This window comes from Diadema antillarum, unplaced genomic scaffold, assembly GCF_040938485.1.
Source record: "Diadema antillarum isolate AM-2024a unplaced genomic scaffold, OU_Dant_1.0 seq00001076_RagTag, whole genome shotgun sequence".
NCBI classification, from domain to species: domain Eukaryota; kingdom Metazoa; phylum Echinodermata; class Echinoidea; order Diadematoida; family Diadematidae; genus Diadema; species Diadema antillarum.
This window is the reverse complement of record NW_027271899.1, coordinates 754,467-874,847: the sequence shown is the minus strand read 5'-3', so window position 1 is coordinate 874,847 and position 120,381 is coordinate 754,467. Positions and strand designations below refer to the sequence as shown.

Below are 120,381 nucleotides of genomic sequence, written 5' to 3'. Positions count from 1 at the left end.
TTTGTTTTTCTTCTTTTCTTTCTTTCCTTCTTTCTTGAAAACGGAGAAGAAATGTTGATGGTGCCATGAGCAATCGCTGTCATGGAGATATAATTTGTGGAGCTTATCAACTTAGCACACAACAATCTAAAAATCCGCTGGATTATAGTATCGATGGGATTCCGTGCCTCTTATCGGGTTGTATGACGTACTCAACATGCTGGCCCTTAAGTCCGGCGGGTACAGGTCATAATAATCCTGTCTCGTTGGGTCCGCCCTACCGACGACCACCACGCCGTCGTCGGACACAACAAGTGGGTAGTGCGCCCTCTCCCATTCCGCGTCGTGCAACTGCTCCTCCCACGCAGAGGCCCTGCTCAAGTCCCAATCTGGAAACCTTGAGAAGTCGCCCACGTTGTTTGGTCCTATGACCCTCGCGCTCTGAAAATGATCGAAAAAAATAACAACAACAACAGTTGACAAATACGAAACTCATTTCCAAAAAGAGAAAGGTACAAGTATATGAAAAAAAAAAATGGTGACGTTCCACTGGCTATGAAAAAAATGGTGACGCTCCAGTGGCGTCGAAAATGTCACTGATGCAGACGACACGTACGTGCATGTCTCTCTGCATGATATGTCTTTATTTCATTGTTGCTCACTGTATATGAAAATCACGTTTCTTTTATATGGTATAGCAGACTGATCTTTGAGAGAAAGGTGCTATAAACGCACTCCCTTAAAAAAACGGGAGCGCGACTTCAAGTTATTAAAGTGGATCGTTTACTGCCAATGTAGTAAAGTGCGGCTTTGAATTTTTCCTTGTAAACAACATTTCAATGAATAATATAACTTTCATCTGCGTTTATGTTGTTAGTAATCATAGTCCAACTATATACACTGTTATACAGCAGTTTCTGTTTAAATGAAACTTTTGCTACAGTGTACTCGAGTATTTTGTTAGTGTGATTTTATTCTATTTGTTTAATTAAATTGAACACGGTGAAAGCATGTTTTTCAGGAAGTCACCTCGTTGATCCCAAGGTAATTGCCGGCCGTACGCCAGTCGTGAGACGACGGGAACTGCGACGACGGATCCCAATGAAACTTCGGTCCCGGGACGTCGAAAGCTGGTCGGGATGACGGTTTGGCTGAGGTGCGGGGATGGCCGCCGCCGAAGGGGCTGTGACGAACGGGAGAGGCGGCGCGAGGCATCATACCACGCGGTGATTGGCGGGCGAACACTGGTTGCCTACAAGAAATCAGAGAAGGATAGTACAGGAGAAGGCAGTGAGTTGGACGATCTTAGATCATGTTGATGGTAATGAATCAACTTTGGGGAAAGCAAACGCTGAGAGTTTTATGGCGATTACATTTTGAAGTATTATAGCATAATGACAATTTGATATTGTACATGTAAGTTATACACACAGTTGAATACGACATTAATTGAAACGGATATTTAGATGTTTAAAGTTGTGCATATCATGCGTGTTTGTGACCGAAAGTTTCAACAGGCATATCTAATTCGAAGGCATTATATGGATATCGGGTCTAAACAGGCCCGTAGCCTTAAATTCTGAAAGGTCCACTTTTACATAATAACGGTTTTTAGCAATTCTCAAGATAACAATCCAAATAAATATAAAGACACATTATATGCTACGAAAATGTGGAAGAGTACGTTTAACAATGTTAAAAATAATTGTACGAAACCCTTTTGTTGTATGAACCATCGGATCGTCCCCATGCACACAAACACAAATGTTATGTATCAATTTGTGCGAGCTATTATTATATTGGCACTGCATGCCATGGCCCTTGGCGCGTGTGACCGGTGTTTTTTTTTTTCCACTGGTCTCCCGAGTACGTGCGATTCGTGGATGACATTGAGGTTGACACTTGCATTTTTTCACAGGAACAGAGGTAAGTGGATGAAAATCTAATAGCCTCAAGTTTACATATATGATAAAAATTAAAGAAATTTCCTCGAAATTACTATAATCGAAAACCTGAGACATTTTATATCTACGTCTCACAAAGATATAGTACATGTATATATAAGTACATGTTGGCATGATAATGCCTGGGGATAGATTATTATGTCAACTATTTTCCATTATGAATGCATGCTCCAATCAAATTGTGAAAAGGTGGTCATGAATTAGCATTTCTTACGAACGATCAGGAGAGACAAAACAAAATGAAAGGCCTGTCTTACTCCAGTTCTCTATTAGTTATACATTTTCTCATGTTGTGACAGTTCGATTGGTTCTCATTTTGAAGTGAGCCAAAACCTAAGAACATTCTCACTTATAATTTCCAAAGAGTATTATGCAGGCACGCAAACTCAATTTAGTTGTATTTCATTTAAATGTAATGGGTAAGAGGGTATGAGAGAGAATGGAAAGTGCTGAGCTATGAAGTAAAATGGTAAAGTAAAAAGTTTGTCAGATAGTATTACAAAAGCCTGAATATTGCAAGAGCTCCGGAGTAAAAACAGTCAGGGAAAAACCCTATGTATGATAACATTGTGAGAGCGTTAGACTGCATTGTGACGCGTCGTTATTTAATTTACATTATTTATTCATATTTTTCATAAAAAACACAGGTAATGAGCCGGATTGGGTTAAAATTCACACTTACAGCTTTGTAGAAGTCTGAGTCAACAGTATCACACAGTACTTCAAGACGTATTATAGTACAAACGATTTCTTGAGCCTGCACCGTTTCAGGCTCTGTTCTGGATACGGCGGTAGAAACTCATTCTTTTTTGTTGTTTATTTTATCATTATTTACTAATCTCTTTCCTAACTTACAGGTAGCGGATTTCTTTGCAGGCCAAATTCGGAAATGTACTGTTGATTATTACTTATACATTTTCTCATGTTGTGACAGTTCTATTGGTTCTCATTTTAAAGTGAGCCAAAACCTAAGAACATTCTCACTTATAATTTCCAAAGAGTATTATGCAGGCACGCAAACTCATTTTAGTTGTATTTCATTTAAATGTAATGGGTAAGAGGGTATGAGAGAGAATGGAAAGTGCTGAGCTATGAAGTAAAATGGTAAAGTAAAAAGTTTGTCAGATAGTATTACAAAAGAAACTCATTCTTTTTTGTTTGTTTATTTTATCATTATTTACTTATCTCTCTTCTAACTTAAAGGTAGTGGATCTATTTGCAGCCCAAATTCGAAAATGCCTAGAGACAGCTAGTAACCAAATATGCTACTATAATTTAATAAATAAGAAATAACTATTCCAGTATGTATCTTAGTGTGCACAGTAAGACAGATCAAATCAAATAGGAAAACATCTGAGCACTAAGCCTGAGGTCTGAATTTGCACTCAACTTCTTCCAATGGCTAACGGATGTTTAATTTTTGAATTTCACTGACCTCCAAATTTCACAAAGAAAACCTTCTTAGCATGATGGTTAATATGACATTTGACTGATATTGGAGATGTTTGCGAATCGGATCTACTACCTTTAATATTATTAAATCTAAAATGATTATTTGAAAGTTCGGAAATGCTGGAAATATCCTACCACAAGGAGGCAAAATATAAATGGTTCACATTTACAATTCATTTTGTTTTAAAAATTTTCTTATTTATTTTCGTTTTTGACAAACTCGCATACCAACGGCTGATATACTGTATAGTAAAGTGAATGTTTCATCTTCCAAACAGCATCCAATGGGATGGAAAACTCCAACTGAAAGGTGGACACCGTGACCATACTCGCTAAAGAAAACGCGTAATAGGGGTCGTTTTTTCTCACGGATTAGATGGAAAGTGTGATGTACGAGCGTATATAATCAAAGGGTATCAAAAAGGCCGATATTTGGGAAAATGGTATATTGTTCAATCATGATGAAGTACTTCTTTAGGGTGCAGGAAACATTTCAGGAATACTTGTTTTTAAGGCCCGAAAAAATCATATGATCATTACTCGTTTAGGGGCCATTTTGAAAGTCCATGTATGAGCATGGTGTCCACCTTTTAATTGTCGTTACCCCTCCCGGGACAGTATCAAAGGACCGTTTTGTTAATTAACGCAATCCCCCCTTCCTTTAAAAATCCTGGCTTCAGGCCTGCTAACGCGGGTATACAATAGAAAAAATAAAAGTTAAAACAACACCATGAAAATCACTATTCTCAATTTTGCGGCGCGCTACGCGCGCAGAGTCTCGAACACAATTAAACTTTGCAACTTCCTGGCAAAATGAGTTTTTACTATTTCCTAGATGAAATACCGTAACGCGATTGCATGCAACAGACAAAAATACAAATTTCCTCGAGACTTTAAAACGTCATTAAAACATTCAAAATTCACAATTTGCGGCGCGCTTCGCGCGCAAATTCTTATACAACTTTTGTAGTTCGGTCGTCCAAAGAATATATATATATATATATATATATATATATATATATAATTGTGTGTGTGTGTGTGTGTGTGTGTGTCATCATTGGTATTGGTACCGAAGGTCCGTTTTTTTAGTGACCGCACCCCCCCTTGAAAAATCCTGGCTACGGGCCTGCTAAAGATCGAGAAATTGTGTTGTAATTCTTCGTGGGAAACTAATTAGTATTGATCAGGACTGACTTATGTTTTTGGTACCTTCCATACTGATCAATATCATATCTATTACGTGTATACACAAGCGAGGTCTTTGGAATGTGACCATGTAGTGTCTTCGCTATCACTGGTAACCACAGTGACATGATGATCACATTGATATTGGCTAGAAATGGTACACAGTTCAAGGCCCTTTCTTAACTCGTGGTCATGATAAACTCTCCAAGGATTGATAATTGATGTAACTGTCTATACGTATTATCGAGGCGAATCACCAGCGTCGACCGAAATAGGACCGACCACGTACATCCAGAATGATGATGCTAACCTGACGTTCCTCCGCCCTGATCCGTAGCCGTTGTGGTAACCATACCGTCGTTCTCTGGCGTCGATCCTGGTAGCCATCACGGCAAGGGTGACGACGGCGAGGAAGGTCTATCCCGTCAGAGTCCCGATGACGATACTCCAAAGCCGGAAAGTGTAGTTTTCAGTGCTGGCAGCTGCCGTGATAGTAGTTTGTTTCGAAATGGTATATAGATCAAATGTACCCATTATTTGCTCTTCTTACATGTAAAAACTCAGCGTGACCAAAACAACGATTACTTATCTCCTATATACCCCCCCCCCGCATCCTGTCCGATATTGTATGATATGATTAAACTGATGATACTGTATCACTTTTACATTTTATTTGTACAAAGCATAGACTGAGAATATATTGCTGTGCTTCCATAAAAACACATACCTTTGATATTCATATAGGCCTAAACCATTATTTGGAGGGAGAGTGGGCTGTGATGATTATTATGACGTGCGACGAATGAACAGCAACGGCAAAAACGATTTTGTAATATCCAAATTCTTCTGCACGTCTGTGTTATGCCAGCTCGTAAGATAGCGAAATTACTGGTATACTGAACCACACATACGACATCCACACAATCTAAAATCAGAGGCGACATAGGTACTAGATTTATTGCAGCGAGTTCCAACTGAACTCAAAACCAAGTAGTGTCCAAGGCATACAATGCCTGTATCGATGTGCGTATTCATGTTCTTATTCATGGAAAATAAATAATAACGCTGCTTATATAGCTATAAAGCTAAGGTTCAATTTCTGTGCGTTTTTAACACGTATTTCTTTCCTGTTCATTAATATTACAAGATAAACTTAGACACTGTCGTGCGATAGAACGCAAATGAGCGTTGCTCTCAACTCTCTGTCTCTAAACGCCGACTTTTGCCTGCCATTGTAAGAGTTTTTGTAAGAATTGTCAGGCCAAGAAGTATGCAAGAAACGAGCAAAACAATCTTCAAATTTCGTTTAATCAAGCACCCAGAACAACGGAATGCGATTTGAACAGTAGAAATTACGTAGCAGATCATTACGAATTGTACGATAATTGAGTCCAATTTGTTTGCTTATTTGCTGTTGTTTAAAGTGAACAGAACAATTAGCTCATACCTTGGGATGAGTCTCCCTGGGCGGAACTATTTTTGACCCGTAGAATCAGGATCACCCCGGCGAGGATGAGTTGTGTAAACCAGATCGGCGAGCGCCTTACTACTCTTGACATATTTTTCGGCTCTTTTGTGAAGGAGATCCGGAGAGCTTTGACCGCAGACTCCTTCCTCGAGTCCTACCGAGGAGGAAATGATCCAAAAATAAAGTATTTTCACGAAAAAGAAAAAGGGTTCATATGCAGTCATGGGAATCAAGAGTGCATGCAATGTTTGCGCAGAGCAAACGGCATGATGAGCGTTGTTATTCCGCCACACCATGTGAGCACGAACTGCATTGAATGCATTCCACACAGGTCTTTTGTTGACAACGAGAAGACTGTCGATTTCGAACCCTGAATCCTTCATGTAGGACTTATTCCCAGCATTTGAGTCCTAATTGTTCTTTGTGTAAAAGAATGACAACAAGTGTTCTCCATTTTGCAGTTCTCTGGTTTCTATCGCCTTAAGTGTTAGTTAGAAATGAACACGCACGAGTCCACGTATACCCCATCACACACGGATGCATTGGGCCCAATATTCATGTACTGAGTATAGGCCTACATACACGTTCACTTTTAAGTAACTTTGAGGTCATAATTGTGTCAGTATGTTAAAACCTTTCTAAAATGTAAGCATATAAAGTTACTTTAAGTGAGAATCACTGTCCCCATTAGGTGAACGAGCTGCTATGGCAGATAAGTATATCTAAATAGGCCTAATGAGTAGAGTGCGCAAAGAAATGAACGGCAGGAGGTGAAGATGGATAAATAATAGTAGAGGCCTGCATTGTAAATTATCTTCATTGATTTTTCACCCCCCCCCCCAAAAAAAAAAAAAATAATGGTATGTTATTGATACAATGAACCAGTCAAACAGTTACGTATAGTCATCTGGTGTTAACGGTTAATCTGATTCTAAAAGTGTAATATCGTTAGCCCTCCCCCCTCCTCCCCCCCCCCCCCCCAAAAAAAAAAAGGTAAAAAAGAACGCGAGGACCGGTGACAATAAAATAAATTTTCCCCTCTGATTTTAAATCAATAACGGTATAACCTTTGCATTTCTTCTCTTTTTCAAGGTTATTCAAATTATGGTATGGCAGAATCCTATCAACCCAATATCCGGGAATTCTGACAACTTGATTGTCTGCGGGGTTCTCAAGTGAAGAAACCGAGCAGGAGTCAACATTGGGACAATACTCCCAAATAGAATGACATGGGATTCGTGACCCTGGCAGCCACAAGCGGAACAGGTGGGCGAAATGCACCCCGCACTCATCTTCCCACCCTCTCTCTCCTTCACTCAAACACACACACACACACACACACACACACACACACACACACACACTTTTTTATATTTTCCAGTAATATCTATTTGATTTTGTAATTTCCCAAACAAAAACATTCATCTTGAATGTATAAACACAATGTGCAAACAGCAATATTTCTAAGAAGAAAAAAAATTGACAGAAGGATTAAAAGTTGTTTTAGTATACGATGATTTCAGATCCGATTATCAGTCACATTTCTATCAGCATGTTAAAAGCAAAGAGATAGGTATAATCTCTTTGGTTAAAAGTCAGTTTTCATGGTCAGTCCATGAAGTATTCTAGTATCCAGTATCTATATTATTTTGTTGGGTTCCCGCACCTTCTGTCGCGTATGATAGAAGATAGTGTTGTGATATGCGCCGCGCGGGTTCTTTTTCACTTTTCTTTTCTCTTAAATCTCACTCTATCGAGTCCTCACGCATATCAAAAACAAAATGGGAGATTAAACTTGTGTGTATATATAACATGCCTTGTTGCTTTTATCGCAGCACAAGTTTCCACGATATGAGTACATTTAATTCCACAACACCGACTACATACATCCGAGCTGGGAGCTATCTATCCCATGTCTGTCCTGTCCAAACTCCAGGTTCAGACTCCATATCTAACCGAAAATCAGAGCTACAAACTATAGCCCATGTCTGAACTATTCCAACTCCAGGTTCAGACTCCCCTTTCCTCTAGTCTACATAAAGCTAGCCCACAACAACTCTAAACAAAAGATACTATAGACAAAGTTCGTTCCCCTAAAGTTAATCCCCACTATGTACAGACCCAATTACATTCAGGGAAACAATACAACCCCAACCTGTGCACGTAAAACCGTTCATGGCCGATACAAAAGAGCTGTAGATCCTTCTAAACTCACCTATATACAAAAGCTACTTAATTCCTCTGGGAACACAACTTTATTGCCTACCCTGACAAATCCAAGAAACTGTGCAAACCCATGAGTCAACTTCACTAACAATGTGACAGGCACATAATTAAAAGCTACACTAACTTTGTAATTTCCTGTAGGAACTGTACACACTCTAGTCTATTTGCAACCTGAACTCTGCTGCTATCATCCACAAGATTGTGATTTACTACGATAGAATGGATAAACGCTCCCATTGGTCGATCTTTGATGAGGGCTTTATGGATAATCATCCTTATATCTATCGGGTTAGCATCTACACCGGCCGCTGCACCCCAGGTTGACGCCATTTTCGTCGTACCGTACTGGTCCATCAGGGTAGCTCTGTGCATGCGTTGGGTTGTCATCCTGGGAGATGAATGGGTGTTGTCCTAGCTTCGCAAATAATGTTACCAGTGGATGGAAACAAGACGAGTCCAGAAAACGTGGCGTTATGTATGTTCCCTGTCCATGACGGCAAGATGGCCAACTCCATAGATGCCGGCACGTCCGAGCACATGCGTGTTGCACAGATTCCCACGAACCTGACGCATATGAATGATTGAGGTATTAATTTTTGCCCTAGAGATAGTTATATGATAAGAACACGCTCCGGGATGGGTAGGACCTACAGAGATCAGGGGCGGATCCAGGAATTCTGTAAAGGGGGCGTGACTGATATTTCTGGTGCCACTTCCGGGTTTCATTTCATTTTTTTTTCGTTTTATTTCTTTTGTTTTTGACGAAAAATAAAGGGGGCGTGCGCCGGTTGCGCCCCCCCCCCCCCCTTGGATCCGCCACTGGAGATATACATAATTTATTTCAATAGCTGCTCTTACCCATATTCCAGAAGCGTGCGTCTTTCTACCTTTGATAGGTATCGGTCCCTTGTCGCAATCATCTGGTTCCCCGTGGGGAACACCCAGGAGCGTTCAGCGATCCGAGTCACCGTAACCCCCACTCCTATACCTGTATACTGCCTCAAGGGAATGGTTATCGGCGTCGCGTCGCTCGTTAGATCGGCTGTCTTAACAATGGTGTGTGAACGAGGGTCATAGTAACCCATGTGTATCTTCCTTTTGTTTTGCAGCGACGGTCATTATTGATGGTTTAGAACAAAAAATGCACTCCCTCGGAAAGGACGGGCTTTATGTTTTCTAAACTATTGTTTTGTTGTTGATCGGTAATATGATTAATTATGATGAAATATAAATTTGTAATGATGTATGTGTTTACTGTATTGTGAGTGTAAATTATGCTTGCACGATTGTGTATATATTGTAAATTGTATTTATTTATAGGTGTACATGTACATGAATGTACGTATGTATGTATGTATGTATGCATGCAGATATTCCTATGTGTACACCCATATGCCAACAAGAAGAATTTCCTATATGGACAATAAATGAATCTGAATCTGAATCTGAAAAGGAATAACCGCGACAACAAAGAAGAGTTATCTAATACATATCTAACCAAATTTCTGCGAAATTGCAATGCTTACGGCACAATATAGAAATGTTCAAAGAAAATTACTACATCGTACGAGAATGTCCAAGGGTTGTGATGGGGGGGGGGGGTGTATACCACAGATGACATGAGATATACAGTTATACGAAAACCGTCATACTCTCTGAAATGGGCATCTTTGAATAATGATGATACTATTTATACATCTACGAATGCTAAACTACAACTGCTATTAATGATAATAGTGACAATGACAGTATATTATATACATGTACATGGTACATGAATATAAATATATGAATAAATGTTTCTGCTACTTCTTCAGTTATTGCTCCACTACAATAAACTGCTACAGCTGCATAAAGATGATGATGGTGATGATGATGATGACGTAATTGGTACTGTTGAGAATGTCATGTTTGAAAACGGAATATGGACGGACATGTGGAAATATTTCACTCTTCACTTTGCTAAACGGTGAGAGACAAAAAGACCGTCTTTATTGGTTAGTTTCAAACAGAAACGAAAAAACAACAACTTTAGTTTGTAATTTCAGTCAGATGATTTCGGGGGGGGGGGGGGAGTGAAGACCGTCTAAGATCTACCAGGAATATATATATATATATATATATATATATATATATATATATATATACACACACACACACACATATATATATATATATATATATATATATATATATATATATATATATTTACTTATATAAAAGAATAACAGCAATAATTAGTTTCTGCTCGGAGTCCTAAGAAAGTATAGATAGATAAAGTAGAAAGTGTCAAATGTATTGAATTGACAAAGCCCTATGGGCGAAAACTCGTCGAATTTACGTCTCTAACGGAGTTTATATTGACCTACCTGTTGTGTGTCTATATATATACATATATATATATATATATATATATATATATATATATATATATATATATATCCCTACATCCCTCCATAGTGAGTATGATTACTGGATTACAGTGAATTTTGCTGAATACTTCAGCAAAAGAGACGAGTGTCGAATCGATCTCGTGGGGAAACCCCGAACACCCGCGACATGATGCAGGTAATCCGTTAGATAGGTTTCGCGTCAGAAGCTTCAGTCTCTTATGAGCGTGTCCACTAGACCACGGCTCGCCTCAAATTCTTTCGGTGTACATTTGATATAAGTAATAGAGTCGTTATTGCACCATCATGTAGAATCTATTTTCAAGTTTTATTTGAACATAGGTGGCGCTCTTTAATTACAAGTTACCTGTTCGGCGTTGTCTTTCGTCCATAATACAGGGTTCCTTGTTTGCTGTTGTTTGAGCTTTCGCTTTAATTTCTCCATAGAGGGATTGGGGATTTCCACTTACATCGACCCTGAATTATGGTACCATCATTTAGTGCAGGGAAGAAAAGAAAGGTGACATGGTGTGTATTTTCATGATTGATTGATTGATTAAAAGGTCTTTATTCAAAAAAAAAAAATCTGAGTGGGCGACTAAAAGTCGAATTACACAGATATACAAAGATTATACATTTTAAAATAAACAGAATAATATCATAATCATAATAGATACAAAAAACTTACATTCAAACATACTGTATACACAACTAATACGGTTTTAACACTACAAATTACCATATAAATCTTAAATACAAAAAGGGGAAAAATAAATGTACATTTTATGAACAGCAAGGGTACAAATCTTTTTTTTTCTGAAAAAAAAAAGATAAAGAAAATTGTCTCCCTCTGTACAAATTAAATTTGTACAGAGGGAGTGCGAAGCAGCAGATGACTGGTTCGATTCCTGATGGTTACTTTTTTCCGACACGTTTGTTAAAAATAACGTAGATCAGAAGTTGGGATCTTACAACTCGAATCAGGTCTTCATCCCTCTGTCTTATAATCTCTTGCTATCAACAAAAGTAAACACTTTTTTTTTCAGTTGCTTTATCTCTATAAAATTTGGCGTTTTCATTTAAAGCGATTCTGTTTCAACACTCCCAATCTTATTTGTTTGCTTAGACATTGTTTATGAAGAGGGCTATATTTGACAAAGTGCCTGAATGTTACATAAAGCAACATATACCCTATATTTACTTGTTCAAAAATAACATGTATCAAGATAAACAAACAGAGAGTGATGATGATATAGGATTCGGGCGAGCTTGCAATAGTCAACAGTAAAACTTTAATTTGCTTACACCTTACCCATATTACCAAAAGTCGCTAAACAATGAATAGAGATAATCTCGTGCCGCAGCCGCTGTTCCATTGGTAAACATGACATGTGCATATCTTGTCTGGACTCTCTTAAAGTAATCTTAGTTGCTATACTTCTGCTCATTAACACAAACCAGTCTCGGAGGTTTACTTTCGCATGTCGAGCAGCATTATAATTATACACTATCAAGAGTTAAATACCCTGTAGAACAGTGCTGTTTCAACTTTTACATCTCGTCAATTTATAATTATATATACCATGCAGCTCCCTTTAACAACACAATTATGTAACATAATTATGCTGTATCAAGTTTGATGGTTTTGATGTTGCTGTTGTTGTTGTTGTTGTAAAGGGGATGAAGGAAACCCAGATGTATTTAATTTCTTTTGAACATTACTAAATGAGATTATCTGTCTATAAGCAGAAAGTCATTCTTTTGTCTTTGCCACAACATCTTCCTTCTTCTTTTTCTCTTCCTCTCTTTCATTGTCTTCTTCTTCTTCTTCTTCTTCTTCTCCCTCTTCCTCCTTCCACTTCAGAGTAAGGGAATCAACAGTCCTCAATCCATGTAATGTATTTAATTAATTGAATTAATTCTCTCACAGGCATGTACTTCAATCTTCAAGGAATTTGAGCTGTCAGAACCTATTGGAACAAAAAGTGTTTTACACTTGTCATGTTTTTGTTGCTGTCATTTTTCATTTCTGGTTTCTTAGAGTCAGGCACTAATTTCCGGCGAATTGGCAGAGTATACATATGGCACCTCTGCTATTCATAAAGTATGGATGACGTCACCATCATTATTTATTATGCTCGATACAGTCAATTGACAAATAAAATTGACGAATTAATTCGCAAGCCGAGCTGTTCTCCGACTTTGCTAGTGCTATCGCAAATGAAAAGAAAAAAAAAGTTATGAATAGGTGGCAATACAAATGGTATTTGCGTTTCATCCACTTTATGTTCTCTGACTGGACAATCATTTTCGACATGCCGAATACTCTGTGTATTAAAAAACAAAACAAAACAAAACAAAACACATTGAGTTGCAGGGACGAGACTTTTGGGGAAAATCTGCAAAAGAGACGAGTATCGAACTGGCCAAGTGGAGCAACCCAGAGTGCCGATTTAGACACTTCAGTTAATGGGTGAGAGATCCATGAGCTTTAGACTCACATGAACGTCTCCTCTAGACCGCGGCTCGTCCCCGACTGCAGAATGCAAACATAAGACCTATGATTCTTCCCGCGAGATTGCACCACAAGACAAATTGATGTGTCTGTTTGTTTGTATGTTTATTTACGCTATAATGCGAACACTGCTTGAGATAAGTTCCACCTTTGGTCTGGATTCTACGGAAGCCCCAAGTGCAACAGCCAGTCAAAGTGCGCATCGCTGCAAATGCAAGTTGGCGTCGCAATGTGCCCTGAATGAACAGCTCACAAAATGTGAAAATGATGCGCACGTGCACTCCCGTATTGATATAGCGAGCTTTATATGGCGACGCGAGCACTAAAACGACGCAGCCTCCCGAGTTGCACAATGGAAACATCCGTCTCCCGCATGTGCAGAACACCATAATTAGTAGCGTCGTCTTTGTGTTCACGTCGCAGATCTAAAGCTCGCTAATAATATCAGATGTCTGCCGTGTATTTCAGTACGTAAGAAAGGCTCCGCCACCTTTTACCCGATTTTTATAGCAGTACAAAATGCTATTAAAGATGTTTTATTGTTCGTTTGTTTGTCGTCTGTTCATTTATTTTACGAGTTTCTGGTTGAAAATGTTTCGTGTTTTTTTGTGTTTTCTTTTATTCAAAAAGAGAACAAGCCTTCTGTGTGGTGGACAGACAAGTAATTGGCCAATCCCATTTAATTCTCCTTCCACTAGTAAAATAAGAGGAAAAATAGTGATGTATTATAAACATGGCAAATAAAGTTTAAGGTCAGACTGTTTCATTCTATATAGTATAGACCTACTCAAGTTTGAGAGTGTGTATATTCGCGTTAAAGTGACTAGTCAGTCAAGACTTTCAAAATCACCATGCTATAAAGGATATCCTATAGAGTAGTAGGATTATGGACAAAAAAAAAAATTCGTAATCGTAAGCCATACAGTCTCTTACTGAAGCCGCTTTGCACACCAGTTATAGGTAACTGGCTAAATCTAAACCTTAATCAGACATCAGTTACAGAAGTAGATCGTTTCGTCATATCTCGTAGTCGATCCACGAGCAAAACAAATTAATATTAATGACATGGCTTTGCAGCAACGTTTGATGGCGCTACTGACATGACTGATTAGCGTACAAACTTGGAGTACGTATGAAATATGATATGCATAAGAGAAGAGTCCGATAGTTCCAGTCACGCAGTATTGTCGAAGACGTCGTGAGGAGTGTTGATAGCCAATCGCTAGCTTCCTCCCGACACACCTATACCTCGCTCCTGGACAGCTCCAAGAGAGTCAGCGTCAGGTGAGTTACATAATCCTCGTCAGAAATCTCATGTCAGACTAGCTCTCATGGGTGAAGTTTACATGACACTTTCTCATTATCGCCCCCAAATATATGTTTATGTATATATATATATATATATATATATATTCCCCTCTCTTCGTTTTGGTAAGTGTCTCATACGCTCTAGAAAGAAGAGGATATATATTCCTACTGGACTGAATGCCACTCTAAGTCATGTAAACGTTATATTTGTTACCTATTCTTTAAGAATTGATTGAGAAATCATTAAAAAGCGTCGCTCAATTCTTTTGAGACTCCCACGTCTGCTATACTAAAATTATAAAATGTGGTCAACAATCCTGAGCTCCCCATGACAGGCGTACTATTCCCATGGCATGTGAAGATACACCGTATCGTCATCCAGTGATCTGGCAATTACTGAATTAATTTGTTTGTTATCACCATGTGAAACATTGTGCTGTAGAATGCAGTGACTTGATGTATCTTTTGGCGAACTTTGAATAAAGTTAAAGAGTAGAGGTGGAAAAGAAGATAATAATGGAATAAAGGAGCAGAGGTGAAGAAGAAGAAGAAGAAGAAGAAGAATTTGATGGTTAAACTTTTCCAGGTAACCAACTGGAAATATGAGCTTATCCCCTTCGGGAATCACAGGATAGCTCGACGAAAAAGTCGACATGATAACGAGATTGAAATCTGCTGGAGTGATATTGAGTGTTGATCTTTCTCCCTCCTAGCTGTTTCATGCTATATTGTAGATTATATCATAACTGTGTTCGTACATTTTTTTAATTTCTTTTGATTTTTCCGATTAATGTTGTAGATTTTTAATTGTATAAGTTGCTTTCATCGCCTTGTAAAAAAATGCATCTTCATGCCAAGTGCAAGTCTTTTAGTCATTGAAAATAAAGAATAAACCGAAATCAACTCTAATTCAGCTGCGATAGTGATGATAAGTCAAGTTTTGTCATATAGCTGTTGATCATTATGTTACACTCACAGTGTAATTTAAGAGAACTTTTGAATAACTCATCAAAACTCGAGCCTTTGCATTTGTGTGGAATTATGAGCAACTATTGCTGCTCTATCAGAGACTGCGCATGATATTCGCAGATACGATACTCGTTCCGCGCGGATCTAACTTCTCTGACAGCTCACATCACAAGTTTCATGATTTTAGGACGTAATTCTGAATTCATTTCATTCTCTTTCATTCAAATCTCAGTCTGTGACACGGTCATTCCTTTCAATATTCATGTCATTATGTCTGGCTCCGACTGTGCTCATCAACGCGAGTGTGCAAAAGATTAGTTAAGTGTTGTGATGATAATAATAACGATGACTATGACAGAAAAAGTGCTTTTGTTATACTCAGGGGTAAGTGGATTCCCACTCAGTTTTGTTCATGTGTAAGGTGCTGACGTAGACATACGATGTTTTAACCCACTACTATAGGTCACACACTACAATGATATTGTACAAAAGTTTAAAACAAATTTTTGTTGATCCACGTTCTTGATTTTTTTTAATGAATAGCATAAATCCAATTTGCCATGAGACATCTCTTTGCAGAATTATTTTGGATACTGGGCGTTATTTCGCCTTCAAATTTGCTACTTCCTAGTGACATTTACGCCTCTCCCTGCGCAACCCGCCGCATAAGTCGAAATTCTTTGAAAACTATGTCTCAATTAATTCCTGCAAAGACTGTTCATGCAAACACTCTTACGGCAGACTCTTGCAGCTTGCAAAATGACCTCTCTTCGTTAACTTTACAACTTCAAATACAACACACCAATTAGAAAATGCCGACGTATGGGGAAAATGATTAAGTCCGTCATAATTTACATAGCTGACGCCAAGATCCTTTGATTTTAGCTATAGTACTATAGTCTCACATCTAATGATATGCTACGGGGCTGAGCAGGTGATGGAGAAGGTTGTAAGACAGGACATTTCGCTCCTCACCTGCCATACCCGCCCAAAATATTTCCTACGCATATCAGTCCCCCTTTTTTCTTCCCTTACTGAGCATATAAAATTTTGGCATTTCAAAAGTCTTTTTTTTTCCTTGAAAGTGAGTATCTTTTTAATATTACTACACTTTTCGTTCACATCATATTGGAAAAATATGAATTTCGTAAATTCTTAGATACAGAGATTATTCAATGCCTAAATGGGCATTTGATCCCTCACTACAATTTGCATGTGCCAAAAAAAAATTCCAAAATGTAGAGAGAGTCCATTTTCTATGTTAAATATTTGGTTTTATGTCCATACTTACTAAAATGACTCGACGTCTTTTTATGTACGTTTTAGTACCTCAGAAGTGATTGTTCTTTGTATTTTTGTTTGGTTTTAACTCAAAGGTATATTTATTATCGCGACAGGGCATGTCTTATTTGCATATAGACATGTGGCATAGGTACAAAGTTAGTGAATCGTTCAACGAAGAGACACATTCAAAGATCTTGTTGAGCGGGGATTCGTGGGTAGCCCGATTAATTCGCTGCGGACCAGTGTACATTTTGAAATCCACGTATAGCACCGGTCAGCGAATACGTGCATCGATGCGTATGTTCAACGGTGACGGTCGACCCCGGTCGAGATTCTTCGGATGTGTGTGTAACTTGCACAGAGAACACTAATAAAGCTAAGCACAATTTGTGATGGGGATCCTCGAATGATGTCCGAGCCGGGTCAGCCTTCCAACTCCATGGTATCCCCACGGTGCAACATATTTAAAGGAGAAATCCAATCCAAATATAAGTTAGCCTGATAAGAAAGAGTGAAATACTGTATACGAGTTTAACTGCAAAATTTTGATTGAAATCGGGTGAAAAATAAGGAAGTTATACCATTTTGAAGGTTCGCTATTTTTTCAGGAAACAGGCTGCTTAAACGGTCAATATGAATATACAAATGGCAAAGTGAGCACGTCATACCCTCACAACTTGCCATGTAGTTTGAACCTAAGATTTCGAAATTTCAAGTTTTTCATTCAAACGCAATTATGCCCGAGGATCAAATCCTGATGTACCTAATTGATCATTATTCTGAAGTTATTCAACCAGGAATAACATCATGTTTTAGAATCCTATGACAGAAACATTGAATTTTCGTCATTTTTGTACACGATCAATGGAAAATTGCGAGGGTATGACATGGTCAGCTCACTCATTTGCATATTCATATCCACTGTACAAGAACTGTTTTGCAGAAATAAGCAAAACTTCAAAATTTCATAATTTCCTTATTTTTCATCCGATTTCAGTCAAATTTTTACCGATGAATTCGTAAGATTTTACTCTCTTTTTTATTAGACTAACTTATTTTTGGACTGGATTTCCCCTTTAACACGTTATTAGGACTTCATGCTCCTCGCTTCTGTGGCCACGGGGGTGGCGAATGCGGCGCCTTCACACGTTTTTCCCCACTATAAAGGGGTCATCTAGGAATATTATTATATATATATATATATATATATATATATATATTAATACGAATAATATATATAGTATGATAATACACATAGATATATCTTTTCAGTTGTGTATGTGTAGAAAAGTATAATCCAGCAATGAAAATAGAGCATATTCTTGGCTGCCTGCACAGTATCTTGCCTCAGCAGATTTAGATCCTAAATACACATTTTATAGGTCTTTTTGTACTTTTTTTCTTTCTTTCAGAGACACAACAAAAGCGTGGCCATGGAGGGGTATGTTAAAATCATTCTGCTTGTCTGCTTACATCTACTAACCTCGCTGTGCGGCCGTGCTGAGGGAGTCGGTCCTTTCCGAAGTGGGGATAATCCCCTGGAGTGGTGCCCTTCCGACCACTGCGCATGTACCCCAGAGAGGCTTCAGTGGTTGACCAGTACACCGAGTATGGAGCGGATTCCTTCGGTCGTTACCTGCGAAGGCACCAACCCTGCGGCCGTCCTCAGAGACCTCCCGGGGGAGCTGCTCCTCGACGTCACAGTCTACGTCACACCGGATACCGACGATAGAGTGTTACCGTCTATGGCACTCCTCAACTTCACGAACTTGGAATCACTAGACTTATCGGGAAATGCCATAAGAAGGATCGAAGGAGGCGCCTTCTATGATGCCATCCCGTTGAAACGGCTGAGGCTAAGCGGTAACTTAGTGCAGAGTCTTCACGAGGACACCTTCAGTGGAGCGGTGATGTCGGAAACTCCCTACGTCTATGGGTTGCCAAACCTTGTTGAGCTACATCTGGACAACAATGAAATCTCCACCATAGAGGACAGAGCCTTTGCAAATCTGACGACTCTGCGCCTGCTTGATCTGTCACGAAATCGAATTGAACATATCGGCACCAACACCTTCGACGGTTTGTTGCATGTCCGCACCATGCTGCTCACGGGCAACGCGTTGACTCACATCGATGCAGGACAATGGGCATCCCTTCCGGAGCTCAGAGAATTAAGCCTGTCTGAGAATTCTATTAATTTTGTTGATCCGGACACATTTGCCGGTCTCCATAATTTGTTCACACTACGTTTAGATCAGAATGAGATCGCAGAGTTTCAAGACCCTGGTCTGTCAATACCTTCGGTGTCGAGCCTCAATCTTTCGCACAATTCCATTGATGTCCTGACCTATAACTTCTTCTACGATGTCTACAATTTGACCTGGCTGAACCTCGACAACAACCTTATCACCAGCATAGCATATTTTGCATTTCAGAACAGTCAACTCACTGATCTCTATTTGAACAACAATGATATGGGAGATTTGATCTATCAGTCCTTTCTAGAAAACGACTGGTTAGAACACCTGGAACTCAGGAACAATCAGATCACCAGAATTGGAGAGCATGCGTTGGGCCATCTCGTGTCTCTAAAGAGACTCATTCTCGACAACAACGAGATATCTTCCCTGAGCCCTGACATTTTCATACCAGAATTCAACCCTCGTGCTCGTGAACAGAGACCCACTCCTTCTGCAATCCAGGAACTCCACATCAGTAACAATTTATTGATTACCCCTGTAACCGATATTTTGACAGCCATGTCCCAAATAGAGTATTACAATATGAGTGGCAACATGGTATTCGAGGTGGGGCAGAATGACTTCCCTGTTCATGGCCTTCTCGTACTTGACCTATCGTCCAATCAGATTTCTCGAATCGCTGCTAATGCGTTTGTCAACCTCGCATCTCTCCAGGAGCTCTACCTGTCAAGTAACAACATTCAGACGATCTCGCGCACGGTGTTCGCGTCTCACTTACCAGTCTTTCTCAGTGCTAACAACAATCCCCTGATGTGCGACTGTAGGATCAAGTGGTTAGTAGAGGAGATTCCGGCACTTGACCGGGCATCGAGCTGTTACGATCCTCCCGTTTTCGAAGATACACCCTTGACCTCACTCGATTCATCCGATTTTCACTGTCCCATAGAATGGAACATGAATGTTTCAACACGTGTCACGGGTCGTCAAGGATCAGGGGCTATGCTAATCTGCCCCGTGGTTCTCCAAGATCGTATCACCTTCGAATGGACAGTTGACTCCGGAGAGCAGATGGCCCGTGGGTCTGGTGGAGGCTCGCTGGAGGAGAGGGTCACTTCGGACATGGTCACTTATCCCAACGGAAGCCTGCACATTCTCGAAGTTCTGCAGGGCAGCGATACGAACTACACCTGCCGAGCGACGAACAACGTTGACACGAAAATCTTTCCCGTGCTCTTGCACGTCATCAGGCGACATTCTCCCAACGAGCTGACGAATGCCTCCGAATCTACCCCTGACGGGATAGTCTACATCAAGTACGGACTTGGCAGTGCTGCCGGGGCTGTGTTTCTCGTCGGCTTTGCCGGCGTGTTGTTGGCAATTTTCGTTCCAGCTCGGCGCACATCGACCAAGCAAGTGGCGGCCAATGAGGAACAGTGCAACGTTGATATGAAAGATGGCAAACCGAGTGAATGATGGCCGAGAGAAAGGGATGAATGAAAGCTTGAGAGTGTCCATACTTGTGTTCAGTGTGTTTGGTCACAGTCATCGATTCGATTTTCACAACTATATATATATATATATATATATATATATATATATGCATACATATACATATACATGTATATCTATACACACATATATATATATATACATATATATGTATATATATATATATATACACACATATATATATATATATATATATATATATATATATCCATTAGCAAGTCTGTGCGCATGTCGATATTTTGCTTACGTGTATGTCATTAAGGTGTAGATTTAAAATTTCAAATTGATTAGTCACAAATGCTGTTGCTTCGATTTCTCACAGCTGTGCTGCAGTAGTAGAGAATCGGTGACGTCGACATTTGAGGACATATCTTCAAATTATTGCATTTTACTAAAATCAAACTGATCATTTCAATCATTCAAACCATTCATTCATCGTTTAAAAATCTCCTGTGTGAAATGCAAACCTCAACAAAACACACACACACACACACACACATACATTTTGCTGATGTTACGATTACGATTACTTTCAAAACTGTTACTATGCGAAATCTTGTTCACGTTGTGACGTATTCTGACGCACTTGGTAACAAAAATAACATCATTAATGAAAGAAGAAATATGAAGATTCCTGCTCGAGATATCAGTAGAATAATAATTTCATTAACAGTGTGACGCGTCACACTGCCTCGAAATAAATACACGATGGGCACACGAGTATGGACTTCGCACGAAGTTGGCCCCGAACTTGGTTAAAAGCCAATCAACAACCGAAGCAATTGCGGTGCCTACAGAAGGTCAGACGATGACCCGAACCACGCTAGAAGGCTACACGAAGACGTGAATCTTACCTTTGCAAGATCCTCGGGCTATTTTGGGACTTGCCGAAGATTTTGTCGCCGCAACCGAAGTTGCTGCCGGATCCTGATAAACTCCATCGGCGGTCATACCATGGCTTAAGACGCCCCCACGACATGACCCAATATTTTGTAGGATCAGAGCGCAATTTGAATATTTCTTTTATCGTGTGTTCATCTTTGCTCAATTTCTGGACAGTGTGACACTCGCGGTAAGATAATGTTTGTATTCGAATCGTGTGTATGAAATTTCAGATAGTTTGTGGATTTGTATCTCTTTCTACTTTGAACGCGTATATTCAACGCTATTGAATCCCCTATCAATTTGCATGCGTGTATTGCACCAGGAACGGTGTACTTTCCCCTCCATATTCACTTTTGACTGATAATTTTCTCGTGCAGAGAGTATTGCTAAATGATCTTGTCAATTGTAAATTATCAAGGTGTAATATATTGTATTATTTGTATATGTTTTATGATATGTATCACTGACTGGCTATCGTTAGTGCCTTGACCGAGATTCTAATTGTAACTTTACTGTAACACGACAATCAAGTCTTAGAGAACGTGATGCAGCACATCGTGATTATAGAGTGAGTCTTAAATAGTAAAATACGCCAATCTATCTATGTCTCACGAAAAAAAGTTTCTAAAATCACACAAACATTATCATGATTATGCGTTGGTGTGTATCACTTTGTCCTTGTATAAGATTTACGTTTGAAGTTGGCACTTTTTTCCTCTCTGTAATCTTCTCACAGCATCTTTCATCAAATTGCTTTTATGAACCTTTCACAATCTCTAAACTTCCTGGCGTGGAGGCCAAGCAAAAACAGGATATTATCTTTAAAGAGAAACATCAAACCTCTAGAAATTTCTTTACTTATGTAAAAGAAACCACGCCCAACTAAGCGCCCCCTCCCCGATACAAAACAACAAAAACAACCACCCAAATCACAAAAGAAGATACATAAACAGCAAATTAATCTCGAGTCTAGGAAAAAGTTATAGACGTACGAATCGAGCCTATGGATGACCCATCTGAATCTCTGGCGTCCTGTTATCATTTCAATATTAATTTATGATCATGTGACCATGGCTTAATTTTACGATCACAATATTTTCATGCAAAATTTTTTCCCAAGCAGTGTAATGTTGCAATTATCACTGATTTATCTAACTCAAAGTGAAGTTGTTGTTGTTGTTGTTGATGTGTTTTAGCCTGATGAGATCAATGAAAATGAAAAGGGTAATACATATCATTATGCACGGACGAATAAAAATTTCACACACAAATAAGTTTGAGTGGCTATGAAGTCAGGTCATTTTTGGTCGTGCTTTTAAACGATATACTGCGTGTTGAGCGGATAGTGCAGTGCAGGTACCACATATTAGTGTGCCGTTTTGATAAATCGTGTGGACCTTTACAAAATATTGATTCCTCCGTCGTGCCTTGTCGGTTGGGATGCATTCATCCAGGGAGGTTTCGACTCACCTCCCCGATTCATCTTGCCTCTTTGACCAAAAATATGGCTCGTCATGTAAGAAGTTAATTATGATCACATTACATGACGTTACGGATATAACCCTTAACCCTCAGCAAGGCTGGAATGCCACCCCATCCGTCCATTCATATACATTAAAATCACACTACATTCCCCACTCGATCTTCCAAGCTGAAGTTATGACCGGAAACTGACATTTGAGGAGTAGTTCAGAGACCTTTGACTTTTAACCAATCATGTATGTTCCATCTTACCATTGTGCTTTAACGTTTTTCCATTCTTCAAATCATATTGCCAATAGGAATTCCAAAGCTACGACAGGAGATGACATCTTAGGTTTGCATTTTGACCTGTGACTACCAGGGATTTTCGCCCAAAATCCAATCAGTGCACTTACTCCTTTTAGGGCCCGAAACATTGAAAAGGACAAACAAATACAATGTAAAGAACAGAGTTCGATCATTGCCGCCAGTTTTAACTCATACCTTATGGATGACCAACAACAACCTATGCTGCCTGAATCTCATTGACTGTGAAAAAGAAAAAAAAAAGTCACGTGGCAGAGAGCCAAACATTTGCAAATGGTGTAGAGCAAAATCTTTGGTGAAACTGAACGCTCTCGTATATATATATGTATATATATATATATATATATATATATATATATATATATATATGAAAGGCTAGTATACACTTACTTTTTCTTTGGTGGCCTGATCGGACCACCTAAACATATCTTTTATTAAAAAGTGGTGGCCCGACATCTACTTCTGATGGCCCCAGGCTACCGAGCCACCGCTTATGTTGAGCTTTATATATATATATATATATATATATATATATATATATATATATATATATATATATATATATATACATATATGTGTGTGTGTGTGAGATATGAGAAAGGAACGCAAAATCGGTGCGTAGCTTTGACATCATTATTTCTTTTACTGTTCCTCCTTTATGTATAAATACATATATATATATATATATATATATATATATATATATATATATATACATATATACAACATCAAAAACAACAGTTAACCCCCCATGATGACAACATGAAGAGACAAAGGTAAAGGAGTGTTTCACTATAAAAAGGTGTTTGTTCCCTTTTATTGCACACATACAAAAAGGTGTTCAAGAAAGAAAAGATTTCAATGCTGAGGAATTCACCGATTCATTCACAGAAAATGGTTTATAAACTGACATGGAAACTGTTAGAACATATCTATTTTTAAAAAAAAGTGTGAATGGTAGCGACTTAAGGTGGCAACATGGACATTTAATACTGTGTACAAAATGTAAATTACAAGGTCATATTGCACTTGGCTGACTGGATTTGCCATTGTGCAAACGCTACGATCATATTTAGAGATAATCGAAGCTAAGGACTTAATATACACTGAATAAAAAAAAAAAGAAGAATTTCCATCATGAAAGGATCTTGTCTTTGCGAAATCTGTCGCATCACACTGAACCCAGTGTTTTGGGATTATTTGACCTAAATGACAGTTAAAGCCACTGAGGGTATAAATCAGAACTTCTTGGGAGAAATCTTGTCCGTCCTCCTATACCAGCAACAGAACTATACTAGCAAGAGTGCCCAGCAGGTATCGAAAGGAATCAAACATGCAAGATTCCTTTAACCCTTTCTGTGCAAGGGACTTTGGACAGTCTCTATAACCCCATGGGGTTTTCTTGCCAGTCAGCATCCAAAGTTCACAAAGGGTTAACATGCAGATGTGACATATTACGCTGGTAGGAGCTGTACACAGGATTGGTGGTGTTCATACATCTAATTCGAATAACATAATACTCTCTCATTTAATCAATACAACCTTTTGATTAATTTTGTGTACTTAAGTTAATTTTCCCACAAAAAAAAAATGAGTAATTCATCTCGCACTGCCTGCTGCGAAAAAGGGATTTTTTGGTACGATACGTGTGTACAACACGAAAACCTCTCCAGCTCTGATTAGAGACATGAAATCTTTCCTTCATTTTGGGTTGGTCGCCTCACTTACAATATTCTTTTGTTTCTTTCATATGATGTATGCCAGTGGTGGGATGACTGTAGAAATGATTCCAAGCGATGAGAAGTAATACAGAGAGCAGGGCATGCTATAAAAACATAACTTATTTGTATGCTGAAAATGTTCTTACTTAAAAACATCCATGTATGACAGTGGGTATCATTCTTGGCATTTTCATCAACACCTGTTCATACAAAAAAAAAAATTTCCTATACATAAGTGAATACAAGAGATTATCAAAACTGAATTACATTTTTGGTACTTTATGTTAACATGTGGTAAATATGACTTGTGTTGTAGATTACTCAAAAGAAATAATCATTAGCATTTCAAACTAATGAAAGATAACATTCCATGGGGGGAGGTGGGTGGTCATCGCATCTATATACTGACATACTATTAGCCATATTGCATGCAGTAATGGCCAACATGAATATGGCATGACTTTACGATGATTATGGATGGTGACTTAATTAAGAAATAACATTTTCTCAAAAAGAGGCTCACACACATAGGCACTGGACTTTTAAGTCTTACAGGACACACCAAATACAGGGTGTATTAATCGATGTGGAGTTAAATGCAAAGCACAAACCATACAAGATGAGCAATTCAGAGCACTGACAAAGACTCTGCTTTGAATTCTGTTCTCACTTTGTAAGCATCTGTAGCTCAAAGCAATCAAAACAGACATTCATGCTTGTGAGATGGAGAAATATCTATCTCCAGCGTGTCCCAGCTCAGCTGAGCTATCAATGTATTCCAATTATCTTTCATCCTAGTTATGCTGGTCAATCATTGTGCGAATGAAGTCCAAAGCAACCACCAGTGCGGTTTGACAACAATTTTTGATTAACATCATGTCCTATCTCGACTGATTCTCATTAATACAAAATTGGTCTACTGGCACAGTGTGTATGTCACTGTAAAGCGTCTTTACGGGTGCCAACAAGTTGTGCCCAGGGTTACAGTGCCCCATTATGTAGCACTATGTTTTCAACCTATCCAAAATACCATTCTATATTTCACAGCTCTTGATCAAGACAGCAAGTGAATCAGACAAAGAAGGGGTACTTCCCACTTTCAGAAGGACAAGCCAACGTCCCCATTAACCAGTATCCTACAGGAACCCGGTGGCCTGTGTATTAAGTCTATGGGGATTTCATAATTCAGTATGGAACGGGTTAAGAACCCAAATCACCTCACCTATGGGTTTACTCCCTCCCCACTTCCCCTTTCAAATCAATTCAATGTAAGACAACATACGGTACATGTATTGAAAGAATTTCAGATACTACACAAAATATGTCATTCAATACAAGATATTTCACATAACACTAGTTCAATAAAAATGCTGCGAACTTGAAATGCTGTTCATATATTTCATCTCTGAAATTCATAATATGTGGGAGGAGAAAACAAACACTGCTATATATATTTTTACACCATCATACATTCCCTACCGACTGAATAGCTGCTTTAGACATGTACTGACAAGTTTTATATATTTACGGAGTACTCAAATTGAAACACACGTTTACTGACAAATACCATTTGTCATATTTACAATAATCCCTAATATTACAGAAAAATATCAATAATTGATTAACAGAAATTAATGAAATATGAAAATAGCAAACAGTAATCACTTGTCTGCCAGTATATGACTTGAAATATGTGGAGAACAGGATCTTAATTCACACCACCGGTCAGAGATGAATATTTACAGACAATCATTGACTCAAAACAGCAAGGTATCTAGTGGGGTTCCATTAAATCAAGCAAATGTGGGCACGAACAATATCCTTTGAAAGGAAAGGCAAGCAAGCCTGGTACAGAATCCTCACACTGAAATAGGATGCACTTATCTTAGTCTTTTAATGGTAAGAAACATAAACATCAAGCTATGAGAAGTTTCACAAGTCTCTCACACAATATGTATCTGCCAAGTGAACTGTACAACAGTCTTTGAGTTTGTTTTCAAATTTCAGGATAGAGGATCTCTGCTGCTAGGAACCAGGATGCATTTTGGTACAAGTATGAGATGAAAACTTGCCAAATAAACATATCAGAGCATTCAGTCCAATATCATAATGAGTTACTTGCGATAAAAAAATCATTTCTTTTACAAAGATACATTGAAATACTTTGGAAGTTGTCTTAATGAGCTAGAATAGGATAAAGTAAAATGCTGGATGGCTCTTAGTATCTCACAGTCAAACCTGGCAGCAGTCTTGTGTTAAAAAAAAAAAGGAATTTAAAGTTTCTATTTTGACAGAAACTATCACAGATTGAGGATATGTGGTGAAAAGGTCTTTGTATTGCTATGGAAGAATGATGAAAGAAAAGTCATTGCCATATATGAAGACAAGCTTCATATGTGCTTGGTTTTTTTTTCCCCTCCCAAACTAACATTTGCCAGTCAATACCTGATTCATAGTCACTTTATCAGGCCATGGGCACTGGCAAACCAAAGCTAGGAAAGTGGCCATGAGGTTTCCTACTTCCTTTTGCTGTAAATATCAGGACTGCCAGTATTCACACATCATAATAACGGAGGTCCAAAAGAACAATCCTGGGATGCCTGTCTGTAATATGCATTTCAAGAGGCAAATATAATTCTCAAATCAGAAAGACCATTATATTAATTATTAACTACATACTTGTTATATCCATTTATTTGCAAGAACATGAAGAGATATATTTAGTTGATCAGGGAGCCTCCAGTGGAATCTGGGAAAGTTGGCAGTTTTCACTGATGAATTTGTCTTTTGAAACTAAATTCGATCTGTATGATACAAAGAATGACTTCTAAAATTTTTTCACAGGAAATACACAGTCAGCGCTGTACTCTGATAATGTACACATTTTCAATATAGAATATCTATGCTCTTACTTACAATTTGTTACACATAGAATATCTGCATCATTGTGCTGAAGCTGTGCATTTGTCTCACACGAGGTGCCGAGACTGCCATCTCATTACACAATTCATGGCAATATTCAATCAACGTTTTACGAAATAAAATTAGGACTGGAGTTTTGCTCTTCCCTCAAACTCTACTCAAGCAAGACTTCACAAGATATACCTCTCACACTGCTTGCAAACTCTTTCTCTCTCATTGTTAGCTTCTCTCTTCATCTTTATATTAATCTAATGAATTCATTTACCCATCGCTATTTCTTTCTGTCTCTTTCTCAAACAAGAATGCCATATCACTTACACTTGGTCACTCTTGTCGAGTACAATTAGTCCAGGCTAGAGTCACACAGAATTCAAATCAGTGCATTGCATCTTTTTTTCTCTTTCTTTCAGTGGTCTATCTTTCACAAGTTTTCGAAATATATCCATGATACCCAATACAACACTAAGATGTTGTATGGGAAAAAGAGTACACAGTGATTCATAGACTCCTCCGAATATCAATTACTGCACACTTTCATCACAAAAGCTTTCCAGATGAAACAAAAAAGGCAAAAACAAAACACACACATACCCACGTGAGGATGAAATCCACCCCAAATTTCAATGCATCAGCCATATTTCCCTCCTCATATTTGACAAGGAACTTCATACCTACCAGTCGAAAACATGCACACTTGACTATCTAGCATAGCCACTGTGAACATTTCCAGAAAGTGCTAGGCACGCCCCCTGAAATAATTTCTAGCCTTGAAGTGTAATGAAGTGCATATTGTGTGATTACCACACTGTCAGGAAGACTGAAATTTATATAACAGTTAAAAAAAAAAAACCATTAGTTTAGCAGTATGGATAGCATGCACATTGCTTTACTATTAAGTAGTATCATTTTAGTGGCAAATTAGCTGAATTCCGATTTAAGGATTTCTAATACACCATCTTCGACGGCAGATTACATGATTACAAAAATAAATTTAGGTAGTAATTTTTGTAACTTCTTTCAAAATATCAATTTCTTACATGTCTTGTAAAGTATCTGTAACCTCCCCCTTTTTTTTTCCTGTCACTGCTAATGTTTCAACATTCTGTTGAATACTACATTCAAGTAAACTGCCCCTAAAAAGCCCCAGTACTGGCAAGAGTAGTGAAACAGTTTTAAACATATTGTACATCATTAGAGATTCCATGGTAATATGAGAAATCAGTTGCAATGAAGTGCACAGTAGTCATATGTGTTGCCATGACTACACAGCTCATCCTCTCATATCCCTCTGCTTTGGTTACAGCATGGTCTCTTGTGAAACAGATGCTTAGTACCACCTACACATCATTGCAAAAAGACCTTTCTTCCTTAAAGGGGTGGTACAGTATTGGTTGATGTGAGGATTCAGCTCCTAACTTTTTGCAAGATACTTAGAAACCACCTTAAAGACCTACAATTCTAAGTGAAATTCAAAGTTTACAGTGAAAATCAGTTTTGAAATGGCTGAAATATCCAAAAACAAAGTAAAACAAAGCAATCCTAATAAAAGGAGGGTCCTACCTTTTACCAGGATCACTTTGCTTTGATTATCTCAGCCATTTCAAAACCAAGCTTCAACATAAAAAACCTTTGAATTCCTCTTAGAGAACTTTACATGCTCTTTCATATTTCATCATCTCATTATCTCATAAAATTATCATCAAAAGAAGTTGGAAGCCCCATCTCAACCGAAACTGTACCATCCCTTTAAATGTATCTCTTTCTGGTTTTCTTTCTTCTTTCTTTTTCTGTGGAGGTAGGGTTAGGGCAGCAAACCTCTTACGAATGAGAGCTACTCCTCTGCACCAGTCAATCAGTCAGGCGGCGCCCTGCTATCTCGCATCCTTCTGTTTCGGGTGTGGCAGCGCCCTCTCCTTGTGCCGCTGCTCCGCCTCGCTCTTCTCCTTCTCCATGATGATCATGAGGAGGTTCTTGGCCAGCAGCGAGAGGAGCTTGTCGGCAGGGTCCATGGCGCCCCTCTGGATCCACTTGGGGATGGTGGTGCGGGCGTGGCGGAAGCCGAGCTTCTGGAGGATGTAGTCCACGCCCACCGGTTCTATCTGTTTTCCTCCCCATGACAGTAACCTGGGGTAGGGATTATGAATTGACATTGAAAATGATTCTTTAGCAATACTCGACATGACTTTCATGCAGCATTCCCATTGAGTACATTGGGTTCAAAAAGAGATTAGATCACTATTTTGACAGAGATCAGTATGGAATAATTTTGTAGAATATGGGTAATTTTTTTTTTTCATTGCTAAGCGGACACTATTATATCGATATGTTTAAGAGTTATTCTCACTTATGAGTTATTCTCACTCATATTTATATGATAAGATCTGGTGATTTTGCTCTAGTCAATCTCTTCTCTTCTTTTTATTTTTCCTTTTCTATGATTTTGTATGTGTTTAAAATCTAGTATTTTCACTTGTCCTTTGACCTTTGCTCCTATGGGCCAAAACTTTCCTGAGAAAATCTGTAACTGGTTATACATGTATAGATCAAATTTCATGAAAGAATTTTCAGGCATTGCAGAGATATGATAAAAACAGTGAAATTTTAAGAATTTGACCATGACTTTGACCTTTGAACTTGGGTGTGTGTCCCCAAAAGTTGATAGACAAAACTTCGTCCACTCCTACATACATGTGTCAAGTTTCATTTGGGTACCTCAAACAGTCTTAAGTTACTCTGTCCACAAAATTGACTACAAACGGAAAGACAGATGGACAGACAGACAGATGGACAGACAACCCAAAAACATAATGCCTCCAGCGACACTTCAGGGAGGAGGCATAAAAAGGGAGAAAATTCACATTCAATACATATCTGTTGCAGCCAATATACAATCTGGTGAACAGTATACATCAAAACATCTAGAATTATGGACTTGAATAAGATAATGCTGCATAAAGTTACTAAAAACAGGCTAAAAGGAAAATGCACATTGCAATTCATGCCTCATTTCAAGACGTTAAAAAAACAAAGCTTACATGAAAACCCGAAATAAGAACATGGCGATTGATCTCCTCTACTCTTTGGAGTTCTTCATGGCAATATTCAACAGAGTAAGTCATCAAACTTTTGAACTGTTTTTCAACAACAACAACAAAGATATAGGGAAAGCATCATACAAATCATGTTATCTTGGCATATTGTGCACATGGACCTTGTACAAACTTCACAGCCAATAAATGCATATCTCTTTGTTAAAAAAAAAAGAAGGTGAACAAAGAGAGACATATATATGAAAATGCAAAGAAGCAAAACAGGAGGAACGTGGCAGTCAGAATGTATTGAAGTCATCAACACCAAAAAATCTGCACTGATCAGCTTGATGCTAATGAGGTTGAGAGGGAATTACTGGAGACATCACCAACGCGTCTTCACACGAGGTCACATGATCCCTGGCTTATGAGCTGAGGCGAGAGACTGTCTGACAAACTGTCCTGCCGCAAGGTCGCCTCTTGATCGACGGACAGCCGGCGAGCCTTATATGCGCATTTTTAATTCAGCTGAGTGATGGTAAATAATGCAGAAGGACAGGCCATATAACTTGACGTGGTATTGCAGACTTTCTTTTCTCCCGCATTATGTGCACTGTTTACCTTAAGGAGACAAGAAAACTTAATCTGTTCCGTTCCTCTTACCTGTGCAAATGCTCATGCATAAAAAATAAAGGTGAATTTGCACTTCTTTGGGAGACAAAAACAAGTCTTTTGTTTTTCTTGCAAATCCAGTTGAGTAAGAGCCATCTCTAGGCCATCAGACAATCGGGACAACTGACCTTATGGTTGGTTCCAGCTGCCAGGTGGAGCAGACGAATCGGCGGCCGTCAGCGTTGAGAGGGGTCGTCACGGCAGCCTGTCTCAGCATCTTCTTCTCCTCCTTCCTCTTCTTGCCCTCCGCCCCGTCCATGGGCGACACGGACGACGGGGAGGGGGATGACGACGACGACGACATCGAGGGAGGAGGAGGTGGCAGTGTGGAAGAGGAGGACTTGGCCGAGGATGGGAGAGTTAGGGACAGGGCCTGCTTGTCCACACTGGACGATGGAAGCTGTAAGCTTGACCCCAGTGCCTTGGTGGGTGCCATGACTATGAAGAGAGAAATTGCATCAAGGAATTATAACATCTTCATATCTAAAGCCAGCAAGCTACCATTTGCAAAACTTTATTTGATACTGTTTTCTTAAAACCACTGCTACAAGTTATCACATATGTAGGTCCGAATACAGTATTTAGCCAATATTCCATCCACACATTTTTCTCATTCAGAGGAATCATTAGCTTGTTAATTTTTGCTTTTGATCTCCTCACTCTGCCAAATTTGGCAAATGCAACAGGCCACACAAACACATATCCCTCCTCTCACACAAACAATCATCACACAAGCACAAGGGCAGAGGGTGATGACCCAGCTAATGTCTCTGGTTAGAAAGGGCTCACCTTTCTGCTTGTACGTGATGTACGCCAGGACCATGTCGTGGAGGAAGAGAATCAGCTCGATGTCCATAGTGACATTGATGTGGTCAGTGAAGTGGGTCACAAAGGTGACCATCACCTCTGGCGGTGGTGATAGAGGTGCGTCTGAGAGACAAAAAATGCAATGGTGACATTGACTAAGGTGGCACTCTCCATGCTGTAAGAAATGTGATGACCTTAACCTGTTTTCTTTACTATACTATCATTCTGCTTAGGTACGATGCAAGACACTTTCTATACCAGCCAGTAACGGACTAATGTTAAGCAGCCAATGTACGTGTCACACTAATTTTGTCGTCAACTGAAAATATGTAAGGGCATGACCCACGTTATTCCAGTTAAGTGACGCTGGTTAAAGAAGAAAGGAGCAGATACAGAGCTTTTGGTAAAGCCATCATGCACCTGACCACTCACAAGATGGGCTGAACAGAAAGTTCCACAAGTATCAGCACTCTGAAACAAGGCATCGAGAATAAACCTGATAATTTTCACACAAAATTCTGCAATACATATCTTTTGTATTGTATCAAAACTGGTGTAACATTTTGAACAAAGTCAGCATTACAGGAATAGCTGATAGCTATGACATATCAATTCAAATGCCTCATAAATCTATAACCCTTTAGCGACTGAAGATTCAATACGCAATGGCCTATTCCTTGGAAGGTAACAGCAATATTACTGTCATTTGACAACTTTCTGAATTATGCAAAATAGATCACTGCAAGCTCATTTTTGTCTACTATAAGTTATACTTATTTGAAAGCCTACAACGTATGTTAAGACTTTACCAAGAGACTTGTGTGTAACAGAAATAATTCTGACATACTTTTGTTGACCTTTTACCTCTTTCAAATTATGTAATTATATATTCTATATGAAAGCAATAAAAATAGTACAGCATAAATCTATAAAAAAGCAGACGGGCAGTTTTGGGCAGATTTGGGCAGTTTAGGGAGTAATTTGACAAGTGGTTTCGGGCAGTTAAGTTACTAATGGGTTCAGAAACATACTGATTCAAATATTACATCTAACACTTCATACTAAAGCAGGTCAATATATTTCAGGCAACATTTTAGAGTTATTGTGTTGAGTTATATTACTTTTTTGTTTATGATTTTTCCCCTCTCTGGAAAGATTTAGACGGAAGGAATTTTCAATGATGCTCACGTACGCAGAACTGTAACCTTAATCCTATGGATTTACATATGTCATGAAATTTTCACGACAGTGGGTCTTGCCCATTGCCACAACTAAGCCCGAGGGATTTAGCACATGCTAACCAAAAAGCTTTACTGATGGAATAGACTTGCATACATTTAACTCTACTTTGTATTGTCTTCTCCTTCTTTGAGCAGGGTGAGGAATGACTAAACATCCCTCTTTTACTTTTACAAGAGATATACGGGACGAGGTTTTACATACAGGATTAGGATAAAGTGGAACATGGGAATACATGAGAACTAAAACTCACAAACAACATCACAAGAAGTGGCTTCCTTGAAGTCACGTAACACAAAGAATATAATGGAGAATAGAATATAGAATAGAATAGAATAGAATAGAATAGAATAGAATAGAATAGAATAGAATAGAATAGAATAGAATAGAATAGAATAGAATAGAATAGAATAGAATAGAGAGAAGAGAATTACATTATCCTTGGATTGATAAAAGAAATATCTGTTTGTTTGTTTTTTTTCATTTAGTAGTGGCAACCTCTTTTAAAAAAAAAAAAGTAAACACATTCTCTCCCATTTTTCTCATGTAATGTGGGTGTGGTACACAGATATTGTCATATGATTTATCAGACTAACAAAGACTTAACAAAGTGAACTTTAAGTCATATACACTAGTGAGGAAACAGCAATGAAAGCTTACTTGAATACAAGCTCATATACAGGTATTAAAAAACAAATTCTTTACCGGAAAGTTTCATATTTCAGATTAAGGTACTGCAGTGAGTATAACTTGCTGATTACATACACTTGTTGCCTTGTCAAGTCTAATGGTCTATTTTCAATTAAACTCATTAACTTGTGCTTTGGACAATTCCACCACACTTAGTAGTTTCCATCACTCTGTCAGCAAACAATAGAGGCAAGTTTGCTTCCCCCTGTTACAACATAATTACAATTACATTGTAATTGTAATATTTGTTTTTGTTTTGTATTGCAGGTTGATCTCATTGTGCAATGGTTAAGATGAATAAGATTGATTTTTTGTTGTTCCCTGTATTTTTTTTTTCTTCATTACTACGCTGTATCTTGTGTGTATTTTTTTATGTATTCATGGTCCTTTGTTAACAATGTCTGTAATTCAGCCTCCGGGCTGTGATAGATATTGATCAATAAAACACCTTTTCAATTCAATTCAATTCAATTCAATTCAATTCAAATCCCTGCTCCAACTGTCTATAATTCGCTATAGATTGTTGCTTTCACAGATTCTCAGTGGTTCTAAGGTTGCAAGGTTAAGGGAGGGAAAAAAAATACCCCAAAAAAACTTAGCTTTGGCTTTCAAAGTACTATGGAAGCCCAGTATGTGACTGTGACTATCTGTAAGATCCAGAGCTGCCATCTTTAATACCTGGCTTGGGAGATCGCAGCTTCTGGTGGTGTTTGGATTTCATCTCCAGCTGCAGCTTGGGGAGGGCAAAGATGGGGTCGGCTTCGTGCTTCAGAGTCCCCCTCTTCTGGCTAGGCAGGTCACCATACTGGAAGTACTGTTCAAATTCTGTAGAGTATCACAGGAGGAAATGGGCACCATATGGCAAAGCACTAAAATATTTCCAGCATAATGCTCATATATTTTCTCTAGACATGTATTGTACTAAAGTTTGCATTTATCAAGAGTCAGTAATTTTTTTGGCAATCTCATAGAATATATATTGGTGCTTGTATTCATATTTTCCATTTTAGATCAAGGTGACCTCATTCTCCCCAAGCAGATCTCTCTCTCTCTCTCTCTCTCTCTCTCATGCTCTCTCTCCCCCAAGTAATCAAGGTCTGTGTTTGTTGCATCAAAATCATAGCAAATATATCACTCCTGCAAACAAAAACAATGAAAGTCTACATTTTGAACGTTCTAAGCCATACTCAATGCGGATCACAAGAAATGTGGATCGAAGTCATAAATATTCTTCAGTGGTAACCTTCATCATGATGGCAGAATGTGCAAAATAAAGAAGTGATTATTCAAGAAATATCGCACTTTCAAGATCATGAGTTCCTTGGATGGGCAAAAACTTAATCTCGCACATAAATATTTACTCTTTCAACTACCTATTGTGCCCAATCACATTCTAGCTTCTATGTTTTTCTTCCTTCAAACACAAGTACTTTGTGCACACTAATTAAATGTCGGAATGATAAAGTAAATGGTACCACTTATGAATACCAAACACATGCTGTCCATTAAGCCCTACTTAAACATAAGTAAAAACATGTTGCTGACCTCTCTGCAACCTCAAATCTTCAGTCAGCTTTTGGTTGTCAGAGAGTGTAAACAGGTTTTGTGAACTTGGCAAATGGCTGTCAGTGTTCGGTGGCTGGTCAGCAAACAGTTTTGGTCAATTTCTGGGCTGCATCTGAATACCTTTGGCCAACCAAACTGGTCAGCTCAATAGTAACACTCTAACATGTGCAAATTGTCATCATATAAACTGTACATACTCTTAGAATCATATGCTCCTTAATATTTCATTGCGCAAAAAGTTGAAAACTGAATCCCTCATCTCAACCAAAACTATGCCATCCCTTTAATTTGTCACATGAAAGAAAAAGTCTACAGAATACACACATTGAGAAGCAGGAGAGGTGAGCCAAGCCTCTATAGGAAGAAACCAACCTTCAGGAGTGCTGATGGAGCTGACGTACTGGAAGGCCTCCATGATGGAGCCGGTGGAGGGGAAGTGGCTTCTCTCGTTCTTGGTGACACGGAGGATGGTGGCCAGCCAGCCCTCCTCTCGCTGTGTCTGGTTGTGGCCGAGGCTAAAGAGTAGGTCCTGCAAGACCAGAGTGTCTTCTCCGCCTGGATGTTTTAGAAAGGGAATTCAAACAATCATGCTTCAGTTCTGCATGTCACTGACACATACCAATGCCCTTTCTATCCCCGAATGATGAGAACCTAAAACTGCCTACTTCACTTTGCAGTCACAGCACCGTCAACTGCTGCTTTCCAGGAGGCTGCCCTACCTGTCATCAGAGGGATGCACCCTCCTGTGGGCTCCAGGCTACTCTAAACCCAGCCCTGGATTTTGCTTGCACATTCCCCCATTTTTTTTACTGTACACACAATGGTTTACGATGTCACTTACTCTGCTTCCAATATTGTCACCTACACACAGTGTACTCCCATTATAACAAACATGGTTATAACAAAATTCTGGTTACAATGAAGTAAAAATTCAGACCGCAACATTATCCGCTCTATGTTTTTTATTGTTTATTTGTTCGGTTATAATGAAATTTTGATATAATGAAAGAAAACTGCCGGTCCCAAGGACTTTGTTATAACGGGAGTCCACCGTATTATAATGTCACACACTCATCCCAGATTAACTTCATGGACAAGCTGCTATCGGGATTATAGTTTCAAGGTTCAAGGTCATAATTGTTTGTCATGTACCTTGCAGTCTTTTTCAAAGACCCTCCTGCTATCATTAGTGCCACACTGAGCAAGCACCAGCAGAAAGCATAGGTGTGCGTAACCCAGCATGCTCACTGTCAAGTCTTTTTCTTTGTGTCAGACTAAATCTTTTTCTGCCCAGAAACATGCTCGAAAGGTATATGACTATGACAATACACATTGGTGGTATAAAATTTCATCTGAGTAAATATATACAAACATGCACAACATCAGGTCAAAGTAATGATGCAAGAATAAAAGCAAAGCCAACCATAATATCTTGTCATCATCTACAGATGCAACACGATAAGTGTCATTATATAGGACTGCATATACATACATTATACACCATGCAACATGCAAAACTTTGAAAGTTTGTAGAGAAAACCCTGATCCATGACTCACAGTGCTCCGACGAGGGGACTTGGAGGGCCTCCGTCTCAAACTCTAGCTTGGGCTCGCGGAGCGTGAAGAGCGCCCAGGAGTTGGACCGGAAGTTGAGCCCGTGGAAGCATGCCAGGAGGGCCTGCTTGCCAAGGAGGGTCACCTGACCCCCCAGGCGCATGCCCTCCGGGCGGGGCTGGTTCTTGTGGGCGCGGTGGAAGGTCTGGATGAGGAAGTCAAAGACCGACTGCCAGTGGTGGTGCTCCTTAGACCCACTGGAAGAGTCTGCCTCTGTTCCCTTGCCTCCTGGAAACAATGGATGTGTTGATGAGAATTGCTCATAGGGGTGCCATTTTACTCCTGGAATTCTAGTGCCTTATCTTTAGACAAGCTTACAATAACAGATACATATTTATCATGAAAGGTTTAATGGAGGCAAGTATGCCACTAGAGTTTAAATCACCAAGATCACCTGCTCATGGAAAGGTGTCAAAATCCTTGTGACAATTATGTTGACTTCCCTGGAAGTTGAAGTTCATGTGTGTTTCACATCCAGTCCATGACATATTATGACACCTTATTTGTTATGATATGTGGCTACAAATTTCAAATAGTTATGAATATTTCAGGACGGACCCCATCACATGTTACTTATCTATACACTGATTTCAATAAAGAAATAATAGAAAAATACCATCTGCTACTGTATACACCATATATTTTGCAGATTTTCTATTTTCATGAACTTCGTCAGACGGGTGCTATTTGAAAATGTAACAACATGCAAAAATATCAACTTTGATCCCGACATAAAATGCAGCATGCAAACGTACATTTCTACATTGATTCATTACTGTACTCCAAAATCGCAAATTCAACCTCTCACAGATTGTTGCAAAGTCCCCAATCATGAAAAATTAGACTGGCTAAATATATGATGTATACAGTATACTACACACTACAAGACAGGCATTGGATGTTTACCCTTCCCACTCCTGCCATCGATCTCGTCGATGGGCGCCGTGCTGAGCGACGCCCGTCGGGCGGCGGCAATCTGGCTGGCTGCCGTGGCGATGGGGTCCCAGGAGGAGAGCATCCTCCGACTGCTGGTGAACTGCTGGGTGAAGAACTCCTCCAGGCGAGCCGCGATGCGCAGCATGTCGGGCGTGGTGGAGCGGCAGATGAGCAGCTGCAGCGTGTCCCAGCCGATGGTGGTGTTGGCATACACGCTTTCAACCGTGTGGTATTTTACCCTGCATAGATTATTGGGAGAGGAAGAGATGTGATGAATTGTGTATCAAGATGAAATAATGAAATAATCACAAGATATTTGTTCAGATTCATTCTCCTTCTTCAGCTCTATTAATGCTACCACATCAGCACCAATCAAACTAAACTCGAATGCTTAGACAAATTCGAAATGGTTATATTTCCTTTCTTCTTATGCAAATTTCACTACGCCCGAGAAACCTTAAACAAAGCTAATGATACTAATAAAATGTTTGAAACAAATGCTATGCATGAAATGCCACTATTATAATGGCATATGGCCATGTAGGTAACAATTGCAAAAACAACATTTTTACTGTATGTCTTACTATACAAACCTCATCCAAAATTTTAAAATATATAAGACGCGGCATTGCATTATAAGTTTTGTACACGAAGGGTAAAAGGAAGTTTTGTGATTTTTTTTTTCCCCTGCAAAATCAACTTTAAGATCTGTGCAAAACTTATCATCACTAAAGACCTGAAGCTGTCTTAAACAATAACAAAAAAATGCCACTAAAATTAGAAAAAGAAGGTTAATATGCCAATTTTAGGAAGATGGAAGGAGTGGGATGCACTGACTTTGGGTCCGAGTTGGCCCTGAACTTCCACTCGTCCTTGCAGGCGATGTCCATGCTGGTGAGGCGGGCCAGGAGGCTGCTGGAGCCCATGTAGTCGATGCGGGAGTCCAAACTCCCCAGTTGGAGCTGCAGGTCGTGGTGGGGCTCCCTGCCTGGGGTCTTGGTCTGACCACCTGGAGGTGATGAAGGGGGGAAAGGGGAGGGGAAGGGAGAGGGGGAGGGGGGAGACAAACATGGGGATATAAAAAGTGAGATGGAGATACAGAAAATGAGGTAGATGGAGGTAGATCAGAAAATAAATTTAGCGTATTTAAAAAATTTAAAAAAAAATCACAAATAAATGCATTAGACTGGATGAAAATAATTTCAGGCAAGATAGATCAGAAATAGACCTTTAAAGGGACGGTATAATTTTGGTTGAGACCTACAGTAATTTCAGGTTTCTAACATTTTGGTGAGATAATGAGAAACCTCTTATGAGATATGAAAGAGCATGTAATTCCATGAGGAATTCAATGTCTATTTGATGAAAATTGGTTTTGAAATGGCTGAGATATCCAAAACAGACCGATTATAATAAAGTGTGGGACCCACCATTTGTTACGATCGCTTTGTTTTACTTTGGTTTTTGGATGTTTCAGTCATTCCAAACCCGATTTTCATCAAATAAACTTCTAATTCCTCTTAAACTGGTATGCTCTGTACTATTTTATAAGTGTTTTCTTGGTATCTCGCAAAAGTTAAAAGCCCAATTCTCATCTCCACCAATACTGTACCATCCCTTTAACTGTATAACTCTGTCATATTACACTGATAGCACAAGAAATCAAACAGAGCTGGTGGGTTGTGATTTATCCTCATCTAACAGCACTGCCAGTTGCAGACATAGGCAGTCACGGCCCTCAATTCTTGTAAACTTTGTGCACTATTTGAAGCAAGCTTGTACTGCCGAGTCCACTTGTTGCCCAACCGTTCAGACTCTAAAGATATGTGAATTGTTGAATTCCTCCAACTCGTTTGCCTTGAATTTTTCTCCTGTCATAATTAACTTTTCTATTTCAATTTTCCTGTGGACATGTCCTCCAGGTATCATATGAGAAGTACAGCATAGATTTTTACCCTTCTTTTGCAGTACATAGGCACTCCTGCACTCATCTAGTACTTCAGAAATCTTACAGGAATCAGGAAGAGTGAAGGCGATGGGGCAAGAAATGAAAGGACAAGACTAACTTGTGCAGCTGAGCTGAGAGACTTCCAGAAGTCCACCAATGACCCCTCCCTTGGCCTCCAGACTGGACTGCCTCAGGCCCGTACTGATCTTGAAGATCTGGTGTCCCGTGCTGTCGATGGTCAGGTGGCTCTGGCAACGCAGGTCCTTGGTTGACCACCTGAGTGAAATAAGTGACCAGCAAACAGAGAAAGGGGGGGGGGGAGGGGAGAGAGAGAGAGCGAGCATTGTCTTGAGGATCATTTTCAGATAAAGGGTACTGTGAAATTCTACTTGCCTGGATGGGAGCTGAACATCAAATCGAAATGTACAAGTAGGAAACTGATGGCGAAGACAAATACTGAAACTTGCTGTGATGCTTCGCAAAAATCTGCATGATTGTGTGCATTATTGATTGCATTTGTTTTCAATTTACTGTAGGTGGCTGAATGGAGCATCAAATCAAATCTTGTGAGGGAAACGCATCATATTCCACTCTTTTGATTAATTACACTTGTGTGTGAAGCAGGGAATAATGACAGATGCTTTCAGCATCCACATGAAAAAGAATCAAATCGAGAAATAATTCCACTTCTTTTTGCTAAACGCCTAGTAAATTTGGGCAGAGGTCTGCACAACCTAATTTGTCTCCAAGCTACATACAAGCTACCCTTTTTCTTAACCACATAAGCTTTGCATAGCCCATCTGACATCAAACTTTACCCACCAAGTTTGATACTACACACGTTTTTCAATACACATATTCTACTTTGACACCTAACTTTACACATGTTACATCGATAGCACATAAGCTCTACTTATGGACAGTACACAACACGGCCTTTACGCATCTTGGTTTTACACTAACCTTGACACACACACTCCTTTGGTACTACCTGTAACCTTGTTGAGAATGTAGTGAAAATAAGTTGAAGTAAACTGCCTTTATAATGTCCATATCACCCTCTGCTATATCTAGACATTTGCTGGCTACCTTACACGCACGTAATTACAAGTAAAACATTTTGCCTTATGTGTGCAAGACATTCTATGCTACAATACTTTGTACAGACAGAAATCAGGCTCTCTAATGCTTTTGTGGATGAAATTCACTGCTATATAATGTACCTTGTATGGAAAGGTCAAAGTAAAACACTTACCTACATTACAACAGACTGACAAATTGCCCTTCATCAATGTAAAAATTTGTCAGTCATACAGAACAACTTGATGCAAGAATCATTAATTTGAATAAATATGCAGTACTTGCAGCTATATGGGAGTAAAACACTTTACCACATGTGTGCATGGTATTCTGTGGTTACCTTGTATGCACAGATCTGAGTAAAACACTTTGCCGCATATGTGCACGGCATTCTATGGCTACCATGCGGGCACGCATCCCAGCAAATGCTTGACCCCACTGCTACTCACAGCGTGCTGCCCATCACGTTGCTCATGTTCATGTGGGTGTCCACCTGAGAGAAGTTGACTGCAATGAGGAGGATGGTCTTCCACGAGGGGCCGGTGGTCAGCGAGCCCGAGCTGCTGCTGGGGTCCGAGGCGGCCTGGGAGTGGCTGTGCTCTGAGCCGGACGGCTCCGACGACTGGCTGGTCGTCTCCTCCTTGGACAGTCTCTTCTCTGGTGGACAAGATATGACACAAATAATTCAATGCAGTTTGATATGACTGCATGACTTCATCTCAGTTTGAAGAATAATGTCTGTGCCATGTCAACTGGTCATATGAGGGATTATGGTTCATAGAAATCAAGTGTCTTATGCATGACTTCATATATTTTGACAAAATGACCCTTAACAAATGCAAACAGAAAAACTGACCAGAAATGAATATGGGAGCAAAGAAAATGGGATTCCATCAAGATTTGAATGGAATCCCATTTTCTTTGCTCAATTTTCCACTAACAAAATTACTTTTATTTAGAAGATAGTGAAATAGTCATTAAGACCTCAGTTTGAAAGAATATTTAAGTCAAAGCATAACACTTCTTATACTGTGAGGGGTAGTGAATAAATGGTACTAGAATCAAAATTCCATGTTTGGATTGACTATTTACAAATCAATGAATACTATGTTCTCAGCTACTTCTATTTTTATGATATCTTAATTAAATCATAATTTGTGTACGCCCTGGTAATTTATGTAATATTTGCACGGTGTAATGGTAATGACATTGTATCTACTTCTATGAATAAGGGGATGACACCTTACCTATGAAGCCAGAAGCTTTTAGTAACCTCCTAATCTGTGTTGATCAATGTTTATGACTTTACATTTCTGTGATTTACTTTTTGTTATGGGGGGGGGGGGAACAAGTATGGCTAAACTAAAGGAGCTTGGCAACGTACCAGTGACCATCCTCCTGAGATCTGGACTGCTTCGAGGGGGGCTTCCCCCTGCCATGGGCGATCCCGGCTGGGACAGGGTAGGGGAGGAGGGGCTGGGCAGCTGGGAGTAGATGCTGAAGAGGCTTGGTGAGGGCGGGTTGAAGGGGAAGCGTTCCCGCCCCGTGGGGGTGGCGGGGGTGCCGTTGCTGCTGCTAGAAGGACCGGACGGGGAGTTGGAGGTGGCGGCTGACCCACTGGTAGGGGTGCGCTTGCGCTGGTAGCGGCGGGGCGGGAGATCTGTGAAACTGTCCTCGGAGTCGGTGGATGAGTCACTGGATGGAACTGGCATAACAGAAAGAAACATACACACCTTACTTACACATCTTGCTTTCTTTTCTCTCACTTTCATACATTTTGTTGAGTATCATCTGCAATTTTGTATTACCTTGCCCTATATTTTTCTTTGACATGAACATGAAAGGACTGAGAACTAATGCATTCTACCTGGCCACTGTGCTTTCATCTGCCACAATTAAACTATGAATTTGCCTAGAGCTGAAAGGCTTGTGCCAGTATACGTAACTGTATACATCTTCCATCGTCAGGTTTACCATGAAGCAAAAGATAAACTGTTTCATCAACATGACTCCTACCCCTATTAAATGACTCAACAATTATATCATTTCATCAATCAGAATACTCGACGAGGAACATAGGTATCATGATGACACTATGAATGTGCGATTTGTGTGTGTGTGTGTGTGTGTGTGTGTGTGTGTGTGCAGTTGACTAATTTTGCTGTCAGTCATACACTTTCCTCTGTAAAAAAAAACACAAACAAAAACAAACAAAAGCAACAACTACACAGCTACTTGTGTCAAGGTCTGGGTCATCTGAGTTTGGTCACCCTTTAGGGTCAACTTACTGGTTGAGGTAGCCTCATCCTCCGGACTGGACATGTCTTCCATCTGCTCCTCTTCGCCAAAGAAGAGTCTCTGGACGATGGCCTTGCGATACCATGCCTTGGGGAAGGCCAGCACCTCGGTCAGTCTCCGCATGTCATACCGGAAATTGGCCGTTCCAACGTCACACATGACTGAACAAGGAGAAAAAAAAGGGGAAAAAAAGCATATCATACGCAACCTCTTCACAATTAATAGAGAGGCATGTTTAGAGTAATCCAATTACATCATTCATTCATTCATTCATTCATTCATTCGATCATTCATTCATTCATTCGATCATTCATGCATTCATTCGATCATTCATGCATTCATTCGATCATTCATGCATTCATTCGATCATTCATGCATTCATTCCTTTTTATTGGTCTGTGCCAGACATAGAAATTTTGTTTCCATTGACATTACATTGTACCAACATAGTAATGACAATTCAAACATATCATGTTTACATATTCAAAAAGAATCAATAGGCAAGCACAATGTTTATGTTATGTATGTATAAAATGAATTTGATATATACATTCATTCCTGACACACTTATTTCAGATGAAGCCTACTCTATTTACCTACCCGAATCTGTTCCCACCTTCCCCTTTTTGCATGTCGCGTCCTCTCCACTGCATAGAGAATGACACTGTGCATTAGAATGTGACGTCCACAAATACTCACTAGAAAACTTGTTGAGCGTAGCGGGGGCTTTCTGACCCGTCACTGTGCTTGACATGGAGCTACTGTCTGTCCTTAGCGACGACGCATCAGCGGGTCTCCGCCCTTCCTCCCCGGCAACGAGAGTCTGGTCCGGGCCGGATGACGGTCGCAGCTTCTGCCGCTTTCGCGAGACGTTGACCCTAACGAAGGTGACCTCCAGCGAGAGGGCATCCTTGCGGGGATTGCCCGACGACAGCTTGGTGGGGTCGTCTTGATTTAGAGCTATGGTGGGGAAATATTTAAAGGTGATAACAACAATAGATCTCCCTGATGCTTTGATTCCAGAATATAACATTGCAATACAAGCTCTTCTGTAATACTGCCTATGAGCTTTAGATTACCACACCTATTCAACATAGGTGTCTCAAAATCTGTTATATTAGAAAGAAATATTTAGGAGAAACAATTTAGAAGAGAGAATTAGAATATCTTAGACAACCAATGATGAGCTACTCTTAACATAGCTTGCCTACCAGGTAGTAATTGTTTCCAATCTTTGTTCTTCTTTCTTTCCATTCCTCTTCTAGTAATAGATTTATACTATACCATTATCATCATAAGTACATGACTTGTATAATGGGTTTCCACTCAATTTAAACACAGTATTCTTGCATATAGCTTCAAGAAATCTTACTCTTCTATCCTAAAAGTCTCATGCAATCAAAACATATAACAAAAAGAATTCCTCTTTAACTTGTTATGTACATAAAACTTTAATCAAACAAGGCATTGTTTGCTAGGCAATGCACTGCCTTAGGCAAGCAAGCTTAGATAGGTTTGGGATAAATTTTGTTTAGAGCTTCCTGATTAGTATGCTTGCTCAAAACACTATGCTTTCAGCTGTAATGTGAGTTATATTGGTTATCCAAACTACTTCTGAGCATGATTAAGAGAGCCATAGTGAAGAGATCTCTTTGAAGAGCAGCAGGTTATAAACAAAATGTAAAAGAATTACAATCATATTGTTTCAGCTTTGTAATGCATTTATAACATTTTGACACAGCTGACCTTTCTTTACAGAATGTATTGACACATAGTTTTCCATGAAATATCAAGATTGAAATCCTTGGGGGGAACTCCCCATCGAATATGACATCTCATGTATTGTACATCATGAAATCCGTTTTCAACAAAATCTTTGGCTTGCATATCATACTGAGTTGTTTGGGAATGAAGTCATATGTGGGCTATGGATGCAGAAATAATAAGTTAAAATATTTGAAATTAAATTCCACACCATTTTTTTTTTTACTTAACTTTGTCAAACAGACTAAAAATCAGATGTCAAGAACCATGATAGAAACTTCATCAAAATCAAACATAGGGATAAAAAGTTAGGAATTTATAAAGTATAGTTGTTTTCACCAAAGACAAACAAATTGGAATATGATGTCAAATACATTATGTGTTTACACCCATTCATAAATATGTATATATTATTCCAATATCAGGTTCCAGCATAATAAGTAACCTCAATTCACATATTCTACATCAGACAACTTGCAAAGTAGTTTTCTAAGCTTCCTTAATTTCTTGCTGTATAGTCAGACATGCCTTGAAAACATGCAAAATAACACAAACATATGACATGACAAAAACAGAACATATCATGCAAAAAGCCAATACACTCGCGCATCATACACCATGCACATGAATACAACAGAAAGGTGTGACAGTAAAGAGAGTGGAGTTACATGTATTGTATGCATGGAATACGATAACAAAGTGTATGCACAGAAGGGCAACAGGAAGAATACATGGCTTGATGTGCCAATCAGACTTACCTTAATCAATCAATCAATCACTTTGCCAATCGATCAATGTTTGTCCGAACGAAAAGTGTTTAGCATGTCTTTTCATTTACTTTCACTGCAGAGCAAATCTTTTGATTTACTAGTGCTTTCTTCTCAGAGCATATGTATATATTTATTTCTTTTTCACAGCAAATCATTTTAATTTACTTTCTTTTTAAAGCAAACAGCTTTCATTAACTTACTTATTTCAGCACAAAACTCGCTCTGGATTAGAGTTGTTCACGCCAGTGTATGTGCTGTGCAAGTACCATGTTTGGCGTGTGACGGCATGCACAACTTGCCAGCATGTTACATTAGGGCTGAATAGGACATGCAAGCATGCATGCAGTGAAGCAGGGAGATGACATGGTGCGGGACGAATGGCTGAGAGAAGAGACACACAAGACTTACAGACATTGGGATCAACACCAGGGCTCTGCCCGTCACTAGCAACTGCACCCTCGTCACATGCCTTACCGGATGCCGCTGGGCCCTTCTTGCCAATGCCACCACCGGTGGTGGTGCCCATGCCGCCGCCGATGAGTTCCTCCACCACCTTGCCGCTGTCCCGCCGGAACTGACCGCCGTACGGGTGGAAGATGACCAGCGAGAAGTTGGAGAGAACGGCCGACAGGCTCATGTCCGCCTTGTTGGCCTCCTCCCGCCCCTCCTCCCCGGAGGCGTGCCGGTTACGGGACCGGTTGAAAGATAGCTTGGCAGCTATAATAAGATGAGAGGGATGTCCATGAATCAGTTTATGGAGGGAAGAGAACTGCATCTCAATGACATCCTCTTGTAAAACATCAAAAAGAACTTGTTTCTTCTTGGGGTCATCTTCACAAGAAGGAATTACAAATGTACACTTTATGCAAAACATGCATTATCTACTGCCTTATGATCAGGACCTCAAGCTTAGAAACATTTGATAAATTCCTCATGCAATGCCAGAAAGAACATCAATGTAGAAAACAAGATTCAACAAAAGAAAGAAGTGCCAAATACTTATTCAATGCACACAGAGATGATCCAGCTGTGAACACCAAAGTGAAATGAAAACGAACAGACAAACAACTCACCGTTGCTGTCATCCCTGGAGTCCTGAAGGTCGAGACCGCTCTGGCTGGCTGCGTCGGCCAGCTGCTTGCGGCCGCCCTTGGACGAGAAGGCAAACTCCACGCAGGGCAGCTGAAGTAGGCACTCCACCTTGGAGGCGGGCAGACAGCTGAGATGGACCAGGGAGGGGTCCATGCAGACATAGACCACCACGTCCACCGGGAACGTGGTGTAGTCCAGGGAGGAGGATGATACCAGGGAGTTTGCCGACGCCTCCAGATTGGTGGTGTTGTTGATGTCAAGGTTCTCTGTTGTCATTGTTGTGTGTTTTTAAGGGGTAAGGCGGAGAGGTAAAATGGGTATGGGAGGGAGGGAGGGGGCACGGATGAAAAATGATTGGTGGTAGGCTGAGATGGATGCAGTATCTAAAACTATCCTCCCCAACCTGTTGCCATGACAATGTGGTGGGTCATGAGCAAAGTCTATAGGGATTTAAAAATCCTGAAGGGCTCAGGTTTATATGTAAAGTCTTCCATCCAATGCTTAAACAACATCTCAAAATTACATTTACAATATGTTTGAAATGCATGCACAATGTAGTACAATATGAAACACAGTTTTGATATTCCTGTATCATCAACAACATTTCAAACATATCAGCAAAATACTTTCAAACTCTTCCTGGGTATGCATGGTGACTAGATGCATTTGCAACATCTTTAAGCAAACAGTGATATTTTGACTACACAAACGTGCTGAGCATGTTTAGAGACTCACTGGGTGCAAATTAGAGTGTAGTACTGAGAGTAAGAAAGGGAGCTTGAAAACCTTAATCTACCATTACCTGATGAGGGACTGGCCAGCATCATACCAATGTTGGCTGGTATCGTCTCCAGGGCTTGCTCCAGGAAGTCCAACAAACTGGTGGTCACCACAATTTCCTGAACATGGAAATCACAGATTGGAAAGCACCTTCTGAAATATGTAACACTCGAGTTAGCAGTAATATATTACTAAAATTTCTCCAAACACAGATTACTATCATTGAAGCAATATTTGGAGTTTACTACATGCTGTGATCTTGAAAACAATCTTTCTTTTCCTTTCTGTTGAAAGAGTGTATTAGCCTCTTGTAACACTGCAATGGCATATAAAATCAATCACACAGCATGCACACTGTACTAGTAAAGTAGAGGAGTAGGTCATAAAATCCCTCTGAAGATAACATACATATACACTACCCTTTGATGGAGTCAGTAGCCTTAAATTTTATTGAAATGATCACTTTTTCTTCCCATTTTTCTTCTTTCAAAAAAACTTTGTATACCTATTTCTTGCAACAATGAAATGACGTGTCAATTTACAAATCACAATCACCTCACCATTCCACTTCAAAAGATAGAATCTCAGCTTTATTCCGGAGAACCCCCCTCACTAACCTCTGCCGGAGTAAGAAGCCTCGCCCAGCAAAAGAGCGTACCCCTCCTGGTAGTACCGCCTTTCTTCTCCGTCCCTCCTCCCGCCCCGCCCTGTCCCGCCACTTCCCCGGTGGAGGACAGATTCTGTTGCCGTGGCGATGACTGGGCTGACACATTGGAAGGTGGATCGCTGGCAGGGTCTAGTTTTCCGTTTGATTCCGACTGGTATTGTACCTGGACATCCAAGGAACCAGCAAAAATGTGCGCATTAACGATGCATCAACAACAATATCACTGAAGCACACAAAATGACAAATTACGGTAAACATACATTCAGAGAAATAGTCTGAGTCTACCTTGACATCAACAGCCGGAAGATTGAAGAGGGCGAATCCCTGGGGAGAGGTCAGGACTGGGGGCAGTGTTCCTCCCTTCAGCTTCAGGCCTGTCGTGGAGTTGGAGGAAGCAGACGACAGCTGGGCGCGAACCCCTGGCTTGCGCGAGGGCGACGACTCGGTGGAATTCCACGGCCTGTGCACATCTGGTTTAGCGCTGTGTAGTGAACATCGACACAGAGAGCATCAAGACATAAATCAAGAAAGTTTTAACAAAGAATAGCATCACAGTGAATGTCAAAATGTTCCTACTGGAACAAAAAAAAAAGAGACTCCTATCATGGTATGATGTTTCCTGCAATACCAAGGCCATAACAAGCAGTTTTTGGTAACACATAATAATGACACCATCTACGGGTATTTCCAGGATACTTGCCTCCTTTAACAACTGGAAATAAAATGATCATCGTTAACACTACTCACAATCTGTTTTCTTTGGCCATGAAATGTTCACTACCTGAGCTACTCCTCTAAGCGATCAAAAGAATGTCTACCAGTGCTCCATTTCAACACCACCAAGAACCAAGAGGTGGTCTGGAGAGGTTGGTTACTTAGTACTTACAATCATCAGACCACATGATACAAAAAGCTGCTGCTAACCTCCTTATAGACCTTCAGAATTGTAAAGATCTCCAAGCTGTGGCATACAACCCTGGATACTCACCCAGGCAGGAGGTGGTCATTTTGGCCACTGGACGGCCCTGGCTGGTGGCAGTGGAGGGTCAGCTTGCCGCTGTCGATGAAGATGCTGACCTCTAGGTGGAGCTGCAGCTCGGGTTCGGGGGGAATGGACCGGGCGGGGGAGGCAGTGGTGCCCCCCTGGTCCTTGGCAGCACTGGTGCGGCTCAAGACCGCCGAGGATCCGGCACCATCCTTCCTAGCAAACCGGGTGTACATACTGCAGGTGGACAGGCAGGAGGGAGAAGGATTTAACATAGGACAGGACTGGAGTATGGACGGTCAAGATACAAATTCAAACATACATTTCACCAATAAAATTCCTCTCTTTCTTTTGCATCAGTTGAGAATTAGAAAGGCAAGAAGGGCACTTTTTAATTTGGCAAATTTCGCGATAGTCAAGAATTGCCACATTAAAATGCATGCAAAAGGTTCTTGTCTACACTATATACATTGAGTGCCAGTGGCAATTCATGAAAATTCACTCTGCGAAAAAGGCTGTCGGCTCCAATATCCGAAAATTTCCTGCCATGAATATTCCTGGTTTTGCATTAACTTTTTCCTTACCAGTAATCTACAAAAAGCTGGATACGTAAATGAAGATGTAAATCAGCATTCCGTTACTGAGTGGATCACTACACTCGGCAAACTAGTTGAGGTTTAGATTATCACTGACATCGGTTTGTATTGGAGACTACCAGGCACCAAGTTTGAAATCCTACCTCCCATCAACATCATCTGCACCGTAGGCGTGGCCACCGTTCTTCTCCTCCTCCTCCTCCTCTTCTTCCTCCTCTTCAGTGTCGCTGCCATCCAGCTGTCGTGTCATGGGGGTGGAGTGGAGGGTGAGTCTCCTGCGGATGACCTTCAGCGACTGCCTCATCTCTTCCTTCATGCGGGTGGGGTCCCCGATGGTGGCGTTGAGGTCCAGCGGAGTTTCGCCCCCCAGCCCCATCCCGCCCAGCCGGGACATGCCGCTGGCGCCCGACGGGCGCATGTCGGTGGCCCAGCCCATCGGGGATGGCTCGGGCGTGGTCGGCGACGGGGTGTGGAGGGGGAGCGCGAATGAGACGCGCGACGGCGGGTCGGGGTAGAGGGAGGGGCGACTGCCGGGCACCTTTGGAGTCTTGAGGGAGGCTGTGTCACTGAAGACTCCTTGCTGGTACTCGCCACGTATGGCCTCGTGTCTGTCGTAAGGTGTCATCGGGAATCTGGGACAACATAGAACAGTATTTTATGCCTCAATGCGTATCAACGCAACACCTAGCAGAACTTCTCATAAGCAAATAGGTGCCTCATACACAGTTGCCAGGATCTCTGTGCAAATGAATTTTGTTATCACTCAATGCTCAAAATTCTTTGACACACAAACAGGAAATCTAAGTGATAGCTATCAGTTTAACTTATTCAACCTGCTCCTCTGACACATCATGACACTGATCTGTAAAACAGTGACAAATCTCTTAAGAGCCAACAACAGGAGAGAATTACTGCTTTGTGCTGCTTTCTGATTGGCCACGAGACTTGTCAATGCAGTCTATCCACATTAATGAATCGCATTCTTAAATCTACAAACAATTTAAAAACGGAGTGTATTTCAAACTCACGTGGACTGCCTGATGTATGAAGAATGTCTTTCCTTCTGCGTACGACCCATGGTGGCACCATGTTCCTTGCTGGCCTTCTTGCGTGTCTTGTCTCGTCCCGATGCCTTGATTGACAATATCATAGAAGCAAGCAGTCTATGAAAGTAATCAACTCAATGAACACAGAAGTAGTACCTTCAGTAAACTTTATTCTGAATTATGCTTTTTACACAGGACTGGAAATAAATTCCAAAGAAACCAACGTTCAAACATGAGTACACTGATTTCCAATGTCTTCTTTACATTGTTACTCTATGAATGTTTTCAAAACAAAACAGAGCTACAATGTGTATGTATGAGAAGAACATGAAAATTGAATAATCAATCAATGACTTCAGAGACAGACCTCTGGATGAAAAGAATGATGCTATAAAATTGTGGAGATAATGACGAGCTCTGTGAAACAGGTAATCATAATTACCAACTTTCATCCTTAAGTCACGTCAGACATGCAAGGCATTTAACAGAATACTGTATACTATAAGCTGTTATTTTTGCGAGGGTTTAATTTTCGCAAATTTCGAAAATCACAGATGAACCGCGAATTAAACAAGTGAAAATGTCGCCATGCGCTAGGGTAATAGTGCACTTATGATAGCCTTGGTGTCACTTCGCAAAAACAACATCTCACAAAAATGTATGTGATCTTCTCAATCGCAAAAACATCTGTATGCAAAGATAACAGCCTGTAGAGTAGCTTACTCTGTAACTAATCTTAAAATCATTGATAACAAAATGTCATTAGAGAGCAGTTCATTTTGTGACCAACGTACCAAGTCCTGATAAACCTACCCTAATGGTCTGGCCTTTGAGCTTCTTCCTGATGTCTCTCCGGAAGTCCTTGAAGATGGCCGTCTCCATCCGCCTCAGCTTCTCCGCCTCCTCAGCGATGGTGCCACTCTTGGCACCAAGGGACCTGTACACCACAGAACAGGGGAAAGCATTACATTAACCCTTTCTGTGCCAGGGACTTTGGACAGTGTGCACAACACTATGGGGATTTCTGAGCCAATCAGCACTCAAAGCACGCCAGATTGTGGGGACGATGATGATTAGAACAGCAACACCTACAATTATAATTGATCATGCAGTGATACATCTGGCACTTGTATATCTCCTCAATCTTACTTTTGATTTACTTCACTATAGATATATTTATCTCATTAGACACTATACCATACAAGACTGTCTACATACACCACAGGACATTGCAAAAATCACAGAAGGGGTTTGAAAAAGCTTTTTCTTTGAGGTTGGTCTAAAACCATCGGCTCTCTGTTTCATTTCCATGTTGAAGGGGACAAGAGAACAGAAAAAAATGTGTGAATCTAAATGGGGCTGTTGGATTACACAAGTTACAATGAAATCTCCTTCCAGAAAGCACTCTTCCTCCCACAATTGCAGGATGAATTAATTCTAGTGAACATTGCCACAGTTAGCTAACAGTCAATCACATGTAAATGATTGTTTTGTTTGTAAGGTAACTGTTACTTCAGTAACTTTTCATAATTCCACTACAAAAGTGTCCTGCTCTTCATCTGCTATAAAGAATGTCAAAAGCTCATCACGTGAATGAGAGTAGGCACATGCAGGCATTCATGATTTTTCATTATTTCTGCAGTTCAATACATCAGGTTACACCCTCACATTGCATTGTGACTACGCAGCTGGATGGGTTTTATTGCCATTCACATTAAAGATGGGGAGACATTCACTTTCTTTAACCAAAAAGCACCAATTCACGTTTGAGAGGGACACCGCTGGCTGTGTATTACACCACAAACAGAAGCACCTCCACAGGTAAACTGACAGCGTTATAAATGACTGAAGCTTTCAATTCTTAATCGCAACTTTTTTTGTGCTGTTACAGTGTACATGGTACAGATGAAACAAATTGCTCACTGTAGGCACTGCCCAATGTTTCTGCCACTGATCACACACAATTTGAGAGTTACATGCAACAAACAAGGTCACGCAATGAAACAATGTAGAGCTAGTCTGGATATGTAGCAAACCAGATGTTGACCTAGTGGACATCTTTCAGATTACAATTTCCTGACAGACACTGAGACAGTTGAATTCCAGTCTTCATGAGGTCTGCAAAGACTGACCTGAGGTCGCTGACCACCTTGGCCTGTTCGTTGATCTCCTGCATGATGGCCTTGGATTTCCTCTTCTCGTCGTGGCGATTGATCTTCAGGGTCGTCGGCCTCTTCAACGGGGTCACTTCCTGTGTGAGGGCAAGAGGGCAGTTGAAACCTACATTAGCAACCTTCTGTTTCGAATGTTCACAGGATGCTTCATCATACGACATCCTGGCAAAATTCTGAAGGATGCTGGACTTCGTAAAAGCACAAGGAAAATGCTCTTATGCCTCGCGACAAACCTTTCAAGATTTGCTTATAACAACAGGCAGTTAGTTGTAAAAGGCAAAAGCACTTTATGCATTTTATAAAGTATTCCATAACCTGATATTCACATTTGCACCAAAATATGGACTACCTGTACAAATTAACCTGTTCATGCAATTGGTTTGTTCACTAAGCTATTCAAATTTTTCTTTTAACTTGAGGAAGTACTTAATATGCTTAAAATGAAGTTTACGCGCATGAGAGGTCAGCAAAGCCTAAGAAGAGCTTTGAAGCTTTCAGAAACAACCTCTCTTTAAATCACAGTATAAGATAGTAGAGTTTGTTTATTGACTAGTCTAAATATCAAAATCAACCAAATACAGTGATACACTTATCCATCTCCAAGAGACAGAAATCTGATGTCAAATTAAACATTCACCCTTACCTGATCTGACAGGGCATCCGCTGAGCTGACCTCTTGCTGTTCATTGACCGAGGTCAGGTCGGCAATGTCGTCGTCTGCCCCTGTGAGGGCAGTCAGCGTGTTTGCCAGGGCCGTCAGCTGGTTACCGATGGAGGGGTCAAACTGAACGTCGATACCCTCCATGCGCCACTTGAAGTTCAGCCTCCACTGTCCCACAGTCACCTGACGTAGATCTGATGATGGTCAAAGTGATGCAACAAGTGTGTGAAAAAAGACAAACACAACATTTTTTTTTTCCATCTCCGTGTCATTTCTGAATTGTGCATTTATGGAATACTGTAAACACCACACCTTGCATGGTATATTAAGTTCTTTTTAAAGGTAAGTGCAAAATGAACTAAACACAATTTAACTACTCTCTGTATCAAACATAGAAGATAAATTGTTGACAAGATAAGAAATCAGCAATTTTGCTCCTTGAAAAGGGTTTAGCAAATACCGCTTAACCAATGATTGGGGCTTGCAATTTTAAGCACCTGCAAAATCATCATCCAAATCGCAATACATAGAGATATCTTTTCTGGAGAATATATGGCCTATAGGTAGGTCATTACTCTGAAATATGGTAATCTAAAAGACAAAGTTTTTTTTTATGTAAGTTTTCAGTTTTAAGGAGAAAAAGGGAGACATCCATCATTACAGGTGATAGCTATATCTTTTTTGCATGGTTCATGAAGTTACTTGAATGATGTCCATTAGAAATGCTTAAAAAATAAACTGACAAGCAAACATTCATTGCAAAGAGACGTGAAGATTTGGTCAAACAAACTTTCAGAATAAAGTGACTTATATCATCTCAACACAGTGCTAAAAACGTATAAAAGTTCAAAACTACCACAGAATTTAAAAATCAATCTGAAATAGTATTTACTGATCGAGACAGGCTATGACAAACCTTTACCTTGATTGCTTTTTGCACTGGAACACACCTCATAGGTCCCTTGTGGAATGACACCTACGACAGAAATATATAGTGAAAATGAATATTTTACAAATTAATGGGCAAACAGAATATTTCTCTTTCCTATGTACATATGATATAATGAAAACTTCTGGTACATCATTCCCTTTAACAAAGCAATACAAGCATATAGGGCTATCCCTGTTGAGGCAATACATTGTCAGGGAGAGCCCTACTGTGGCATTTACAGATATTGTTGATAAAGGTGAAGTCCTACATGATAGCTGTAGTTTACTTGCAATGATAGTAGCAACATTATCAACAGGCAAATGTGTAAGCTCACTGAATGTCGCAAAACTATGACCTGCAGTTGTCACTCTTGTAAGAAAGTTACAATGTTTCTTCAGTATCTACTGAGAAATGGAGGTCTGGAATTTACAAGTCAAAACATTAAAGGCAAAGATTTAAAGGCAAGAAAAAAGAAAAAAATGGGTAAACTGAGGAAGAAAGGGAAAGAACAGATTAACAGATTCCAATAACAGGGGATGGAAAAAGAAATGAAATGGAAAAGAGGGCCTGAAATACATCTGTGACATGAAACTCCTTTGTATATGAAAATGCCTCACATGAGTTCATGATGTTCTCATAGGACGACGGACGCCAGTCATCCATGGCCATCTGGAAGTCTTCGGTGAGGCGGAGGCAGATGGTGTGGAAGGAGCCGCGGGTGACCAGAGAGCTGCTGTAGCAGGCACTGATAAGGGAGCTCTCCAGGGTAAGGACCAGGGCGGAGTGACACTCAACGTCGGCCCGCGCCATGCTCACCCCTTGGTTCTGCTGTCATTGCAATGGCACAAATACGTACATATACATTGATATGTCACTCAAATCTTAATGTCTGGTGGGATATGAAAATCGTGAATATTTAGACGAGTCTTCTAGAAACTTTCTGTCTTTTCTTAATATCACATATGAATGCATGGCATGATTTTGTTTCTTTAACCATTCAGGTGTGGAGCCTTTTCCTACTTTTTCTTCTCCATACAATGCTTGGCAGCACTGCCTGTATGTATATTTATATTAATGGGTGCAGCCTTGTTTTCTTTTTTTTTTCTCAATATCATGTTTGGCAGCACTGCATGATTTGCTGTAACTTGCTTTCTTTCTTCAAAATAATGCCCAACAGCACTGATTTATTCTAATGCTATGTTTAATTAGCACTGCATGATTTGTTTAAATATAACTTTATTTCTTTCTCAATATCATGTTCAGTAGAACTACATGATTCCTTTGACATACATCTGTACATTCCTAATATCATGTTTCATAGCACTGTATGATTTGTTTTAACGTTCCTTACTTCTTTCTTCACAATATTATAATTGACAGTACTGCATTAAACATTATTTTCTTTTTTTATCATCACCTGTGGTAGCTCTGCATGATTTTCTTTTTTTTTTAAATTCTATTATGGAAGAAAGGAGAATCCCTACATAAATTCTCATGTGTGACTGTCACCAGAAGAAAAACTCACCTGCATTGAAGGAAGAATAGGGATGCAGATCCCCATCTCTGTCACTGTCAGCTGTAGGAACAGGGTGGAGTCCGGGCCCTCCTGGGTCCCAATCAGGGGCAGGGCCGGTACCTCCATGGTCCCCGTGACCACGCCCAGCTGCTGGGTGTCGTCCTGGGCCATTGTCTGCCACTGCTCCACCCACTGGTCGTAGGAGGACTTGTAGCTCAACCACAGCAGCACAGCTGACCATGAGTGTAACCAAAAAAAAAAATATTGCTCATATTCTTGTTGGGAGACTATCTTGCAATGTTTGCTAAAAGATATAGCATAGTCACTCAATCTCAATATTATAGAACATGTTTTACTACCAAGCAAGTCTCAAATTTCCAAAGGGGTCAGGTTTTTATGTCATGTTTGTTATACCTTTTAGTGCTGGCAACATCAATGTACCTACAAGATCCTGAATAGGCTGCAGTTGTCTTCACTCATGTGGTTATGAGTTCTGAGTGCACAGCTCACTTACATTCTCTTTATACCAACTTACAAAGATGAATGTTTCCTTTCAATTTTGAACAAATGTATTTGCATCATCAGCAATTCCTTGCATCAATTTTTCTGTTACAGTATTCCAATACTAATGCAGTTTCGAATTCAAGTCATTGTTGCCTTTGAACACAAGCATCTAAATAATACAAACTAATTTGAGGTGATGCGAAAAAGAAGATTAAGGATAATAGTAACCATATTTTCAATTTCCAGGCCATGACGAAATAGAATGAACGTTCAACTTCAGAGCTTCCTGGGATTATGAGGCATGCATCCTTGAGCTACGTACCTCTGTCAGCTGCACTGGACTGCACAAATAGCATGGGTCTGTTTAGAGTGATGAGGAGGGTGTCTTTACCTTCTTTCATATCCCCTGATGTATCCTGTTTAAAAAGATTAAAAATGTAAACATGACATATAAATCTAATGTGAAAATTTCATAAATTTTCTTATCATCATACTCATCTTTGACCATGATGCATAAATTCTGTGTATGTGTCAAAAATCACTATCAGAGGTCAATGAGAAAAGTTTCTGGGGCCCCTGTATGACATGTGTGCCTTGTTTGTTGTGTATGTGTGCGTGTGCATGGGTAGACACAGTAACACAAGCTCATCAACACAGTTCATGTGTTCTGAATCATGCACTGTTAATATGACGATCATGATTCCAAAGCTAGCTGGTACGTGCTCACTACTTTTCTGCATCCTGATAGCAATAAATGATGCAGCACAAAGTGCACGTAAACACAGACTGACAGCTGGTATATGCCATCTGACTTAAGAGTATAAGCATCTCTAAAATTTGATGTTGCTGCCATACATATCAGCCTGTTGGATTTGTTCAAATCAAATTCATGTAATGCAACACATTCACATTGTGAAATGCAGATGGATTATTGTGCATCAGAAGAAAATACATAACCATAACAGTGACAAACTTCCTCAATACTCTTTGAGTTCAGATATCTACTGTAAAAGTGGATAATTTTGCGCTCTACCGGGTAAGATGAATTTCGCATGTTTTTAATTCCGCGGACACAGGACATCAAGTAATGGACAATATGGCATGCAAAAATACTCGCGTGTTTTTATTTTCGCACTAGTTCTGGTTGCGCAAAATGCACAAAAATTCCCACACCGCAAAAAATTTCCACTTTTACAGTATACTGACTGATGTACATTCAATGAGTAAGCCTCACTAACTTTGACAACAATTCACGGGTTACTGATGAAAAGTACTGTACATGCCATACATTTAGTGAGTCCGATTTTTTTTTCTTCAAATCGGGACTTCCAAATAATTTCGCGCAGTGGTTAATTTTGCAATCGTGGAGTACAGCAATAAAGAGAGAAATGCACGCGCATTCATCGCAATTATATTGCATGTCAGGATCAGAGTCTATATATTTGCGTGTTGTGAAATTCATGAATAGTATTCGACTAACGATATTTGCAAAAATAAAGACCCCGCAAAATATATGCCGTATACAGAATAATGTGCAACTCAAAAAGGGAAAAGCTTACCTTGACCGTGTTTCTGAGTCCTATCTTGGTCTTGAAGTAGGCCAATTCATGGAACTCTGGGTCGGCTTCAATGAAGACTGGGTTCTTGACTAGGGTGCCGAGGCTGAGGTTGAACTCGATGAGGGCCTTGGCAAACATCCGCATCCCGCTACCCGGGATGACTGCAGACCATAGCAATAAAGAGGTCAAAAGTCACTCTCTCTAGACATTCTTGTGTTGGCTGGCACACACGCAAGCTTTATTTGGAAACACCGACTTGCAAGTTGTGAGTAATGTGTCCCTACGTAAATGTGCTTACAGCTTAAAAGTACAACATAATTGATTTACATGACAGCTAAAACAGACACAACATGTTAGAAGAAAGCTATCATATGCTTGTGCAAGTGGAGTTTTAAAAGCTTCACCCAAGAGCATGTCTTTCCAACATTTTGGAAATTTGATGATATTCTACAGCTAGCTGCTATTCATACATTGTAGCTGATACAGAAAACTTGGGGCTTGAATAGGAGAAACTTTCAATCAACTGTGATGATCACATGAATAATGGTATATCTCACTAATATGACTTATATTCACTCTTCCGGAGTAGTTATTTGAAACAACTGGAAAAGGGTGAAAGATGAGCATTCTAGTCCTCTCTATCAATCTTGCAATGCAGAGTTGCTTTGAGGTGTCCTACATGACAAGTGTCCTTTAAAATGCACCTCAACTTACACCTTCAAGACCAAGCATAGGACCACAAAGTTATATGTTCAGGGGGGTGTTTCACAGAGAACTAAAGTCATCAATCTTAAGAATTAAGATCAAAATGGTATGCCATTGGTTTCTCTGTTCAGTTTTACTTAATGTTGACAGAATCCACTTCAAACTGTTATCAAAATTTACAGGAAATTCCTCTGTCCCATACTTCATTTTGTATATTAATGGCTGCTGGCAAAAGTCTCCAAACATTTTGTTTTCATTTGGAAGTTAGAATATCATAGAAGACACACATGGCATGTATACAATAATTCTAAGTTGATCTCAACTTTTAAGATTGACTTAAAGTCTTTGAGAAACAGAAACTCTCCTGGATAACATGCTTACCCTCCTCCTCTCCATCCACCCCGTCCTCAGTCTGTGGCTGAGGTCTGTTGGAGAACTCCAGTTCCACCACCCCGGTCTCAAACCTCACTGCACTGGCTGTGGGACTGGTGGCTGTCACTTGGATGCCCTGTTTCAAACACAAAGTTCAAAATAATGAATGATATCATGACAGTATCTACCGAGTACGGCCGTCTTCAGTTTTAAAATTGTTCTCCGTGAGGACCTTGCCATTGTTATAACCAGCATCCCAGGACTGCACGCTGCATATTTCTTATCGACAATAGAAATACAGACGTAAGATATAATAAGACAAGTGGAGAGCACACTGTGTAAAAGAAATACAGCAGATATGGAAGCATGAATTAGCCGTCAAAGAAAGTGACATTTGATGTCTAACACACTATTTCATACATATGTCTTACCTCAAGCCTGACTTGCATGCTGTAGGTGATTCGGTCAGGTGTTGGCGTTGAGGGCGCTAACTTGGTCTTGGAGGACTCCGACACTGGCCAGTGTGTCTGCTGGATCCCCCTCACCATGTTATTCAGCTCCTGTGGGGGGGGGGGGGAAATACAGCATTGATAACATATAGGAAAAAGAAGCTTCTATAAGGCTGTGCAGGGAGTCTGGCATACACTGTGTAATGCTGAATTCTCTGTTCAACTCTTTTGAATTACAACCTCTGTGGCTCTCAGATGGATATCTTCATATTCACTTTTGCCTTGCCTTCAACTGGGAAGATAGTGGGTTGTAGCAACTTGTAATCACAATGTCATTTTCTGCCTGAAAGTCTTAATCCTGTTGAACGATGTAATCAATTTGCATCCATGCTCTGTTATAGTAACTTGCTAAGTGCTTTCAATAGCATTTCATCGAATTCTCCTAAAAAGCTGGACCACATGGCGAGATACAAACTAGGAAATTTGTTCACAAGCCAGCTGATGACTTGAAAGGCAATGACATTATCATGTCATCTAATTTACATAAATGATTGTGATTCACATGAAAAAGGGACATTTACCATTCCATAACTTCCCTATTGTTGTCTTTTCATTGGTATGTTTGATTGATTTCAGTCTTTATAACTCAGGTCAACAAGATCACACAGTAATCCCCTTCCTTAAAAACAAGTTTCGGTATATCTGTGGGAATTATGAAACAGAGTACTTCAGGCATTAAATTCTTATCTATCAAGTTTTTATAAAGTGCGATTAGGGAGCTTTAGCTCTGCGAGGCGACTGTTAATAGGAAAAAAAAATGTTCTGTGCATGCGCAAGACCGCTTATCAAAATCAATCTCATGTTGCTCGAGTTCTTGTGATGGTTCTGGGCCATTTTAGCGTTCGCTCAAATTTACAACACAAAGAGCCACTTGATGAGAGCAATTTCACACGCAATGAATGACATACGGGGGCACTGTGTAGGCTGCATCTTCACGAAATCTAAAGCTACTTTGTAACATGATGCAGAAAAGAGAACAGTCAATGCAAACGTCTTAATGTCTGCATCACATATCTAAAGCTTGCTCATATCTTGTTCAAGAGAGATGTGAAGACTAGTCCCTCCATGTCTTTTTTTTTTCTTTTTTTTTTTTGGGGGGGTTCTTTTCTGCTGCATCTGACTTTGATTGCCATCCTCCACCTCACCTTGAGGATGACCTTCTGCACGGTGATGAGATGGTTGATGAGGTCGGGAGACAGAGTGTGCTGGAAGGCCTGGATCTCCACCGCCGTCTCCATGAGGTTGTTGGGGCCGGCTGCCCTCGAGCTCGCCGTGGTGGTGGTGGTGGAGCTGCTCTCGTTTTGGGCGTCGCAGGGACCGTACCGCCCCTTCACGTGGATCCCGGGAAAGGAGATCTTGGCCGGTGAGCCAAACTCCGCTGATGGCACCTGTCACACAAGGAATCAAAATGCTTGACAGTAATCTGGAATGGCTTCCAAAGATGAGACTTGCCCTTAATGCTTGTCATTAATTAATAGCATCACCTGCGGATAAAGTCCCTGAGATTAGATAATTACTTTGTCTGTGCACAATATTCAGTCCAAGCACACTTTGCTTGTTTAAATGGAATTCTCTATCAAATCATCTCTTCTTAAGTAACATAACCTGCATCAATCTGTCTTCCCTGAATCAAAATTGCAATGGCTTTGAATTGCCTACTGCAATTTCTGATATCATGTCTGGGTTGCCCCCCCCCCCCAAAAAAAAAAAAAAAACACAAAACAAAAACAAAAACAAAAACAAAAACAAACACACAAACACAGAAAAGATCACATCTAGTTTCCCTTCAATATAGTAATGATGGTAATTGTGCCCTATCATGGCCTGATGTGTTCAGCAGAAAATATTTGACAGAGATCTCATCCCAACAAAAAAAAGAATGAAAATCATTATATGAAATTTGTGACAGAGCTGACTGTCCACCCGCAATGAGCAGAGTTGCTGGAACTCCTTCACATGACATGTGTAGCAAGAGCTGACTTGCTATTCATCAATTGGCAAAGTTAAATCAGCAAATTGCAAGGTTCCGAGTGCAGATAAAGGCCATACCAACCATGATACCACCTACACTGTATATAGAGCACTAATGAAATGATGAAACTCATAAAAAGTACCATTCCAAGTGGTTCAGCTTATATCCATGGATTTATTTTTTCCTAATGTTGATAAAAGATGTATGCTTTCAAGATCTTAAGAGATAAGAGGAAAAAACAAATCTGCTCAAAGATCAGTTTCAGACTTTCAGACATGCTGTCTGAGACCAAACTAAAAGAAAATGATAATCAGATTTTGAAAAAAAGAAAACCAAAGAAATAAATGAAAAATCACATAGGGTAAGAGTTTTGGTGTAAGTTTTTCACATATAAATACAGTGCTGTTCATAAAACAAAATAACAAATATTGATGGTGAACACTGTCAATGAAGAAAATCAGGTGACAGCTACTAACAGTATGTATATTTCTTTGTACAACAGTCTATCTACATGAATCTATCTACTTATCATAATATAAATCTATCTATATATCTATCTACACGTGTATGTGTTTATATGTTTATCTACTTTTCTGTATCTATTCACCGGTTTATCTATCTTCTTTTTCATCTCTTCTGAGTATAGCCAAGATCCCCAGTGCATGTACCGACAAAAGCCATCTCTGCTATTAAACTACTTATATGCAGATTCATCTTGATCATGAAGCTCCCAATAGTCAGGTTCACACGACATTTCTAATCTTTAAGATTAACTCAAAGTTAAAATTCTAATGATTAGATTGTAGTTTAGCACAATGTGGATGCACTTTTAGAAGGTTTGCAATTTTAAAGATAGGTCAATGATCAGAACCACAAGACATCTCAGTGTGTAAGCTTCATCCCTGAGACATTGGCGGGTCCCTATCAATAGTTTAGTGCCATGTGCACATGACAATCAACTACAATTGTAATTTGAAATCCAGCATGACCACTATTCCCTCATAGTTTTAGCTCCTGGGTCAACCTCCAGTGCGTGTTGTATGCTAATTTATCATCGCACATAACTTGCCTTATCACCAGTGCTTCATTTACGTATTTCTTCTGGTTCTGTGTTTTAATCATCCTCTAGGACTCTTGCTCGAAAGTTTTCAGATAATCCTAAAGATTAGGTGTTGTGTTGAGATGCGTAGCAGCCGAAAACTAAAAGCTTTTCATCCCAGTATAAAACTTCAAGTTAATCTTAGAGATAAGAAACCTTGTGTGAACCTCACTCATGAATTGAGCTTTGTGTAGATCAGGGTATACATGTACGGTGTGTGACGAGTATGCTGGGCTGGCCATGTGCCACCACATTTCAACTTCCCACATAGTTCCATTAGGAGAGTGCAGAGCGATACATTTGACAGCAGTGGCATTTATGATAGGATCTTTACCTTTAGAATGATTCTCTGCGCTTTAGAACATATCTTGCCACCCTGAATTGATGGACAACATATTTTGAGATTTGCTTCACTCCAAAAACAAACAATGTCGGGCTCATCTGCAAACTGAAGCAAAACTAATTTGGTGCCTCTACACAATCCAAAAGATATTCGTCCAAATTGAGGAAGTCGACAGACCTCAGATTGGACCACAGGTGGTTCCAACACAAAAACTACCATGATGATGAACATCTTCTGTACTATTCACAAATATCTTTTTTTTTTCCCTCCAAGTATGTCCCCTCACTCCTTTCAAACTTCCGGAGATCAATGACGCAAGTAGGATACTTTCACTTTCATTTCATACATTTGAATAATAAATACTGTGCATAATTATGTAACAGCAGAATTTCTTTCCTTTCCATTTTCTCTAAATGATCAACTTTTGAGTAAATATTTGCTGTAGGCTGGATGTATACAAAACAAGTTTAGCATAATTACTCACCATAGCAGCTGAATTGCAAATTCTACAAAATACATGTTAGTCTATACATTAACACTGACATGAGTATGTCATCGTAACGGGATAACGGAGACATGCATTTTGCAACCCCTGTTTGTCATTATCTGCCAGACTAGTAGGGCAGATATGTAACAAAATTTGGTCGAGATGCTCACATCCGGCGGAAAGTATGAATTCCAATATGGCTGCCATCACAAAACAAATCTAAAGATCCCTATCTTCAGTTCTGAATGACCTGTGGCACCAAAATTTGGTACACATGAGCGTTTTGACATATTGAATCTGATGACAGATTGATTTGAAGTGTCTGACAAACATCGAATGGCCGCCATTTTGAATTCCAATATGGCCGCCTCGACGAAATATTCAAAATCCCTATCTCGATTTCTAAGTGGTGAGTGACGCTGAAATTAGGTGTAAACAAGTATTTTAACATACTGAGTTAAAATATTAACTAATGTGATGTGTCTGACAAACGCGATGCCTGCTATTTTGAATTCCAATGTGGCTACAAAGACAAACACCATGACTAACATTCACGGGCATGTCAAAAAGTGCAGCAAAAAGGAAGCATAATGCACCTTTCACTGACATCACAATGTAAATACAGCAGCGCGCACTCGATCAGTTACAAACGCGGGCTCAATCAGGTAGCCTAATTTACAAACCCGAGATAGAGATTTCAACACTCCAACATGGCAACTTTGTATAAAAATTCAAATTGGCTGCCATGCAGCTTGTCAGACAAATCAAATTTAAGTCTCTTATTGAAGTCATCATATCACCATGCTTTTATGTATCAAATTCCAATGGTTTATAGTCATTCAGAACTGAAGATAGGGATCGTTGATGGCAGCCATATTGGAATTCAAAATGGCGGCCCACCCCGTGGCCAGATCTCTTGGATCCGGCAATTATTGAAATCAGCGCCCCAAAATACCTCTATCTGCAAAATTTCATACTTTCTGCCGGATGTGAGCATCTTTTTCACATATCTGCCCCACTAGACTGGGTCAAGCCCATAAAGTGTCACGAGCCACTGATTAGAGTCATCTCCATACCTGGTAGGATATATTTCACTTCATGTCAACTATACGCACCTGGGCACTGCTGATATCATCAGCATTTCATAGACTAAGAGCTGACTTCTCACCATTTGAAATGGTGTACTGATAACAATATCATTGCAGTCAAAGACCAAATTGAGACAAGTCAGCATCAAATTAATGAAAAAAAATGCTTATAATCATGTTCACATCTAGCATGTATGTTTGATGTTGGGCAGTACTACAGCTGGGTAAAACTGGTAAATAAACAAACCTTCCCAGACCGTACTTGTTACAAGAATGTAAAGTAGATTAGAACACGTAAAGTAAATTAGAACATGTCTTTAACGACTGATTTTTAAAAAAAAGGAATTGAAGTAAGATACCACTCAAAATACAAATCTGAATTAGGATAGCACTTACTGTAGAGATGAATTTGAAGGAATGTTCAGCGATATCAGCTGCAAACGTTCCCTCCTCACTCCATGAGATTGTGCCTGATGTGTTGTCAATCTGCAAGAAGAAATTCAAAGAATTTCCAAGCATAAGGTGACATCAGGAAATCATTCTTCACACCTCACCATTACCATCAATCTATCAAGGAGGACTTCTTCTGTAAGTTTCCTTGTACAGCGCAATCAACTTAATTTTTTCCCTTCATTCCACTCGTCATATATGGTGATTTACTTTGCACAAATGAAAAGCAGTGATGCAGTTTCCAGCAAGAATGTTGATTTTCATTATAACATTGGAAGACAAAGAACAAAACAAGTCTTGAGAGTAACCCATGGCCTAATACCAGAGATGTTTTCGAAAGCTCTTACGGTGTACTGGGCTTGAAGCTGTGGGAGAACAGATGCCTGTAGAATGACTGCCTTTACTCTGGTCACTCCATTCAGTGTCCAGCTGGCCTCAGCACGGTCCGGGGGCCAGGTCTCATCCATCCGACTCCCCGTCAGGCTTGGCTTTGATGGTGCTGCTGCAATCAAGGGCTCCTCTTGAGTTGGTCTACAACAATGCATGTTATGTTGGTGATTATAAAGACATTTCCTCACATACAGTATGTTAACAAAAAAAAATTAAAATCAGATTTTTGCACTGATAACTATCAATATGATTAAACTGTCTAAATGCTACTTCAGGGTCTTAACATAAAACATCTTAGCTTTATTTTGCAGAAAACTCCATTCAATTTGTTTAAGTGGTTACAGAGAAATGAGGATTGCTGTGGAGCATGTCATAAGTCTAATTCTTCCAAGTTTAGCACTTGGATGCTCTTAGAACTGCATAATGTGTGAGCAAAATGGACAGAACTTGGAGGGAAGGGATTCCTGACATGCTCTACAAAATTATTCCTTTCTCTTTGACCACTGAAGCAAATCGGATGGGGTTTTCTGTAAGATGTAGGTAATAAGTTATAGTTCATACCCTGAAATTGTATTTGGATTGATTCACTATTTTTAAAGTTATCATTGCAAAGGTTCCTGTTGAAATTTTTTTGGGGACATACAGTAGAGACAATTGAGACAAATGGTGTGAAATATGCCAGAGCTACATTGTTATCAGCTTATACTGCTCTACGAGAAGTGAGAGGATTGTTCACACTATACCACACTTTTGGCGAGAGCCCAGCGCTCTGGCAGTCACATTTTAGGCCTGTGTGAATTCAATGTACAAGAAACTTGCCATGTAGCAAGAAGGTGCTTGCAATACATTCTAGATCATTTTTGCTTTTGGTGATCTTGGCCACTCAATCTGTAAGAAATTTGAAAAGAAAAATTAACTGACATGTGCAGCCCTTTTCAATTCTGCAATCCTGTGTATTTTCTACTTCACTTACAGAATTCTACAAGTACATCACAGCAATTCTTTATTCATTTATTTATTTTTTTTGCTCCAGCCCCAGTCTTGAGCAAAGGAAGAAGGGGCATTTCGCTGATCCTCAATATACTCTGGACAAGACCTAGTTTTGTATGCGCGTAAACTATGTCGTAGCATCAGCAAACACAGATTTTCCCCATTGAAACCGCCGACCCACTGCTTATAACTGCTGCCTTCCCCCTCACCTGTAGCTCTTCTGAGTCTGCTTCAGCTGGTGGATGCGCTGGGCCAGCTTCTTGCTGCTGCGGGCCACCACGGCACTGAGCAGGGCTAGGTTCATGGGCACCGTCAGGTTCACCTCATCCACCCCTGTGGCCAGTGAAGCCTGGTTCTGATGATCAAGGCTGCCCGACACTGAAATGGTGGACTGGGGCTTGTCGATGGTCAGTGTCGCTATGGTGCTAACAGGGTAACAGGGATTACAAATTTGATGCAAGTACTATAAAGACTATTCGGGGAATTCTGATCACTTTTAGTGTCCAAAAAAAAAAAAGATTTATCATCTAACTGAAGAATTCACACCAAATGCTTGTTTGACCAAATTGTTATTTAGCTTTGTTACCTTGGGTTTAATCATGAACACCATATAATTTTGAAATGCATTACATAACTTTATTACATAATCGACATATTGTTTCTGTTTGTTTCATCATTTTTCATCCTCATAAATTGAAGCAACTTTTGATATCAATACTTCGGAGCCTACATTCTATAAGCTCCTGCTTTTTAGTACATTCCTCCTATTATATGTTATTCACATTTGCTTATATATTTGTTTATTTCCATCTCAGATTGACTATTGTTGTGTTGTTCTTCTCTCTTGAAATCTAATGGAATATAAAATTGTATGAAATGTGGAATATTGAATAATAAAAGAAAGTTAAACAATCAATACTACATGTCAATTTCACTGAAAAATGTGAATTCTTGGCATATTTACCCAATAATCTTATTATCTCATGAAATAAAAGGGTTATTCTCTTGCCTTATACAGGAGACATATTGTCCCATGGACCAAACCTTCAATATATCAAGCTTTACAGACTGTATGTGGTACAAGGACATAATATGCTACGTTGACTGTAATTATGAAGAAACATACCCCAATGGAAACGTTTAGTTCTCAAACGAATGCAGATTGTCCCCATTGATTTTTGAACAATTTCTGTACTCCTAAGACAATATATTTGCCGCACATAGCAATAATGGAAGATGGAATGTTGTGGGTACCATTCCTCATGAGGTATAAGATTGTACAATGCACTTACAAGAAGTCTTTCTTGGCCTTTTCGGACAGGATCAGGGTCACTGCTGTAGTTTGCAGGGATGCTCCAATGGAAGGGAATGTTCTCCACAATGCTGCTGGAACATAACCTGTGTGAACAGGAGCAATTCACTAAGAATGATTCTACAGGTAGACATGCGAGTCAAACATTCATTAACAGTTGTGACTGATAAAAACTTTTTCTCTGAGGAAAACATAGAGCTTCACTTTCCAACTCCTCCTATCCATAGTCATATTTGAAGATATCAGTATAAAAACAGAGCAGAGTTTGATTGACAGGACACATGGAGGACTTTCCGGGAACATGGAAGAAAGCGAAGGCCTGCATCGAAAAGCACTTACTGGAAGACTAGCATACATATGCATATGTAATACAAGCACAGTCAAGAGCATGTAACATCAGCTCTTTTACCTTTAATGTGCTTTATTCATCGATTGGCACAGGTGTCTAACTAACTCAGTGAAAAGAAATTATCAACTCTCCATAATCCCTATTGTATCAGAGTGCCCTTACAGCTACAATAATAGAAGCATTGTTGAGCCTGAGTAGTCTGTCCAACAGACAATTATTTATGATAATAATAATAATACAGAGTCTCTTATATTTCAGCATGGTTGGGGAACTACTGCTAATGAAAATACTTTGGCAAGTTTATAGCTTAGTATCTGGGTACATACAAGCTTAAAGTATGGCTATGGCAGAGAAAAGCATGCCCACCCTGCATGGGGAGTGTCTGTTGGAGAGAGAAGCTCCCTGTGACATAGGAGGTTTCTGCCTCCAGGTGAAGACCTGCCAGCTGGGCCAGGAGACAGACCTCTTCCACCAGCACGGTCCCGATCAGCGAGACCTCCAGGCCCTCAATGCTGGGCCCAGACTGGCCCACCTCCTCCCCATTGGCCTCCTTGAACTCCATATCATCCACTGCACCACCACCCATGGCCAGTGTTTCTCTGTGGTTAAACATGCGCACACACATATACACAAGAGAAGCTCATAAATGCTGAAATAGTACATGTCACTGTAAACAGCGATAAAGCCCAGACTCGCATATTGTTGTCATTTGAGAACCCGCAAAGGGCTATTACTCCATGAATTTTGGACAGTGCTAACCCTTTCACACCTAGAGGCTTCCTGCAAGGCCACAGCCTCATTGAAGGGGCAGTACATCATACAAATACTGCACAGGTGAGCGTCTTAGCGGAGATGCAGTGCATTGGAGGGTATTTACAAAGGTGCAACATGCACAACAATGCAGTTACAAAAATGAGTGTAGCTTTGTAATGATGTGAATTTGGTCTCAATAGTTGCACGAGACTTGAAAAAAAAAGTCAAGAGGCCTCACATGACGAGGTCTTCTAATGTTGCAGAATCATTGCACGAAATGATGAGGGGGGATGGATTCCTCTCCCCCCCCCCACCCCTTTTAGGGTTAAAAGCAACTGAAGTGTACCCTACGCAGGAAGACAGGAGCAAAAGGATTTCAGGATTACCAGCACTTGCTTAATAGACCATTTCTGTAATTTATTACATTTTATGGATGTTTCTTTTCCAACAACCTAGGAATGAAACATTTTATAGTTTATCTACATTTGCAAGCTTGTGTTGCTCTCGAATGGCCTCCTTTCGACATAAGCACATGCAAGGAACAGTACATGCTTGCAATATACAACAAATTCTAACTGTGCGGAAAATGTAACTTATCACATGTTTGCTAATTCCATGCCTGCTTGAAAGAGACAAATATTACAGAATCAAACATGACATTTTTTTTTTTTTGTAAGATACTGCAGTGTCTCCTTCATTACCTGTCTTGTGGGAGGCCAAGCCCCAGGTCGTGGCCTGTCTCCATGGCGACTACCCCCTCTGGTCGACTCATGGTGAACAGGGGGTTTACAAACACGTGGGTGGTGGCGACACTGACGGGCTCATTGACCACCGAGTACAAATTGATCAGGTGGTACATGGTCTGCCAACACTTTGGGATGCTGTCGCTGTCCGCCCTGCTTGAATCAAAGGAGTCGGCGACTGAATAGACGCTGCTGGTGTCATGCTCCTTGCTGAAGGTGATGTTGCGGCTCCGCTGCGAGCTGCCACGGTGCTTGCCGGGGCCACCCAATGCGGCTGCATAGACTTTGCCGCTCCGGGACGAGTGCCGCGCTTGCCGCTCGATTCCCCGCGAGGGGAGGTCGGCAATGCTGCCCTCGCCCTGTGGCATGCTGGAAACGTACTGCTTCAGGCGAAGGTCTGTCTTGGCATGTTGAAAGTTCTCTACCATCTGGATGACCTGTTAGAGATGAATTAATGACAACATCATGACACACCTCAGTTAGTGAGGTCTGTTTGATGCCTTCCTCCCTCCTTTTTTTTCCTTCATCTGGAACATATTTCATATTCAACCTATCTAAAATCAACTAAGATTTCTTGGCAGTATCTTGCTGGCAAAATTCCCCCTATCAATGTCATTCAGAATCACAACTCCTGAACTGGTTTATCTATCAGACCGAACAGCCAAAGACAAGTTGACTGATATGCAATTGCATTTTTTACTATATTGATGTACCTAGAAAATGTGTCTTCAATAGATTTAAACAATCAAATAAACGAAAATTAATAAATATTTGCTTTTGAGTAGTGATTTAGCTGACTCTTCACCACTAGAACCAACCAATTATGAATAATGCTTTTTGTCATTCTGCATCAAAATACTGGACACACTGAATTCCTGTACAGCAGCTGTATGTGTACTGCAATGTAAAACAAGACTCCTGCCCAGCTTGTATACAGTCCAGCATACTACTGGAAAGTTGGCATAAGGAGCCAATTATTCACTGATATAATGTCATAATAAAACAATGGTGTCCAATTTTTGATTAAATTGCATATCACTTTCCTCTGACTCTATCATTGGAAGCATACATTAACGTTTTGACCAGTTTACTGCATAATCACTGTGACATTATCAGCGATTTTTCTGGGACTTCCATGCGAATTACACTGGACACTCACATAATATGCTCCACTTTCATAGGCAAATAAATGACCAATTCTCTATCACATATAAATGCAAACAGTTCATCGCTAGTGGTCAGGTCCATATGCTAGCAGTATGCTACATGCAAATAAATGAGGTAATCTTACGCACCCACACCTAACAAAAAGAGGTCAAGTAGGATCACACTTTCGGTGTCCACTACCAAAAATGTGCACTTCTGGTAACGCAGAGTTACTGTGCAGCAGGCATGGGTAGAGTGTATATGCAGTAATCATGCCTAATGTTTCCTTTTTTATCATGACTAAAACATTGCCACTTCAAAAAGAAAAAAAAATCAGAGCTTATGAGTTGATATTTCTTTCCTCAACACAGAACAATGATATTGCCAAGAAATTCTTCAAAACTATAGTAGTTTAGAGACAGAGATAGTGCTCCATGTTTTCTTTGTGTATGATCGAGTAGAGCTCAAGCTGTGCACTGGCAGAGCATTGTTGAAAGATTTTTATGACAATTAAATAGTGCTGCTGCCATTCGAGTTTTTGCAGTTGTTTTTGATATGAAAGGGAGAATTGAAGAATACACATACCTGACTCAGTAATCTCAGGATGGCCATGTTGATAACTTGCATAACCGATTCCACATGGATATCGACACAGATCTCAATGCTGCTGCTGCCACTGAAGAACGTTGAGGGCGCTGTCCCAAAGATGGACTCGCTCTTCTCCGAGGGTATCGTCTCTCTCATCATGGCTCGATAGTGGATGCCTTTGCACTGGAAGGCTGGCGTGTCTGGAGTGCGTGGACCCTGATTGTCACTCCTCTGGGAATACTTCCTCTGGTGCTTGGGACTGGACTTGGTGATAACGACGCGGAACTGGTCCAGCCGGAATTGAAAGGAGACTTGACCCACTGTTTGGATCATCTTGGCCAGGGGCTGTGAGGATTTCTTCTTGTGCAGGCCGAGGTTTACCAGCAATGGCCTGAAGAGTGTGTCCTCTTCTCCGTACTGGGTGACTGTTGGAGTGACCACTGGGCTGGTCTTTGCTTCTGAAATCACGTCGGGAGAACCCTCATCATTTTCAGGTTCAAGCTCAATCTCTAGTGTTCCCATTGGACCCTGATCTTGTTGTGCATCATCATCGATGTCCACTGTGTGGGATTTCTCCAAGTCATCAGTGATCTCTTCGCTGCAATAGCTTGATTCCTGACTGAACATATTCTGCTTCTCTTCCTCTTCCAGGGTCTTGTATCCTCTCCTCTTATTTCTTGCAGAGGTTGCAGATGCAGACCCGACTGTGGCCGTGCTGGTGTTAGTGAGGGATCTGTAGCGTGTGGCCGAGTCCCCACTCACTTCCCGCTCCCGCTGTCTACTGGAGAACTCCTTGAGGAAGTCTGAGGCACTGGGCCGCACCCTCCCGGAGAACTCCTCATAGATGCTCTTCTGCAGCCCTACACCAATTCGGTCGGAGTAGAGAGACAACATGGTTGGGTCCATCTGCTCGCTGTCACCTGTGTGACCAGCCGAGGCCAGCACATCAGAAGTCGGGTCCTCGCTGATCTGCCTGGGTGTCCACATCTCGTCCTCCATGAGCAGACCTCGCTCCTCTGGGGATTTGTAGATGGCCACCTGCTGCGGGAACCTTGACACATGTGGGTTGATGAGAGAGAGAGTGACCTTCCATTGCCGGATGAGGGTGGTGACCCCACTCTCCAGGGTGGACAGGGCGGGGAGGTCCTCTCCCGTCACAATGTCCTCTATTTTCTGCCAGTCTGCTGCCGACAGGTATCGCCAGAGGATGCTCATCAGCTGACATGACAGATCCTTCTGAATGGCATCCGAGAGAGCTGACCACTTTGTCTGTTTACTCTGAGTCATGAAATGGAAAGTTAAAAGATGGAGAGCATTTGAAATCTAGCAGCATTTGCTGCAATATATCAATTTTGCCTTTTGTATCCTCTTCAAGTATCAACAGCACAGCATGTACGAACCAGAGGATTGCTTGACAAGACTGCCCTGACCTGACAATCACACGTGACATTGTACATCTATTTGTTCAGGATTTCATATCAATAAGAATTACTAGACATTTCCATAAAAACTGATAAGTGACTTTCTCATTTGATCAATTTGGTTCTCCACTTTGAATTCAAATTGTCTTCCAGGCCCCAATTATTCATGACTTGGTATACTCACGAAATATACGACCCATATAGAAGTGTATGCTCTGCCATACACTTTTCCTGACTATATGCACTCTAAATACAGAACTAGCCCATATATGCAATTCTATTTGGAGGCCAAAGGCCTGAGTGAATAAGAATACACTTGAGCTAATTATGCATTTTGTAGTGTGCATAATATAGTATAGTGCATGACAAAGCATATCAAACATCACATTTTAGAGGGTATTAGCTAAGCAGGAGTGCAATGAAAATTCAAACCAGTAAATTTTTGTTCATATTCTCTTGATGCTGCAGTCATCTTCATGATGTAAAAATGTTGACTTTCTGAGGGAGACAGCAACATGTTTTACAGATATTTAAAACTTATCATTGGCAAATCAGAAATATTGGCACACGGATAAAACATGAAGACTGCACATGGAACATCAAACAATCAGTGAGGTTGTGAGCAAAAGGACTATGACCTTTAACCTCAATCAGCAATCCACCTCATCTCTACCATACCTTAGTCAATGGTTGGTTTTTCTCCACACTGTCGTCAGCCTCCGCCATGATGCAGGCCATGATGGCACAGCTGCGACAGTGCCTGGCGTCGCTGATGTCCCCGACAGAGTTGGTGAGGCCTGTCATGGCTCGCAGCCACTCGTCAAGGGCTGGTGAGGCGGTGGTCAGTAGATTGGTGTCGGTGCTGCGATGGGTGGAGGAGTCAAAGACATTACGAGACAGCACTGAGAAATAAAGAGCCTGCCACATGTCAGCAGTTGAAAACAGCATCTACCGAAAGAGCTGAACATTTGTCTCTGAATACTGTTACATGAAATGATAACCAAGTGAGTTTTTCACTCTTTCTTTTTAGGTGTCAAGGTGCATGAAGCGCTTTAAACACAGGATAACCCTGGCCACAAACCCTGAACAGTGTGAATGTATGCATGTATGCTTATACTTACTGCTTATATTGTCTAAGTAGAATCCCTGCTATAGCTACTACGCTCAAGATGAGTGATTGCTTTTTACACTAGAAAATTAGATATGAGTATAATTGTAATTCAACAATGTTGACAAAGCATACAGGTATGTGACGAAATACACGTATGGTTATGCATGTGATCCTTACCCTTGGAACACAGATTCTTTCTTTGGTTGAGGAGGAGTGGGCAGGTGAGACCAGAAGCTGTTGATATGAATACAGAAGTCCAAACCTCTCTCTTTGCTATCAGCAAGTTTTTCCAGAGCACTGCCACCTGAACTGAACCTCTCTCTTTTCTTCCGCTTGGCAGTTCCCTCCTTCCCAAGAGAAGATGTGTCGGGTGTCTTCTTTGCCCCCTGAGTCTGCTTCTTGTCGGAGTGCTTGTCCCCTTTCTTGCCACTGCCCGGGAGTCGGATCTTTGGGAGCGGAATGTCACCCCCCTGGCGGCCCAGCTTGATGGAGATCTCCTCCATCCCGCTCTCTGCCATGATCCAGGAGCGCGGCATGTGGACGGACATCCTGCGCTTCCTGCGCAGAGAGCTGGGTTTGGAGTCCATGGGGTCCATTCCGAACTCTGAGGACACCTTGGAGGACAGGGTGAACTGCACCTGGGTGCACTGCTCAGGAATGGCCGTTGGGCTCTCTATGGTCTTGAGCCCCGGCTTGGCCAGCCGCCTCAGCTGGGCGTGGAGCTTGACAAACTTGACCAGTGTCACTATCGTTGGGTCGCTGGGTTCGGCAGCCATTGCTGCGGCTTTGGTCTGACTGTCCTGGCCCTTTGAGGACTTCTTTGAGGATGTCCGCTGACTCTCTGTCTTTGCATTCTTGTCAATTTGTTTTACCCAGAGGTTGGCCTCTGTCGATCCCAGCTGGGCAATCAGCAGTGACGCGTTGTTCCTGACCAGACTGGGCACACCCACACCATCTTCAGGGACTTGAAGGACACACATATTGACCTACAAGGAGAAACATCACCATGGAATTTAAAGAGATTTATGGAATCTCCCAATCAAGATTGAAACAGGTTTAAGCTCCTGTATAATGCATGCTCAGTCACAAAAGGAAATTACTTCATTTGCTCTACTCTAGCATATGCAAATAAGTATTGTCAATCTAAACATTGGCTATCACACTGAAGTTTAATGGAAGTTTCTATACGATTCAAGTTTGTCACTGGGATCTTTTTGTGCACTGTTTCATGAACTGGACAAAATAATGTTAGTGTCTACAGTTCAAAGTTACTTAGATATTGCTACTGCAACATGGACAAGTTCAACAGTGCACATATTTTTCCAGAATTTCAGGATAAAAGCTTTTAGATGAATACCAATTAAACTTTTATCCTGCTCTCTTTAATCAGCATGTGTTTGAGGTAAGCGCAAATATTTGTACAGGAGATGTCCACTGGAAAGATGATTCACGTGTCCTACACAGCACAAGATTTTAGCAAATAACATGACAAGTCATAACTGTTTTCTCTGCAATATAATACTGGTGATAAATGGAAAAAGAGGAAGTGTTACATGTGGCTGCACTATATTGCTTTAGCTGAAGATTTCACAGGGATATGCCAAGTGTCATCCCTAGATGAAATCAGTTGAAAACTGGGAAGACTTGTAATGGAGGTCTTACCTTGAGAATGTGAATCAAACCACACAGACTGACCTTTGGCAGTTTGACGGTCACCGTGACGGTCTTCGTCCCATCCTCCTTATCTACGTCGCTTGAGTTGTTGTTGGTGTTGAGGTTCATCGGGGGTTGCTGTTGCCGGGTGAGGCTGGCACTGCTGCCCCCCTCAGGGAGTAGGCCCCGGTGGTAGAGGGACTCCACGTCAGTGATGCAGGCGTGATGTAGGGAGGAGAGGAGGGAGGCTGGGTGCTGACTGGTGGTGATGGGTTTGGCTGCATCCACATACCTGAGAAACGGGAGCACAATACATGCACTAACACAAATCTTTCGCTCTTGCCCCCAAAACAGTGATTTTCCATAGACTTTTAAAAAATGGTACAACTGACTCTTACACAATAGATAAGTCTTAATCCCTGTTAATGATTTTTTTTAAAATGTAAAAATGCAACAACTCAAGGAAGAATCCAATATGACAGATGAGACTTTCAAATCATCTTCATATCTTGGGAGAACTCATGTCACAGTGATATTGTAAAAAATCTGGATAATGTGCACAAGTCCAAGCATATAATGATGCATGCAAACCTACACATTTGTGTAAAACCTGTGTCATGCCAACTGTTGTATTATCAGTTGTCATATCAAATCAGAAGTCTTGCTAGTCAGGCATACTGATTTCTTGATGGTATTTTATGAATGTGCTTCATAAAAGATGTGTGAGATGAAAAAAAAAAGTAAGCCTAGATTCCACAAGGAGGACTTTTACCTATTGATGGCTACCAGAAGAAGAGGGGTCATAAGGATGTTGATGGGGCCCTGGATCTCGGCAAACACAGAGGTACCCGATGACGGTTCCAGCTTGCAAGATGCTGCCATCACAATCAGAACAATAAAATCATTTCTTGAGTGCAGAAACTATGTCTAGTATATACTCTGCTAAGCTGAAAGAGCTCCTTAAAGTCATTTTGCTGCACACTGTTAAATAATTTAGGTAAGAGGAGAACAAACGAATATTATATTCATAAATTTGTATCAATCTATTGAACCAATTTGCCCAGTGAAAAGAAGAGATGATTAAACTAAAAGGAATTAATGTAATTGTGGTAGAACAATCATAAAATGTGCGATTGTGGGGTAACAAATGTAGGAAGCCTTGTGAATAGTCTGAAAATTATCAGGGGCAGGTGCATGATCTTTTGGCCTGTTCACCAGCAATTTAAGAAATTGCACATAGGGCAATCCCAGCATACTTATTACTCATGAGGTTCCACAACTTCTGGAAAAACAATATATGACTATCTACAATAGCATTCCTATCTGCATACATGAACAGTAATGGAACATTTGTGTAAATTCATTACAATATACAGTATGCTTGCAAGAGCATCTTCACATCATAAATGCATTTGATTATTGAGAGATATAAATGATAACAGTACTCAGACCAGACATCAGAACCAGAAGTCTGATTTATGATTCTGTATTACAATATGAACAAAGTAACACTGTCAGTAAGAAAACTTCATCACCTTTCTAAACCCTTGTGATGATACTCTGATATGGGGCAAAGTAATGGCTGGTTTTACATCAAATTGATGGTTTGAAGAGAAAATAAGGTTTTGGTAGTTGTCTTAACAGTACTCTCAGTATTACAATAAAATCATTTTTATTATTTAGATGCAAAATACCTTGGTCTTGGCATTTTCTTCTAGTTTGTCCATGAGAGAATCAAATAAAAGAATTAAAATGAGAAAGTGATGCATTTGATCTTACTGTGTGCAGGTTCACCAAATAATCTGTCATGCAGATCCTGCAGGCTGGTGTCTCTGGGATCCCCTGTGAACCTCACGCTGGACTGGTCACTCTGGCCTTCGCTGTCCGAGGAAGTGTCATCAGAGTCCACAGCTGTTATGATCTCTGGACTCACTCCCTGCTGCTGCTTCACAAATCCCATCATCTGGATGGATGCCTGGTAGATGGAGCTTGAAGGGGTGGCATCCGCTGGATCAAAGTTCACGTACTGCTTCCAGCTCTCAAGGCTGAGGGGTACTGACCAGTGGTGACTGGTGACTCGCGTCAGGTAAGGGGAGTAAGGGGAGTGGAGTTCCAGATTCCTCTTCACTGAGCTATCCCTTTCATCCCGCATCCTGATGAGAGTGTCCTCCGAGGATGCAGCTGAAACAAATGAGTCGGAGGATGAGGCAGATTGCAGTTTTTCGGAAGGGCTCTGGAGGTCGGAGCTCGAGACTGTGGATTGGCCTTTGAGCTCGGACACAGAAGAGCCAGAGTCAGTGGGAGGCTGGACGGTGGACTGAATGCTCGTGGTTGAGCTGCTTGGATGGTTGGCAGACCACAGGGCACCAGTTCCATCCTCGCCAGCAGAGAAGTACTCACTGTCAACGCCACTGGTTGGCGAGTCTATAGAACAGGCACGAGTCCGATCAAGTTTAGGAGCAGGATACTGCTCCAAACGCTGAGAGTGTCCATACTTTGGCATGGTTTCTGCACTGTAGTTCCTTGACGGTGGTGGCGGTGAACTCTTTGCCTGCTGCTGATATGTGTCCACTGGAAGACTATGGGAACTGCCAACTAGTACTGGATCTGTCGGTGCTTGATTGGAGCTGATGGTACTGGATGAGTCACAGCGTTGCTTTGCGGATGTGGGTTCTGAGCATATGCTGGTGCGGACAGCACTGCCAGCACTGTCTGACTGCTGTGATGCATGCGACTGCTGTGAGCGCTGGGACTCTGTTCTCAGTATGGGCTTTGTTGAGGACTGTTGACTGGACTCACTCTGTGATTGCTCCTTCTTAGTGTCGCTCACCTGGTCGCCGTCCACTCCATCCTTTCTATCACCTCCAGCTGTCTCCCCATTGACCCACACAGGTTCACTAGGAGTGGTGGGACTGGACAAGCCCACCCATCCAGGTGTGAACTTGAAAGCCCTGGTGGGCGAGTCTGCAGGCGTCCGGTCACACACAGAAAACACCCACTTGCCCTCCTGGAGGAGACTGCGGCCATAGTCACTCTCCCTCTGCTGGAACTCGTCATTCCAGGAGCTCCTCTGAGAGTGGCTGCCAGTGCTGACCCTGAAGAACTGTGTGCCATATGGCCTGTCCGAGAAGAAGGCGCAACCTCCTTGGCAACCACATTTTGAGAATGGATACATCCGATCCAGACTGTCTGGATGCCAGAGAAACCAGAGCCTCTTTGTCGCTTCATCGTGGACCATCAGGAAGTAGTGCTGCATGCGGTAGTCCTGGACCTCCTGCAGGAAACCCACACAGTCCACACAGACAGGACCCAGGTTTATTACACCCACTTCCAGCCAGTTCTGTAGGGGCTCAGACCGAGGGGGCCGCTGTGTGAAAGATTTGGCCAAGGGATGGTCGGACTGGAGAAGGTACTGTCGGATGTCAATTCGGTGGATGAGGGCTGTAAGACCACTCCCCACAGTCTCACTGTGAAGGTTGCATGTGGCAAGTCGAATTTGATTCACCTTGCGATGCAAAAGGAGATACAAACATTTTTAAAAAAGGGATGAATATACATTGCAATCATGCTTAGCAGTCCCAAGCAAAAAAAACAAAACAAAACAAAACAAAACAAAAGATAATACAGCTCAGCCCGCAGCTCCTTCAAAAAAAAAAATGATAAAAACAATTGACAATGCTAATTTTTGTTCTCTTTGTACGACACACTCATAAACGTCAAATTCACATCTCCACCACTTCAATTGCTTCACAGGTATCCCTTTTTAATCTCCATGCTTTTGTGTCTACAAATAAACTTAAACAGTTATATGCTGGATGCAATAATATTTGATCACAGACTATATTTGCATTACTCAATCAAGCAACAAGAAGACAATTGACTTACTCTCTATAATATACTGTAAATGTCACTTTTCCCAAAACCCACATGTAACAGAATAAGAAGAATCTTGACAAAAATAGAACCTTGTGTCCCTAGAGTAGCCTTTCCAGTGTTATGAGTCTTCCCAAAGAAGGTAATCACTAGTTCTGCTTAAAGCACTGTCAAGTAACCTAGTTATTAAGGATATTTAGGCATACACATTTTGTCTGAAGATCTGACAACGGGCAGAATTCAAACCAAAATCTCAAATCTAATCATCCATAGTCTAAAGAAAGACTCAAATTCTTAAGATTTGAATCGTTGTTCTTGTTTGTACCTTGATCTCAAGTGCCGAAGTCTCTTCCACCAGTTGCAGCTGCACAGCATTGACAGCCACCCTCAGGACGCGGTACTTCAGGTCGTCCTCGGATGGGCAGGGGGACGGGTAAATGCCCTCTTCCCTAGCTGCGCACAGCTCGGAGTCTACCATGTGGATGCACATCTGGGGCCTGGCCGGCGTGGAGAGTCGGTCGATGGGATCCACGACCAGCGGCACCATGAGCTGCAGGGATTCTACTACAGTGAGCAGCTTTACGTCCAGGAAAAAAAAAATGAGATGGACATTGGCAATCAAAGATAAAGTCAGACAGAGATAGAGTGCATTTTGAAGTAACATGCCATATTTTTGTAAAGACATGGAATAATATCATACATTGTATATCAGGTACCATAAGTCAAACTTCTACTTTAAAAAAAATGAATAATCAAGTACATATTTTTATTTTTGATGAAAAGAAGCACACTTTAGGAAATATGCATAACATCCCCGGGATGACAAGCCCTCATATTTCAATTAGCATACACTGAACAAAAAACAAACGAAATTAAATTTTTACTTTCAAAAATACGATTTTGAGTTTCAAATGGAACAAACTTTAACATAATCCAAAACAATGTTTCTACATGATACTATTAGACATCAACATAAATGTCATATTGTGAAAATGTTGCAAAAATAACAAGATTTATGTGCTCCACTGAAAATTCATGATTTTCAGATACAAGGTCTTGTCACCATATACTTATATTATTGGCAGCTTTGATGTCGTGCAAACTACAGCTTAACCCGTTGAGGACAAGTCCTGAGTATACTCGGGCAAGTATCTATGGGAAAAGCATGTTCCTGTTGTAGCAAAATCAGTCCGTCCTCAACCGGTTAAAACTGATCTGCCTCCACACACGGCTGACATCCAGCTACATACCTGTGGTACTGTAAGCTGTCCACTGAGCGCCCCCATCTGGAGGTCCACCAGCCATGCGTACTCCACCGTCTCGCTGTCAGGTGGTATCCCTGCCCTGGAGAACATGGCATGGCAGCGCAGTTGCAGGCCAGACAGCGCCATCTGACCCTTCTCTGGTTGGTTGGCAGGTGGCATGTCATTCTGGAAAATGGTTTCCACGTAAATTCATCAGAATGTGTACATTTGATGCGTCAGCATCATTCTACTCCTACACAATATATGCAAAGAAGTTTCTTTCTTTTTTTTGGGGGGGGGCACATTGAATATAAAAACTGGTTTTGTCAGGTGAAATGGATGAATTACATATTTGCTATTCCTACAGATTTTAAGTAGGATTTCATCACACTAAGAGCAAGGGAATATTTGCATATCATCACAGAGTAACATGAATATAATGTGCAACATACATGCTTCAAACACACTTCAAAGAAGGTACGACATTATGTCATCAACTGCCGATACAATGGACAATGATTTTCATTTGCCGTCAATGCAAAGTCAATGCAAAATAATACTTTACAGCTAGGTTGTCCTGCTCAGTATCACTAAAAAGGCAGTGCTGTTCCGTTAAGAAGTCCAAGTTCTCATATGTATGGGTGTGTGTGTGTGCGTGTGTGTGTGTGTGTGTGTGTGTGTGTGTGTGTGCGTGTGTGTGTGTGTGTGTGTGTGTGTGTGTGTGTGTGTGTGTGTGTGTGTGTGTGTGTGTGTATGTGTATGCACTGATGATGCAAAACTCTACCTTGAGCAAGTAAAGATGGAAAAGTGCACTGACCTTGTTAGGCGAGTGGGGAACCATGAGGAGAATGGGTGAGAGGAGGAGCTGAAGCTTGGTCTCTTTGAACTGGCGACACATCTCAAAGCAGAGCTGTTCTAACACCAAGGTGGCACAGCCAACGTCAGCCTTATTGCAGTACTGCAGGGTGATCACACCAATAAAAGTCAACTTTGAGTACAAAATGAAACACTGTGATTCTCTGGTAGAGCAATATGTCAATGTTTCTTTCTTTTTTTCTCCAGTGTTGCATATGGGAATGCTTGAAAGCATATCAAAACTAGCTATGACAGAGAGACTTAAAAGACGGAGGCCAGAAATATGCACCATTAGATAACCTTGGTACAGAACAGCAAAGGTTCAACTGCAGCAGATCAAAACTTATCATATCAAATAATGACAGAAAGACTTAAAACACAGAGGCCAGAAATACAGTGTATGCACTGCTAGATATGCTGGGTAAGGCAAAGGTTGAACTGACCACTTTAATCCCCGTCTCGCATGGAGGGCAGTATTGTCATACCTTGGGAAGGAATCCCTTGATGCCGTCAATGTTGAGTGAGACGGTGATGTTGAATGGGCGGAGACCCAGCGGGTTCAGGACTCTGCTCTCAGCATGTTTGGTCACTTCATCCTTCCTGTCTTTTCCCTTGTCTGGGAGGGACGTGAAGTCCATTAGGTCTTGGTGAAGGCCAAGGTAGTCCTCCTAAGTGACCACAAACGAAACGTGGACAGAGGAATGTATGCAGAAATTACCAATCTGTCCATTCACTGGCACAATGCACAATGTACCTGCACGATATCACTTGCTAATCAAAACCTGTCAAAAATGCAAGGGGTTAGTAATGTTCATCAATTTTTCAGAGTGTGTATGAAGTAGGCAACTTCACAAGGTTTGCACCCTGCTCATCATAAAGACGTGAAGTGGTGTCTTTATAATTGTATCTCACACAGGGGACCTTGAATTCTTGTCCCATCCAAACAAAAACATGTTTTTCTTTCTTTATTTTGAACAAAGGGGACTGTATGATGACTCTCAACATCATCTAAGTTAATTCATCCATCAATTCATGCTAGAGAGTTTTTAAATTAAAGCAAAGTCATGATAGATGTAATTCCCTACATGCAAATGGTGAATTCATCCTTTGTTAGGTGTGTTGAGTCTACTGTTACATGAAGATGCCCTCTTTTACAGGCACTCCAGATTTTAATCTTCACTATCTGCATATAATTTTTGATATCAGAGGAGAGAACATTGATTCCAACTTCAACTGTTGAGAGGTAAGGACTTAATTCTGCTGATATGATTTTAGACCTTCCTTACATTTCTTGCAATAATTAAACTGGTTGATTTCCCTCCATATCAGTTATGTGCTGCACCAAATTCAATATAAATTTACTACTTCTGAAGAAACAAAGAAACTGACATGATTTTGTCAGACATAGGGACAGATGAATACGGAGATGACTGCAATCAATATACCTGGAGGGCAGGAATAAAGATCGTTAAAGTGGCATCATCTGACCTTGAGGGCGGGGAGTGTCTTGATGAGTGGGCCAAAGGCCATGATGAGCAGGGGCCCAATGTCCACCTCCAGCTGCAGAGAGTCCGCGGCCAGCTCTCCGGGGTCCACCATGGGGTCGTTTCGCTTCCAGCCACCGTAGCTGGTCTGCGGGGGCACCGATGACCACTGCTGCTTGCCACGGGGGCCGTGCTTGACCACGATCCGTGGGACATCCTCGTCCAGCGGGGTGGGGTGGTAGGTGTAGAGGATGCAGAGGGCAACGACCGGCACACAGGCACACTCAATCCAGTTTGGGCTGTCGGCAAGAAGGCAGGAAAATGGCCATAAACAGAACATGCCTGTTGAACATGCTTTACTCTTTCAGGCCCACATAGCCAATACACAGAAATATTCAAGGAATCTCATAAAATATCATGTTTTTAGATTATTGACAGGGCACTTATGCTAATTAGTCACAAAAGCTCAGAGAATAATATTTGCCTTGACATAAATTAGTAAGTAACGGGTCGAGGGAATGTGTACATTCACAACAAATTGGAGATTTGTGAAATCCCTTTCATTTTTTTTACATTGTTTTACTACTGTGACTCCTCAAATTGTACAAAAGTTTCTGCCTGGTAAGGGCAACATAATAAAATTCACCAAAACAAATTATAACTTTTGAATGAACTGTCGAATCTTTCCCAAGCCTTCACTGAAAGTTTCTAGTAAATCCTTCTGCATGTGCTGAATCCACATGTCTGTTTCGCGGAGACTGTACCTTCGATACGGAATACTGTAAAAGTAGAAATGTTTGCGGTGTGGAAATTTTTGCATATTTCATGCGACATGAAATTAGCACAAAACTAAAAGTGCCCTAATATTTTGCTTGTTATATGTAATACTATTCTATATTTTGATCATACAGAATAGAAATGTGAACTTCATCTTACCCGGTTGAGCATGAAAAATAACTTCCAAGAAAATGTCCATTTTTACGGTAAAGGGCTTGTTCTCATAACAGTTTCACTTACTCATCTGTGCTGTTCCTCCAGTAGTTCCTGTCTAGCCCCATTCCCCTCTTGTTCTCCCCATAGCTGCAGGCCTCCTTGGCTGCCTTTGCCAGGGCCACAAAGTGGTGCTGGGCTGTGTAGCAGTCTGGCAGGAATAGGTAGCCAGACACAGCATCGGCCTGCAACAGAGGATTGGATGGTGCTGAATATAATGACCATTTCATGATGGGGGGAGGGGGGGTTGTTTCACACTTTGTTGTACCATACATTGTATCTGTTTGGGATTAAATAGTCTGAATACTAAGATACAAAGCTAGCCTTGATAGTACAGTATTTACAGTATATTGACAACCATTCTCAAGGTCTCTCAAGATATAGCTGATTGAAAGAAACTGTAGTTTACAATTCATCTCCTTTGTTTTCTTTATTCACTCCAGCAAACATATTAAACATCTGAAGTTGTAGTATTTTATTGGGAAATGCCTCCAGAACAGCCCGTCTGGAATCATTTTAGGCTGATGCATGAAAATTGATATCATTACCTCCATTTCTGGAACATCTTGAATGTAAAGGAATGAACGAGAACTAATGACAATGGAGTCACTTGAAAAAGAAGCAGATTTAACGGATAACTAAGGATCATATCTAGCACTTTCAATCACAGACAAAGAGTTTGTTCATGCATTGGACTTTTTTACCTTGATAAGAATTCTGATTGGCACTGTTTGCGGGAGATAATCTGTGAATGGCAGGACAACTGATAGATCCAGCTGCTCACCCACAAGTCCAATGCAAACTACATAGTACAAAATGTGAAAATAAGAATTAGTTTGATAAATATGGCAATAATAATATCTGTAATAACAACAATCATTTATACTATAACCATTATTGCCATTCCTGATGTTTATATCATTATTATCATTATGATTATTATTACCAATGAGTAGTATCAACTAATTACATCAATTATTATCATGACACAACTTCTGCTTCATTATCATCATCACCACCACCTTTATCACAGCTAAAATGAACTAACAATATCTAGTGACTATATCATGCTGCTAATGACAATGTGAACAGACATTATATACCCTACAGTAGTATACCTTATAAAATAAGCAAATTGATATTTACCATTTTCCTTCTGATGGGAGGAGCAGTCCACCCAGTTGTATTCGTTGACGGGAAGTATCAGCTCAAACTGATGAAGAGTGATGTTGAGACGGACGGTGTATGGCACAAAGTTGAAGAGGTCCTGCCTGCTCCTGCTCGTCCAGTCGGAGATCATGTCTTGTCAGGTAGAGAAGAAAAGAATGTCAGAAATTAGAGGGAAAAATTGGAGATTTGACTACTACCGGATGTTTATTCTGCAAAAAGCGGTCCACAAGTGAACATTCAGTCATTTCTCTCATTCAGTCATTTCAGAAAGTTTATAAGGTCATAGCAGCTATTTACAAAAAGTAACATTGAAGATGGGTTCAGTGAAACTGGTAACATTATAGTGTGTAGTTTAAACCATGCAGCTGTAGCTCATGATAACAAACAAATAAAACAGAAATGTATCCGTATGGTGACAGTGATTTCTAACTCTTATGGCAGACACAGCACATTCTAACCTCCAGTGAAAATAAAGGTCATCTTACACAATGATTATTGTTGATTTATTTGCCATTTTGATGAGGAAAAACCTGAATAATTGATATGCACACTAACTCTACAGCACATTTCTACAGCACAGTGAAATGCCACATGTTGCTTATATCCACAACTGTCATTACCAAAATGCACATACGATGGAAAAGATGGCGCAAGGCTTAAATCAGTCTCACCTGTGATGAAGACCTTGTGTGCATAGATGAAGAACCAGCCAGCCTTGCTGAATGTCAGGGATATTTCCCAGTTCTGAGGGTGGTTCCAGGCCCGTGGGTAGTGCACATCAATCTTGAACTATTCAATTAAAGACGAGAACAATTCCTATCTTTTCTGTATTCCAACTGAACTAAGATAAACGTTCACATCTTTTTAATCAGCACATCAGAAGTCAAAAGTACAATTTCATTCTAATATCACAGAGAAATTTCCTTCAGCAGTTGTAAAAGAACATACAGTAGTCTTCATTAGCTTTGAAAAACATATTGTATCAATCCCTTTCATTAAGTGGATGCTACAAGAATAGTTCGCTGTTGGTATAGAGTAACATAACATCTAAAATCAGCAACAAGTGTTTATCTATCATCATTGAAAGTAGACATTGCTGAAGTACAAGCTGCAGATGCAAGATGCACCCAAAGTAAACTGTCTTAGCAATGACCAAAAACTGATGACAGACCATTATGATGTGACGAGCTTTAAAAACAAAAACTCCTGTTTATGTTTCAAACAAAAATCAATTCCCTACAGTGGGTGGGAAAACAATGACTAATGATATTAAAAAAAAAAAAAATCAGTACACAATCACAAATCGATAATGTACTAAAACAACTATTTAAAAAAATCATCAATCTGTTGTAAAAGTTAAAGAATAATGAAGGACATGGTGTAGCCCAGAAGTTGGTGGTTTACTCCACCCGCTTCTCACCTCCAAGGTCTCACTCTTGATAAAGGATCGGTATGGCAAGCTGGTGGCTGCTTCAAGAAACAGTAACTGGCCCATGATCTTGGTGCTGAAGCCTTCAATGCCGTACAGCTGTGGGATGCTGACCTCGATGTATGACCCTCTCTTCATGTCTATGTGGAATGCATTGGTTTCCTGGAAAAAAACAACAACAATAACTCTCTTTTTTTTCAATGATACCACACTGTTACCTAATACTTTATTTGTCGTGTTATTTTGTATATCAAATCTTGTAGGACAGTCTCATGGAGGATTTAAATTTGTGACTGATAATCACAGTGGCAGAATGAGAAATAGGTACCACCTATTTCTTTTTTTTTAAATGTATCAATTTTCCATCATGGAGGGGATGTACACAACAATAGTTTTACAGGTGGCAAAATTTTGGCATGTCATTGATATTGCAAATATTACCCAACTTGTAAAATTTGCAAGAACAAACCAAACTGTGTTTGGTAGACTTATCAAAGAGGACACAATAAATATGTTCACCAAAAACTTTAATCCCCCCCCCCCAACTCCATTTTTCAGAGAGACTACATGGATGCTGCTTTACAGTCTATTTGATTAGAATCTTCTTTCCAGGAGGAATGAATAGAACACAATGTGTATGAGCAAACGTGGGTGATGCGATGTGATGCTAGAAATACATGGACATCTCTGTTGTGTTCTGTAAAAGGCAAAGCATTTGATGAGTCAATCTTGACTGATTAATTCACTTGTATTTTTTATCTTAGAATATAAATCATCGCTACTGTCTTATGTTGAGTTTCAAAATATAATTTTAGTCATCCAGACCAAAATAAAAGAGCCATGAGAACGCATGTGGGCTGAATACATAACACGACACAAATTTGTAGGCATGAAGTTGTTAAGCAGGAGCAGCTGTTATTCATGATACATTCTGCTGCTTTGTCTAAAAAATCTGTATGCTTGAATACTATGTACTTGATATACACAAATAGCTCTTATCTGGAGACAGTTTGCAATTGTAAACTTCCTTTGAAAAAAAAAAATGTTGATTTATACACACATTTCTCTAAATAAATTTTGAATTTTACTAAAAGTCTTTCATCTACAAAATACAAATTACATCCATACAATGGACTGAGGAAAATTCATCCAAAAACTGTGGAGTATATTCTCCTCAAAATCAGCATTTCATCAACTGCTTCAGATATGTGCCAGGGAAGCTTTCATGAAATGCATTCCTGCAACACCCACTTTATTCTTTGTGAAGAGTATGTCCACAGTAGCTTCCTCCACAATATTCAGCCTGAAGTCCACCGTCTCAAATTGTCTTTTCTCCCCGGCTCCTGCTCTCGGCGTTGCAGGATGCGACTTGTAATCCTGGGGGTAGAAGAACTTCATCAGAAATTCCCTGAGAACAAAAAATAAACAAGGAAAAGTAGAAATTACGCGGTGCGTAATATATGTCCCCGCCGGAAGTAGCATTTTGTAGCAAAATGTACAATACAGGTCACAAATCAAGGTCAAAGGTCAAAGAAGTCAAAGGTCACAATTCTTTGTAGAAAGTTTTGAAGCCCTCACCTGCTGCCATCACATAAAGCAAACGGAATCGAAATCGGGTTAGAAATGGCGAAGGAGTAGCATTTTGTAGCCATTGTACAATATAGGTCAAAAATCAAGGTCAAAGGTCAAAGAAGTCAAAGGTCAAAATTCTGTGTAGCAGTTTTGAAGCCCTCACCTAGTGCCATCACATAAAGCAAACGGAATCGAAATCGGGTTAGAAATGGCGAAGGAGTAGCATTTTGTAGCAAAATGTACAATACAGGTCAAAAATCAAGGTCACAGGTCAAAGAAGTCAAAGGTCAAAATTCTGTGTAAAAGTTTTGAAGCCCTTACCTAGTGCCATCACATAAAGCAAACAGAATCGAAATCGGGTTAGAAATGGTGAAGGAGTAGCATTTTGTAGCCAATGTACAATATAGGTCAAAAATCAAGGTCAAAGGTCAAAGAAATCAAAGGTCAAAATTCTGTGTAGCAGTTTTGAAGCCCTCACCTAGTGCCGTCACATAAAGCAAACGGAATCGAAATCGGGTTAGAAATGGCGAAGGAGTAGCATTTTGTAGCAAAATGTACAATACAGGTAAAAAAATCAAGGTCAAAGATCAAAGAAGTCAAAGGTCAAAATTCTGTGTAGAAGTTTTGAAGCCCTTAACTAGTGCTATCACATAAAGCAAACGGAATTGAAATCGGGTTAGAAATGGCGAAGGAGTAGCATTTTGTAGCAAAATGTACAACATAGGTCAAAGGTCAAGGTCAAAGGTCACAACTGAAATTCTGCGTACAAGTTTCAAAGCTCCCACATAGTGCTATCATATAAATCAAACAGAATCAAAATTGGCTCATAAATGACAGAGAAGTAGCAAATTGAAGATTTTGATCACACACGGACACACACACGGACACACGGACACACGGACACACGGACGGACACACACACGGACACACACACGTACGGAGCCCGTTTCATAGTCCCCTGCTCGAACTCGTTCGGCGGGGACAAAGAAAGGATACAAGGCTGAATTCCTGTCAGAAAAAAATACCTAAACAGACACTGGCAAATTTTAAAAGCCTTTTCTATCCAATATCCTTCACGACATTTCACTTTTAAAATCTTGTTTACAGCTGCCTGATTTGTCAGTTCATCCTAACAACGTGACCCAAAAATGCAGACATGAACAAATGCAAAAATAAATAAATAGATAAATATTTAACCCTAACTAGGCTGGGGGGGGGGGGCCTCTGAGGCCCCCCCCCTCGACATTCCGCGCGATGTATCGCAATCGCAAAAAGCTATCGCCGCGACGTTTCATGAATTTTTTCTTTCCAGTCTTCCGCATCTTTTGACACCAAATTTGCGACGCCCGGGCGCGCGGTTCCAAAGTTGCGCATAAATATGTACATGCATGTCAGACCAAAAATTGCTCAAAAACGTGAATTCGTGTACAATTTCAAAGCAAACTGTGCTTACAGGCAAATTTCATAAAAGCATGATTATTTGGGGGTTTTATTGACTAAAAGCAATAAATAACATATTTTCTTGTTCGGAGCAATGTCCCGGACAAATTTCATCGAAAAAACAATGAAAAACATAAAGTCGAAAAACATAGAAATACATAAGAAATTCAAAAAACAATAAAATACTTAAGAATTTTTTCTGATATCACAAATTTTTTTAATTACATTTGCTAAGGACACTAAAAAGAATATTTACACAAAAAATGTGCCTGTTTTGAGCTTTATTTTGTGATTTATACCAAATAGTCTGATTTCATGCATCATTGTGTATAAATTAGCATAATTTAGCATAAATGATAATTTTTTGAAAAATCAACTTCAAGGTATTGTAGATTACATCATAGGCAATGTGTGTGCCGATTTTCGACAGCCGAGATCTGGAGGGGGGGCCTGGGAGCCCCCCCGGCTCTATCAACTACCTAAATAGCCCGGCCTAGTTAGGGTTAAAATAATAAAATAATAGAGCAATTAGTACTAATCACATTGAAAGAAAGTGGAATGATACAGATATTCAAATACAGCGCATCATACCATCAAGCAAACAAAGGAAGGCAGATGACAGCGTAACATTTTATAGAGAAACTATTCATCATCATATGAATATGCTTATAGAGCAACATTAAATTTCTCAACAGAAAATGCTTGTTAAAGGCACCATGGAATACTACGCCACAACTCTAGGGCTGCATTCTCAATGTTTGTTGAACTGTTCTGGCAGAACCACCGTAGCACACAATATGTAATGAAACAATCATATCACACTGACTAGATAAAATGTCAGTCTAATGAAGTCTGTTATAAAACGGGTTCAAGAATGTAGCCAATTGGAAGCGCTGAAATGAGTCACGTGTGCGTGCATTAATTTCTCACTAACATGCACGGCCTGACGTCACAATGTTTACACTAGCAGTGCGCACCCAATCCGTTGTTACAAGTGCGTCGCGCGCTACTATACGCGCTGTCAATCCTGTAAACAACTTCTAGTTCGGGCGGCTGGCCGGCCTTTCTTGTGCATAACATGTGGCGTACGTATACTCTTATACGTACAGTACTTATATGTGCCGGATTTCTGAGTGCGACGTGCGTAAATGTTTGGGACGAACATCTTCGGACATCTTGACTCTTGAGCGAGTGCTACATGTAGCTGACTGGTATTGACCCACAAAGGTACGTGAAAAATGCTGTTAGTTTTCGACCCATTTTATAAAACAAAAGATGCACAGGATTATTTTATGGCGTTAGTGAAGGCATACTCGAGACCATTGTCAATACTCTCGAGTGCGCTGCACCTTCACTAACGCACTCTATCCTGTGCATCATTTGTATAATACCTCTGCCTGTCTGCCCAAGGCCCATAGGTGAAGTGCGTCCCTTTCTTCTGGCAAGTTATATCGAGAGCCGAGACTGGTGGCTTAACTGGCTCGTCTTCCTCATCAAACTCTGCGATCTCCTCAGCTGAAGGTACCAAACCTGACAGGAACACACAAAAATTGAAGAATATTTGTGTCGTTGCTGTAAAGAGGAGGACTGAATGAAGTTAAAACAAAATTTGACATGGCCTGAAACTGCATTTTTTATGGTTATCTATCACTAAAAGCTCAGCAGGTAATTAAATGTACCCCTTTAGCATTCATGGCTTTTGACATGCCATGGAATTTTGGCAATAAGAGGGATTGTACTTAGTTCTAAATTCTAACTAGTGAGTGAGGATAATAATGAAATAAAAACTGTGGCAGTTTTCTCTTCATGAAATTATTTGTCATTGCCTAATTTGAATTGATTAACAGAAATGTTATTTATACAACAGCTTATCAAATGTGATGCTTTCATATCATGACATATTTCCACAAAATATTCTGGACCGGTAATTGTAATTTTTAGCAACTCAACATTATCATTCTTCAACATCACCTTGAATTATGGAAAGAATGATTTAAAATATCAAAGAATGATTTTAATACCTGGTTCATCTTGGTAGTAGTGAATCTGTACCTTGCTGGACTGCATCAAAACAAACCCATCTCCCATGTACCTTGGAGGCCTGAAATACACACAAAAAAGACATTTTCATCTACAAATATTACACCAATTCTGTGTTGCTCATCACAATGCCTTAAAGGGAGGGCATAGTATTGGTTGAGGTGAGGATTCAGCTTTTAACTTTTTGCGAGATATTTAAAAGCATTTCATGAAATGTTACAGAGCATACAATTCTAAGAGGAATTAAAAGTTTATTTGGTGAAAATTGGTTTAGAAATGCCACATCAATGTCATCATTGTTTCAAACTGAATTTGAATTCAAATATAAACACAGCTGGACTTACTCGTCAACTGGTCCTTCATACTTGGGGCTGGGGGCGAGCACTACTCTCAGCCCCTCCCCCGTACATTTGACCTCGTGCGTGAACTGGTCCCAGCGGCACTCCGGGGCGCGGGTGGTGTAGCTGCCGTGGCAGTCTTCCAGACTGATCATCAGGCTGCTTGGCACCAACTTGTTTCCAAATACAATGCGACCCTGTCAATGAGGCACACACAGCGCATCAATACACTGACAAAAGGAATGACAAGCGTATACTACATGTCCTACAAGCCAACTCCGCCGCGACATGACCATACATCAACATACGTGTGGGACAAAGCAGTAATGGCGGATCATGCTACCAAGTCGGTTCTTTGTACAATTGTACATAGAGAACAGCAAACAGGCTTGGTTGTTAAAGAATAAACTCGTAATGATACAACTCTAAATGCTTCGGCAATATAGTATTTGTAACACAACATGGTTGCATTGGTTCCATGTGACATCTGTGGTACTGTAGCACACCGTTGTAAAATGCATTCATGAATTCTTGTGAAGGAAATCAGGCTTCTGAATAAACTGTATTGAAAATAATATATTACACATTTCAATTATGCATTATTCAAGACTATATGAACTTCAAATGCATTATGAGCCATCACGGTACTTCTTCTCAGCCTGAGGTCTCTGCACACACACACACACACACAAAATAGATAAAAAATAACATTTAGGCAAACTAAGCATTTGTTGTGTATACAATCAAAGATCAACTGCATTCATTACTTTGAATTCACTCACGGACACAGTCAACCCTGAGTTACACATACACACTATATTAAAGCAATCTAGAAAATTGAGTCTCTCCCCTCAAATGCATACAAAGGAAAGAACTACACACAAAAAAATGTCGTCTGGCAGTGAACAGAAACTCAATACTGCTGAATGCCTTACATCCTGGACTTCAAACTTGATGACTCCAAAGAAGTCTTTCCAAGAAATTCCTGCAGCCTCATGTCTCCTCCTCAGCTCATCCTTTTTATCGTTCCTGAGAACATAATCAAAAAAATGTGTTCAGTATTGTTAAACATATCAACATTGTAGTCACTTATATCTACACAAAAAGAGCACGCACTGAGAACAGAAAGTGGGACTTGCAAGGGGCATGTACAAATGTTGCTATCATGTTCATACAGCTTAGCTCAAATGTGTTTGAAAACATATCACTTAGGTGTAATTTGTACAAAAATGAGAAGTATCAAAGTGTGACATCATAGCCATTTATCATCCTGGAAACTGGTCCTAAACAACCTTACACAGCCTGGCCTAATATCTGTGAACACAGAGGTTGCTAACCCCACTAGAACCGAGTTCCAACCCATGGACTGAAGCCTTGTGGAAAGGATATCTGGTTTGGAACCAGCACTGCTAAGCAATAACAAAAAAAAACTGTGAAATCATCACTTCAGTACTCTATCCCTCCTAAATTACAATATCCCAAACATGTTCTACATGCTTAACAAAACAAATGCTACTTCATAATCAACAATTTCTTGACTGCTTTGATATTCACGTCAATGCTAACTTGACAAGCTTGCGCCTCACAAATTTCCTTGGTGACACTGACCCACTCTGGGATGCCTTTTCCTGTTCTTTCCTTGGTGACATCTCAGGTGGGAGGCCAAACGCCTCCTCAAGCTGGGCGTAGAGTGCCGTGCGGTTGTAGCAGTGGACCTCAAAGCTGCTCAGGAACACAGTCAGCCTTGTCTCACACTGGGAAGTATCTTTGAGGAGCAATCATAAAAATTTCCAACAACAATGAATTTAATAATGTAGATAATCACACAAATATACAACTGTAGTGTGCTCCCATTTACTGTAAAACAAAGAATGTTTGCGTGCATTCTAATTTTGCATATTTCGCGAGAGCCAAGATTTGCGAAATTAAAATGCAGGTGAAAGTTCTTCACACTGTATGCATTGAATGTTAGAGGCAATTTGCGAAAATTTCATGCCGCGAGAATATCGTGTTTTACACTTTATCTAGCTCAGTCTCAAGTGTGCTCAGGCTGACACTGGGTGACACACATTAAATCATAAAATATACCTCTTTCTTTCTTTCTTTTTTTGCTATTCACTGAGTTACAGTGAATGAAATGTAAAATTACATTTTATACCCCCTGCAAAAAAAAAAAATAGGGAAATATAATGTTACTTCCTAACAAGCATTGCAACTTACATTTATCCCTACTAAGAATTTGTTGTACATTTGCCACTGATAAAAGATTTTCTGTAACAACCTTATACATTTACAAAAGAGTTGAAAGACATTGTACTATTTATTGTTCTTTTCTTCAATGTCAGGCAGACCAGGAGTACAATGTATATTATATTGTCAACCAACATGTTTTATGAAATCATTACTTATTTGGCAATAATGATACTCAAAATGATAGATATATAATATTACTACTACTGCTAACTACTACTACTACTACCACTACTACCACTGGTACTACGTCTACTAATGGTGGTATTAATACCTTATTGATATCATTATTGTTATCATTATTATCATTATTATTATCATTATTATTATCATTATTATTATTATCATTATTATTATTATCATTATTATTATTATTATTATTATTATTATTATTATTATTATTATTATTATTATCATTATTATTATTATTATTATTACATTCTACAATTCTTTGACACAATCAAATTAATGACTTGAGTTCTTTATTAAATAAAAAATGAATTGAACACAGAAAGACAGCCATTAAGACAGTCATTAAAACTGCAGTTAAGATACCTTCTTGGCCACCAAGTGGGGTATATGGTCTCCACCATCTGAATATTAATAAGGCATGTTGAACCCTGTGGGTATAAGGCAAAAAATATGAAAAGAATGTAAAGAAATTGACATGGAAAAGTCTTTTTTACACACAATGTACACACTGACATGCAGCAGTGACGAACTGACAAGACAGCCACTCAGAAGCACTAAGTCATTCTATAACATTATATTAACCGCATGGGGAAACTGGTTATAAATGCACCTGTTTCAGAAGATTTTTTGCAACTGATGCTTTATAAGAATTCAAACCAACCAAGTATACACTTTGATTTGTCAAGCAGTTACAGGTCTGCCAACATTCCCACATCCAAATCAGGGAGATTCCATGCAGCAATCAGGGAGATATCTGTGTGTTACATGCATATCAATGGGCGAAAATAATTTCCAAATCAGAGAGATTTTCATATTCTCTTATTCAGACATGAACAGATTCTGACATTTTCAGGGAGACTCCTGCAGAATCAGGGAGACTTTGCAGCTCTGTAGATATTCTCAGATTTTCCAGGAGAAAGGCTTGCCAGCAAAGGCTACCATGTATACAAAGAAAAAGACATCAGATAACTCTCCAAGCTTTAATTTGAGCATGCTTGAACAAGATCTAGGTCTTGCCAATTCAATAATTTATATCTTGTTCAAGTTTGGCAACACACACTTATCCTTCGCTAAAGCCACCCACAATCATGGCAAAATGCACCCAACTACAGATTGTAAATGTTATGCAAAATTATATCAAGACCTTGGGACCATCAATGTTCACTCATGAACAGAGAACAGGAACTTTGATAAAGTCTGTAAAGATAAAGTTCTTGGTGAATAGTGAATAATAAACATAGTTGGCCACTGTTATCTGTGTTTGACGGATAATGGGTAATACACAGGGTCATTATGATGATAATTATGTGTGAAAAGCCTGTATGCAAAACTGAAACAGCCACTTCTACATGGTAATACAATCACCATCACACACTGTTTCTAGTCTGTGTGAGCAGCCAGGACAGGTTTTAGCCCAGCAAAGCCAAGTTATATCTGCTATGAGAAAGGAAAAGCATTTCTATCAAATTCAATGACAAATCAACACAAAACGTAATGGCTGGAGGGCAAAATAAACTTCATATACTATTACTGGCACATCAAAGATAAAATTCATTTACAATATTTCATTCATAGCCACAATAACATTGAGTACAATTGATTCCTATAAATATATAGCTGTTGATAAATGTTTACAAAATATTCTTTTTTACAATAGCTTATTCTCACATGTACCAAAATTAAAAAAGCAAACTTGCAATTCTGTATCAATTGGTCATAAAACATAAATCTGCCTCATGGATTCTCTTTCTTTTGTCTTTCTCAAAATTCAACTGACATCTCTATGTCACAGTACAACTTGGTTCTCAAGTTGATGTAACCATGTGACTATATGGCATATTATTGACTTCATTGTGCAAAGTGAGTATATCAAGCGATTTTTATTTTAAACCGTGAGAGGGCAGGTTTCTTTTCACATCTTCCCCTTCACTGCATCGTGTAAAGTAGCCACTGTACATGGCTCCAGGGTATGGCTATGATCTTAGCTTAATATTTAATCACCTGGTAGTGCGGTCCTCTGTGATGTAAGCGATGTCGTAAAACATCAACTTCCCCGACAGGACTGAGAAGGAGAAGGACCCTGGAATCGGAAGGAATGCAAAGAAAGAACAATTGGCAAGTTATCAGATATCAATAAAATTCAAATCAGTAACCCACTGGATAGAGCTTTTATTCCCCTTTGAGACAGACCCATCTTCATTAATACAAGGCTCCTAAGCATACAATGTACCAAGTACTAAAACATCGTAAAGCTAGTCCTTGATTTCTTAAGCAAACTAATTCACTGAACTGCGTTAAGGGTCAGAACAAATTCTGTAACCTGCCTCAGGTTCCAGTGAAGAGCACAGATACAAAAAAGTTCGGAACACAAGACTCACGCACTACCTGATGAATGCATTATATTAGGGATTCAATGCCTGTTGTTTTGTCACATCCACTAAATGATTTTTAGGGCAATGCTGCTAAAAGTGTAAAAAATATAATTATTAATGAGGAATAAAAATGACCTGATACTGTTTCCCTAGAAACTGATGTACATTTTCATTTCTTCATACTGATGTACAACAATGTAGGTATTCATGAGATATGAACCAGTTTCTGAGATACAGAGACTCCAACTCTCCCGTTTTCGACGGGAGATCTCCCGCCGAAAACCCATATTTGCAAAATCTCCCGTTCTCCCGTTTGAGATTTAATTTCTCCCGCCCTGGCTCTTTGTCTCCCGTAGGAAAGGATTTCTTACTTATTTCTATCGTATGTTGAAAAAGTAAGCCTTAGATAGCACCAGAGAGCATCTAGAACCCTGGGAATTTTGCGCTTCGCACACATCAACTTTGAGTCTCCCGTTTGCTAGGGGTTTCAGGCGGGAGAATCTCCAGATCAGAAGGTGCTTGGGGTTGGAGTGTCTGGAGATATCAGAAAATTTCTTTTCTGATCTCTGTACAGAAAGAAAAAAAAATGTTGATGGCGTTTATGGAATTCATCAACTATGTGTTGATATTCCGTGAGTGACTTTCGTCATCAAGATTGGTGCTTGAATGATACACACATGTACATGTACATTGTGTAATTGCTCCTAAATTGTCAAGTCCACTATGTATATGTACATCAAGACTGTCCAAGGACCTTTCTCTTCAGGATGCAAGTGCTGCAGAATGGAGAGTTTTGGTGGCTGTGCCTTACCATCTCATCTCTTACTGCGTTCCCAAAGACAAAAAAAAATTGTAAGCAAATCTTTTATTAAGCAAAACCCAGAGCAAAAAAAAAAAAAAAAAAAAAAAGGGGAAAAAATCAACAATTGATACACTACTACACAGAAGGATCCAGGAATTCGGTCAAGGGGGGGGGGGGGGGGGGCAACGAAAAGCAGTTTATTTAATACTTCCAGGTTTAGTCAGCTGACAAGCAACAAAAAAAGGCCTCAACAGGTATTTTCTTGTGCCACTTCCGGGTTTCATCAGCATGAGCTGACAAGAAAAAAAAAAAAAAAAGAAGGATTAAGCGCAATGCAATCGGCTGACAAAGATTTAGTTTCTTTCATCAAAAAAAAGAACAAAAATTGAAAGGGTGGCACAAATGCCCCCTTTTAATTTTTCCTTTTCATTTCTTTTATCTAAAAAAACCCCCCCAAAACAGACACAAATTAAAGGAGGTGTGCCAGTGCGCCCCCTCCTGGATCCGCCACTACTACTGGCCAGTGATATGTATTACTCTAGTACTAAGTACATTGTATGTTTTATTCATTGCATTGATTGCTGTACAATGCTGGAGAGCGCAAACCCAGCAAAAGTTTGCTTTATTGAGATGTTTTCCTCTTATGGAGTTGGCAGGAATTTTTGAGATGAAAATAGTTGTGATATGAGCTGGTGTATCTCTATGGCCAAACAAAGTCCTTGCTTGGTTGTACCCTTTAAGTCTCCATGTTGTTGCATTCACCAACTTACAGCCACACAACTCTTGGAAGACCCTGCTCGATTGCATTTCCTCTATGAAAAAGACTAGACTTCACAGAAGTGCATTTCTACCAAGTCAATATTTACAATGTGTTGAAGCGCCCAATAAATTCCTCTGCTAGCACAGACTACTGTAAACATGCCAAAGTGTTTGAATTCAGCAAGAAGCTTCACGGTTCAGTAAATGCAAAGAAGTCAAAAGGGGGCTGCTGCATCTGCTGAGAAAAAAAGGTACCGCTGTGGGTATGATGAATACAATGTACATACAATGTATTATCACTCAGGGGATAATGTACACAAAAGTAGCATTCAGGGTGTAATGCCGCTGTGACATTATCATGACTGCAGAGACCAAACTTCAATCCTTAAGTTTCCTTATAAAAACAAAGATGTCAAATATATGAAAAAACAAACAAAAAACAAACAAACAAAAAACACACGTATGCATACGCAATTTACAATTGCTTCACTGAATGAAGGAAAGCCATGTTACTGGTAAAAAAAGTAATATTAATGATTTTAATAAGCTACAGAAAACAATATCTTTAATGATATCCACAGAATTTTTTGATCTGCAAGAGTTAGAAGCAGTTACCAGTAATCTGTAATTCATGCACCAATCACAGGACATAGATCTACAGCTGCAAGTATATTTCTATAACCCAGGAGGTATCCAAGCCCCGTGTTCCAGCCAACCTTAAAGGGGACCTCCGGATGATTTTTAGACTTTTACATTTGAACAACTATAAATTAGTCAAACTGAGTGCAGAGTTTCAGAATTTATAGTAATTGGGATAAGTAATGAGAATGTTTTCAAAATTTATTATGAATTGAAATGAACAAGGATGATGACATGACAGCCTCACCATAAGAATGTATGAGTTGGGGCTCAAGGAAGCAGAACAAAAGAAGAAGGTATGCATGGATTCTTCACAGGTGAACTTGTTGAGCAAGCGGTATTGTAATGGAATTACACTGCTACATTTCTGAAATATATGAGGCTCTGATGTCACCATCACTGTTCAGTGTAATTTGTTTAAGATTTTCAATATATTGGTTTCTCTGCTCAAGGACCACAAGAAATTCCACGGATCTATACATGGAGCTGTTGATTTATGTACTACATGATGTGAAATTATGAAAATCGTCCGGAATGCCCCTTTAAATCTTCCAAAACTGAGCAAACACCATACGGGCATTCTTTCATGACATTCTCCTATCAAACACACTGATTTCATTGATTTGATGCACATCATGAGAACCACCTATAGTGTCACATACTGCTGGCAATTCAGTGCACGTAAATCATGTTTCCCTTCGAAGTCTGTGAAAACGGTCTCTACATCATTGCTGATTCAGTGGCCTCATTTGATGTGTGAGGCACTATGAAGGGTGCCTCATCACGGCACTGTTAGAATGTTGCATAACATGCGACTAAGACAGTCTATTAAAGCCGACTGTGATACAGCACACAGCATCACAAAAGTTTCAAAGACCCACAGATTTGAGGACGGCAGGATTATTAAGATTTTATGCATTATCCACACACAGATGGGGGCCCAGTCACTCCATGAATCTATTTCAATTTCTTGCCATGCTGCAATATAGTGTACATGTACATGTAAGACTGCCCCGGGAATGTTGGTGATGGCCTAATTGGAAAAGAATACAGTGTACTTCCTCCTAATGCATACATTGTACATGTATACGCAAGACTCGTATCCTCTTTGCATTCATTAACAATTACTATGTATCTAATACACGTTTGAAGACACAACTTGCTCTGTGGTATAGTACAAACTTTAGCGTGTTCTTACTTTAAGTTGGATCTAATCTTCTTATTGTGTACCCAGTATTCATCATCCCAACAAAGCTTTAAAGCTACAACTCAACCCAAATTTTGCACAAAAGGAAATTGTTCCTTTTGTCATTTTTCATTACCCCTGGAAAAGCATTTGACTGTCTCCTTGAAAAGAAAATATTCTGCAAACTTCCATTTGCTTAATCAATTGCTGTTGGAGAGCAGAAATCACACATACAAACCAGACAACTGCTTCAAGAAGTAAAGTTTGACATATGAATTCCTGAACTATTGAATGTCTTGGAGGGAAAACATGGACTGCAGTGTAACTCTACACTCCCATAGATCTATGCTACAGATGTACACTGTTAGATACTCAGTCTCATATACCCATTAGCACTTTATGCATAATTTTTTTCTTATCGCAGTGTATAATGATGTACAATTTGTATCACAGGCAATCCCATGATTTATAAAGCACCTTACCAATACACACAGACACACACATAGACACACACACACACAAGCATACAAAATGCAATTAATGCTTTACACACACACACACACACACACACACAAAATGCAATTAATGCTTTATACTATAAAGTAATTTAATTTGGCTAGGAACCTACCCTAAACAGAAAACAAAACCACTATACATGTCCCTTCAATCACATCACAGGCAAAGATACGTGTATACTATTTAAATTGATTTAGATAATTTCTACTCTTTCACAGAGCAGAGCTCTGGAAATACTATGTTGCCAATTAGGCATTTTGTATGCAACCATCACCATAGTCCATACTGTTACTACTATTGCATTGAATCTATTCAAGGCATGCCTTTGGACAGCGATCACCTTTTGCCGAGAAAAAGAATTTTAAAAAAATACAGATGTCACAGAAATTGAGACAATTCTGTATTTCCATGGAAAAGAACATGCGAGCCACTTAAAAGATCACTTGCACAAAAACTGGCTGCAAGCAAAACAAGACATTTAAGATATGGTTGCCGCAGTGAAGATACATATACCACACCAACACATCAGCACTCGGAATCATTTTGCATGCAGTCATATCATATGAGGAAATTTGATTACAATATCAGACTGAATTGCTCTCAGACTACAATGAAATTCCAGCACTGATGTACAACAAAATCCACAAGTAACCAAGAGGTTTGATGCTTGAAGAAGGGCTTTATAAAATCAAAGTGTGCTGATTGATGTGCACACAAGAGTACATATCCTCTCAGAGATAAACACCACCATATTAATGGTATGGAATTGTCTAATCGAAGAACGTAAAAGCCATCCCCCTCCCCCTTCCCCATGAATGCAATTCATTTTATAAGGTGTGACTACAGTGATGATGTACAGTGTAAAGACTGTAATATTGACAGTGGTATCAGAGTACAGAAACCATGACAGCTCATTTTGTTGAAGAAGATGTGGTAGTCAAAAGCCTTCATTTCAGGTTTTAACAAGCAATTTTTCTATGCCAGTATCCTGCCCTTGGTGATATACGTACAATTGAAGATTGCAAGCTACTCCATGTACTGATAAAACCTTCCTTCAAAAGTGTTTCATATCCTTTGACTGTAAGTTTTTGAAGTGCAATGAAATTCCTCCCTTTGCCAATCAAATCCTTATGTTTAGTGGGTCATGATTGGGAATGGACAATTTGTACAAAGGGCAAAAAGAGTATCAACATGAAGCAAACATATGTACACTCTAACCTTGACATACAGTAGGTGGGACATTTACTACAAAGTGTATGCCACATTTGATTTGGTAGTGGCTTGTGCATTATCAGTAAGTGAGAACCTGAACGTACCTAAAACTATACAGCATTGAGACAAAGTGAAACACACAGAGTACTGAAAACAAGGGCAGGTTCAGGCCAGGTACAGAGTTCAGCTTTTGCAATTGGAATGCAATGAATCAACCAACATCCTACAGCATCCTACTTTTTAGCTACATGTAACAACATACATTGTATTAATTACCTCGACATTACCGTCATTTTAACCGGCCTCTGAGGAAGTACCATGTTCATTTTTAAAAGGCACATAATGAAATGCCAAACAGCCATTTTCTTATTTTATCTTCACCTATTGATATTGGTGAATTGTGTATTGTAGACTATGCACAACCAGAGCCCACTGTTTAAAGGTACCACATGTACACGTACAATCCCCCAGCATCCCTGTTAAAGTTGTTTGGCACCTCAGAATCTTCTGCTGGGATAACTTTCATTTGAAATGTCCAATTAAATCTGGAACTAAAAGACTATATTAAAAAAGGTTTGAGACCAGTAGAAGTGGACACATTCAAGGTTTGATTACCTTACAAGTAACAAAACAACATTACTTTTCAAGAGTAAAATTCACTGAAAATGCCAAATCAACCATGATACATTCCTTTGCCCTGTTTACAATGTGCATAAAAAGGCAGTGTATCTGATGGCTTGTCAGACTGCTGAGTTGAATGAGTTCAGGGAAACACTATACCAATCTTAATACAAATCATCAGCTGGAAAGGATAGTACCGGTAGTATTAAATCTTTCTGGTCAGATAGTCTGCTGACCTTTACAATGACCATCATTACATCATCAACATTGTAGTCATTGTATGACATTGCCTGCATTTGCCTATGAACCGTTTTCTACATACAATGTACTGTATAAGAGCTGTTATTTTTGCGAGGGTTTAATTTTTGCAAATTTCGCGAATCACAGTTTGATTGCGAATTTAACATCACACGAAAATGACTCTATGCACTGTGTTAAGTGAGCGATTGAAGCGTAAGCATCAGCGTTGATCTGCAAAAACAACATCTCGCGAAAATGTCTATGACCTCGTCATTCGCGAAAATATCTATACACAAAAATAACAGCACATACAGTACATTGTATGTTCTACAATTACCCGTTCACAGCAATCTGCAAAATAAAAGTAACACTAGATGCCAAATTACTGTTTAACCCGTCGAGGATGGACAAATTTGACTACAACGCGCATTTCCCATAGACACTTGCCCGAATATACTCGGAACTCGTCCCCAATGGGTTGAAGTACAATGTATGCACATGGCTCACTTCCTCTAGAAGTAAAGCACTGCACTTCTGAACAAACTTTAACCAAGCTGGAAAATGAAACTGAGGATACCAGTATTTCATGGGGCACTTATGGTGAAATCATTTCAAGCCAAGCTGCTGTATGCTACGGTTAACTGATGTCCAGTTTTGATACATTGAATTTTGATACTTGAGGACTAGTGCTGATTATATTAACTGGAAAAGAACACTACATGTATATCACAATATCATTTCATTAAAGGACAAGTTTATCTTCATAGACATGTGGATTTCAAGAGTGAATGCAGCAATATTAGTAGAACACATCATTGAAAGTTTGAGGAAAATCGGACAATCCGTTCAAAAGTTAAGAATTTTTTAAGTTTCCGCTCAGTCAATGTTCGTGTTGGATGAGAAGACTACTATAGCTTGTGATGTCACATGTGTAGAACGATATAAAGAAAATATAAAGAAAATTCAATACATTTTCACTTTTCTCGCATAACAAAAGAACACACCTGTATTTGCCTCTTTCAAAAGGCTGGGGGAATAATATTACACATAACTATAACATCAGTGACAAGTTGCAGGAAAAGTGCACTTTTTAAAAAAAATAACATTTTGCGAAATGCGACATGTTTTCTACACATGTGACATCATACACTGTGGTAGTATTCTCATCCAACAGTGACTACGCAGGTACTTTAAAAATTCGAAACTTTTGAACGAATTGTCTGATTTTCTCCAAACTTTCACTGATGTGTTCTACTAAATATTGCTGCATTCACTCAATCCACATGTAAATGAAAGTGAATTTGTCCTTTAAGTCCAATCATACAAGGACACTAAACTATTAAAAGGCTGAGAGATACTTTGTCAAGTTCTTACCTATATGAAGGTGTCCCTGCTTGATCAAAAACCTGTTGATGACCTTCGTCAGCAGAAAGCCAAGCACTCTGGCGTTATAGAAAGTTAGGTACAAGATCCAAGTGCAGGCTATGAGGGTGACGGCAAGCGTGGTGAAGAAGACGGTACCAAACGGTGGACCGCTCGGGCCAGAGGAGGATGCAGTCCCCATTTCAGGAGTACTGCTGACAGTGGTGGTGGCTGCAACTATGGAAGACATGGTAATTCTTGATTGTCAGCGTTGTGCTCCCTCAGTTTGGCTTCAGGTAAATGGCTGGTGGGTCAGGATCGGACTACTTACTGTCCGTGGCGAGATGAGCATCTTTGTCACTGGTAGTTTGCAGTTTCTGACAGATTGAATCAAGAAGAAATGATGACAGTTACAGATCTTAATCCACGATGGTAATACACATCAAGAGTAAAGCATGCCACACTTATGGTATGTCACATAGAGTTTAATACTGAGACAACTCTCAATATGGTTGGAGGCTTCCATACACATGTCTCCTCTGCCTGTGAGCCTGTGTCGTGACCTGAATTGGTCTTTATGTTTTTGTTTTTTTCACAAGTGCTAGAAAATTCAAATTGTTTTGTAGCTCAGGTGATTTTTAAGTCACCTTGATACTTCTTTTAAATAATTCACTCTTACTATTACATGTACTACCGGTAATACTACACAACAATGTACAGGCCTACACATTAGAAAAGTCAAAGACATTGTAGACATGTGTACACACATTGAGTGTTCTCACATAACCCACTCAGCTTACATTGACTGCTCAGTATGAGTGGCCACGGAAGATTTGAATGGGTGTGTCTCTGTCAAACAAGATTGAGTAGTATCAGGTGATACTGGTCGAACTGACAAAATATTTGTGCTGTGCCCTGAGGTTTGGAGGCATGTCAGCCATGGTTTCAAACATAGTTTGCATGAACTTCACTCACAAATTGTCTTTCTTCCTTTTTTTTTTATTTTCTTACCAGTAATCTCCTGTATGAGGTCAGTGAGCAAGTTATCTTACACAAATTGTATTCAGAGTTTTTATTTACCACAGTTTACAATATCATTAGTATAGTGTACAAAGTGTACCTGTATCAGTGCTTAGACAATGAAAGCTTTTCACAGGAGTAGCATTTCAGAGCATATATGCACACTATGCAAACACAGTACATTGTACAAAACTGTAAATTTCATGGCATGAAATGTTTGCAAACTTCCACTGACATCCAATGCATTACAGCGTAGACAGGAACTGTGCATTTTAATTTTGCATATCTTGGCTGTCTCAAACTTTGTGACATTAGTCATTATGGTATACAAGAGAAAATTTCTGGTTTTACAGTAGATTGAATTACCAGATGACACATTTACTAATTGCAGGAAAATGTGCAGGTTCAAGATACCATGTAGCTGTCCTGTCTCTCAGGCATGATATCATCTCCACACAAAGTTTTTTGTTTTTTTGTTTTTGTTTTTGTTTTTTGTTTGTTTGTTTGTTTTTTTGCTGCTGTTGCTGTGCTATCAGTTACAATCCCAAAAATGTTGTACTCAAGGTGGCATTTATGTTTTTTTAACCTCCCTGAACAGCACTTTGTTGCACACCTATTAAAGTGGGTATCTACATTGTAGTTAATGGCACACAGTTAGTAGACAAAGCATTCATCCACTTTATGACAAATGCACTTCAAGTATAAAACAAAGCACTGATCCACTTTACGAAAAATGAGCTTCACGCAATACAGTGTACTCCCGTTAAAACAAAGTCCCTGGGACCAGCAGTTTTCTTTCTTTATAACAAAATTTCGCTATATTCGAACAGCAATATGCATGAAAACAAGGAGATTATAATTTTGGGACCCGAATTTTGATTTCATTGTAACGAGAATTTCCTTGTACAAACTGTGTTCGTTGTAACGGGATTGCACTATACAGAGTATTTAATATCTCATTTTTGTGTTAGCTTTAGCAAGGGAACCTAACCCTCATCTCCCCTCGAACCAAATACATTGCTACTGGGAAGATAAAAACTTGAATGATGTACTATAAAACCAGAATTGTGCATGAATTTCACAATCTTAATTTAGCCAACATTCACGAAATCGAAATGTACGCAAAAGTTCTCGCTAACACTTATGCATTGAATGCCCAGTGGCAATTTGCAAAAATTTAATGCCACGAAAAAGGCTGTCAGTTCAAATTTGTCAAAATTTCATGCTGTAAAAATACAAGTGTATCTTGCTTTAAAACGTGTGAATACAGTATGCACTACTAATGTTTGTGCAATAATTATAGCAGAAAATAAACAGATGGTGGCCTGTCTTAGATCAGCTGTCCATGTAGAACTCTTCCCACTATAACAATGGCATTGCAAGGTACGTTTCTTGAGAATCAAGTGATAATGTACAGTGTAGATGTCCAGAACATAAAAGTTACAAGCAACCCATGTACATAACATGCAAAATGAAAAAACAACAACAAAATCATCATTAAAAAACAATCAAGAAATTCAATTACTTTACAAGGAAATTATGTGGCAACTGAGGAAGTCAGCATTAAAATTATGAACATACATGTAAGCATTCACCTAATCACTCAATAACACAAATATGCTCAAAAATTATATGCCTACTAAACATACACCTGTACCTGCACTGTACAGTGTACATAGGGACTTTTCAAAATCAATTTGATAGTTAAAATGGCTAAAAAATCAGAATGTTGGATGATGAGAAGTTTAACATACTTTCACAAACCATGGCATCGTTGACACGGCCATTAGAAATGTACTTACTTACTCTCTTGTTTGTTTCTTTTATTGTTTTGGGGGAAAGGAGGGTCTAGTACATATTTTACTAAATTGACATGTTATGCCTTCAGCTTGGGAAATGGTTACAGTGCAATGTATCTCTCTCATAATTTTCTTGTAAAATTTATGTGCAATTCTACTACTCTCTACCTTTAAACCTGACACATGTCTCAAATCCCTACTAACTGCTCTTGCCTCACCATGGATAGAGAGATAATGTAGAGACTGTCAGGGCAAAGCATCACGTATCAAGACAAGAATGATGCCCATGACCTTACAGCAGCCACAGCTATGACTCATGATCATCAGAACTTGCTGGGAGTATGGGTCACAAGTATCACATAGGTGGCATGTTATGTAGAATCATGGGAGGTATTTCTTTTTTGGGGGGGCAGGGATACATAGAAGTATAATGTACACCTCAATATTAAAGCCAGTTTGGAGTTCCACTTTGCGCATGAGCGGAAAAAGGTCATTTGTACCAAGGAGGTTCTAAAGAATGGAGTCACAACCGTCTTATTTCCTTTGCTAGATGTTCGAAGCCGCCGCGCAAAAATATTTGAAGCATGTGCCAAACAGGATCTGCTGCGCAGATACAAAGACAATTGACTCGTGTCTCATTGCATAATCACCAGCCACTTTCAAAGGAAGATACTGTAAAACGAGGAATGTTCGCGTGCATTTTAATTTCGCGAATTTCGCGAGCCCCAAGATTCGTGAAATTAAAATGCATGTGAAATTCCTTGTCTACACTATGCATTGAACGCCAGTGGTAATTCGCGAAAATTTCATACCACAAAAAAGGCTGTCGGCTCCAATTCGCGAAAATTTCGTGCCGCAAATAGCCTACATGTTTTACAATATGTCTTTGGGATGGTAGTTACTTTTCACTATCCCTTCTTATAAAAGGTAGTTGGTACAGACACGAGGATCCACAAATAGAAATTGAGAAAAAAATATTGAAATAAAGATGAAAATTACTCGACTAGGCATCCCCGGGCACTGATTTATATCTATCAATAAAGAATTATACTTGAAGATTATTCCATAATTAGTTTCATATGTGGAAATTAAGCGGAAAAGTGATAAAGCTAGCTTTCCAGGATGGTACAGTTTTATACATTTTCACATTATACCGGTACAGCTGTGATTTACACTTTTGCGCAAATTTCTGGACAAAATTAATTGTTTTACATGCTTTATCATTAAGTGAAATTTCAATTCATTTGATAAAATAATATGCAAAATATGGCCAACATTATGATAATGTTCAAAATAGGCGTTTTCACATCAGCCCGATAAAAATCCAAGCTCGAGATATTTTTCGCAGAAAATAGTCAGCAAAATAGCGCGCTATTTTGAAACATCGGGCTGATGTGAAAACGCCTAATGAATCTTCAGATTGCTCAGCAAGACTGCGGCCTCGAACATCAATAATCAAACGCACAAGTGCACCTGTGGAATTCTTTTGTACATCAATAGAAATCTGACAACTGTTTGAATAATTACAGCCAGTTGAAACTCCATACAAAAACCTCCTTGTTTGTACCAACAGGGCATGTTGGTTTCTAAATTCATTGTAGAAGATGAGCATCTGTGATGTACAATACCAGTAATGATTATTAAATTCAAGAGATCCTATACAAATGGTGCTAGCCAGCACATCCACCTGACAGCAAAAGTGATACAAGTCATGGCAATACCAATAGAAACTAGAAATGTCGCTATGGCGACTGATGCCTCCGCCATAATGCATGATTCTCCTAATAGGTGTATAGTACAATGTCTTCACAATGTGTGATGACGGTTTCACATAACTGGCAAAATATTGAAATGACAGGTTTGTCAGAAATATCTTGAATGTTCACTTTCCTTGAACTGGGTATGCTATAATTGTCTAAGAGTGCAGGTACACATATTTAGGGAAATGAGAATTTTTATTTGACTTCTGACGGACCCTTTTATAAGTTTATGCATTGACTAATTTCCGAGGTATGAAGAAAGAGTGTAATTACAGTAAAAAATAGTTTTTTTTTTTTTTTTTTTTTTTTGGGGGGGGGGGGAGGGGGGGCATAACCTGGCCTTTGACCCTTAACCTTTGACCTTTGACCTTCTGGCTGGAAATTTCCCGGAGAATCTCCATTAGGTAATGCATGTATATATTAACTTTTAAAACTAATAATGCAAGCATTGCATATATACTGAGGGAAATAGTAAAATTTTGAGGAGTTGACTTAGACCTTTGACCCCCCTGACTATTGACCCACGACCCCTCAATTCCCTAGATAATCCCTGCCAGTCAGTACATGCGTATGCACCAAGTTCCATGAAGATACATTGAACCATTTGCAAGAAAAGTGATATTGCAACATTTTCACCTAACCTTTGACCTTTTGACCTTTGACCTTATGACATGAAACTCTCTTTGGAGAATCTTTACGCAGTAATACATGTCTACACTAAGTTTCAAGAAAATACCTTTGGGCATTGCATAGATATAAGGGAAATAGCAACATTTTTAGCATTTGACCTTGACCTTTTGACCTTTGACCTCTTGCAATGTCACTAAAATCTACTCAACTAATTGTCCCATCATACATCATCCTTGGACCAAGTTTGGTGAAAGCTGCTTCATCCAGTTTTGAGTTATCACGTAAACAGATAAATTTTAGGATTTGACCTTGATCTTTGACCTTTGACCTCTGTCCGATTTCACTAAAAAACTTATCAAGTAATTGCCCTATCATACATCATCCTCCAACAAAGTTTGGTGAAATTTGCTCGATCCAGTCTTGAGTTATCACGTAAACGGATACAATTTCATGATTTGCCCTTGACCTTTGACCTTTGGCCGATTTCACCCAAAATCTAATCAAATAATTGCCCCATCATACTTTATACTTGGACCAAGTTTGGTAAAATTCCAGTCAATATTACTCAAGTTATCGCGTAAACGAAAGCGGACGGACGTACGGACGGACGTACGGACGGACGTACGGACGGACATACAGACGGACGTACGGACGGACGTACGTACGGACGGACGGACAACCCGAAAACATAATGCCTCCAGCACCACTTCATGGCGGAGGCATAAAAATTGTTAATACATTAAAAGATGCAAAATAATGAAATGGATGCTTTCCCATGTAGCTGACTGTTAATTGATGCAGGGAGGTGCTAGAGAAGGAGAGACAACAAGGAAAAGTAAAAATTACGCGGTGCGTAATGATGTACCCACCGGAAGTAGCATTTAGTAGCAAAATGTACAATATAGGTAAAAAGATGAAGGTCAAAGGTCAAAGAAGTCAAAGGTCAAAATTCTATGTAGAAGTTTTGAAGCCCTCACCTAGTGCCATCACATAAAGCAAACGGAATCGAAATCGGGTTAGAAATGGCGAAGGAGTAGCATTTTGTAGCCAATGTACAATATAGGTAAAAAAATCAAGGTCAAAGGTCAAAGAAGTCAAAGGTCAAAATTCTGTGTAGAAGTTTTGAAGCCCTCACCTAGTGCCATCACTTAAAGCAAACGGAATTGAAATCGGGTTACAAATGGCAAAGGAGTAGCATTTTGTAGCAAAATGTACAATATAGGTCAAAAATCAAGGTCAAAGGTCAAAGAAGTCAAAGGTCAAAATTCTGTGTAGAAGTTTTGAAGCCCTCACCTAGTGCCATCACATAAAGCAAACGGAATCAAAATCGGGTTAGAAATGGCGAAGGAGTAGCATTTTGTAGGCAATGTACAATACAGGTCAAAAATCAAGGTCAAAGGTCAAAGAAGTCAACGGTCAAAATTCTGTGTAGAAGTTTTGAAGCCCTCACCTAGTGCCATCACTTCAAGCAAACGGAATTGAAATCGGGTTACAAATGGCGAAGGAGTTGCATTTTGTAGCAAAATGTACAATATAGGTCAAAAATCAAGGTCAAAGGTCAAAGAAGTCAAAGGTCAAAATTCTGTGTAGAAGTTTTGAAGCCCTCACCTAGTACCATCATGTAAAGCAAACAGAATCAAAATCGGGTTAGAAATGGCGAAGGAGTAGCACTTTGAAGCAAAATGTACAATATGGGTCAAAGGTCAAGGTCAAAGGTCACAATTGAAATTCTGTATAGAAGTTTCAAAGCTCCCATGTAGTGCTATCATATAAAGCAAACAGAATCAAAATCGGGTTAGAAATGGCGAAGGAGTAGCATTTTGAACATTTTGATCACACACGGACGCACACACGGACGCACACACGGACGGACGGACGTACACACGGACGGACACACACACGTACAGAGCCCGTTTCATAGTCCCCTGCTCCAACTCGTTCGGCGGGGACAACTACTGCTCTCCTTTGAAGTCATGCGCAGCACTGCCAAGAAGTTATGCGCTCAACTACAGGTGTTACCCAGGTGCTTTGACTTTAAAAGAGAGCATCAATAATCGGGACTAGCGCTCTCACATCTAGAAATACTTGCCCCTACTGCAATTCGCTCTCTCTTTCAATGTGATGGCAACAATGAATTTGTGTACCTTGAATTGGAGAAGCGAATCAAAATGCAGTGTAAAACTGACAATTTTAACAGCAAATAGTTTAAAAGCACACTGGAACACGCTTTAGTGGAGTACTTTATTTGAAAGATCAAAATATCCCAGATTAAAAGATAGACTAGAAATGTCGCTATGGCGACTGGTATGCCTCCGCCATAATGCATGATTCTCCTAATAGGTCTATATAGTACATGTGGACAATGTGTGATTACGTTTTCACAAAACTGGCAAAATATTGAAATGACAAGTTTGTCACAAATGTGTTGAATGTTCATCTTCCTTGACCTTGGTTTAATTGGATGAATAGGAGAGCATGTATTTGGGGATTTAAGGACTTTAACTTGACTTTGACCCATTCATACATTTATGCATCAGTAATTTTCATGGTACCAGTATGGAGAAAAAGTGCAATTTCTGTACTGAATAGTAAATTGTTACCATGTTCATCTGGCCTTTGACCCTAAAATTCATAAGATAATCACTTTCAGGTAGAACATGCATAAATATGCAGTAAGTTTCAAGATAAATTGAGCCACTTCCGAAATATGGAGGAAAAAGTTACAAATGATAGTTCAGCACTTTCACTTGATCTTTGACCTTTTGACCTTTGAGGCAAAAAAAAAAAGAAAAAAAAAACTCTCCAGAGAATTTCTATTAGGTTACACATGCATACACCAAGTGTAAAAAAAATAATAATCCTGCTGGCATTGCATGAACATGAGGGAAATAGTAAAATTTTGAAGTGTTGCACTTGACCTTTGACCCCTGACCTTTGACCCCATGAACCCTACATTCTCTAGATAATCACTGCCAGTCAGTACATGTATATACTATGTTCCATGAAGATACCTTGAACAATTTTCCAATTTACAGAGAAAAAAAAGAAGTTTTAATACTTTTACTCGACCTTTCGACCTTTGACCTTTGACCTCATGACCCAAACTTTCACCAGAGAATCTAAATTGGGTAATACATGTATGCACTAAGTTTCAAGAAAATATCTTCAGGCATCGCATAGATATGGTGGAAATAGTGAAATTTTATGTATTTGACCTTGACCTTTTGACCTTTGACCTTGAGCACGTGCACCCAAAAGTTGATAGGCACAACTTCACCCCCTAATACACATACATGCCAAGTTTCATTAGGATACCTCAACAGCTTTTGATAGTTACCTTGTCCACAAAATTCATTACGGACGGACGGAAAGACGGACGGACGGACGGACGGAAGGAAGGACGGACGGACGGACGGACGGACGGACAACCCGAAAACATAATGCCTCCGGCACCACTTCGTGGCGGAGGCATAAAAACTAACATGCGGAAATGTGCACATCATATCTCTGAACTTCGTCTTGCAACTAGAGCGGTGCCAAGCATGACTTAAAAGCGTAGTGGAATGCTAGACATCCCATTGTAACGCCTTGAACCCAAACATGTGTTTGCATGAATTACGAAGAGTTGCCACTCCATCTCTGTAACACCTCCCTGATTTGATGTATTCTGGTCACCTGGTCTACGCAAGTTCTTCTTTGTTCGAACATGATTGATGAAGCTAATGAATAGAAGGTTTGTGTAATGTATTACAATTTATGGATGTTTACTTTCCTACAGCCTAGTAACAAAGTATTCCATTCACCTGCTCCCTCCCATTTACAACTGTATAGTTCCATCTAGGCAGGAATTCACTTAGTTGTTGCAAGGTAGGGCAAGCCTCCCGCAAGCTTTGTGGTTAAAGACAACTTTTGTGAACAAAGCATGCATAAAATCTGAATACATTATAGAACAGATCTATTGCTATGTCAGGCAATCCTCTATGCATTCTGTCGCTTGTAAATGAGTAAAGTACCTAACCAATTAAGAAATAAAAAAGGTCATTTGTATTTTGTACCCTTGCGCACATTTATAAGCTAACTCCAAACTGACTTTGATTAAAAAAAATCATGCCAAAGACAACTAACATTCTTAAGTCAGTAAAAAAAACAACCAATCAACTAACCAAAAAGAAAAGCTGAGTTGTAATTGAGAAGTAAATTCTCAAAAGGTTGAAACACTAACAGAACTTACAATGTCTTTGCACGATAGTTTCAGCAACAATGTAACTCTACCTGTCTTCAACTATCTACCACATCATCCCAGAAATTAGCATATCTGGAGCTACATTCTTGTACTTGCACTATCAATCTAATAAACTTAGTAGGCTTTATAGCATCAATCTAGTACTTCAACTCCCTGTACCGGTATATTTAAGCCGTACTAATAATCTACAAAGCCTCTGGCTGGCCTCTGTATGGGATCTAGCTGCACATTAGTGACATTGACTAATTTTTTCTTTTTTTAGTTAGTTACTGAATTTTTTATAAAGTAACTGAATTTTAAAAACATTACATTTCAAATGTATTTCATTGATCTGGAAGTTCATATCAGGTCTAATAATACTTGTTTATTTCCTATACTCCATCAAATATGATTAGTTTCTCTTCTTGTTTCAATAATTTAGTATTGTAAAATTGGATAGTTTTACGCAACTGATTTTTTTTGTACCCTGCTGAGTAAGGTGAATTTCGCATGTTTTTTAATTCTTCAGAATCAAGATGCCACAGGTGTACATAGTGGCACATATTACAAGAAAAAATATCTGGGTTCTAGTTCTCTTAAATAACTTTGATGTCTTTGTGATCATATTAATCACAGCCAGTGCCACATTTTTAAAAGTAGGGGGCGAAAACAAAATAGCCCTTCCGCGGAATTTTCTGGTGCCACTTCCAGGTTTCTCCAGCTGACAAGCAAAAAAAAAACAAGAGACCCGCGGGTCTAGCGCTCACCTGAGTATCGCAAGTTCACCTTTCACGCAGTCACTAATCTAAATTATTCACAGCTCTACCAAAATTTGACCAGGCATTCTGAAGTAGAAGATGAAAATGTACAATAAGGGCCCAAATTTTTAAAGATTCCTTAATTTGGGGAATTGGGGGCCCCCTGGGGCCCTCTGGGTGGGGCATGGTGCCCATTTTGATAAATTGAGATCCTGACCCCCTAAGGATGCTACCTGCCAAGTTTGACGAAAATCTATCATGAGGTTTTCAGGAAGAAGATGACAATGTACAATTCAGACCCCCATTTGGACCCTTCCAACCACCCCCTCCCCCCTGCCCCCAAGAGGGGCACCCCTGGATCTCCTATGAACAAACTCGAAACTACAGTCATTAATGTACTCACTCATAGTATTATCTTAGCTGTATAACTTCTGATTCTAGAGAAAATTTTTAACGATTCCTTCATTTGGGGGGGTTTGGGCCCCCCTGGGGGCCCCCTGGGTGGGACATGGTGCCCATTTTAACAAATTGAGATGCTAACCCCTTAGGGATGCTACCTGCCAAGTTTGGTGAAAATGGGTCATGGGGTTCTAAAAAAGAAGATAAAAATGTACAATTTAGGCCCCATTAGGACCCCTCCTCACCTCCCTCCCCTGGGTCCCAAGGGGGGCACCCCTGATTCTGCCATGAACAAACTTGAAACTGCAGTCATCAATGTACTAACTCATAGTATTAACTTAGCTCCATCACTTCTGGTTCTAGAGAAGAAGATTTTTAAAGATTCCTTAATTTTGGGGGATTTGGGCCCCCTGGGGGTCCCCTGGGGGCCCCCTGGGTGGGGCATGGTGCCCATTTTAACAAATTGAGTTCCTAACCCCCTAGGGATGCTACCTGCCAAGTTTGGTGAAAATGGGTCATGGGGTTCTCAAGAAGAAGATGAAAATGTACAATTTAGGCCCCATTAGAACCCCTCCCCACCCCCCTCCCCTGGGTCCCAAGGGGGGCATCCCTGATTCTGCCATGAACAAACTTGAAACTACAGTCATCAATGAACTAACTCATAGTATTAACTTAGCTCTATCACTTCTGGTTCTAGAGAAGAAGATTTTTAAAGATTCCTTAATTTTGGGGGGTTTGGGCCCCCCTGGGGGCCCCCTGGGTGGGTCATGGTGCCCATTTTAACAAATTGAGTTCCTAACCCCCTAGGGATGCTACCTGCCAAGTTTGATGAAAATCGGTCTTGGGGTTTTCAAGAAGAAGATGAAAATGTAAAAAGTTTACGCACGACGCACGACGGACGACGGACGACGGACGACGGACGACGGACGACGGACGACGGACGACGGACGACGGACGACGGACGACGGACGACGCACGACGCACGACGGACGCCGGACGAAGGGCGATCGCAATAGCTCACTTGAGCCTTTGGCTCAGGTGAGCTAAAAAAGAAGGAAAAAACTAGAAATGTCGCTATGGCGACTGATGCCTCCGCCATAATGCATGATTCTCCCAATAGGTGTATAGTACAATGTCTTCACAATGTGTGATGACAGTTTCACATAAATGGCAAAATATCGAAATAACAGGTTTGTCAGAAATATCTTGAATGTTCACTTTCGACGAAATGAGTTTGCTATAATTGTCTATTAAAGAGTGCAGGTACACATATTTGGGGAATTGAAAATTTTTACTTGACTTCTGATCGACCTTATTATAAGTTTATGCATTGAGTATAATTTTCAAGGTATGAAGAAAGAGACGAGTGTAATTACAGTACAAATTTTTTTTTTTCATTTAAACCTGACATTTGACCCTTAACCTTTGACCTTTGACCTTCTGGCTGGAAATTTCCAAAAGAATCTCCATTAAGTAATACATGAACATATATTAAATTTTAAGACTAATAATGCAATCATTGCATATACTAGTATATGAGGGAAATAGTAACATTTTGAGAAGTTGACCTTGACCTTTGACCCCCTGACTATTGACCCATGACCCCTAAATTCCATAGATAATCCCTGCCAGTCAGTACATGCATATGTACCAAGTTCCATGAAGATACTATATGAACCATTTGCGAGAAAAGTGATATTGCAACATTTTCACCTAACCTTTGACCTTTTGACCTTTGACCTTACGACATGAAACTCTCTCTGGAGAATCTTTATGCAGTAGTACATGTCTACACTAAGTTTCAAGAAAATAACTGCGGGCATTGCATAGATATGGGGGAAATAGCAACAGTTTTAGCATTTGACCTTGACCTTTTGACCTTTGACCTCTTGCCAATGTCACTAAAATCTACTCAACTAATTGTCCCATCATACATCATCCTTGGACCAAGTTCGGTGAAAGCTGCTTCATCCAGTTTTGAGTTATCACGTAAAAAGATAAATTTTAGGATTTGACCTTGATCTTTGACCTTTGACCTCTGTCCAATTTCAATGAAAAACTAATCAAGTAATTGTCCTATCATACATCATCCTCCAACAAAGTTTGGTGAAATTTGCTCTATCCAGTCTTGAGTTATCGCGTAAACGGATACAATTTCATGATTTGACCTTGACCTTTGACCTTTAGCCGATTTCACCAAAAATCTTATCAAATCATTGCCCCATCATACGTCATACTTGGACCAAGTTTAGTAAAATTCCAGTAAATATTACTCAAGTTATCACGTAAACGAAAGCGGACGGACGGACGTACGGACGGACGGACGGACAACCCGAAAACATAATGCCTCCGGCACCACTTCGTGGCGGAGGCATAAAAAGGCCTTCCTGCACTTCTTTCACCACTGGTTCATACTACGTGTAACTTCCAATCGGCTTCTAGTCAACATTGACTAACAAGCAAAACGAAACAAACAAAGCTTTTTTTAAGCACAATCTTTTTTTCTGGTGCCACTTAAAGGGAAGCAGTCCTGAGATTTTCACTGTACTGATAATTAAGAAGAGTAAAAAATATAAACTTTCACCAATTTATACGCTTGGACATCAAAAATTGTCTCCGTACGCGATTTTTGAAAAATAATTCCTGCAAGCGATCGTGAAAGAGCCGGCAAAAAGATGCTACGTAGTGCATGCCCTACTCACCAAGTTGACAGCCGTGCCTCTAAAAACCAATTTAAGTGTTCAAATGATTAGTTGCAATTTTATCATATAATGTGAAAGTTTGTGGTTTTATAATTTTAAACAAAATATTTCAAGCTTAGATATATATAATTTACGAAAAATTAATATTGTAAACATAAATTTATATGTATTTTTAAACCAAATATACCATGAACTTGACATCAAATAGGCACGGTCGTTTTCTAGCTTCCGTCCGTGTTGCATACTTCTTAGCGTAGAAACCACTCTCGCGCGCAAATCCTTACCATACCAATGTATACATACACAGTACACTCGACTCCGTCCAGTCGATTTTGGCATTCAAACCGAAGATAACCTGTGCATGAGAGAGTCGAATTCTTCAAAGAAAATATTGTTTGTATCTCAATATTTCTGTAAGTAGTCAGATAATCGCCTTTCCTCGAAAAAAAAAATATGACGTGAGCCGGGAAGGGTAAACACAGGGGTCGTAGGGATATGATTTCGCTCCACTTTGCCGTGCATGTCCAGTCGGCACTGGCAGCAGCTAGCTCAGTGGCACTGTACTGCAGTCCAACCCCGGCTGCAGGCCCACGGTAAATTGAACATAGCTAGCCACTTTCCTTACCTCTCTACGCTTTTTTCCCTCGGTTCTCTTCGAAGTCGATGCTCGAGGTGTTTCTGTTTTATAACTCATGTGAGCAAATGGTCAGGATTGCATCTGGTTTCAGGAGTTTTCTCGGTTTATAACCGAGGGCCACAGCCTGCCGGTCCACGTAAAAACATCGCTTCACAAATTGTCCACGCACAGGTAGGTCACAACACGATTTCGAGATTTTGTAGGCCCTAAGTTTCTTATGTTCGGCATCTTTGTACCGATATTTCCCAGCCATACAGCTCACCTTTCACGATACTTTTGTTGGTCTGGGACGGAAAAAAGGATTTTCCTGGGAAATTTTCTGCACGATTCGAGCAAAACTACTGATGTAAGATAGCCTGACCAGACGACGCTGAATGCGGTCGCCCCTGTAGTGTACTAGCAGGCCTGTGTAGAATCGTTTCTACCTACAAATATGTACACTGTGTACGTACTATAGAACATGCATGAGCGGCGACAGGTAGGGCTGCAGCTGCGCTTGAGATTGGAAAAGTGCGAAGGGCAAACCGCGTACGGGGTGCGTACGCGTATCTACCGTAGATCTATCATCTACAGTGTAGTTGTACCGTCCACACGTGCGAATATAATACACAATACATACACACACACACAAACACACACACACACACAACGTAGAAACAATGTCAAATACGAGTCGGAGTAGCCACCGACGTCTTCATGCATCCGGGTAAACTAGGGAGCGTACGGATAACGAGCAGAACACGGCTGGGAAGAGTTGTGCATCGACGACGTACGACTCTCCGCCAAGACTTGCTCATTAGCATATTCACCATGCAGAGTCACACTTTTTCAACCAAAATGTACGAGCTTATTTGGTGATTTTAAAGTTTGTTTTTGGTGAAAGTAGTTCATTGGAGGTACCAACAACAACATATTTTTTTAAATTTCGTGAGGACTGCGTCCCTTTAAAAGCATATCCCTAATGATTCTACATAAAGCAAGTTACCCTTGATTCAACCGTTTCCATGATTAGACCACTCTTACGAATATAAATTCCCTGAAATTCATGAATAAAAATGGCGCAAATCAAGTGTGAAGTTCAAACTATGCAATTACCTCCACACGTGTTCCGAAGTGCACAACAGTGGGCCACGTCGCTGGACCCCTGAAATCATTGTCACGACCCTCCCAGGTCAGCTTGCATTTAAGCAGTTCAACTGCTAAGTAACGGGTAAGTAAAGTTGCATAGGAACACATATAGACTTGTTTCATTCCAAATTTCGAAGTTACTAGTCCGTTTATCTGCAGTGAATCTGTACAGCGTGTACACCTACAGCCATGGTGGCAGCAGTTTCTGAGATAACTTGTGAGTTTACGCGCTATTTATATTTTGCATGCCACCACGCCAGAATTTGCAATATTCGCCACTGTTCGACAGCAACGTGTATGTATTAAATCTCTTGCACAGCTTGGAGTATCGAGTACTGCGCTCTCAAAATGCCATGTATACAGTTTCGTCTGCGCATGGCACGTGCGCTAATCCATTCATAGGCGGCGCCCGGCAGTACATCGCAAATTCGAAGCATGGACATATGGGGCAACAATGAGTGCAGGCGTTCGAACGATGATCGCAGCGCAGATTGAATCATGCACACTATTTTGCTTCCGCAATTTAGGCGGTCGAAAAATTGGTAACTTGCTTTGATATTACTGATCTT

General features: G+C 40.0%; 1 protein-coding gene across 1 annotated transcript; it reads right to left on the bottom strand.

Annotated features, from left to right (window-relative positions):
* Positions 1-29,352: 29,352 nt before the first annotated feature.
* LOC139743416 (bridge-like lipid transfer protein family member 1) lies at positions 29,353-105,128 on the bottom strand. Its single transcript, XM_071653901.1, has 63 exons — positions 104,770-105,128; positions 97,050-97,128; positions 95,412-95,476; positions 94,215-94,371; positions 93,542-93,635; positions 92,613-92,803; positions 92,250-92,329; positions 91,620-91,758; positions 88,468-88,624; positions 87,208-87,378; positions 86,459-86,576; positions 85,764-85,919; positions 85,322-85,419; positions 84,645-84,802; positions 83,632-83,926; positions 82,629-82,811; positions 82,106-82,246; positions 81,295-81,474; positions 80,370-80,621; positions 77,951-79,676; positions 76,944-77,046; positions 76,214-76,463; positions 74,696-75,504; positions 74,086-74,269; positions 71,984-73,264; positions 70,211-70,689; positions 69,123-69,355; positions 68,388-68,493; positions 67,305-67,520; positions 66,063-66,246; positions 65,662-65,751; positions 61,422-61,664; positions 60,199-60,327; positions 59,777-59,903; positions 58,691-58,851; positions 57,454-57,547; positions 56,637-56,860; positions 55,729-55,939; positions 55,097-55,156; positions 54,163-54,374; positions 53,478-53,596; positions 52,159-52,282; positions 51,328-51,431; positions 50,443-50,931; positions 49,707-49,940; positions 49,004-49,199; positions 48,669-48,881; positions 48,074-48,170; positions 47,253-47,537; positions 46,687-46,896; positions 44,345-44,593; positions 43,636-43,806; positions 42,732-43,052; positions 41,797-42,004; positions 40,386-40,543; positions 39,157-39,328; positions 38,299-38,558; positions 37,327-37,611; positions 36,142-36,324; positions 34,882-35,028; positions 32,257-32,397; positions 31,596-31,905; positions 29,353-29,890 (listed from the first exon to the last, which is right to left on the bottom strand). Exons 1-63 carry the CDS (start codon positions 105,005-105,007, stop codon positions 29,638-29,640), a joined length of 15,003 nt encoding a protein of 5,000 aa, XP_071510002.1. The 5' UTR covers positions 105,008-105,128; the 3' UTR covers positions 29,353-29,637.
* Positions 105,129-120,381: the final 15,253 nt, after the last annotated feature.

Bases quoted from the DNA above. Each gene is read 5' to 3' on its own strand.
- LOC139743416 (XM_071653901.1), bottom strand. From the start codon at position 105,007: ATGTCTTCCATAGTTGCAGCCACCACCACTGTCAGCAGTACTCCTGAA. The intron at 70,690-71,983 runs GTATGTGTATTC...CATCTCTAACAG, and splicing joins TCCTGAGATTACTGAGTCAG to GTCATCCAGATGGTAGAGAA. The intron at 40,544-41,796 runs GTGAGTAGCAGT...TATTTCACTCAG, and splicing joins AACGTGATGGGCAGCACGCT to GTGGTCAACCAAGGACCTGC.